Here is a 144,179-nt window from a genome sequence, read left to right as displayed (position 1 = left end):
AAAGCCTGTGACCAACCGATTAGAAAACTAAGTTCAGACAGCAAAGGTAAAAAAAAAAGAAATAAATTACTTTTTACTGATTGGCACATGTAATCTTTGGTAATGTGCAAGAGTAGCACTTTCTCTATGCGGATCTCACAATGTACGAGATCAACATGGAGGAAGTGGAAACCCACGGGGCCTGCACAGAGGAGGCAGCAGAATGGGCTTCAGTGCCAATAGCAGCAATCAGTGCCTCCCCAATAGCCATGCGGCATCAGTGACAGTGGCAGCAGAGGAATGAGAGAGGCTCTGAGGTTGCTGGCAAAAGAAAGAGAGGGGGTCTGCCTTTAGTGTGCATGTGTATGAATGGGAGTCTGCCTAGGGGTGTATGTGTGTGAATGCATGGGTGCCTGCCTGAGGGTGTGTCTGTGTATGAGAATGTATGGGTGTCTTCCTGGGGTTTGTATTTGTGAGAATAGGTGCCGGCCAGTGTGTATTATATGTGTGTGTGTGAGAATGAATTGGTGGCTGCCTGGGGGTCTGTGTGTGTGAGAATGAATGTGTGCATGCCTGGGGGATGGTGAGGGAGTGGTGTGAAAATGAATGGGAGCCTGCATGGGGGTCAGTTTCAGTGTGTGAGAATGACTGGAAGCTTGCCTGGGTGTGTGTGTTTGTGTGTACGTGAGGGAGCCAGAGAGAGTGTGTATGAGAAAATCCAGGGGAGTAAGTTTGTGGGGGGGGGGGGGGGGGTGTGGAGGGGTAGAGAGTGTCTTAGGGCCTGAGAGTGTGTCAGTGTCTGTGAGAGCGAGAGGTTATGGTGGGTATAAGAGCATGAATGTGTATGTATGTGACAGTGTATGTGTGAGAGAGAATGGACATGTGAGTCTGTGTGAGAGAGGATAACCTCCTAATCCTGGACAATATCAGGGTGACTGGAAATCAAGAGCTCCCACGTATGGACAGCAGGGGCTTTTTAAAATCCTTATTAGTTTTAATTATTGGGTGTTATTTGATATATGTGCTGTTTTAAAATATTTTATTGGTGTTTGGGAAATTGTAAAAAATGTATGATTTTAATTAATAGAAATTCTATTAATCAGTAGTTTTAAAATATTATTTTATTAGTATGGTTTTACTATTATAACTGATGCTTTGTTTCTTGATTTTATTTGTTTTATGAGGAATGGTGGTTCTATTTTTCCATTGTTAATACACAGAGTCTGGCTTCTTGGGGTTTCCATTTCAGTTTTTGTCTAATTTGTGCTCCTTTATTTTGTATTCTGTATTTGGTGAGGGTCTGTCTCTGCTCTGTGTGTGTGACCATTATGAGAGATTCTGCTAGCATAGGGATCTATAGCAATCTGGTTTGTTTTGTTTCCTCAGTAGGTGGTGTATTGGTATTTTAGGACCCAGTGTAATATTTACCCTTGCTTTTTCACAGGTAGGGTTATTGTTGTTTGAGTCCTTGGTGTTATTACTGTTATGTTACAATGGGATTGCAGTATAGATTTTGAGTGTCTTTTTTACGAGGTTTTATTTTAGTTCACAATGTGCCTGGCAGTGGAAGGTGTTTGTGCTGCTGTTACTGTGAGGTGACACCAGCATTTGAAAATATCTTTCAGTATGATGAGCTATAAGGGAAACATTCAAGCTCCATTGTTTGGGGGAATTTCAGTGGATGCACAGAGTTACAGAACTGGAGGTGCAGGATTTATATTGACATTCTGTCCCTTCCTATAAATTCCAGACTTCACTCTCATAGCCATATATAATTAGTTGAATGAGGCTATCAATTTTATAGTGTGAAGCTGGCCAGCTTTTTAAAATTACGCAGAAGACCCTTTGGACTTTATTAACACCAAATATTCAAAAGCTGTGTTCATCCCATCAAGCTCATATATCTCATTAAAGAGGTAAATTGAATAACACAATAACTTTGTTTTATTATTGTTATTCATAAATTATAACAATAACATTAATCTTGGAATATTATATATTTTTAATATAAATGAAAGGTTTTCACAAGATAGGTTGTGTCGTGAAACATTTTATCATGTATATACCGTATTTTTTGCTCCATAAGATGCACTTTTTTTCCCCCAAAGGTGGGGGGAAAATGTATGTGCATCTTATGGAGCGAATATAAAAAAAAAACCAAACAAAAATCTAACAAACCCCCCCCCCCGACTCCCCCAAGACCTGCCGACTTAATTTCCTACAACCCCCCACCCTCCTGACCCCCCCCCCAAGACCTGACAAATTAATTTCCTGCAACCCCCCACCCTCCTGACCCCCCCAAGACCTGCCAAACGTCCCTGGTGGTCCAGCGGGGGTCCGGAAATGATCTCCTGGGTGTGGGCTGTCGGCTGCCAGTAAACAAAATGGCGCCGACGGCCCTATGCCCTCACTATGTCACTGAGACCGACCGCTGCTATTGGTCGGTCTCAGTGACATAGTGAGGGCATAGGGCCGTCGGCGCCATTTTGTTTACTGGCAGCCGACGGCCCTATGCCCACACTATGTCACTGAGACCGACCACTGCTATTGGTCGGTCTCAGTGACATAGTGAGGGCATAGGGCCGTCGGCGCCATTTTGTTTACTGGCAGCCGACGGCCCTATGCCCTCACTATGTCACTGAGACCGACCAATAGCAGTGGTCGGTCTCAGTGACATAGTGAGGGCATAGGGCCATCGGCGCCATTTTGTTTACTGGCAGCCGACAGCTCATGCCCAGGAGATCGTTCCCGGACCGCTCCTGGACCCCCGCTGGACCACCAGGGACGTTTGGCAGGTCTTGGGGGGGTCAGGAGGGTGGGGGGTTGCAGGAAATTAATTTGGAGGTCTTGGGGCGGTCAGGAGGGTGGGGGGTTGCAGGAAATTAATTCGGCAGGTCTTGGGGGGTCAGGGGGGTGGAGGTTGTTAATTTAAAGGGTTGGGATGGGGGGGGGGGGTTTGGGGTTTGGGGGTTCCCAGAGAAAGAAAAGTTTTCTGATCTGGGGAGTGGACCGAAATGGCCCTCCCCAGACCCGAAAACAAAATGGGGAGAAAAAAAAAGCTATGAACTCCCCTAATTTGCTCCATAAGACGCCCAGACGCAGAGCCGGTTTAGCACAATTTTTTTTTTTTTAATTTTCCCCCTCTGAATCCTAGGTGCGTCTTATGGTCAGGTGTGTCTTATGGAGCGAAAAATACGGTATTTAAGGAAACATACGTAAATTGTCGAAATACATTTTGTTCGTTTAACCTTTAACCTCTGGTTTGCTAGTAGACTGAATTACTGTGTCCCGAAATTATGTTTGTCTAAAAATTGTGTCACCAACATGAAAAGTTTGGAAAGCTCTGATCTAGGGACTTATCCAAACCTTTTATAAACCCACTTACACTAACTGCTGTAACCACATCCTCTGGCAATTAATTCCAGAGCTTAACTATGTGCTGAGTGAAAAAGAATTTTCTTCAATTTGTTTAAAATGAGTCACTTGCTAACTTCATGGAGTGTCCCCTGGTCTTTCTATTATCTGAGAGAGTAAATAACTGATTTACATAAACTTGTTCAAGTTCTTTCATGATTTTGTAGACTTCCATCATATCCCCCGTCAGTCATCTCTTCTCCAAACTGAACAGCAGAACTTCCTTAGCCTTTCCTCATAGGGCAGCTATTCCGTGCCCCTTATTAATTTGGTCACCCTTCTCTGCACTTTCTCCAGTGCAACTATATCCTTTTTGAGATGTGATGACCAGAACTGCACACAGTACTCAAGGTGCGGTCTCACCATGAAGCGATACAGAGGCATTATGATATGCTTCATTTTATTTTCCATTCCTTTCCTTACTAAGTCCTAACATTCTATTTGCTTTTTTGATTGCCACCGCACACTGGGACAACGATTTCAATGTATTATCCACTATGATGCCTTGAACTCTTTCCTCAGAGGTAACTCCTAAGATAGAACCTAACACTGAATAACTACAACAAGGGTAATTTTTCCTCTATGCATCATTTTGCACTTGTCCACGTTAATTTTCATCTGCCATTTGGAAGCACAATATTCCAGTCTTGCAAGGTCTTCCTGCAATTCATCACAATCTACTTGAGATTTAACTATGCTGCATAATTATGTGTCATCTGCAAATTTGATCACCTCACTCATTGTATCCCTTTCCAGATCATTTATAAATATATTAAAAATCACCGGTCCAAGTACAGATCCCTGGGGCACTCCACTGTTTACATTTTTCCACTGTGAAAACTGACCATTTAATCTTTGTTTCCAGTCTTTTAACCAACTTGCAATTCACAAAAGGACATCACCTCATACCCCATGACTTTTTAGTTTTCTTTGAAGCCTCTCATGCAGGATTTTGTCAGACACCTTCTAAAAATCCAAATACACCACATCTACCAGTTCATCTTTGCCACATGTTTATTCACCCCTTCAAAAAAAACGTAGGAGATTTGAGAGTCAAGACTTCCCTTGGATAAATCCATGCTGGATGTTTCCCATCAAACCATGTCTATCTAAAGCTTTTGTAATTTTATTGTTTATAACATTTTCTACAATTTGTCCCGGCATTGAAGTCAGGCTCACAGTACCTTTTTAAATATATGGGGTTACATTGGCTATCTTCCAATCTTCAGGTACAGTGGATGGTTTTAATGATAGGTTACAAATTTTTACTAATAGGTCTGAAATTTCATTTTTAGTTCTTTCAGAAACCTGGGGTGTATACCATCTGGTCCAGGTGATTTACTGCTCTTCAGTTTGTCAATAAGGCCTACCACATCTTCCAGATTCACCGTGATTTCATTTAGTTGATCTGAATCATCACCCATGGAAACCTCCGGAATTGGTATCTCCCCAACATCCTCTTCAGTAAACACTGAAGCAAAGAAATTGTTGAATCTTTCCATGACAGCCTTATCTTCTCTAAGTGCTCCTTTAACCTCTTGATCATTTAATGGTCCAACTGACTCCCTTGCAGGTTTCTGCTTCAGACATATTTTTAAAAGATTTTATTGTGAGCTTTTGCCTCTATGGCCAGTTCTTGGCCATAGAGGCAAAAGTTCTATGGATAAGTTATATGAATAAGTTCTGGAGAAGTTCTATGGATAAGTTCTATGGATAAGTTCTTGGAGGAGAAGTCCATTAACGACTATTAATCAAGTTTACTTAGGGAATAGCCACTGCTATTAAATATTAATTGCATCAGTAGCATGGGATCTACTTAATGTTTGGATAATTGCCAGATTCTTGTGGCCTGATTTGGCCTCTGTTGGAAACAGGATGCTGGGCTTGATGGACCCTTGGTCTGACCCAGCATGGCAATTTCTTATGTTCTTATGTTCTTATAACTTCTTTTCAAATTTTCTTTTAGCCTGACTTATTAATGTCTTACATTTAACTTGCCAATGCTTATGCTTTATCCTATTTTCTTCTGATGGATTCTTCTTTCAATTTTTGAATAAAGATCCTTTGGCTAAAATAGCCTCTTTTACCTCACCTTTATACCATGCCAGTAATCATTTTGCCTTCCTTCCACTTTTCTTAATGCATGGAATACATCTGGTCTGTGCTTCTAGGTTGGTATTTTTTAACAATGGCCATGCCTATTGCACACTTTTTACCTTTGTAGCTGCACCTTTCATTTTTTTTCTAACTATTTTTTTCATTTTATCAAAGTTTCCCTTTTGAAAGTTTAGCGCTAGAGCCATGGATTTATATACTGCCCCCCTTCCAGTCATTAATTCAAATTTGATCATATTATGATCACTATTGCCAAGCGGCCCCCCACTGTTACCTCTCTTACCAAATCCTGCACTCCACTGTGAATTAAATCAAAAATTGCTCCCTCTCTTGTCAATTCCTGAAACAATTGTTATAGAAAACTGTCTTTTATTCCATCCAGGACTTTTATCTCTCTAGCATGCCCTGATGTTTCACTTATCCAGTCAATATTGGAGTAATCGAAATCTCAGGAGGGTCAGGAGGCCCCCCCAAGCTGGCCAAATGTTCCGGTTGGGTTCAACGGGGGTCCCAGAGTGGAGGCGCGGTGAATCACGTGACATCGGCGTCACGTCGGAGTGACGCGGACGTCACGTGCTCCTCGCAAAGGAATACAGGAATGGCTTCCTGACTCCCCGCTGGACCACCAGGGAGTTTTGGTAAGTCTTGGGGGGGGATTAAGGAGGGTGGGGGGTTTAAATTTTTATTTAGGGAACCGGTGAACGTATGGATATAGCCTCAACTTATGGAATTCTCCATATGTCCATATTGACCGAAATTCACCCTCACCTTCAACTTATGGACTTATCAACATAAACTTTTTGTCTGCACATCCCTAGTAATATAATCCTATCACTATTCTCTTCCCCAACACACAAGGAATTTCTACTCATAAAGATTTGATTATACATTTAGTCTCATGCAGGATCTTTATCCTGTTGGACTTTAATGTACCACCCCATCACCAAGATGCTCCTCTCTGTCATTGTGATATAATTTGTACCCCAGTATAGCATTACCCATTAGTTATCCTCTTTCCACCATGCCTCTGAGTTGCCAATTAAGTCTATGTTATCATTCACTGCTATACACTATAATTCTCCCACCTTACTTCTTAGACATCTGGCATTAGCATACCAACATTTCAAAGTGTGTTTTTTGTGTGTATTTACATTCTGTTTTTCAGTTGATAGGAATAAATTGGAATCTTTTTGCTCAGGTTAGTTTTTAATTATAGGCACTTGGACTACTTTTCTTATTATTGGAACCTCTCTGTTGGGATGCACTAACTCTAATGCTTCATTAGTATCCTTTCAAGATACCTCGCTCCGAATCAAGCGCTGCTGAGCGACTGTCAGCTTTCCATTCTATTCTAGTTTAAAAGCTGCTCTATCTCATTTCTAAAGGTTAGTGCCAGCAGCCCGGTTCAACCCTGGCTAAGGCAGAGCCTATCCCTTCAGAAAAGACTCCCCCTTTCCCAAAAGGTTCCCCAGTTCCTTACAAAATTGAATCCCTCTTCCTTTCACCATCGTCTCATCCAGACATTGAGACTCCAGAGCTCTGCCTGCCTCTGGGAACTTGTGTGTGGAACAGGGAGCTTTTCAGAGAATACTACCATGGAGGTTCTGGATTTCAGCTTTCTACCTAAGAGCCTAAAGTTGGATTCCAGTACCTCCCTTCCACATTTTCCTATGTTGTTGGTGCCCACATGTACCACAACAGCCGGCTCCTCCCCAGCACTGTCTAAAATCCTATCTAGGTGACACATGGGGTCCACTACCTTTATACCATGTAGGCATGTTACCAGATGGTCCTCATGCCCACCAGCCATCCAGCTGTCTACATTCCTAATAATCGAATCACCAATTATAACTGCTGACCTAACCCTTCCCTTCTTGGCAGCAGTCCTGGGAGACACATCCTTGGTGCGAGAGGACAATGCACCACCTGGAGAGCAGGTCCTTGCTACAGAATCATTTCCTGCTGCACCAGGTTGATGCTCTCTGATCATTAGACCTTCCTCCTCCAAGGCAGCACCAGGGATGCCAGACTGGAGTTGGGACTTGGCTACTATGTCCCTGAAGGTCTCATCTATATACCTTTCTGTCTGCCTCAGGTCCTCCAGGTCTGCCTCTAGTCTCCAGAGATAGGGCTCATCGAATCACCAACTACAACAGCCGACTTAACCCTTGCCTTCTTGGCAGAAGCCCTGGGAGACACATCCTCAATTTGAGAGGACAATGCACCACCTGGAGAGCAGGTCCTTACTAAAGAATAATTTCTGGCTGCACCCAGGGCCGGCGGAACCACTAGGTGAGCTAGGCCTGTGCCTAGGGTGCCGAGACTTAGGGGGCGCCGCGGCAGGCAGCAGAATTTTGAAAGGGCAAAAAGTGCCCTTTCAAAATTCTGCCAGCCTTCGACTCACCTAGATGGAGACCAAGCGTCGAGACTTAGGTGGTGCCACGGCAGGCATCCAGCTCCCGACTCGCCCTGCCTGCCCGCCAGTGCCACCCTCCCGACACCCCCCTAGTGGTCCAGCGGAGGTCCCGGGAGCGATCTGCCGCTCCTGGGGCCTCGGCTGCCACTAAGCAAAATGACGCTGGTGGCCTTCAGCCCCTACCATGTGACAGGGGTCAACCAATGGCACCGGTAGCCCCTGTCACATGGTAGGGGCTGAAGGCCACCGGTGCCATTGGTTGACCCCTGTCACATGGTAGGGGCTGAAGGCCACCGGCATCATTTTGCTTAGTGGCAGCCGAGGCCCCGGGAGCGGCAGATCGCTCCCGGGACCTCCGCTGGACCACTAGGGGTGTGTCGGGAAGGTGACACTCGGGGGGAGGCAGGGCGAGTCGGGAGCGGGCTGCCTGCCGCGGCGCCCCCTAAGTCTCAGCGCCGATCTTCTTTCTGTGAGTGTGTGTATATGTGAGAAAGGAATCTGCCAGTTTAAAAAAATGAAATATGATAATACATATACCTGAACTTTTCAAAAGTTGGATGAAAGATAAAATTACTGAATTTTAAGCATCCCTCTTCTGGAAAATAAAATTTAACTTAAAGTGGGTAGAGACAAATACTAAAGCAAAACAAATTAAAGTATTTAAAATGTTCATCTCAGCAAAATCACAAATATGAGATACTGATGCCAGGTGGGGTTTGGGGTTTTTTTGGTTTTTTTTGAAGCATAATTTAAACATTAACACTAGAATAGAATCTGAAATGGTTTTGGTTTTTTTTTTTCTTAAGCCTTTAGAAAATGAATATTTTTAAATGACTAAGACTAGAATCTTCCCATTTAAAAGGGAAGCTGACTAAGGATGTCTTTCGGTGCCATATCTCCCACATGAATAATCATACGACTGATAGTTTAAAGAAAGACACTTGCTTTATTGCCTGGAAGCATAAAACAAGAGAAGCTGTACTGTGTGGGTGGCTGTCCCTTGGGAGGACAGAACATGAAGGAAGGGTGTCATTTCGCCTTCTGATAGGAATGTAGTTTTCTTATTTAACGGTTGGGAGCATCACTTTCACTTTTAGTAAAAGTGAAAAATGCTGCGTCTGAAAGCAAGGTGCTTCTGTGAGAGTGTAATATGTATGTGAGACAAGGAGGGTGCTTCGTGTATGTGAGACAGGGAGGATGCTTCTGTATGTGTGTGGTGTATATGTGAGTTAGGGAGAGTGCTTCTGTATGTGTGTGGTGTATATGTGAGTCAGGGAGGGTGCTTCTGTGCGTCAATGTGTATGTGCGAGAGAGATGGAGCATGTTTTTGGCTGGCTTGTGGCTGTGAGAGAGGGCATGTGTGTGATTGAGCCTGTTTGTAAGTGAGATAGAACATGTTTGTGATTGAGAGCTTGTGTGTAAGTGAAATAGAGCATGTGTGTGATTGAAAGCCTGTGTGTAAGTAAGAGAGAGCGAGAGCATGTGTGATTGAGAGAGACTGACCAGAGAGGTGACGTATGTATGTGTGAGAGGCTGATCAGGGAGATGACGTGTGTGTGTGTGTGTGTGTGTGTGTGTGTGTGTGTGTGTGTGTGTGTGTGTGTGTGTGTAAGAGAGAGAGAGAAGAGACTGGTTGTGGTCCCTAAGGAAGAGGTCTGTGAGGACAGCTTCAGCAGCTACTGCTGCTTCTGGTATGGTCTGCAAGGGAAAGGAGTAGGAGAACTGCTGGAGAGGGTAAGTAAAGTTGGCTTTTTAAGTTCATTTTTCTTGATTGACTATCATTTTAATTATTGGGTAGTATGTGATGTGTCTGAAATATTTTATTGGTGTTTGGTAAAGCTTTCAAAATTTGCATGACTCTAATTATTGGATATTCTATTCATCAGCTGTTTTGAAATAATTTTATTTGTATGATTTTATAATTATGAATGATTTATATATCTTGATTTTATTGATTTGTTTCATGAGGAATGGTGACATTTTTGTTTTTCCATTGTTACCCTATATAGAATCTGGCGTGATGCACTTTACAGTTCAGTTTTTGTTTGCACATTTCTATTTATACTTTATGTGGCTTTATTCTGTATTTGGTGAGGGTTTGTGTTCTGCATGCAAAGACTGAGATGAAGCATTCTTTTAGCATGTGGTTTCTCTGTAGGGATCTGTAGTAGCTTGGCCTGTTCTGTTTTCCTGATAGGAGGTGTATTGATATTTTAGATTCTGATGTAATATTTATGGTATTCTTTTTCATAGGTAGGGTTGTTATTCTTTGAGTGTTGGCAGATAGTACTGTGTTGATACGGGAGGACCATGCCGAAATATATCACAATAGGTATGATGCCATATGAATTCCAAGATGCAAAGTTTTCTTGTTGGCATCACAACAGTGCATGAAATTATCACAACAACTTGTATATTAATTTGTCCTCAGAATGTCATTTTCATGTAAAATATGTTATAAATGCATAATTTAAAATTGTGTATGGGGAGGGGGCGCCAGACTGTAAGGTTTGCCTAGGGTGCCTAATACCCTTGCACCGGCCCTGGCTGCACCAGGTTTTTGTTCTCCGATCATGAGACCTTCCTACTCCATGGCAGCACCAGGGATGCTAGACTGGCTACTATGTCATTGAAGGTCTCATCTATATATCTTTCGTCTGTCTTAGCTCCTCCAGGTCTGCCACTCTAGCCTCCAGAGATCAGACTCATTCTCTGAGAGACAGGAGCTCTTTGCATCAGATGCACATGTACAATTGCTCACCAGTGGGTACAAATCATACATTTGACACTCAATGCAAAAGACTGGTAGTCTCCCCTCTTGCTGCTGGACTGCTGCCTTCATCTCAAATTTGTTCAGTTCCTAGTTAAGTTTTATGTTGCTAGTGGTGTAGGATTACGTATGATTAGGTTCCTTTAAATGTAATAGTGAATATACTATGGGGTAGATTTTCAAAGGGTTACGTGCATAATATACGCACGTAACCCTATAAAAACCCTCTATTTTGCATAGGCTCAGCGGCGCGCGCAAGCCCCGGGATGCGCGTATGTCCCGGGGCTTCGAAAAAGGGGTGGGAAGGGGGGTGGAGGCGTGGGCGTGGCGCAGGTGCAGGGGCGGTCTTGGGCGGGACAGAGGCCTCCAGCACAGTGGCTGTGCCGGGGTATGGCGCGCCGGCAGCTGGCCAGCGCACGCAAGGTACAAATAAGGTAGGGGGGATTTAGGTAGGGTTGGGGGGGTGGGTTAGATAGAAGAAGGGAAGGTGGGGGGGGGAGCGGCAGAAACGTTCCCTCTGAGGCTGCTCCGATTTCGATTTCGGAGCGGCCTTGGAGGGAACGGGGAAAGCCATCGGCATGTGCAAGGTGCACAAGTGTGCACCCCCTTTACTCGCGCCGACCCTGGATTTTATAACAAATGCGTGGTAGCGCACGCATGTTATAAAATCGGGTGTACATTTGTGCGTGCCGGGTAGCGCACGCACAAATGTACCCCTTGCACTGGTTTAAAAATCTGCCCCTAGGAAAGTACTTCCATATTCCCAGATGGAGTACTGGTCACTTGTTGTAATTCCTGACAGGGTGGAGGTGGAGTTATCGGGGCTCCCGGGCTTAATGATATTGGTGAAGCAAGCATGTCATTTCCAGGCTCCTCTGGTTGACTTGCAGCGCTTCCCAGGGGGTAGAAGAGGTCCAACCTATTCAGGGGAGTTCGGATGGACAGCCCAGCTTACACTTGGGTGTATTGGAAGCTGGGTTGAAAGACTCTACTACATTTTCCCCTATAAAGAAGATTGAGAAACCTACTGTTATAACCCTGGATTCAGTTTGGACGGCAATTGTGACTCTTGAAAGTGCTATTTCGAAATTAACAAACATTACTTTGCAGATGAACAATCGAATATTAGTTAATGAGGAAGTTGCAAAGAAGCATGATGAGAAATTGTTAGAGATGGAACAGAAAGTAACTCAGATGCAAAAAATTCAAATAAATTTGATTCAGGGGGATAAGGTACAAAACAGGAATTTAGAGAAGTTGGAGAATGAGGCGAGGTATTTAAATTTAAGGGTGATTAATTTCCCCTTGAATAGATTTACCACTCTTCATGATCAGTTTAAAAAATATATGATGGATATTTTAAAAATACCTAAAGAGGCCTCTCCCCCTATTTCAAAGATTTATTTTACAAAGTCCACCAATTTATTGGAGGGACAAGCATCTTTGATAGATGTATCTCAGTTATTAGAGACTTCAAGTGATGATGTTATAGAAAAAAAAGGAACTGTTCTCGTCAAATTTGTTTTCCCCTCAGACAGGGATACAGTTTTGAGACTGTTTCTCAGAAATAGAATGAAAAAATTTCTTGAATATCAAATCTGGATTTTTCCAGATGTCACTAGGGTAACTCAGGTTAGACGGAAGCAGTTCCTTGAAATGAAAGCTCAGGCCGATCAATTGGGTGTCCAAATGCTGATAAAGTACCCATGTAAATGTTTAATTCGTTATGAAAATAATACCCATATATATTTTGAACCAGAAGATTTGAAAACTTTTTTTGGAAGCGAAAAAAATGTTGGGGAATAAGTAGAGAGTTTTGGTTATCAATTTAGAAAGTAAGGAAGCAAACCTTCAGTTATTTGAAAATTTTCTTTGATTGCTCCTTTTCAAGATTGGTTGGATATCTGTTAGATTTCTTTGTATTTAGGATACCTACCATAGTAAAAGTAAATTTATAGTGTAAACAATTAGTGATTGTAAAATGTATGATTGCTACGATTGTAGATATCCGATTTGTTAATGACAGTGCTTGTCATAATATTCTATAAATCAATAAAAAATAAATAAAAAAAAAAAAAAAAAATCTGCCCCTATATATCTAGTAGTGACCTACAAGGGAATGATCAGACTCTTGATAAGGCGTAGGGGATTTCTGAGTTTAAGTTAAAAGGCTTATTTGTTTTTAAATTTGTTTTTAAGTGTGAAAGTGACACACTTAAGTTAGGGGTGGGTGGGAGGGTTGGGAAATACAAACACACAAACTTCTGTTTTTACCTGGCTTTCTGACTACCTATTTAAAACAAAACACATGAACACACTAAATAATATACCCCAATAGTTTACTTTTCCCCAATATTTTTAAGTTTTAAAAATTTCTCCAAGCAGTACTTACTGATTCTTTCCAGCCACCAGCAAGGTGATCCTCTCCTCTCAATGCTCCCACTGAGAGGAGCTCTTTCTACATATGTCAGTTTTAGAACAGTAATTCCACTGTCACATGTGAGGATAATAATCAGATAATTTTAGTGCTCTTAAATTTTTCTTAAATTTGTTCTAGAGCCAAGGGATTTGGTCACCTCACCCCCTTCAGAGTGTCCTTTCTCAAGGCTAATCACATGTTTGTTTACAAATCCATGCAATGTTTCCCAGGGCAATAGCTATTCGAACAACTGAACATGGCTTGGGAAAAACCCGGCCTGGATTAGTTTCTTGCCCTGATCTGGAGCCTTAAAAATCAAAAGGTTTTCTTTTCACATTCCCTTGTCTCAGAAAATGTTGTTTAGACACTCATAAAATTATTATCTTTGCTGGCAGCACCACAGTCCCAGAAATGACATCATGCTGATGTCACCACCAAACTTGGCCTGCACTCAGTTATGATGCCAGGGGCCCACAGTATTATTGGCCTCCCTCCACCTTTAAAACTGTGGCGAAACAAGTGTTCCTGTGCTGCTGCAGTGATCAGAAGGAAGTAGAGTCAGCAGCGCTGGGGAACCTGTTTGCTCTTTGTCCCTCCCACAGGAAGTAGTGGCAGCACTCTCACTGCCTGGGTAGCAGCTGAACACTGCTTCTTCCTTTGGTCAATCCTCCCTTTTTGAGCCATGGGAGCCTACAGGGCAGACTCTCATGGCTGCTCTCACCATCAGCAGCTATTTAAAAGAAAAAATATAAACAGCTCTGCTCTCCAAACCTGCCTGCTACTAGACTTGCCCTCTTTTAAAATGTGAATCTTGTAACAGGTGAGTATTAGATCACCAATAGCAGCTTTGATAGTGTACAGAGGGTAAATGAATGAAAGACTTCCATAGTATGATCAGAAAACCTATTAGGAATAATTTGACAGTCAATAAATTTGGTTGATTACATAAAATATAAAATCTGTGCAGTATTGCTAAGGATAGGTGGCTGGTGCTGGTACTCAGGCATGAGTATTGTTCAGTCTTCGGATTATAATTCCTCCATATTTCTATGAGATCATTAACATTTATGACAAATAATAGCTCTTCAGCAGACAGTAGATGAGGCTGCAAGTTGTTCCTATCATTACATTCATCAACTGTGCAGTTAAAATCTCTATTAAGAATATGAATATTATCAGACATGCAGTTTTTTATGAGTGCTTAACTTTTGAAAACAAATAAAGATCATTTTCCTTTCCAAGAACATGTATGTAAATATTTATTATAGAGCTCTGATTATAACTAAGATTTGCTTGAACGTTTAGCAATCTTCCCTTAATAAATTAATTTACTATGACTGAGTCAGGCTTCAAATTCTCAGAGAATAAAACAGTGACTGCTGAATTTATGAACCTATGACTAAGAATTACTTCCCCTTTCCATTTTTTGTACCAATCTGCTTCACTCTCTCCATCAGCGTGTTTGTGTTTGTTGTAACAAAAAAAAATATTTGTTTTCTTCTGCAATAGATATTCATAAAGAGTGGCCTGTTTGTTAATGTTTCTACATCCATTAACATTCAGGGTGCACGGGTTAGTTTACTACTCATTGAATATGAATATAGTGAAGTGCAGCACAGAGCATCTGAAAAAAAAACCCCAATGCATAGGATAGAAAATAGAAAAACTACCTACTTACTGATTTCCATCATTGTTAATATTTAAAGATTTATGAACTTTACTCATCATTTCTTTAAACATCTATATTACTTTTGTTCACAAAAATAAGTTCAGATCTAGAAAAGGCATGTTTGCATCCACATGTTTTTCTCCTTAGTATCACTGAGAAACATTTTAATGCTTTCTATGAATAAGCCCAGCAAGTAGATAAGGGCTCTGGGAATCAGTGACATCCTTATCCCTTTCGGACCCCAGTTTACTCTGTATTTCTATGACAGAACTGAGAGACAGAGCTGCAGAAAGACCTATTGAGTCTGAGGAAGAAGCAGCTTGGGATATTTATTAGGGATGTGCTGGGGAAAAAAATGTGTTTTATTTATTAATTTCATTTTTTCCATAAATTTCATTGCAATTAAGGTTTATTTTATTTTATTTTGTATACAAAAACAAAATAAACAATAAGAAAAGAACTCACCCCAAAAACAAATAAAATAAAGTAATGGGACCTCCTGAGGCCTCCTGTGCCCACCACCCATCCCTTCCACCCGGAAAAATGCTAGTGTCAGGATTTTCCCCAACCTCCACTTAGCTGGTCTGTGGGATATCTATTGATAAGACCTAGCACCAAGCCAAAGCCTCAGTCTTGCATAGGCCAAGGCCAAGTAGGTCACAAAGGACAGGCTTGGCAGCCTGGTCCCAACGCCTTGGTGTAGGCCCAACATGGGGAACTATCCTGGACGCTGATGTCTCAGTCTTGAACTAGGTCCAGGCCCGACATCAGGGCCTAGCACAGTGGCCGTGTCTCAACACATGGACCTGAGCCTAGGCCCAGACCCAATGCTGGAGCCAGGACTAGAGGAGAGTTCTGATGTCTGAGCCCAGGCCCTATGCCTGGGCCTCAGCACAGGTGCAAGCATGATGCAAGGGCCCAGCATAAGCCTTTTCTTTGGCCAAAGCCAAAGCACCTGACCTGGCCTGACACCAGTGCCTGTCCTGGAGGCTGGAACCTGATGCCTGAGCCTTGGTGTAGGCCCATGGCAGATGTTGGGGCCTGGCCCAGAGGCCACGTCTCTATGGCTGGGCCCCACACCTTTGCCAAGTTCTGGGCCCAGGACTAATGCCAGAGCCCAGTCTGGAGGCTGGGTCACAACATCTAGGCCTCAGTTGAGGCCAAAGCCCAGGCCTAGTCCAGATGCTGGAATCTGGTCTAGAGGCTGGGTCCGGTGACTAGGGCTTTGGCCCAGGCCCAGGCCTCATACATTGATGTCCCCATAAACAGGCCAGATTTTCATGATATCCACAATTTTGGTATATGGCAGTTTAAAAGATTTGCTGTACACCAAAATGGTGCTTTTTGCTGAGGCCTTGTCCCAGGGCCAGGCCCAGAGACAGGAGCCCAGGTCTCGTACATTGACATCCTCTTCTTTCTTCTTTCTTCTTCAAATTTAAGGCATCTGCTGGGGATGTACTAGAGAAAATTAACTCCTGTGCCTTCTCCGTCAGTGGAGGGCACCATTTTTGTGTATATGGTGGCAGTTCATTTAAACTTATAGAGGACTGGGTAGGAAAGGAGGAAGAGAAGGCAGAGAGAGAGGAACAGGGATGGCAGGAAATAGAGAAAGAGAGGGTCTTGGATTGAGGGAAGGGGAAGGAAGGAATTCATGGTGATAATGCAGGAGAAATAATATTAAAATATCCACTGCTGAAGGAAAGATATAGAAAACCAAAAAAGGAATAGAGAGAAGGGCATAGAATGAGAAAAAAAGAGACCCTGAGCCAGAAAAATCAAGTCAGAGACTTCTATGGTTGGAAACTCTGTTATTATATGTTAGAAAACATTAAGAAGAAAGAAGTTCTTTAGAAGTAGTGGGGGGAGGGAGGGGGGAGAGAAAAGGCCTGTGCAGTAACCCCACTCCTCTGCTTCAGACTCTCCAAAAAAGTAGGTCACCAGCTGCCTATGACTATGGCATATATCAAATGAAGAAAGCAGGAAACCCTGTTACTGTCCTTGATATAAGAGATACAAACCTTTTAAATCAATAACTGTGTAAATACTCCTCCCCTGGAGAATTTAGACCTTTTCATATGAAATGTATATTTAGAATTGGTTATCAGAACTGAAGATATAACTGGGACCCAAGTCAGGGGAGTATTGCAGCCAATGTACCATGGATTCTTCTAGCATTAGACAGTATTGTCAAACGTCATCTAATGCCAGCTCAAGTTCATTGGAAATGTGATTTATCATTTCTTTTCTCTTAAAATGTATAAACACACTTCCAAAGAGAGCCCCTGAAAATAAGTCTGTTGTTGTTACTGCTTAGTATTTCTATGATAAAGTTTTGACTATTTATTTCCACAGCTTGATGTTTTAATTTGCCAGATGTTACATACAACATTAGGAATTTAAAACTCTGCTTGCCCAAAGTTTTGGACAACTTACAAAGGACTGGAAAGTCAAGCATTACATTAGTACTTTCTCTGTATCTGTACCAGAGCTTTCCTTAGATACATTGTAGGCACACTTTTTATACCTATGCAAGATAATGCAATCGTCCAGGCACACATAGGGCCTGGTTTACTAAGCCTTCTTCTTCCATGGGCACAGAACAGGGAAATGCCTTAGTAAATCAGGACTATAATGAAGTACCTACCACTTAAAATTCTGGGTACATCACTATTAGGGGTGTGAAAACATTTCAAATAAAATTAGAACCAGATGGGTTTCAGTGTATTGAATTTGTTAGAGATTTCAGATTTATATCATATTTGCAGGAAAAATCCTCCCTGAGTATTTTTTGCTGAGATCAGCAAAAATTCAACAAGCAATCTTGAAGTCTGAGCTGTTCAAAGCTGTTCCCAGAGAAAAAGCTGCCTATTGGTCATCATTAGCACATGCTCTAAATTTTTCACTTACCCTATGTGAGTGTAAACAAAGGGAGTCTAAAGAGAGGAGAACTGAATTAGATTAAGCTGAGACTGTGCGGCACCGGTGGTTACTGGGCCTACCTACCAGCAATCACCATGCCATCTGCTGCTGTCACTTGCCAGCCTGACAGGACAGTGCCGGTGTTTTAGCATATATTTCTCAGGCCTTCAGCAAGCAGCAACAGTGGGAATTTCTTAGTTTATTTCTGTGAATGGAGCTATCCTGCACAGATTAAAATGGAAAAAATACAACAAAAAAACCTTATGTTGCACAGAATTAGGAACCAGGGGCTTGAATTGTCACACAATAAAAGCTCGTGTTTGAGTTGAAGTGTTTATGACCTACTGAATTAAGCGGATTGCCAGGCTTAGTTTTTGGAAGAGATTGAAGCTAACATTATAGGATATGATCTTCAGAGATGCAGTGGATTAAAAAAACATTGGAGTGCTTGGATTTTTGCCAGTCAAATGCATTGTATGTGAGATCATTTCAGTTGAAGAAGTTTATTTTTAATAAATAAAATCTTTCTTTTGGAACAACGGTGCTGCCTGTATTGTTTGGACATTGATAGCTTGTATTCCATTGTGAGATACCAGTAAAACCGTGACGTTTATCTTTTCACCCATTGGGAAAGAAACCCACCCCCAGCCCAATCTCCTGCCGTCCCTTCTAGCAAGGACGGGGTTGGGGGCTTCATGGACAAAATACAAAAAGAAAAAAAAAATGCAAATGTTTTAAAGCCCACAGAAAAAAAACAAAAGATTTACCATAAAAGAATGACAAGAGAAAAGTAAGTCTGTTGTATAATCTCTGAGAGAAACAGAAGTTTAAAATGTGTAACTGCAGCCAAGCTCAGATCCCATTGTTCACTGACTCCTTAGATGTGCCCCCTCCAATACCCTAGAAGGCAGACATTATACATTCAGACATGCTTGGCATGTATAAAAACAATTAGCCAGTCATAATTTTATTAATATAATTTAGCTCAATTATCATGCATTATAAACAGAAGTGTTTGAATTCAGCAATTGGCACCCATTAAACTAACCTCTGCTGAAAGACTAGAGAACTGCTTTTATCCTGATTCTATATCGCTTCAAGTGCCTTGGAACAGGGCCTCTCAACCCAGACCTTGGGACACACCCAGCCGGTCAGGTTTTTAGGATATCCACAATGAATATGCATGAGACGGATTTGTATGCACAGCTCCCATTGTATGCAAATCTCTCTCTTGCATGTTCATTGTGGATATTTTGAAATTTTGACTGGTTGGGTGTCCTGAGTACTGGGTCGAGGACCAGGCATGCAGTGGGCAATTTACATAATCCATTTACCTATTTAAATACCACAGTAAAAAAAGGCTGTTTGAAAATTGCCCACCATTTGCATGGCTAAACGTATGCTTAGCATTTCACAGTATGTGCTCTTTCAGCAAATTTGGGAGAAGTGTTCCTGTACTAATGTTTAGGTCAGGGGAGAAATAATGCGAGGAGATTGCATTTTCAAATCTATGCACATTATTTTTCAGGGGAAAAGAATCAGCAGAATGTTTGTGGATACTTTTTTCCCTGCTGTAATTTTCACTGTACTTTCACTGAGAAAATTAGAGCAAATCCCAAAGGTAAAAGAAATTTCCGGGCTTTGTAACAAAGTGGACAATCTGATTATTTTCCCCCTCACTGTATTCCCTGTGAATGAATATAAACAAGGGTCTGCTGGTCTGAGTCTGGCACCAGACTGACTTGTTTGTAGACAGGGTGCCAATTTTCTGCTTCTAGAAAAGGTATCCCTACCCATTACAATCATACCTTTGGAGGCTTCAGCTGGTCTGAGTGCTCTCAGTGTGACCATGCTCTCAATGGACCTTGCCTACATGTGATGTCAGTGTGCTAAGTAGGAGACCACTCCCCATTGGGAGGGGGTGACATGAGGGTATAAAACCCCTGGAACGATGTGATGCAGGTGGGGCTTTTGAGGAGAGGATTCTAAGAACTGGAATCCTGCTGGTTTTGGAGTCATCCATTCAAAGAGTGGCACCATAAGGCCTATCCCTACACAGAGAAGGTTCAGAGAAGTTTGAGGAGATGAAATCTAGAAAGGAGGTTTCTGGAAATCTAGAAGAATGAGAAGAAAGAAGGTCTCTAGATCATCAGATCCAGAGGAGTCCTGTGTAGGAAATTATTTCCCCTGGAATCTGGAGATAAGTGTAATGGGAGGTGCTAAAGGAGAGGTAGCCTACTTCAGAAAGTTCACCAGAGTCAAAGACTGATTCAACAACAATCAGCCCAAGACACGAGAGAGAAAAGGAGAAAGCAGAGCTAATCCTTAATGAAAGGAATTCAAATAAACAAAGGTTCTGGGTGGGTCCAGGGGGAAAGGGGTACCAGTCCCAAAGAGGTGATCTGTATTAGGAAGAGGTATAAAAAGGTAAAAAGAGACTGATTCTGGCTTTTGTGACTTTTTGATTTTGCTACTGTGGTGCTCTATTAAACTTTCTGTTCTGCCACACTTTTATAGTAAAGAATTTTCATTGTGAACAGCAGCACAGGTATAGAGGTATAGAGAGTGTTTTTTTGGGAGTGAGTGTATGGGTGTGCCAGAAGAATTCCTCTGTAAGCAGACAAAACCCTAAGTGACTTGAAAAGAATCTATTTTCCTTCTATGTGGGAACCCATGTGGTCATGGGGCCAAAATCATGGTCCAAGGCCTTACCCTTGTATCCTCATGTCCAGGACCACAACGAGATGCAGGATACATGATTGTCTGGATCTGAGGCACTCCATGCTTTCTTGTTGAGGTGGAATCCTGCAAAACTTTCCCAGCTCCCGCCTCTTCGACACAATAAGTGACAAGGCTTGATTGCTGACTTTACTAGTACACTAAAATAAGGCCAGGCCTCTCCCCATTGATAAGCCCTGAGGATGGGGAAGGCTCTCTCCAACCAGTATTTCAACTTTAGATTTGGGAATCCTTTGAATCCAAACCTAGAACTAGAATGGTATCCTGTTATTAGCAAGGATAGCAACTCTTGCTTATCCATGCTACCATCTTAACTTGGTTGCATGGGTCCCCCCACATTTGGGTCCAATACACAATAAATAGAACTAATGAGGATATCAAGGCCAATTGCCAACGGGTGAACACTATCAGGCCATTTAAGTGCAGCATAATCTTGAGAAATAGCATTATGGCTAATTTAACCCTCTGTTTTGAGGGGGGGTTGGGGGAAAAGTGGGAATGCAATCATTGTTGGGGCACAAGCAGTACATAGCAGTTGTTTGGGAGCTGAGACTGGAGACTCAGTAATTGATGGGAGGGTGCATGGATGCAGCGGTTGATAGTGGCAGGTGGTGATTCAGAGATTGGCAGGAAGAACAGAGGATTCTATGATTGGTAAGGGGATAGTAGAGTTGGGAATCGATGAAAGGTGGAGAAGGGGATGTTGTTGTTTGGTGTGGTTGTGGACCCCTGGATCATAGTGAGAGTTGGCTCCACCCACAGGGAGGGGCCCTGTGGGGACTCACAATGACAGGCAATAGCTTCAATAGACAGACAACAGGATATATACTTTATTAAGCAGGAATATAGATATCCCACTGGGTGGGCGTAGACTCAGTCCAGAGTAAAGTTGTGCAATGCTGGTATTCCTGGTAATGGTCAGCAGAACGGGGTTTGCCAGGGCATCTCCTCTGGAGTGGAGATGCTTCTAGATCTGATCCAGTAGTGGCCAGCAATGCAGGGTTCGCCAAGAATCAGAGAGAAGCACTCGTAGCAGAGGAGCAGAGAAGATGATAGCACTCACTTCCGTAGCAATGAGGCAAGTAACAGAGAGAACTCGGTAGTGGCCCGAGGCACGGGGTACTTCGGAGGTCTTGTCGCCGAGGTGGTAGAGGATGGTACTCACAGACTGAAGTAGAAGATTCCTGTAGGCAGGTTGGCCCTCTGAGGAATGGATATCCAGAGCATGATAGGCCCCCGAGGAACAGTTACCTTAGTCCAGTATCAGTAGTCAGGAAAGAGTACTGTGAAGCGAAGAGAAGTTCTCCATAGGAGTGGAATCAGGCAAGACGGAAGTCCTTGCTAACTCGCTGGATGTCAGGAAGCATAGGGTTTAAATACCTCTTCGTGGGTGAAGGATATCCTCTGTACTCTCAAAGTCTTATATCCCTCAGTAGGTGAAGGATATCCTCTGTACTCTCAGGTCTTTTATCCCTCAGGAAGTGAAGGATATACTCTGTACTCTCAAGGTCTTATATTCCTCAGTAGGTGAAGGATATCCTCCTTACTCTCAAGGTCTTATATCCCTCAGTAGGTGAAGGATAGCCTCTGTACTCTTAAGGTCTTATATCCCTCAGTAAGTGAAGGATATTCTCTGTACTCTCAAGGTCTTATTTCCTTCAGTAGGTGAAGGATATTCTCTGTACTCAAGGTCTAGCCTCCCAGTGTGGGGATACCTTGAGAGTACAGAGAAGATTTTGATGCTGTTAGAGATTTTTGTCAGGTTTTGTTTCTGTGGAATTTCTTTTTGCCACCCCTCCTCAATTAGGGCTGGGGTGTATCAGATCAGTCCTCAGACCTTTCCCACTGAGAGGTTGAAGACAGAAAAAAGAAAAGACATATTGAAGAACATATATTGGGACAATTAGGGCACAAGATGATGGTCAGGACAGTAAGTCATGGGTTTTAACATGTTCCTTTGACTGGTCTGTTTGATGCACTTTTCTGTAAATTCAAAAATTTAAAAATGAATAAATTAAAAATATCAAGAATTTATAATTTAGTATTCACATGTGAAGTGATCTGACAAACATCTTTGTGTACAACAATTGTTTTATGTGAAACTAGGCATCAGAAAATTTGTGATATAATCGTAGAAAATTATTTAGCGACTACTTTATTTATAGCAATTTGACTATGTAGTAGTGGTTCTCCCCTTTTTTGATTTATACTTCTAGTAAAATGGAGTGATCATAATATTCGAAAACTAATAGCTACCCATTTTGGCTCCTGCCCATTTTAATTTTTGGAGTTTATTTACCCTACATGACCTGGCCCAGGTTATTTCAATGAGGAATTAATTACATATTGTTATGCGCGCCAGTGGCAGCAGACCCGCGGCTTGGCCCCCTCACCTCTTTCAAAGTAATCCAGCATCTGGTCCCTCATCTCAGCAGCTGTGGGCCGCCAGCTCCGTCCTCGGGCCACCCCTGGTGCCTCCGGCTAGAAGGAGGTAGGGAGTCAATAATGAGGATAATACAAAGTCCTAGTTTTATATGTGAGACAAAATAATTATTTATAAGAAGGAGGGAGATCTGGATGGAAGAAAAACTGACTCTATTGGTTGTTCTGTTCTTTGTTTTCATTTTTTGTTGCAAACTGCTCCGAGAATTCTGTATGAATAAAGCAATATATACATTTTAATTAATAAATAAAGACCCAGCAATATAGCATTGTAACTTAAAAAAAAAACATTGTGGGTAAGAGATCCAATCCCCCCCACCCCTAGAAAAAAAAGTACAAATCAAATCGAGGCACAAGGCTGATCTCCACAGACTGCCTCCACAAAGCCTGCTGATGTCAGCCATCCTCATGACCATCCTAGGATTGGTCAGCAGCCCCTTAGCACTCATTCAGGATGCCCAGGCCTCCTGCTGAGGCCATCGTCATTACCCAGCTTAGCAAAAGTAAAGAGGGTGGCAGAGAAAGTAATCTTCTACTTAAAGAAAAAAGGAGGAATCCTGGTCAGTAAACAAGGGTCTCCCTCTACCAGAAAATATATCAGAATCAAAGAAGCCATTCCAATGCGAGCATGAAGTGAAGGAGGGGAAAGGGATAAGAGAGGTCTGATGGATGATCATGTTATAATTTGGTATGGATATGAACCCTGGGCCGAGGTGAGAGATGACTCTACCCACAGGGAGGAGCCCTCTGGGTCTCACCGTCGGTAGGTGTGGTCTCAGTATCAGGACACAGCTGTAAGTCAGACTTTATTATGAATGAGAGAGAAAGGAAGCATAACCCGAGGAGCGGGGAATGCGATTAAGGTGTAGTTCTGAGCATAACCCATGGAGCGGGAAGTGCTGTCAAAGTACAGTTCCTGAGCTGAGGGTAATACCCCAAAGAAGTACTTCAGAAGTGACGGTCCGATGGTGGCCCGCAGAGCGGGGTACGCTGAATAGTATTTCCAGTAAAGTAGAAAATACCTCAGGTATGCCAGTCCGGTAGTGGCCCGCAGCACGGGGTACGCCAAAGATGACTTGCACGGAGATGAAAATGCTGAGGTAGTCTGAGGGTCAGGAACTCAGATGATGTTAGAGAATGATGAACCAATATCCTACAGAGCAGGGTAGAGTGTAGCGACTCCTGCTAGTGAAGATGCGGTAGTGGCCCGAGGTCAGGGTATGCCACAAGGAATCCCAGCAAGGCTGAAGAGAGATGAAGTAGAAAGTACTCACAAGGGTTGGTTCCAAGAGTTCAGGCAGGAAGGCCCTCCAATGAGTGGATAGCCTGTGAATTTGAAAGAGCCCATGAGGAGTGGGTACTCAGAGCATTCACCCAGTGAGACAGGAAGTAGGAACCAGAACTCCAAGGAGAAGCGGATTCAGCAATGAGAAGAACTCCTTGCTAACTCACTGAGAGTTGGGCCAGTCAGATTAAATACAGCAAGGTGGTGACATCATGTGGAGGGGACGCCCCCAAGGTTCCCGCCATGAAGTGTACTAAAGATGGCCTGTGCACGCGTGCTAGGTGACACCAGGAACATGATGGCAGACAGCATGCCCACGCCATCCCGGGTATGCCAGTGAGATCAGCGTTTGCTGGCAGAGGCTACCACTCTTCCGAGAATTGACGAAGTAGCAAGAAAAGAGGTGAGCATGAGAGGTCGCAGCTGTCTGTGACCGGGTGCAACAGATCAAAAGGTTTTGCATTCCTCGATTGCTTTAAATTTCCTTTAATACTGTATTTTATTATTTATTTTTATTTCCTTACCTATTTGTCTTGTCTCCAAAGGACTTCAATCAGATGATTTTTTTTTTTATAACATATCACACAGCTCAATGAGCCCTTTTTCCCAACTACCACTTACATCCTCCTTTCAATTACATACTTTCTTCCCTAGGCTTATTATGTCTTCCTTTATCCAGGATTCTTCCTTGCATTAGTTTCCAGATCAGGCCAATCATTAGTGTTCACTTTTTCCTGTTTTTGCCTCTTTTCCCCTCTCCATGAGATCCATGGGGTTTCAAACATCTGATATCAGTGTTGCAGTCAAACCAATGCTGGATGCTGCTGAAATCTGGAGGTTTGAATCAATCTGGTGGCAGCTGTGGGGGATTTGGGATGGTGATGGGTGGGGTGGAAGAGGTCAGGTTGGGCTTGTAGGGGAGAGAGAGAGGATAAGCTTGAGCAAAGAGCATGGGTTTAAAAATGTATTTTGCACATTTGAGGGGGAGGAAGCATAGGGAGGCTTCTCAGGCCAATAGCTTCACACCATTTTTGTATGTTTTGGGAGGGCTAGAGGGGAGGGGGAGGAGTTAAGAACATAAGAACATGCCATACTGGGTCAGACCAAGGGTCCATCAAGCCCAGCATCCTCTTTCCAACAGTGGGCAATCCAGGCCATAAGAACCTGGCAAGTACCCAAAAACTAAGTCTATTTCATGTTACCGTTGCTAGTAATAGCAGTGGCTATTTTCTAAGTCAACTTAATTAAAAGCAGGTAATGGACTTCTCCTCCAAGAACTTATCCAATTCTTTGTTAAACACAGCTATACTAACTGCACTAACCACATCCTCTGGCAACAAATTCCAGAGTTTAATTGTGCGTTGAGTGAATAACTTTCTACGATTAGTTTTAAAAGTGCCCCATGCTAACTTCATGGAGTGCCCCCTAGTCTTTCTATTATCCAAAAGAGTAAATAACCGATTCGCATCTCCCGATCTAGACCTCTCATGATTTTAAACACCTCTATCATATCCCCCTCATCTGTCTCTTCTCCAAGCTGAAAAGTCCTAACCTCTTTAGTCTTTCCTCATAGGGGAGCTGTTCCATTCTTCTTATCATTTTGGTAGCCCTTCTCTGTACCTTCTCCATTGCAATTATATATTTTTTGAGATGCTGTGACCAGAATTGTACACAGTATTCCAGGTGGAGTCTCACCATGGAGCGATACAGAGGCATCATGACATTTTCTGTTTTATTCACCATTCCCTTTCTAATAATTCCCAACATTCTGTTTGCTTTTTTGACTGCCACAGCACACTGAACCAAAGATTTCAATGTGTTATCCACTATGACGCCTAGATCTCTTTCTTGGGTAGTACCACCAAATATTCAACCTAACATTGTTTAACTATAGCATGGGTTATTTTTCCCTATATGCATCACCTTGTATCATGTGCAAATTTCATTACCTCACTCGTCATCTTTCTTTCCAGATCATTTATAAATATATTGAAAAGTAAGGGTCCCAATACAGATCCCTGAGGCACTCCACTGCATCCTCCCTTCTACTGAGAAAATTGTCCATTTAATCCTACTCTCTGTTTCCTGTCTTTTAGCCAGTTTGTAATCCACGAAAGGACATCGCCACCTATCCCATGACTTTTTACTTTTCCTAGAAGCCTCTCATGAGGAAATTAGTCAAACGCCTTCTGAAAATCCAAGTACACTACATCTACCGATTCACCTTTATCCACATGTTTATTAACTCCTTCAAAAAAGTGAAGCAGATTTGTGAGGCAAGACTTGCCTTGGGTAAAGCCATGCTGACTTTGTTCATTAAACCATGTCTTTCTATATGTTCTATGATTTTGATGTTTAGAATACTTTCCACTATTTTTCCTGGCACTGAATTCAGGCTAACTGTTCTGTGGTTTCCGGGATCGCCCCTGGAGCCATTTTTAAATGGTGGGGTTATATTAGCTATCCTCCAGTCTTCAGGTACAATGGATGATTTTAATGAAAGGTTACAAATTTTTACTAATAGGTCTGAAATTTCATTTTTTAGTTCCCTCAGAACTCTGGGATGTATACCAACCGGTTCAGGTGATTTACTACTCTTCAGTTTGTCAATCAGGTCTACCACATCTTCTAGGTTCACCGTGATTTGATTCAGTCCATCTGAATCATTACCCATGAAAACCTTCTCCATTACGGGTACCTCCCCAACATCCTCTTCAGTAAACACCAAAGCAAAGAAATCATTTAATCTTTCCACGATGACCTTATCTTCTCTAAGTGCCCCTTTAACCCATCAATCATCTAACGGGCAAACTGACTCCCTCACAGGCTTTCTGCTTCGGATATATTTTAAATAGTTTTTACTGTGAGTTTTTGCCTCTATGGCCAACTTCTTTTCAAATTCTGTCTTAGCCTGTCTTATCAATGTCTTACATTTAACTTGCCAACGCTTATGCATTATCCTATTTTCTTCTGTTGGATCCTTCTTCCAATTTTTGAATGAAGATCTTTTGGCTAAAATAGCTTATTTCACCTCCCCTTTTAACCATGCCGGTAATCGTTTTTGCTTTCTTTCCACCTTTTTTAATGTGTGGAATAGATCTGGACTGTACTTCTAGGATGGTATTTTTTTAACAATGACCACGCCTCTTGCACACTTTTTACCTTTGTAGCTGCTCCTTTCAGTTTTTTTCTAACAATTTTTCTCATTTTATCAAAGTTTCCCTTTTGAAAGTTTAGCAGGAGAGCCGTGGATTTGCTTACTGTTCCCCTTCCAGTCATTAATTCAAATGTGATCATATTTTGATCACTATTGCCAAGCGGCCCCACCACCATTACCTCTCTCACCAAATCCTGTGCTGCATTGTGAATTAGATCTAAAATTGCTCCCTCTCTTGTCGGTTCCTGAACCAATTGCTCCATAAAAATGTAATTTATTCCATCCAGGAACTTTATATCTCTAGCATGTATCCATGATACATTTACCCAGTCAATATTGGAGTAATTGAAGTCTCCCATTTTACCACACTACCAATTTGGTTAGCTTCCCTAATTTCTCTTAGCATTTCACTGTCAGTCTCACCATCTTGACCAGGTGGACGGTAGTATACTCCTATCTCTATAGCCTTCCCCGACACACAAGGGATTTCTACCCATAAAGATTCAATTGTGCATTTAGTCTCATGCAGGATGTTTATCCTGTTGGACTCTGTGCCATCCCGGACATAAAGTACCACACCACCTCCCAGGTGCTCCTCTCTGTCATTGCGATTATACCCCGGTCTAGAACTGTCCCATTGGTTGTCCTCCTTCCACCATGTCTCTGAGATGCCAATTAAGTCTGTCATCATTCACTGCTATACATTCTAATTCTCCCATCTTACTTCTTAGACTTCTGGCATTAGCATACAAACATTTCAAAGTTTGTTTTTTGTTTGTATTTTCATTCTGCTTTTTAATTGATAGGGATAAGTTAGAATGTTTTAGCTCAGTGAGTTTTTAGTTACAGGCACTTGGACTAATTTTCTTATTATTGGAAACTCACTGTTGGGTTGCTCTAATTCTAATGCATCATTAGTATCCTTTGAAGATACCTCTCTCCAAACCATGCGCTGCTGAGTGACTGTCAGCTTTCCCCTTTCTTCTAGTTTAAAAGCTGCTCTATCTCCTTTTTAAAGGTTAGTGCCAGCAGTCTGGTTCCACCATGGTTAAGGTGGAACCTTCGGAAGAGACTCCCCTTCCCCAAAAACTTCCCCAGTTCCTAACATAATTGAATCCCTCTTCCTTGCACCATCGTCTCATCCATGCATTGAGACTCTGGAGCTCTGCCTGCCTCTGGTGACCTGCACATGGAACAAGAATCATTTCAAAGAATACTACCCTGGAGGTTCTGGATTTATGCTTTCTACCTAAGAGCCTAAATTTGTCTTCCAGAACCTCCCTCCCACATTTTCCTATGTCGTTGGTGTCCACATATACCAAGACAGCCGGCTTCTCCCCAGCACTGTCTAAAATCATATCTAGGTGACGCTTGAGGTCCGCCACCTTCGCACCAGGTAGGCATGTTACCATGCAATCCTCATGCCCACCAGCCACCCAGCTGTCTACATTCCTAATAATCGAATCACCAAGTTTGACAGCCGACCTAACCCTTCCCTCCTGGGCAGTAGGTCTCGGGGAGATATCCTCTGTGAGAGAGGACAATGCATCACCTGGAGAGCAGGTCCTTGCTACAGGATCCGTTTCCTGCTGCACCAGGTTGATACTCTCCAATCATGAGACCTTCCTCCTCCAAGGCAGCACCAGGGCTGTAGTCTGAAGTTGGGACTTAGCTACTATGTCCCTGAAGATTACATCTATATACCTCTCTGACTGCCTCAGCTCCTCCAGGTCTGCCACTCTAGCCTCCAGAGATTGGACTCGTTCTCTGAGAGCCAGGAGCTCTTTGCATCGCATGCACATATACAATTTCTCACCAGCGGGTAAAAAATCATACATGTGACACTCAATGCAAAAGACTGGGAAGCCCCCCTCTTGTTGCTGGACTGCTGCCTTCATCTCAATTTTGTTCAGTTCCTAGTTAAGTTTTAGGTTGCTATGGGAGTAGGAATGTGTCTAATTAAAGTCCTTTAAATGTATTAGTGAATTCACTGTGGGCCGGATTTTAAATGCCCTGCGCGCGTAAATCCCGCCGGATTTACGCGCACAGGGCCCTCGCGCACCGGCGCACCTATTTTGCATAGGCCAACAAAAGGTAGGGGGGGGGGTTAGATAGGGTCGGGGGGGTGAGTTAGGTAGGGGAAGGGAGGGGATGGAGCGAGGGGGGGTGGAAAGAAAGTTCCCTTGGAGGGAACAGGCAGCTACGCACGTATCTTAATAAATCCAGCGTACTTTTGTTTGCGCTCGCGCAAAATTTTAAAATCTACCCCATATGTCTGGTAGTAGCCTACAGGGGAATGAAAGTGGCACCTGCTATTTGGCTAAGTTTAAGTCCCACTCTGGAATACCTCTTTTTTATCCAAATAAATTTTATCAGGATAATGACATTTATTTGACTGAAAGTTGTTTGGACAGTGAAAAACATTTAAACACTAGTTCTGTCCAGTTCAGTCCCAAACCTAGGCCTAGATTCATCAATAAAGCATGCGTTATAAAAAAAAAAAAGGAGCATGTTTATGAAAATTGGTACGTTACCACAATTTCCTGCTTTTCATTGGTATTATTGCACAGTATGGTAAACACTACTTTTGGTGAGAGAGTCTATAAGGCTCTCATAGTAGTTAAGTATTTATATTTATATCTTTATAGGAGGGCCACCTAATAGGTCAAGGTGAGGTATTAGTGGTGGTTTAGGGTGTAGGGGCCAATTTCACATGTAGAGTTAGTCATAAGAACAGCACAATACACCTTGGTGAAAATTTGACATCATTTGGAGTGAGGAAAGTCTTGCAAAGATAAGATTTCTACTATGTTCTCTTACCCTAGCTTGATGAACTCTATAACAGCGTACCATTATCTAGGGTGAGAGAACATAGTACAAAATTTCATCTTTGCCACACTTTCCTCACTTCAAATGATGTCAAGTCTTCACCAAGGTGTACTGTGCTGTTCGTACGTCTAACTCTACATGTGAAACTGGCCCCTACACCCTAAACCACTACTAATACCTTACCTTGACCTAACAAGTGGCCTTTCTATAGAGATATAAATAGGTGCACATAGTGAGGCCCTCACCAGAGATTCCCTCTCTCTCTCACTCTCACTCTTATGCTCTCTCTTTTCTCCCCCTTCCCCCCCCCCAAGCCCAGAAATGGCCAAAATGCAATTCCAAAAATTGTGTTATAGCCATACCACACAGCTTAATTCCAGGGAAAAAGGGTGTAGTTATTTCTGGCATTAAAATTGTGTAATAGCATACGTTATGCTAACTCATGGTGTGCAATGACCCCTAATTTTACTAATTACTGCCCAATACTCCTAGCCAATCCTGCCCCCACAAAAAAATTAGCATTTATGCCATGCACTACAGCATTTTTTGCATGTGATAACACATTATTGCATGCGTTAATGCCATAATGCTTTTTGACACATGTCCCACTTTGCTGGTCAAGTCCTTTTGAATATTGACCTCCATAGTGTTTCTTTTTTTTTTTTTAACTTTATATTTATTGAAATTTTCTTATTTTTAGAAGTACATAATTTGTGGAAATAATGCAACAGACTGGGATGTCAATACATATATCAATAAAAGAATTACAAACAGTGGCGATCCAAAATGTTAGTAGATCAGAATCTTACATATATAATAAGGGGTAGATTTTTAAAAAAAAAGCGCGATCGCGTACTTTTGTTCGCGCAGCATGCGCAAACAAAAGTACGCAGGATTTTATAAGATACGCGCATAGCCGCGCGTATTTTATACAATCCTGGATCAGCGCGCGCAAGGCTGCCGATTTTGGGCAGCCTGTGCGCGCCGAGCCACGCAGCCTGCCTCCGTTCCCTCCGAGGCCGCTCCAAAATCGGAGCGGCCTCGGAGGGAACTTTCTTTCGCCCTCCCCTCCCTTCCCCTACCTAACCCACCCCCCCCCCTTACCTTTGTCCCTAGATTTACGTCTGCTTCTCGCAGGCGTAAATCTAGGGACAAAGGTAAGGGGGGGGGGGTGGGTTAGGTAGGGGAAGAGAGGGGAGGGCGAAAGAAAGTTCCCTCCGAGGCCGCTCCGATTTTGGAGCGGCCTCGGAGGGAACGGAGGCAGGCTGCGCGGCCCCCTTCAAAAAACCCTGGGACTTACGCGCGTCCCGGGGCTCCGCACGTGCCGGCGGCCTATGCAAAATAGGTGCGCTGGCGTGCGAGGGCCCTGCTCACGTAAATCCGGGCGGATTTACGCGAGCAGGGCTTTTAAAATCCGCCCGTAAGCGTACAGGAGATTCTGGAAAAAGAGCAAATTCAAAGGCAAAATATTATCACATGGCAAAGAAGCAAACATAAGAGAGACATAGCGCTGAATATAATATATTACATTCCATCGCCATTATGTAACGTTAAACAGAAGGAGCAGAGGTATGAGAATCAAGATACAAACGTAACTTAGCAGGATCAAAATAAACATATCTGGATCCATGATGAAAAATCAAACATTGACATGGAAATGTTAATATAAACTTTGCATCAAGTGCACAGTTTCAGGATGCATTGCTAGAAATCTTTTATGCCTTTCATGAGTTGTACGGGCAATATCCGGATATACCCACACTCGCTGGCCATAAAAAAGGGAAAGCCTATGACAAAAGAATAATTATTATATACCGACATTCATCTCAATTGAGATATCACACTGGTTTACATTCAGGTACTGTAGGTATTTCTCTATCCCCAGAGGGCTTACAATCTAAGTTTTTGTACCTGAGGCAATGTAGGGTAAAGTGACTTGCCCAAGGTCACAAGGAGTGACAGTTGGACTTGAACCTTGGTCTCCTGGTTCATAGTCCAGTGCTCTAACCACTAGGCTATTCCTCCTCCCTTAATAATCTCAGAACAAGATCTCCATAGTGTTTCTTTTATCATATTCCATTAAGTAATGTGTAACTGATTGTGACATTATTTAATGTGTCGTTATTTAATGTGTCATTATTTTATGTGTCTATTCATTTTTTATTATTTTTTCATCACACCATTTCCCAAATAACACAGTATAGTTTTTTGTCTTTCACTCGCACATCACCCTGCAGCAACTTGCAGAGTTTTACTTCCATGGAAATGTAAACTTATGTCCACAGTTTATTTAATTTTTTTTCTGTTTATTTGTTTTCTGTTTTGTTTCACAAGGTGAATCCAGTGGTAAAAGAAACAATAAAAAATAAAGGATAAAGATGAAAATGTTTTAAACGTAAATATAATAACCATACAAACACCTTTAATATACAAGTTAGATAAAATAGTGTGATACAAAACAGAAATCTATCATTAAAATTTACAACTGGACATGGACATGATTCAGCAACCAATGCCTGCATCAGGGGTAAATTACAGAGAAACCACAAACATAAGCAAAGCATAGCAGGATCAATCAGGCATTGCTTCAAGGCTTAGCCTGCAGGTCTTATTTCTATTACTATGTACTTGTGAGCAATTTTAAGATCAAAACCTTGTGCAGAGAGGTTATAGGATTTGAAGCACACATACTGTTATTGTCATATTCATTTTAATTTTTTTTTTCATATTTATCATTTATTATTAATTTATTTTTCCCTTTACTGCTGGGTTCACTTTTTGGCATCATCTCGTTGTACTTTGCTTTTCTTTTTCATTTTCACACCATTTTTCTTTTGAGATTGTCAGAGCTTTTTTTGAAAACATATTCATGACTTTTGTGTTTTCTCGTTTCTATCTTATAGGGTCATATTTCAAAATGCGATGGGCAGTTATCGCTTGTGATAATGCCCTAACACACGCAATAACGACCGCATCGCGATGATAAAATTAAAATAAGGGTTTGGGTGGGGTTAGAACATTTTTTTTATGGGACCACTGCAGGCGATAATGTTTAACCCATTATCACCAGCAGTAGCACTGGAAAAAACTACATCTTTTATGGTGGCACTATGAGGCGATAGCGTGCACCATGCCACAACCATGGTAGGCGAGAACGCCCTGCCACAATCCGACCATGTGCACACTATCGCCCCTCCCCCACCCCTTTTCTAGCCACGGCTCATCATTCCGCTATATTTATAGTGTAATGATAAATCCTACGGTTAATTAATCTCACCTTGTTCTTCTAAATGTGTGTTTTTTTTTCTATTTTACAGTATTTTGCTTATAGTTTATTCAAATTATTTTTGAATCATTAAACTCTTTTTGTTCTGTAAATATTTCTTGATATATGCATTTCTGATTGCTTCTTTTTTATTTTTTATGGTTTTACTAAACATTTTTAGAGAAATGTTATTTAATTATTGTATCATTGTTAACACTGCCATCAAATGCAAGATAAAAAAAAAAGGCTAGGCCTAATGGCTGCCCATTAGGCCTAGCCTTTTAATCCTCTTGAGCAGCAGAAAATAGCAACAGTTGCAGTCCCAGGTACTGATGGATTGGGTAGTACTTGCTTGGCAGTGCTAATGCTGTGGCAATCCAAGTAAATTCAATTAATCCTCCTCCTCCTCCTCTGTAATCCTACCTTCTCTTCATTATTATGTAATAGAACAAAAAAGACAATACAATAATGGGTAGATTTTTAAAAAGGTGAGCGCCCGGGAAAACAGGGGTTACACACGCGGCTGGGACTTGCGCGCGCTGTGCGCATTTTAGAAGGGACCCAGCCACGTGTGTAACTCTCGTTACACATAGAAGTGCCAGGCCGAAGGATAGTGCCAGGCCATTTGCCGGTGTACCGGGGAAGGGACCAACCACGCACGCAAGTTGCTACTGCTCCAATGGAGCAGTAAGCAACAAAATAAAATTACAAAAAGGTAGGAGATAGGGTTTAAGTGGTGGGAAGGGGAGTGGAGATTAGGAATGGGGGTATGGAGCTGACTGGGAGGAAACTAGGGAAGGCCGGGATGTGTCGCTGCGCGGGAATTGCATAAGTGCCCCCCCCCCTTACATGCGCCGCACACACATGTATGTACGGATTATAAAATCTGCTCACATATGTGTGCGCAACCCCCGGATTTTATAACATGTGTGCACCAGCACGTGCATGTTATAAAATCAGTGCATCCAAACATGATTAATGCATATAAATCATATTTTGTGCACAAAGCATGCTTTCTGTGCATAAAATGCAAGCTACAGATTACAGCACTGGGACTTCAGCTTTTAGCTATAGACTAGCATTGGCCCTGGAAACACCAGGTGTCAAGAACACAAGAACCAATGGAGTCTGTCCATAGGGGGAGGGGACTCCCGCCAGGTCAGTCCCAGATCCAGGAACGCCCTTCAAGGTAAGAGGTCACGGGGACACTACTCCATCATTAGCATTGAATTTCTATGCGAGGACACTAACTAAGGTACATTGACATGCTTATATGTTTTCATGTGGAAACCTCCTTGCAGAATTGTCAGTAATGTTTTCACACAAAAAAATGTGCAGGCAACTATGGATTAAACTGGGAGCACCTTATTATAGTGGGCAGTAGAAATTGTAAAAATGTTCATTCACAGCATTTCACTATCACTTTCTCCTTTTTCTTTCACTAGCTCTTTCTTTCTTCTGTCTCTTTGTGTTTCTCACTGTCTCCTTAATAAACCCAAGAAACACTTTGAAGAGCCAAACCCTTGTAGATGTTTTGTTATGATGAAATTAAACTACTACTGTTCTGTTACTTCCTCTCTTAACAGTGTGAAATCTAATTACTATCTTTATCTGTCTCTTATTCACTCCCTTGAAGAATTGTCCTCACTGTCACTGATTTTTCATTATGTTTATCTCCCTCCAGCATTCTTGCACTTGGGTTGTTTTATGGATAGATGATAAAATAAATTGTACGTGATAAATAAACAATATACTGCACCTATCCTTTCTCCTCTTTAAATTTTCAGAAAATTACCTCTATCTGCTCTTCTGTTGTCCAGTCCCTAGAAACTTTAGCTTGGATTTGGGAAGGCAAGTAACTAAATCCAAACTTCAAATCCCCCAAATCCAAATCTACTTTTGTTAATGCACTTGCCGTGCCCAATCCTCCTCTATCTTTCTTCTATTCTTTCCTGGTATCTGTTTTTTTTCAGAATATTACAAAGCTCTAATCCTAGTTTTTTTCCCACAGGACTTTAAACATATTCCATAGTGGTCTGCATTATAACATACCCAAACTGTAAGATTAGTTTTTCAATGAAGCAATGTCGCAAAAGATTAGTAAAGGTTTCAGGCAGGATTAAACAGCTTTACTTCATAGTGCTAGGAACCACAGTACACATTAGGCAATTTGTGAACATGCATCAGTCATTTATGACAGGAAGCTCAGCTGTATGGGAAATCTTTTCCAGAGAAAAGAATACTCTAGAACAGAGGTTCCCAAACCTGTCCTGGGGGACCCCCAGCCAGTCGGGTTTTCAGGATATCCACAATGAATATGCATGAAATAACATTTGCATGCTATGAAGGCAGATAATGCAAATTTATCTCATATATATATTCATTATGGAAATTCTGAAAACCCTATTGGGTGGGGGGGTCTTCCAGGAGATGTTTGCAAACTTCTGCTTTAGAACAAAAGGTCAGGGTATAAGGCTCTAGGACTAGATAGAGTAAGGAGCAAGGTCATAAAATAGTTATTCACTGAAAGGGTCATAGCTTAGTGGAATGGACTTGCAGTGGAAGTGATAGATTGATAGTCTGATTGCTTTTAGCTATAGTCCAGTATCTTATGTTGTTACAACTTTTTAGGTTTTATTTTACTGTTTGTTTTTTTATATAATGAATGTAATTATTTAACTAAGGTGTTCATATTCAATAGGCCAGATAGTGGGCACGTTCTCCAGTTACAGCTAACCAGAAAACTTGTCCCATATATTCAGCAGGAAAAACGTCCTGCTGAATATACTAGCCTAAAGTTATCCAGCCACATGTAGCCAAATAACTTTAACCCTAACGGGCAATCATTTGAATCAGGAAAGCATAGGATAAGCACAGAACATACCAAACAGTGAAGAAGTGAAGAGAAAGCCAAAGATCAACTAGGGTCTCTGGTGTCATACAGAGAAATGAAATTGTCCTTATCTGATGTCATATTCTATGACAGTGGTAAGAGCAAGGTTGGGAAGTTATAGTCTTGTAACTAACTCATCCTTCAATCACTCTAAAGCAGAGATGAGAAAAAAGGATATAAGACAAACAAAGGGCAGACAAAGGAAACACAACTAAGTATTAGTGCAGGCCATATGGTACAGTTCCCCAGAAACTAACTTGCTCAGTGCCAGGAATGGTCAAGCAAGGCCATGGGGAGCAATGTGGCTAGCTGATCAAGGCTGGCAGCAGGGTTCATATCCTTTAATGGGAGAACAGGAATAATTGGACAGACTGGATGGGCCAAATGTTTTGTTTTTATTTTTCTGGCTTCATCTACTATGTTTATTAAGTTCTTATCTTACTGAATCCCTTTTTTTCCCACATCTCACTGCTTTCCCATCCTTCCCTCTTCAGCCTTCCCATTCATATTTTTTCTACGGGTGTGCAGACCAATTTTTTCATATTTGTTTTGTTAATTCATTTTCATTTTTTAAATGTTTCCCATTTATGGTGTTTTTAATTGTTTTGTTTTTTTAGGTTATTTTTTGGCAAATAGTGCACACTATTAGCTAATAGCATAACTGTATCTAGTGTGCTCTATTAGCAAAAATGAAAAATTAAATTTTTCATTTTTTTTATAATGCCTTGGTTTGTTTGAAATGAAACAAAAACATTTTTATTTGTTCAATTTTTAATTTCAAACACATGTACATGTACATGTACAAACACATGTACATCCTTAATTTTCTCCACCATATCTAGATTTCTCCTTCTTTCCATGTCTCTCTATCCCCTTCCTATTAGGTCCATCCATCCATCTCTCACTTTGACTCTCCCTCTGTCCTCTTTCCTCCCATCCCTCACCTCCTACTCCATCTCTCTTGCCCCTCATTCCAGTTTGATCCCCACTCCTCTCACCTCAGCTTGTTTCTTGGTCCTTTTACTTCCCCTATTTTTCTGAGGCCCCTTTCATGCTATTCTCTCCGAGGTCCAACTTGGTCCTCTTTCCTTCACCTCCCAATCTTCCATGTCCATCTCTCCCCCAAACCCCTCCCTTAAATCCTTCTTGTTCATGTCTCTTTCTCCCAATCCCCTAGTCCTACTACTACTACTACTATTATTATTGCTACTATTTATCATTTCTTAAGTAGTGCTACTAGACATTTGCAGCACTGTGTAGAGATACACATAAGAGTCAGTTCCTGTTCCATGCTGTTTACAATCTACTCAAGACAAATTTATATAACAAATGAGTCTCAGGGAAATATATTTATTGTACACAACTGGGTACGATTTTAAAGTAGCCTAAAAAAAAAAGGTGAGTTTCTAAGCTGAATTTGAATATGGCTAGAGAGGGAGCATGGCACACCAACTCTGAAAGTTTATTTCATGTCTACAGTGCAGCGGCAAGTTGGAAAGCACATAGTGGGGATTTGGCAGTGGAGGAGAATGGCACAGATAAGAATGACTTGCCTGATGATTAGAGTTCATGAGACAGAATGTAGGGAGAGAAAAGAAAATATAGGATATGAGAAGCTATCGAGTAAATGCATTTGTAGATGAGTAAAAGAAGTTTGAACAGTAGTGGAAGCAGAAACAGAGCCAATGTAGCAACCTGAGAAGAGGGGTTACATGGTCATAATAATGTTGAAGGAAGGCAAGTCGTGCAGCTGATTTTTTAATAGATTGCAATGGAGAAATATTGGCTCAGGGGAAGGTCCACAAAGATCAAATTGCAGTAGTTTAAGTGGGATGTGATGTGAGAGGAGATGAACATTTTGATAGCATGCCCAGAAAGGAAGGGGCAGACTTTATCAATGTTATATAGGAAGAAACAACATATTTTATTAGTGTTTTGGGTGTGCATAAAGAATGAGGGAGAGGTATCAAAAATGGCCCCAAGTTTATGGGCCAAGGGAACTAGGAGGATGAGATGATCATCCACAAAGACAGAAAAAATAGGGAAATGGGGAAACAGAATTAAGTGGAAAAACAAGTTCCATCTTGCCATTTCAAGTTTAATGTGGTGGCAGGACATCCAGGTGGCAATGTCAGGCAAGCAGGCTGAAATTTGGGACTGGAATAGTGATGTCATTTTTGGTATAGAAAGGTAGATCAGCCTTAGATGCACGTTATACTCACCACCCGCGGCAGCCCCTCAGTGCGGTCCTCTCACCTCTCTACACAAACTTCGGACTCCAGCCCCTCATCGCTGGTGGTGGTGGGTCGCCAGTCCTGACCTCGGACGACTGCCAGCACCTCCAGCCCTGCTCCGCTTCCCGGGACCTCCAGCCAGGATGCCTCCATCCATTGGGCCTCTCTGCGTTGCCTTTGTAACAGGTCTCCTGTTCCAGGTTTCCTCGTACTCATTGCTTCTCAGTGAGCCTTGCTTCGTGTTCCTGTTTCTCCAAGTTCCTGGTTCCTGTTCCGTGTTTGTCTCGTCCCTGTGCTGATTGACTTCCTAGTTCTGACCATCACTATGCCTGATCTTGCCTGCCTTCTCCAAGCCTGATCACTTCTATGCCTGACCTTGACTGCCTTCTCCAAGCCTGACCACTGCTACGCCTGACCTTGCCTGCCTTCTCCAAGCCGGACCACTGCTATGCCTGACCTTGCCTGCATTCTCCAAGCCAGACTATTGCAATCCTGCTCGCGGCAAGACCGCGAGCAGGCTCTTACCTTCTTCAGCCAGCCCGGTCCATCCCCTGACGTCGTCTGCCGGCATGGCAGGAGCCATGCCGTGAATTCCTGCAGCAGCAGGTGGCTACCATCGTGCCAGCGTGGTAGGAGCCGTGCCAAGGATCTTCGGTCCAGTCCTGCCTCTGCGGTCCTGTGGCCGCCATCTTGCCGCCCCTGCAGCTGGCCGAGGCCGTGCCTATTTTCTTTGCTGCAGCAGGGAGCCGCAGGCTTCGGCCTGCACTGCAGCTCGGAGGCCGCAATCCCCGGGGTCTTCTTATGGCAGGAGCCACCCCCAGACCTTCTCCTAAGTGGCAGGAAACATCCACTTCACCGTCAGGGCCTGCAAGGCCCAGTTCCTGCTTCAGCTCCTCCTCCCTCCTTGACATCGGCTTCTGCAAGGCCGCTGTCCAGGGTCCTGCAGACTTCCTGTTTCTGCCCTACTAGGGGTGGGACCGCGTCTCTCCTCTGGAGTTATAGGGCCAGGAGGGAGAGGTCCTTCTGGCCCCACCTGCAAGCTCCTCCCTGGGTGTTTCCTGCTTCAGCCTACAAAAGGCTTCTGTCATCAGTTCTTCCTCACATTCGCAAGGAGTAAGTTCCTTCCTGGAACTTGTCCTCTCAGAGCTGGTCTCCTGAGGATCCCTCATCTCTGCTCCTGCTGGCATTCTTGTATGTTCTTAGGATCCCTCTTTGTTCCAAGTTCCAGTCTCTGCTCCAGTGTCTTTGATGTCCTGTTGCCCGTCCATGATGTCCAGTTGTCTGCCCGTCCATGATGTCCAGTTGTCTTCCTGTCCATGATGTCCAGTTGTCCTCCTGTCCCAGGATGTCTGGATGTCCACCTGTTCCAGATGTCTTCAGCTCACCCTGACCCATCGTGGTCCGTGACTAGCCCAACTGGGCTGGTAGGGTGCGTAGTGGCCCAGTGGTCCGTGTCCACCCTGGCTGGGGTGTGTAGGGCACTGGTGGGCCTTTCCATCAGATGGTGCCGAAGAGTCATCTCTTCCCTCGTCAGTCTGCCTTGATGTTCGTAACCTTGATGTCTGCCTTGTCTTGATGTTCTCGCCTGATGTGTCCTTCCCTGGACAGGTCCTATCTTGCAGTGTGGTCCACGACCAGTCTGACTGGACTGTGTAGGGCACCTGAGGGACCCAGTTGCCTGCCTGTTCCTGTCCTTGGATTTCCATGGCTCTGATGTCTTCTTGTGTGGTCCATGACTCTGCCCGGCTGGGATGAGTAGGGCACCAGAATGGACATTGTTTGCCTGGAGGTTCTGGACTTTTAACCATTGGTTTTAGTCTTGCTTTGCCATGCCTTGTCTTGCCATGCCTTGTCTTGCCATGCCAGTCTTGCCATGCCTTGCCCTGCCCTGTCTTGTCTGCCCATACCTTGAGCCTTCGTCTGCCCTGCCACATCCTGAGTCTTCGTCTGCCCTATAACGTCCTGAGTTTTCATCCACCCTGCAACGTCCTGAGTCTTCGTCATCCCTGCAACATCCGATGTCTTAGATTGCCTTGCCACATCCGATATCTTCATCTGCCTTGCCACACCTGATGTCTTCATCTACCTTGTCCTCTGTCCGGCCTGCTGCTTCCCCCGCTCCCTAGTGGCAGTGTGAAAGGGCTTGGAATGGTCGGAGGACAATTCAGAGACCACATTGCGTTGGTGGCCTCAAGGAAGCGTGCAGGTCCGGTCGAGGCTCAGGGTAAGGACATTTCACCGCAAGGGCACACATCTCTCGTCCCACGCAGGAGAGCATCCCCTGCGCATCGCAGACCACTGCTATACCTGACCTTGCCTGCCTTCTCCAAGCCTGACCATTGCTACGTCTGACCATGCCTGCCTTCTCCATGCCTTGACCATTGCTACGAACGACTTCGCCTCAGGCTTTCTTGAGTCCAGAGCTCCACATTGCTTGCTACACCTTCCAAGTGCCTCCAGCTTCCATTCATGCTTGACAGTGACGCCTCTGCCCCTATCCTCTGGTCACGGACTATTAAGGCTTCGGCCTCCCTTTGCTCAGGCACCTTCAGTTACTTCTTGTTCCTTGGTGCTTGAGTTCCTGTTCCATATCCTGTCCAGGATAGGACCACGCCATCTGCTGGCTGCTGTCTCTGGCTGAACCATTTACTACCTGTACTTAACCTTGAGGCCCGCCTAAGTTCTGCTGGCCCCGGCACATGAAGGTTCAACCCGAGGGGAACATGGGCTGGTATAGATGAAGCTCCAGTAGCCTCCAACTTCAGCCCACTCCACCTGCTGACAGTGGGGACCCGTCAGCAGGTGCCGAAAAACCAATACTAAAGCACAAGTAAAAATGTGTGGTAGCCTCAATGTGGATTATTACATTAGCTCTACTCTAGGAGCAGGTGGATAAGTATGAAAGTTATCAGATAATGGGGAACTGCATTGGTGAAAAAGCCTGAGAGGGTCCGGTTTAAAGGAAGGACTATTTCAAGGCACTAGTCATGCTGGTGAGTGGGAGCAGTAGAGCATAATTTGAGATCAAATGAGGAGGTTAAAGTGAGAAACTCTGAAGTCAAAGAGTCAGAATGGTCATCAACATGAAGGTTGAAGTCTTTAAAAATAAGAGAAGAGGAATTCCATATAGTTCAAAGAATATACGGCTGCTGAAATCACATGGGAGATTCTACAAATGCTAGGGTTCAGCTTGCCTCCTGTCAGATAGGAAGGATGGATGGTAGGTATATAGGGAATGCACAAGAACCCAGGTCAGGATCATTGGGTAGGTTGAAGGGGAGGATAAACTGAGAAATTAAGACAAAGAGTCAGAAAAACCTGGTTACCATTTACCTCATTTGATTCATTTGGATTCTCTAGGCAGACAATATCTTCTAGGGATGTGCAAAGCCCGAACCTTTCGATTTGGGCTTCGCTTTCTGCCCACCACAGGAAATATCGTATTTCCCGCAGTTCGAGCCTTTGAAATTCAAGGGGACCCGAATATCAGGCTAGTGTGACAGTCATCCAATCCCTGATCCTACTAAAAAAAAATAATCAGAAAATTGGAATAACCGAGAAAGTACGGAACCTCGGTGTAATAATAGACACAGAACTCAGCCTCAAACAACACATATCATTAAAAGTCAAAGAAGGATATGTAAAGCTAATGGTCCTCAGGAAACTTAAACCGTTACTAAATCAAACTAACTTCCGAACTGTCCTACAAGCTTTAATATTTGCAAGCACTGACTACTGCAATGCATTACTATTAGGATTACCATACACGACATTAAGACCACTCCAAATAATCCAAAACTCAGCCGCAAGAGTATTGACAGGAAAAAGAAAAAGAGATCATATAACTGAAACACTAGCTGAACTACACTGGCTGCCAATTGAATACAGGATAAAATATAAAACCCTTTGCATTATACATAAACTAATCCATGACGAAAAAGCAGAATGGCTAAACACAGCACTCCGCGTCCACGTCTCTAACAGAAACCTGAGATCCGCCAACAAAGCCCTCCTAACCATCCCCTCAGTAAAAACTGCAAAACTAACTCAAGTCAGAGAAAGAGCACTATCATTGGCTGGACCGTTACTATGGAACACCATGCCCATAGAGATAAGACTGCAGAGAGATTTCAAGACTTTCAAAAAGAGCTTAAAGACATGGCTCTTTAAAGAAGCCTTTCCACAAAGAGAGCGAGAGAGAAAAAAACGCTAAAAGCTGTACACATGAAATCTTCATACAGCACTAGCACATTATATGTATGTATGTCATGGACTGTCTATTGCACCTTCTAAATTAAATGTATAATTTAACAGTCTTTATCTTAGTCACAGGTCAGATTAATCATCACTAAACTCTTAGCCACTACTATGAAACTATGTTACCGAGATCATCAGGCACCTCCATTACTAATAATAGGAACAATTGCATATACAATGTACTATATGTGCCTATATGTGAACCGTTGTGACGGTATTCTACTAAACGACAGTATAGAAAAGATTTTAAATAAAATAAATAAATAAATAGTGCACGCTAACATTTTAACGTTAGCATGCACTAACAGGAGTTAGCATGCACTAACCCGAAAACAAATTTTTCCTGAAATTTTGGGAAAAATTTGTTCAGGTTTTGGGGTCCCTGAACCAGGACGAATGCATATCCCTAGTATTTTCTATCCCAACACCTTTCACTACCTATTTGAATCTTCTACACTCTTGTCACTGAGAGCTTAATCCAAGATACATGGGCCGTGTGCCTCCAGAAATAGTGATAAGTCTCCGAGGGGCAGATTTTAAAAAAGTACGCGAGCACGTACTTTTGTTCACGCACCGGGCGCAAATAAGAGTATGCCGGATTTTAATAGATATGCGCTTAGCCACGCGTATCTTTTAAAATCCGGCATCGGCGCACGCAAGGCTGTGCAAAATCGGCAGCCTGCGCTCACTGAGCCACGCAGCCTGCCTCCGTTCCCTCCGAGGCCGCTCTTCTCTCCCTCTGAGGCCGCTCCCCCACTCGGGCCGTTGGCTGCCACTAATCAAAATGGCGCCAATGGCCCTTTGCCCTTACCATGTGACAGGGGCCAGCCAATAGCACTGATAGCCCCTATCATATGGTAAGGGCTGTTGTTAACTCAATTCAGTCCTCTTGAGAAAGGATTGATTTGGTTCACTGATGGAGCACAAAAAGGCCATAATAATGTCTGTAATATATCATGTATGGACATTTCATCATCTTTAGTCAAAATAATTTGTGTGTTGGAAATAGTACCCGCCGGTACGTGTAAATGCCGCAATAAAGGAGAAATACGAGCTGAGTAGCCTGGGATCCATTGGCGACAGTAATTAAAGGTTTCCAGCAATCCACGAAGTTGTTTTAATGTTTGGGGAAGTTCCTGCTTTTGCAATTCCAACAATAAAGCTCTTGTAATATGTTTTGTTTTGGATGATATTACTTGACCTAAAAAGTTTACTTGCGTCTTGGCTAATACGCATTTCTGCCGATTACACTTGTATCCAGCTTCGCTTAATACTTGTAATAATTTAAAAGTCCATTCCCAACAGTCTAACTTATTGTCTGTGGAGAGTAAGATATCATCAACATATGTGAATAGGGATACGGATTTGGGTAATTTACTCCGAAATTGTTCCAAATCTTTATTTAATTGTTTGGAGAATACAGTCGGACTATCTGTAAACCCTTGTGGAAGCCTAGTCCACCGATACGCTTTGTCACCTAATACAAATGATGTCAGATCACGGGAAGCCGCATGCAAAGGAATGGCAAAAAATGCATTAGACAAATCAATAACTGAGTTGAACTTATGTATTGGTTGAGTTTGCAAGAGCGTCAATGGATTTGCACATACTGGATATTGTGGGATTACTATTTCATTTAAAGCACGTAAATCATGAACGATTCTAACAGGGCAAAGGACCACCAGTGCCATTTTGTTCACTGGTAGCCGATGGCCCGAGAGTGGGAGATCACTCCCGGGAGCCCCGCTGGACCACCAGGGATTTTAGGCAAGTTTTAGGGGGTCGGGAGGGTGGGGGATTATAAATAATTATATCTAAAGGGTCGGGGTGGGGTTTTTTTTTTTTGGTTCAGGACAGCCGAAAAAAAAACCCGTCCGGACCTCAGGAAACAAAATTTCCCGCGGGTCCACGATACCGAAACCGGAACCTATTCTGGCACCCAATTCCCATCTCTACTAAAAACCATATTGTTATAGAGTGTCCTATTTTTGGTTGCCCTGCAATCTATCTGAACTGAATTACATATCTCAAGCCTAGTTCCACACTGTTTCTCATGAAATGTTACTTTGTTATGTTTGTCCTACAAAAAATTATCTGGGGACCATCTACTAAAACACAGTAAATGATATCATTAATGCATTTAAACTACTTTGCAATAGTTTTAACATGAAATCTATTCTAATGAACTAATATATGAAAGATTAAGCAAAATAATGCATTGCCTAATAAAACAATAAAAATGTATGCATGCAAAATGTTTACATATGCATTAACACACAAAATCTACTCCTTGGGAAGGTGTTTATATATAGAGAGAAAGACAGAGAAAAAGAGAAGCCACAGATTCATAGACATATATCTCTCTTTTTCTATCTCTTTCTCTCTTTCTGTGTGTGTGTGTGTGTGTGTGTGTGTGTGTGCGCACATACAGATATAGATAAAGATAGATAAAGATAACTGTCAGACATGTAATGTATGCTGCTGATTTTTTTTTATATCAGTTTGCCCGGTTTTCTAAGCGTGTATGTGTACACATTAGAAATGTCACATCACAATAAAATTTAACAAGCTGTGATCTTTATTTATATTTCAAGAAGAAGGCTTATGTTATCCTGTAATGCACTTGTTTGTTCAGTCCACCTTATGTGTGTAACTAAGTTGTAGATACTAATTAAAATGAAATTGAACATGCTCTGTTTTTGTTTGTTTTCCAGAACAATCGGCCATGTGTTCCACTGCACAGGGTGTTTTCTTTGCAGTCTGCAACCATTAGACAACTATAATCTGTAAAAGAAAAGAAATATAAATGTAGGCAGCCTAAAGAATCTCTACTAAAAAGGATTGTTCCATTGTTCACAGGAGGAACAAGAGTAGTGCTATTGTGGGTTGTAGCTCCCCCATGTGGGAGACTAAGACAGTGAGACCTCAGAGTATATAAACTAATGCTACCAATTTAAGGTGTGGACATTTAAGTTATCCCTTGTAAGAGCAGTATTTCACCATGCTTGCTCCTGTTTTGTTTAGTTATTGATTGAAAGGGACTTTTGGGCCTCTAAGGATGAGGTCTGATAATGGAAAAATAGAAAGGGTGACTTTGCCTAATTTTAACATGTCTTTCTATGAACCATTTGTTTTCTAGAGGGGGAAGGTTTTCAACTCTACCTTTGTCTAGTTTTCATTTCCCTTTTACCTAATGTTTATTTTTACTACCTGCTTGAGTAACCTAGCCCTGAGGCTGACTGTGGTTCAGATAAGAGGAGTGGTGACTCTCAACCAGAGATTATAGGTGGATTATCAAAAATCCTGGTGGAGGAATGGATCTATGTTCATTCCTGGGGAGAGAGGAGAGTAAGAAGAAAATCTGTGGCACCTATCCAGTGTTAACCACATCTATATTCATCATGATGTTGAAGAGAGAGGAGTATGGAGTAATGATGCTGATACCAATGAGGGATGTAAGGATAAGGAGCAAGAGTTCTGAACAATTGAACAAAGGTATGAAAAATGGGACTTTACTTAAGTGCATCTAAATTGTGAAAATATCATCCTATCCTATCCTATTCTGAGAGGAAGCTCCAAAACTACTTCATTAGTTGGAATGGATCTTGGATAAGAAACAAATTGACTAAAATAACAGACTAAATTAAATTGAAATCTTAGTCACAAATGTATTACAAGAACTAAATCTGTAAATAGACTTGTAGAGGATAAGAACTTGTAACTGAACATTTCTATCAACTTTCCACTTTTCAATAAGGAAAAATTAAGTTGGAAACCAAAACAGCTTTCAGCATGATTATTACTAGGGATGTGCAGACAAAAAGTTTATGTTCATAAGTCCATAAGTCGAAAAGGGGGGTCAATTTCGGTCAATATGGACATATGGAGAATTCCATAAGTTGAGTCTATGTCCATACGTGCACCGGTTCCCTAAATAAAAATTTAAACCCCTCACCCTCCTTAATTCCCCCCCCCCCAAGACTTACCAAAATTCCCTGGTGGTCCAGCAGGGAGTCAGGAAGCCATTCCTCTATTCCTTTGCGAGGAGCACGTGACGTCCGCGTCACGTCGGAGTGACGCGGCCGTCACGTGGTCCACCGCCGTTCCGCTCCCGGACCCCTCGTTGGACACAAACTGAACTTTTGGCCAGCTTGGGGGGGCCTCCTGACCTCCCCAAGCTGGCCAAAAGTTCCGTTTGTGTCCAACGAGGGGTCCGGGAGCGGAACCGCGGTGGACCTCGTGACGGCCGCATCACTCCGACGTGACGCGGATGTCACGTGCTCCTCGCAAAGGAATAGAGGAATGGCTTCCTGACTCCCCGCTGGACCACCAGGGAGTTTTGGTAAGTCTTGGGGGGGATTAAGGAGGGTGAGGGGTTTAAATTTTTATTTAGGATCAACGATCGCGATTTCCAACGTATTCAACATAGCTATGTTGAATAAGTTGGAAATCCGATTGTTTTCGCCTCATCACTTTTTTAAGTTAAAAAAAAAAAGTAGCGTTTTACATATAAGTTCAAAACGAATGCACACCCCTAATTATTACTGCTGTATACTGAGTATTGCATAACCTTTGTCTTCCCCATTGCAGCATCAACCAGAAATCTGATAGAAACATGAAATATATTATTTTAATCAGCATTCAAAATGGAATTAAACAACATATAATAAATAGCTTGCAAAATGGCTTTAAAATGAGCAGGGTATAAAGACAAAAAATTCTGAAATAAATTAGTATCATTTTCCAAATTTAATAAGACCAATTCCAAATTTCAGCACAAAGTTTCAGTGGAATAATGTCCCTGACCACTTTCTTCAACATTAAACTCTCCACCTCATCCTCAATAATACACCTATGTTTTCACAGCATTCATCTGGAGAGTTCCCTAATCAAACGTCATTACCCCAAAAATCAATGTCATTTTCTTTAAGCAGCTGTTATGTGGCATAAGCTTGCATGCATGGCATCTTATCTTGGACAAACGTAACTTCACCTACTACGAAAATCATATTCTGAAAATAGGCGCCATCCCAAGATTACCCACATTCTTTGATAACTCACAAAAGTTTCTTCACTGTGAACATGACAAAAATATCAATGAAAGCAGGTTTCTGACAATTTGGTGATACTTTTCTGTAATGATAATTTCATTCAAAGTTTTGACCAAACTCGATCGTTGTGAAAATTTGGTGTTTGAATTGACCAAATGAAAAATTTGTCAGAAAGCACTAAATGAAGGAAATCCTCTTCAGCCCAATTTTGTAACCAATTCATCAGCCAGAGCATGTTTTGGATATGGGATTTGGTTTTCAATGGTTTCAAAATAACATGAAATGCCTGGATATCAGCACTGATTCAATAATGATAAACTGTTCAGGTGAAGCGGTTCCTCCCTTTCCCCTTTGGGTACCCTACGGAGGACTTCGCAGCGGTGGCCCACCCTGTACCCCGAAAATGAAATGCCAATGAAAAAAAAGTGTGTGCACACCCCTACTAAAGATGCCATCAGCTAGAATGCCGGTGATTACTAAGGCTTATTATTTACCATGTGCTGCTGATGAAGCTCCTATATCTCATTCACAAGATTCTAAGATGGATCATACACATTTTCTGGAAACATCTCAGACCATAGAGGTTTCACAACAAGGAACTCTTTTGGTGATGTTTGCATTTCAGCCTGATAGGAATAAGGTTCTCAAATTCTTTTTTCATAACCATTTACATTTGTTTTATGGACAAAAAACATGGGTCTATCCAGATATTACCAAAGTAACTAAACTCTGTCACAAAAAGTTTCTTTTCATGCACTCAGTCTGAAGTGTTATCTAAGAGGGATCAATTTTCTTTATGTTATCATAGTAAAAGCCTTATTAAATATTCTAATGTTAATTATGTTTCCTTTGAAACCTCTCAACTTAGAGCGTTTCTAGATTCTCACGCCTAATTTTATCTTAGTGGAGTTTGTGGAGGAGAGAGAGAGGGAGGGACTGACAGAGAGAGGGAGGGACTGAGTGAGAGGGGAGGAGAGAGAGGGAGTGGGGACTGAGTGAGAGGGAGGGAGTGGGACTGAGTGAGAGGGAGGGAGTGAGGGAGTGGGAGGGAGTGAGGGAGTGGGACTGAGTGAGAGGGAGGACTGAGTGAGGGGGAGAGAGGGAGAGGGGGGAGAGAGGATAAAGAAGGGAGGGCGAGAGAGAGGGATGGGGGGAGAGAGGGAGGGAGGGAGAGAGGGAGGGAGGGAGGGGACTGAGGGGAGAGAGAGAGGAGTCTTTTTTAGGGAGGTTTGGACTTGGGGGGAGAGGGGGGGAGGAGTGGGACTGAGGGAGTAGAGGGTGTGGGATGGGGGGTAGGACTGGAGTGGACTGAGGGAGAGTGAGAGGGAGGGGGAGGGAGTGGGACTGAGGGGGAGGGAGTGGGACTGAGGGAGAGTGAGAGGGAGGGGGGGGGAGGGAGTGGGACTGAGGGAGAGTGAGAGGGAGTGGGACTGAGGAAGAGTGAGAGGGAGTGGGACGGGGGGGAGGGAGGGAGGGAGTGGGACTGAGGGAGAGTGAGAGGGAGAGAGGGGGGAGGGAGGGAGTGAGACTGAGTGGGAGGGAGGGACTGAGTGGGAGGGAGGGAGGGAGGTAGGGGGTGGTGAAGAGGGGGAGGTGAGAGACAGAGGGATGTAGCCCGTTTTAACGGGCTTAACGGCTTGTACCTTAAGTAAAACAAACAAAAACATGTGCATAGACTGCACGTCATAAAACAAAGGCGAAAAACAATAATACAATATTTTCACAAATTAGTCTCACTATATAACATAAATATGATATTCTAATTCTGAGCATGCCATTTCCAAAACTTTCCCCATGTGGTTTCATATTACTCAAGTTTGCTTTTTAAGGCAAAGTTTATACGTTCCAGTATAGCCAATTCGACCACTTTATTTCTCCGTAAGAAATTTGTGGTGAGGATTTTAGGCAATCATCAGACAAGCAGCTTGTAGTAGATGAGAAGTTAACTTTTTGTCTGATTTTGGCAGTTATGTCATCCCAACGATTTAACAAGCAAAATGAGGGGACAGGACAATTGCAGTCTCTACTATAATGGTCATTAATCCAGGAATTCCCTCCGAAAATTGTTGTAATTTCCCACATACCTACCAGATATGAATCTAGCTCCCCTGTTCACCACACAGCATCCAGCACAAGTGGCTTGAATTACTGAAACAAGGAAAGAAAGTGGGATATCGATGTGCACGATTTAGCAACCAATACATCAGTTCTTGATTTTTATTGCAGATAGATAATGAAAATACAGAACACCAAATCAGTATCCAATTAGTTTCATCAAGATCAGTTTCCAAGTCTATATTCCATTTATCAATCAAATCAGCATTAGTGGCCTGATCGGCATTACTATACAAAAGGGAACGATAAATTTGTGTGTTGAGCTTGGGAGTAACAATGGAAAGCATTAACATATTTCTACCCTCGTCTTCCATTGCAACAGGGTAGTGCCTGAGGAATCTCTGAAATGTATCTTCCCAGCTGAAAATAAACATATTTGGTATGATTTGGAACATCAAACTCATCTTGTAATGTCTGGAAAGTTTAAACATATCGCCCTCCCTAATAATTTGTCCTAAGAACCATAAGCCAGCCTTTCTCCATAACAAGCATATCTAACATATATGTAACCTGAGAGATCTTCACATTAGCTGTCAATGGTGAAATTGGAGAATGTCTCTCATCTGCTATCCACATATTTATGGTACTGATGCCAGACTTTCAGGGTATGCACTAAAATTAGTACGGTCCTACCTAACCTCGCTATAGCGCTTTGTGAACTATACTGCAGAAAATGCCCCAAGCTATGTCCTCCAGCTTGATCCAGCTTTCATATCATACTACTACTCGCTGTGTCCACCCCATCCATCCCTGCAAGCATGTACGATGTGGCTGCAATGTAATAATAATAATGATGATTAGGTAGCTCAAGTCCACCACTATCTTTAGGCAGTGCCAATGTGGAATACTTGATATGTAGTACGCTATTATACTACAGAAAAGAAGAGGTCTGACCCTTAAGATGAGTAAACACTGTGCCTGAAAATGTACATGGGAGCTGCTGAAAAAAGATATGGAAGTTTAGGTAGCACCACCATTTTTAGCAAGTTAACTCTATCCAACAAGGATAAGGGTAATGGGGTCCACCTAATTAAATTGGCTTTTACTTTTGCCATTGCTCGGGGATAATTTGCTAGGTAAAGATCTTTAAAGCTGGGCGGAATATAAATCCCTAATATTATACCAGATTCCGGAACAGAAAAGGGTCCCAAATACCTTGGTATTCTATAAATTGGGACAATGTATAAAATATTAGATTTCGTATAGTTGATTTTGTAACCCAACATTGCAAGCAAGGCCAGACCAGACCTTTCTGCATCAGTAAGAAACATTAATACATCATCTGCATACATAGCCAATTTGTGACAAGAATCCCAATACAGAAGTCCCTTAACCATATCTGTGTGTGGGATCTTGAAAGTGAGAGAGGGAAAGTGTCAAATGAAATAAAAGTGGTGAAAGTGGGCACCCCTTCCTGGTTCCTCTATGAATCACAAAAGGGGTAGACATAATTCCAGTAGTCACAACTTGTGCAGTAGGTTTCCCACATAAAAATGTTATCTATGCAAGAAACTGCATAATAAGTCCATACTTTTGAAGGTTAGCCATCATAAAAGACCAAGACAGATGCTCAAATGCTTTCTCAGCATTCAATGATATAACTAAACCAGGAATATTCTTTTCTTTGCTAGAAGTAATACATTCAATAATCTCCAAGTATTATTAATGGAAGACCATCCTTTAATAAAACCCATCTGATCTGGATACTCTAACATAGGTATTATGTTTTCTATTAGGGGTGTGCATTCGTTTGCAACGTATTGGCAATATACAACGTATATACCATATTCGTTGTATTCATGGGGGTCACGAAATATATGGCAAAACCCCATGAATACAACATATCACTAATGAATAAACCCCCCACACTCCTGACCTCCCCAGGACTTGCCAAAAGTCCCTGTTGGTCCAGCGGGGGTCGTGGAGAGATCTCCTGCAATCGGGCTGTCGGCTGCCGGTATTCAAAATGGCGCCGATAGCCTTTGCCCTCACTATGTCACAGGTGCTACCAGTGCCATTGGTCGGCCCCTGTCACATGATAGGAACAATGGATGGCTGGCGCCATCTTGTGCTCCTACTATGTGACAGGGGCTGACCAATGGCACCGGTAGTCCCTGTGACACAGTAAGGACAAAGGCTATTGGCGCCATTTTGAATACCGGCAGCCGACGGACTGAGTGCAGGAGATTGCTGCAAGACCCCTGCTAGACCACCAGGGACTTTTGGCAAGACTTGGGGGGGGTCAGCAGAATGGGGGAGTTGTAGTTAATTAAATTTAAAGGGTTGGGAAATGAGTACATATGTAACTAATGAATGGATCGGGGTACCCCGAGAATGGATGCAAAGGATTTGGGTCCCGACGAATATGAATACCGAATGGGACTAATCCATCCCTGCTGCACATCCCTATTTTCTATTCTCAACTTCAATACTTTTACTAATAGTTTAATATTAGTATTAATAAGTGAAATTGGATGATAGGAATAGCAGTCCATAAGATCTCTATCTTTTTTGGTGATGAGATGACATAATTGGCATCACAGAGACTTGGTGGAAGGAGTATAACCAATGGGAAAGTGCTATATCAGGGTATAAATTATATCGCAATGATAGGGAGGAACAACTTGGTGGGGGTGTGGCACTTTACAACCAGGAGGGTATAGAGTCCAACAGGATAAAGATCATACAAGAGACTAAATGCTCAGTAGAATCTATATGGGTAGAAATCCCATGTGTGTTGGGTAAGAGTATAATGATAGGAGTATACTACCGTCCACCTGGACAAAATGGTCAGACAGATGATGAAATGCTTAGAGAAATCAGGGAAGCTAACCAATTTGGCAGTGCAATAATAATGGGAGATTTCAATTACCCCAATATTGACTGGGTAAATGTAACATCAGGACTTGCTAGAGACATCAAGTTGCTGGATGTAATAAATGACTGCTTCATGGAGCAATTGGTTCAGGAACCAACAAGAGAGGGAGCTATTTTAGATTTAATTCTTAGTGGAACACAGGATTTGGTGAGAGAGGTAATGGTGGTGGGGCCACTTGGCAACAGTGATCATAATATGATCAAATTGAAACTAATAACTGGAAGGGGGACAATAAGTAAATCTGCAGCTCTAACACTAAATTTTCAAAAGGGAAACTGATAAAATGAGGAAAATAGTTAGAAAAAACTGAAAGGTGCAGCTGCAAAGGTTAAAAGTGTTCAACAGGCATGGACATTGTTTTAAAATACAATCTGTTCTAAGCGGTTCAAGTGTGGACCCTAGGGCCAGTGGGTGCTCACCAAGGATCAGCCTTGATGAACTTCTCTTCAGAAGGGGAAGTAGATAAGCCCAGGCGAGAGTCAAGGCAGGCAGCTGGTAACCAAAGTTTAGGTCCGGGTAGAATCTTATGACAGGCGGCAAGCAAGCAGAGTCCAGGTCCAGGCAGGGTCAAGGCAGGCGGCAAGCAAACAGAGTCCAGATCCGGGCAGGGTCAAGGCAAGCAGCAAGCAAACAGAGTCCAGGTTCGGGCAGGGTAAAGGCAGGCAGCAAGCAAACAGAGTCCAGGTCCGGGCAGGGTCAAGGCAGGTGGCAAGCAAACAGAGTCAGGTCCAGGCAGGGTCAAGGCAGATGGCAAACAAACAGAGACAGGCCCAGGCAGGGTCAAGGCAGGCAGCAAACAAACAGTCAGGTCCAAGCAGGGTCAAGGCAGGCTAGCAAGCAGAGAAGCACCAGAAGCAGCAACTCAGGAGCCTAGTTGCAAAGGCATCTGCTGGGTCCCAGGGAGAGGTTTAAATCTCCCTGGGTGCTGACGTCATCTTCTGGGGCCGGCCTGGACCTCACGCCGCAGCCCCTTTAAGAGGTGGGACCTGCCGCGCTCTCCCCGACACTGTAGCACAGACGCCGGAGAAATCGTGCCGCGGTCCGCGCGCCGACCACTGCGCCGAGAGGAGGCCCCGCTCAGAAGCACTAATGGAGGTAGGGGGTCCTGGCCGAGAGCTACCTCAGCCCGGAGTCACAACAGTACCCCCCCTCTTATGCCCCCTCCTGGAAGGACAGGGTTTCTCAGGATGCGTTAGATGAAATTGCTGAAGTAGGGCTTTATCCAAAATGTTCGCTGATGGTTCCCATGAATTCTCCTCTGGACCAAACCCCTCCCAAGCAATCAGATACTCCCACCGCCTATGATTACGACAGACATCCAGAACTTCACGTACTTGATAAATCGGATCCTCCTCTGAAGCAACAGCCAGTGATCAGGGTGGAAGATCTAGAAGATGTCCTTTGTTACCACAATAGAGACAAAGTCCCATCCTTCTTCGACGCTGTTTTTCTTCAGTAGTCAGATGGCTCCTACCCAACTGCATGGGTTCCTCTCTGCCCTCGGAAGGTGCTTCTGGAATGGTTGGGTGAACCATGGGGCGGGAGAAGGTGGGGGCCAAAGGAACTTGACGATGGTATGATCTCGACTCCTTGGCTCGTTGTTGTAGCCGTCGATCAATACTTCCCGCGAGGGCAATCAAAGCCTCAAGATCCTCTAGAATCTCTCGTGCTGCCAACTCGTTTTTGATATGAGGAGAAAGTCCCTCCAAGAAGATTCCTCTTAAGCAGTCAGTCTGCCATCCCAGCTCGGAAGCCAAGGTGCGGAATTCCACTGCGAAATCAGCCAAAGTGTGACCACCTTGACGGAGGTAAAGGAGTGCCGAGGAGGCAGTGGACTGCCGTCCAGGCTCGTTGAATACTTGGCAAAATGTCCGAACAAACCACTGTAAGTTGCCCAAAATGGAGTCCCCACGTTCCCAGATTGGGGACGCCCAGGCCAAAGCCTTCCCATCCAACAATGAGATGATGAAGGCCATTTTGGCCCGATCCGTTGGGAATTGTTGTTCCTGCAGAGAGAACCGAATGAAGCACTGGTTCAGAAAACCACAGCAGTGTTTGGTGTCTCTGGCATATCGAGGTGGAGCAGGCAAATGGGTTACAGTACTTGGATCGCTAGAAATCGCAGGAGTAGGAACGGCATACATGCAAGGTGTTGCATATAGGGAAAAATAACCTTTGCTGTAGTTACACGATGTTAGGTTCCATATTAGGAGCTACCACCCAGGAAAAAGATCTAGGCATCATAGTGGATAATACTTTAAAATTGTCGGCTCAGTGTGCTGCAGCAGTCAAAAAAGGAAACAGAATGTTGGGAATTATTAGAAAGGGAATGGTGAATAAAATGGAAAATTTCATAATGCCTCTATATCGCTCCATGGTAAGACCGCACCTGGAATACTGTACAATTCTGGTTGCCGCATCTCAAAAAAGATATAGTTGCGATGGAGAAGGTACAGAGAAGGGCAACCAAAATGATAAAGGGGATGAAACAGCTCCCCTATGATGAAAGGCTGAAGAGGTTAGGGCTGTATAGCTTGGAGAAGAGACGGCTGAGGGGGGATATGATAGAGGTCTTTAAGATCATGAGAGGTCTTGAACGAGTAGATGTGAACTGATTATTTACACTTTTGAACAATAGAAAGACTAGGGGGCATTCCATGAAGTTAGCAAGTAGCACATTTAATAAGGGTGTGCATTTGTTTCCTACATATTGTAATTCACAACGTATAGGGCTATATTCGTTGTATTCGTGGGGAAGCGAAACGTATCGTGATTCCCCATGAATACAACGAATTGCGGGCGCTATTAGTTTCGGGGGGTTGGCCGTGCATTTTTGATGCACTATTACCCCTTACTGAATAAGGGGTAAAGCTAGCGGGTCGAAAATGCGCGTCCAAACGTGGGTTAACAGTGCACTCCGCCGGAGCACACTATACTGTATCGGCCAGATATATAGTTAAAAAACTCTGTTAACATGGATACATTTTCATTACTAAGGGGGTCATTTTCCAAAGCGATCACATGTGAAAAGAGACTTTTCGTGTGTGATCCTTAAATGGGGGCGGAGTCGCGGTGGCATCAATACTGGAACAGGAGGAGTCGGGGTGGCACCGGGGCAGGCACCGCGAAGACATCGTGGACAACGAAAAGGTAAGAACCCTTTTCACTGCCAATTTCACGCCCAATAGTGCCACCTTTTATGATGGCGCTATTGGGTGCGAAAGCCGGCAGCGATCGCACTGCAGAGGTGCGATCACTGCCGGCTTTTGCAGGCCCGCCCCCCTGTACCACGCGATTCAAAGAGCCCGGCGGTATTAGAGAATCCAGGCCTAAAATGTTTATAATATTCGAGCTGAAACCCATCAGGCCCAGAACTTTTGTGGGTTGCCAGTTTCATCAATGCTCTATTAATCTCTGACTCAGTTATGAGTAGACCCAGCATTTCTGACCATTCTTAGGGATTTTTGGTAAATCAATCCCATCAAGATATCTCCTCCTCTCTAACCTTATCATAGGATTGATATACCGTATCATAGGATTGATAAAGGAGTAGCCTAGTGGTTAGAGCAGTGGGCTGCAAACCAGGAGACCAGGGTTTAAGTCCTGCTGTCACTCCTTGTGACCTTGAGCAAGTCACTTTACCCTCCATTGCCTCAGGTACATGTGAGAAGCCCTGTTAATGCATGTGATAGCATCATATCGTATGGTGCTATTCAAATCTGAAAAAGAGGAGAAGTTAGGAGTGGGCTGGGTTTAACATTTTGTGAAGCCCTATCGCATGGCTTTAACACCAATTTTAGCTACAACGTTTTCAGTAGTGTTAAGCTGTGTGATAGCTTGTATTACAGGGCGGTAAGGTGTTAGTGCATTTCATGATGTCTCCTCAAAGGCCTGTTGTAGTAGGTTTGAAGCTCTCGGGGGGGGGGGGGGGGGGGGGAGAGAGATGTTACCCAGGTAGAAAGTCCATCAAGCTAGGTTGAGAGATCATTGCACAAATCTCATCTTTGAGTGAGCTTTCTCACTCCGAAGGACATCAAATCTTCACAAGAGACCACTGTTCTGTTTGTATGTCTCACTTTGAATGTCAAAGTGGCCCCTAACTCCCTGTCTAGGGAGAGGACATTATGGCAGCCTCTGTCTCTCTCTCTCTCTCTCTCCATTAAAAATGGTCCCCCAGTGGTTGTATGTATCTCTAAAATGAAAAGCTTGAATTCCGTATCTTAACTCAGTTACAGTGGTACCCTGAGCCCCAGGTCCCAACCTATCAGAAGCATTATTAACACAAATATTCCAATCCTCCCCCCAAAAAATCAAACAGTGTGTACTGAAATGAAGCAATTGGATAAAAAAGAATTTATAAAACTCAGGCTGATGGTCATTGGCCAAAGTTATAATCTTTCCATATAGAGTTCCTTCTATTATTATGATCTACTCTTTTGCTCGATCCAAAAAAAGACTTGGTGATGTTGAAGGGTAGAGTCTTATTCACAAGAATGTACTCTCTTCTGTTCCTTGTATTATATGATGCATAATAATTTTTCCTCAACCATCCTCTTCTCAATTTAGCATTTTCAATTCAGGATAAAAGTGTTTCTTGCAGCAAAACAATTTGTGTGTGCTGTTTCTTACAATAGTGCAAATTTTTTTAACAAAGAACTAGCCATATTTAAATACCTGAATAGAATAACAAAGCCCCCTTTGTTGTTTCTGTAATATCCACCAACTCATCCACTTCACCACATACATGGGGTCGTGTTTATCCTTCTTCACAAAAATTCACAGTCTCATGTTCCATCGATGTCCTGAATCCTCTAATTTTTTATTTGAACACACCAACTCCCTCTAGAAATTACTCACCCCGTAACAACTAGAACACCCTGTACCCATAAAACACAACCCCCTTCCCTTCCATCCACCCTCATATCCCAGCCACACTTTCCAGAATGCTATAAATTTCCAACCACCTCTCCATCCCCCCAAAAACCCACAAAACCCAACAACAGTGGAATTGAATGCATTGGGGTACTGCTCCCACATTCACACCCAAAAACTTCCCCAACATCAGCCATATTCACCCTCCCAACTCAATTTACTACCACAGGTAATAACCTCCCCCCCCCCCCACCATTTCCAGGTTGTGTACAAAGAAGAAAAAATCAAAATAATAACAAAAATACCATTCTTACATGGTTTGTGCAGCACTAAGTAATTTCTGAATTCCTGGCCAAAATCACCCAAAAATGAAACAAAAAACAGGTATATTGAAGGAAACCAATTAGCAAAGTCCAGGCACAGCATTTCACAATCTGTTTCATTGGCCCATGATACATAAACTGAGTCTGAAAAGCTGCTTCACGCTCGGGCAAAAACAAAAAAAAATATGATGAAATAAATGTTTTTGTTGCAAATATACTGGACCATTCATAGCAAATATAGCATGAAAATGAGTCTTTGGAAATGGCCCCAAACACCCTGGTCACCATTTTGTAATGTTGAGGGCCACGCGGTGTAAAAATGAAACAATTCTTCCAGTGTCTGAGTAAAAAACGTATACTCCAAAGACCAAAATTACCAGGTGAAAAAATAATTATAAAAAAGAAAAAATGAAGAAAACAAAACTAATAATATCATACAGTTACCCACTCATATCTTTGGTCAGACTGCCATTTGCAAACTGCTTACCCATGAATGTTTTGCGCCTTCATATTTTGAGCAGAAGGTTTAGGATGGTGCTTCATACCAAATCTGCAAGCCACCTCCAGATAATCAAACAAAAGAGGCTTCCTTGCATTCAGAATCTTTAATCAGGCTGGATACATCATGGCATATTAAATGCCTTTAGTTTGAAGTTTGCATTTGGCATCGCAAAGCTTTGCTGCTTTTTCTCTAGTGCAGGACAGAAGTCCTAAAAAATGAAAATTCTATGTGTACCATAGCATGTCTTCAATGTGTTCAGCAGCCTCATAAGAACAGGCCATACTGGGTCAGACCAAGGGTCCATGAAGCCCAGCATCCTGTTTCCAACAGTGGCCAATCCAGGCCATACGGACCTGGCAAGTACTCAAAAACTAAGTCTATCCCATGCTACTGATGCTAGTAATAGCAGTGGCTATTCTCTAAGTCAACTTAATTTATAGCAGGTAATGGACTTCTCCTCCAAGAACTTATCCAATCATTTTTTAAACCCAGCTATACTAACTGAACTCCATTATCCGATGCTTGTCTCCAAAATGGTATAGACACAACATTATCGCACAAGACTGATTGTTGGGGCCCAGAGCAGGAGCCAACAAATAATTCTCAAGATAGTTTTCAGGCTTTTTGATTTTAGAATTCAGATACAATAAGCCCCGCCTCAAAGAACTTGCAATTTAAGTGATTTACCCAAAGTCACAAGTGAAGGTAGTGAGATTCAAACTCAGATCTTCTCGATTTTCAACCTATTGCTCTAACTCCTAACATGAATGTTGAGTTTTAGAAGAGGAAACTGTGATTCTTCATTTTAATTATCAAGATGTTGGAAAGGGAAGGGAGAGAAAATGGGAGGAAGGCCTATGCACTCATGCCCCTGATCTTATGTATATACAGTAGGGATGTGCATTTGTTTAAGATGAAATAGACAATCTCAACAAAATTGTCTATTTTGTTTCATTGGAAATAAAACAAAAAATGTGGACATTTTGGGGTTTGTTTTAGTTTTGTGTTAGTGCTTACTTACTGGATTTAGTGCACACTAAGTCCAATTCATGCAAACCAAGTCTAGTTAGTGCACATAACAATAAATTAGGAAAACAACAAAATAACTCAATGAACAATTTTAAAGCAAAATCAAGCAAAAAACAACATGAAAAAAAACAAAACAAAACACTGCACACCTCTAATATAGAGCAGTTATGTTTGGATTTTTGTATTGCGATCAGCTTGTAAAAAGACTACATCCTGGAGTCTCTACTAAAGATTAGGTACCAAGTTTAATAACTCCGTCATCCAGTTGATGGATCAAAGTAAGAATGTAGCTTTTCAATTACTGTAGATGTGATCTAGTATTTTCAGGTGCAGGTAATGGGCAGGCAAAAGATGAAAGGTAACAGACAGAATGTTGAAAGACGTTTATTAATGGGTTGTCCATTATACAATTTTCCAGACTATGTGATAGCACTGGTGAAACCAGATTGGCAGATTTGTATCAAAGTAAGAAGGAAGGACAGTTTCAGATTTCAGCGCCATAGCCTTGGAAGAACATCAGAACTGTACAGGTGACACTAGGTAATGCTGTATTCAGTTGACTCTTGATACTGAAGCCTTAGTTCCCTTGGCTATGTAATCTTTAGGGGTTGAAAATCAAACAGAGACCAAATGTGAGGGGTCACTCATTTTCTGCATCTCACTGCAGACCTTAGAGCAGAGAAATGCTTGGAGAATGTAATACAAAATATGCAAAGGAACAGTGCAGGAATACATTATTAGTTCAAGAGAATGTGATTTCTGTGACTCTAAAGGAAGAGGATTAGTAGGCAGCTGAAACACAAGCCTACTCATCTTGATGGTCTCTCTCCAAACACAGTGTCTTTCTAAGGTAGTAAATGACTTACCTAGCCATATTTGCTGATCCTTTTATAGTGAGCGAGGGCAATATGCTGCTGGTAAGGGAACCTATAATCTTGATTCCTTGCAGACAAAAACGTTTTGCATGATAGCATGTTGTTCATGCACTTTCATAAGGGCATTTTTCCTTGAATTCTGTACATGCCATGTATGAAACAGCAATTTTAAAAGTCTGCCCATGTTGGCAGTTGCCCCTTTTTTATGCATATATATCTGTCTCAAGCAAATAGCAAATATACTGTGCCAGGGATGTGTTGGCAGCACATGGGGGGAGGGGGAGACTGAAACTCGCAAAGTTATAGATGAAAATGTTTTCTTGCCTTTGTTTATGTCATGTGGAGCCACTTTGAATGTGACCATCCAGGGCCCCTAGCCTGAAAGTTGAAAGCTTGCTAAACTTTCCTTTTTCCATGGCAGGTGAGAGGCTATGAAGAATTTCAATCTTATTAATCTCAAATGCAGGGGCATGCAGTCAGGGCCTTCAGGCTATTCACTGAATCCCCTGCCCTAAGTGACTATGTTTTTTTGCTCTTATTTTTTTCCATCCAGTGTGCTCTCAATTACCTGCATGGCAATTGGTCAGTGGAAAAGACAGCATGTGACCCCCATTTGCGGCAGCCATACAAAGGGCCAATAAGAAGAAGCAGGGCTGCAAAGTAGGTGGCTCCTCATCATGGTGGAGCTCAGGTCTGTTAACATGGGGAGTCACTCAGGGGACTGTAGGAAGAAATAACACAGCACAGGACAGAAGGCAGTACATTGCATCAGTTTGAAGTCAGATCCTGCCTTCAACCTCAAGCAAAAAGCTGCAGCAGAAGCATTGGAACTTGGAAGTTTGGGACCTTCAGATAGCTGCGCTGCCTGCATCCATGTGGAGCAGAGGGGAAGAGGCTTCTGTTCCTACCAGCAAAGCAAGGCAGGCAGGAGGCACCGGAAGAGGCAGCAGCAGTAGTGTTCTTTGGGCCATTTCTGTTAAAATCCCTGGCTTATGAGTCCGAACTGCAGAAGGTCAGTGACAAACTCAGTCATGGTGTCTGCTAGAGATGTGAATCGTGTCCTCGATCGTCTTAACGATCGATTTCGGCTGGGAGGGGGAGGGAATCGTATTGTTGCCGTTTGGGGGGGTAAAATATCGTGAAAAATCGTGAAAAAATCGTGAAAAATCGAAAAAAAACGTAAAATCACAAAACCGGCACATTAAAACCCCCTAAAACCCACCCCCGACCCTTTAAATTAAATCCCCCCCCCTCCCGAACCCCCCCCAAATGACTTAAATAACCTTCGGGTCCAGTGGCGGTCCGGAACGGCAGCGGTCCGGAACGGGCTCCTGCTACTGAATCTTGTTGTCTTCAGCCGGCGCCATTTTCCAAAATGGCGCCGAAAAATGGCGGCGGCCATAGACGAACACGATTGGACGGCAGGAGGTCCTTCCGGACCCCCGCTGGACTTTTGGCAAGTCTTGTGGGGGTCAGGAGGCCCCCCCCAAGCTGGCCAAAAGTTCCTGGAGGTCCAGCGGGGGTCAGGGAGCGATTTCCCGCCGCGAATCGTTTCGTACGGAAAATGGCGCCGGCAGGAGATCGACTGCAGGAGGTCGTTCAGCGAGGGTTCCGGCGCCTCGCTGAACGACCTCCTGCAGTCGATCTCCTGCCGGCGCCATTTTCCATACGGAAAATGGCGCCGGCCATACGCGTATGGCCGGCGCCATTTTCCGTACGAAAATGATTCGCGGCGGGAAATCGCTCCCTGACCCCCGCTGGACCTCCAGGAACTTTTGGTCAGCTTGGGGGGGGCCTCCTGACCCCCACAAGACTTGCCAAAAGTCCAGCGGGGGTCCGGAAGGACCTCCTGCCGTCCAATCGTGTTCGTCTATGGCCGCCGCCATTTTTCGGCGCCATTTTGGAAAATGGCGCCGGCTGAAGACAACAAGATTCAGTAGCAGGAGCCCGTTCCGGACCGCTGCCGTTCCGGACCGCCGCTGGACCCGCAGGTTATTTAAGTCATTTGGGGGGGGGGTTCGGGAGGGTGGGGGATTTAATTTAAAGGGTCGTGGTGGGTTTTAGGGGGTTTTAGTGTGCCGGCTCACGATTCTAACGATTTATAACGATAAATCGTTAGAATCTCTATTGTATTGTGTTCCATAACGGTTTAAGACGATATTAAAATTATTGGACGATAATTTTAATCGTCCTAAAACGATTCACATCCCTAGTGTCTGCTGGGTTCGGAACATGAGATGGAGAGGGGTTCCTGGTTCAGGGAGACTGCTGGGGACTCATGGGGGAGAGAGGGAAGGGTGATTGAGACCCCCCAGCAGTCTCTCTTTCAACTTGAGAATGACTGACAGCTGGGGACTAGGAGAGGAGAGGGGGTGGAAGGACCTGAATGCTGGGGACTGGGAGGAGAGAGGAGGTTGAGAACTAGAATAGGCAAATATGAATCAGTTGTTTAATTTTTCAGATAATAGAAGGACTAGGGAGCATTCCATAAAGTTAGCAAGTAGCACATTTAAAACAAATCAGTGAAGATTATTTTTCACTCAATGAACAATTAAGCTCTGGAATTTATTGCTAGAGGATGTGCTTAAGGGAATTAGCTTAGCTGGGTTTAAAAAAGGTTTGGAGAAGTTCATGGAGAAGTTAATAAATTGCTATTAGTCGAGTTCACTTTGGGAATAGCCACTGCTTATTACCGGTATTAGCTGCATGGGATCTATTTAATGTTTGGGTACTTGCCAGGTATGTGTTTCCTGGATTGGCCACTGTTGGAAACAGGATGCTGGGCTTGATGGACCTTCGCTCTGACCCAGTATGGCAACTTCTTATATTTTTATGAGGGACTCAACTGCTAGCAACTGGAAGGGGAGAGGAGTTGAGGGATTTGACCACTAGAGACTGGGACATGAGAGGGGATTGAAGAACTCAATCGCTGGAGACTAGGAAGGTTGAGAAGGGATGCGTTATAGCTGCTTTTGCTTCTGTTTGAGATGGGAATTTTTTTTTTTCATTTTCTTTGAAATGTGCATCTCTGAATCTTACTATTGTGTACAGTACAGGAAAAATGCATTTTTTATTTCGCTAGTGTTACACTACTGACAAAATCCTTTTGGTTTCCAATCAGCTTTTGTCTCACTGTTTCTATTTTTAATTTGTGGACAGTTCTGTTTTTGTGAGGGTCTGTCTGTGTTTTAGATGAATGACCAGTGTGAGATATTCTGCTAACATGTAGTTTCTGTGTCAGAATCTGTAGCTGTCCAATTTGTTCTGCTTTCCAATCTGCACCTAGGTTGGTGTTGCAACAGCACTGTATGACCGCAACACAGTCACTGGAGTCAGTCCAAGGCTATTCTCTGGTTTTCCCTCTGGGATACTGTTATAAACCCTGACTGCGGAACCAATCTCCGCGAGCAGGCACTCACCTTCCCTCCATGCTGTTCCCGATGTGGCTTGTTGCCGCCGAAGTCGGGCCTTCTTGCGCGGCTGGAGCCGTGGACTTTCCTCCCTCACGCGGCCTGGAGGCTGCCCTTGGTATCCTGCTTCACCGCGGCCGGAGTCGCGGAATTTCTGTCCTCTTTGCAGCTGGAAGAAGCCGCCGCCGTCACCTTTATGATCTTCGTGGCAGGAGGCCGCATCCCCGGGCTCGACTGATTGCTGGAGCCGCCCCTGGGGTCTCCTGCAGTGGCTGGAGCCGCTGCCATCTTCGGGGCCTGCGTTCAGGCCCAGCCCTGCTGCCTCTGATGCTACGTTGGTGCAGGACTGCTGTCCATGGTCCTGCACAGCCAGCTTCCTGCCTCTAGGCATGCGGCCCCGCCTCTCTGCAGAATTTAAAGGGCCCACAGCCGGATATGCCCTGGGCCCCACCTATGGACTATTTCCTGCTACAGCCCTATAAAAGGGCTGGTCTTGCCATTGTTCCTTGCCTTGCATCAGAGTTACTTCACTCTGGAGGCTCCTGCCTGCCAGAGCTCCATCAGGTCTTCTTCAAGGAGCTCCTCATCATCTTGTCTCCTTGTCATGTCATGTCTTGATTGCCTGAGGTCCCCGTCCAGGTGTCCTAGTGTCTCGTCTTTGATCTTCCACTTCCTGATGTCCCAGGTTCCTTGGTGTCTTGCTCCTGTGTCTCTGTCAGGCCTTTGGTCCCTCGGATGACGTCTTTCCCGAGCTTGGAGTGGCCTGCAGGTGGAATTTGTTCCTGTGCTCCTGAGCCGTCTTGTCCTGTCAGCCTTTGTGGAGCTCCGGATGACATATGGCTCCGTCGTTGAAGTTCTGCCTCAGCTGGATTATTCCCTGCGCTTGTCCCGCTCTCCACGTGGTCCGTGACCAGCCTCCTCGGGCTGTGTAGGGCGCGCAGTGGGACATGGTGGTCCACGACCAGCCCATTGGGTCCGCCTGTGAAGGTGGGCTGAATAGGGCGCCCTGAGAGACAGTGCCAATGTCCTCTTGCCCAGCTTCTCATCTCGTCTGGACTTTGTCAAGTTCCTCATCTCATCCCTGGTGTCATTTCTTCAACAGCCCTGGTGTCATGTCTTCAACAGCCTTGGTGTCATGTCTTCAACATCCCTCGTCTGTGATGTTGTTGCATCAACCTTGGTATCATGTCTTCGGGTCAATGCCTCCGTCTGCCCTCATCCTCAGGCCAGCCTGTTGCTCCATGCCGATCCAAGCAGCAGGTCCGAAAGGACTCGGAATGGTTGGAGGACCGTTCCCCTACCAACATCATCATGTTGTTGGCACTGGGAGCTTGCAGGCCTGGCAGAGGGTAAGACCGTAGTTCCGCCATGCTGGAACACGCCATCAACCCTCGGTTCAGTCCTGAATCCATCTGGGGTCAGGCTGAGGCGCAAGGGCACATTAAAACACCCGATATGTAACAGATACTGGTTGACAGATACTGGTTGACAGATACTGGTTGACAACTCTGGGAAGGCTGAGCTCTTTCGGGTGGCTGGCCTTTTTAAGGAGGCTAGTCCTCTTTTTCTTGCAGCTCATCCCTTCTCACCCTTCCTGCTCTGGCTGCACTTTCTCTGCCCCTTACTGATTCAGACCTAATGTGGCACTTTCTGAATGAGATGGAAAAAAAAAATAAAACAATCATTATAGAACCTTGCATATAGTATTACACACTATAAAGATGTGGTCAGCGCTACAACCGAGACCCTGATATTTGAATATAAAAACACTGAAGGTATTATAACATCTTTGCCAAAAGAGGAAATATATTTATAGAAATCTTGTTTGTGCAGACACTTTTAATGAGAAAATGCTTGTGTTGTGTCCCACGCCCGTGGATGGCCACAGGCGTGGCCCCCTACCTCCACCGTGGCGGTGACCCGCTGCGGCAACTCTTGATCCATGTCCTCTGGGCCGGTGCCCGTCCTCCGGGGCTGGTCCGCAGTCTGGCCGCCGGGTAGGGAGCCGTCCCTGCTCCTCCCTCGCGGCGTTCTCCTGGCTTTCTTCCACGGAGGAAATTCAAGATGGCCACCAACATCTTTCGGCACAAGGCCGCGCCCCCTTGCCTGATTTAAAGGGACCTGATCCCTTTAATGATACTCACCTGCTCCCAATGATCCAGGGCAGAGGAAGTATTTAAGGAGGCTTCCTCTGTTCATTCCTTGACTTGGCAACGTCCCACGTTGGTCAGGTCTGCTTGCTCCGGTGAGTTCCAGTGCCTTGTTCCTGTTTCGTCTTGGTGTTCCTGGTTCCTGACTTTGGATTGGCTAGTGGTGATTCCTAGTATTGATTTCGGACTGGCTAGCGGTGATTCTTGGTATTGACTTCGGTTTGGCAAGCGGTGATTCTCTGGTGTGTGACGGCGGACTGGCAAGTGGTGATCCCTCGGTGTGTGACCTCAGACTGGTAAGCGACGACCCTCTGGCACTTGACCTCGGACTTCTCCCTGATTATCGTTTCCAAGGGCCCACCTAAGTCCCAGCGGCCCAGGTCCCTACGGGCTCCTCCCGGGGGGACCACGGGCTTCCAGGGGTGAAGCTCCAGTCAGCCCTTGCACCGAACGTCCATCTCCTTGAACTCTCAAAGGTCCACCTAAGTCCCAGCGGTCTGGGTCCCTATGGGCTCCTCCTGGGGGGACCGCAGACTTCCAGTGGCGAAGACACACTTCCATTCCCGACGTCACGACTCTTCGTTTGCCTCCACACTCGTCTCTGTCTACAGTGCCGAGGGTCAGCTGGTCACATCTTCGTTCCTGCCTCGCCTCCTGATGGGAGAACCTGAGGATCTTCTCCAAAGGTATACCATCCTCCCGTCGGCCCAAGGATTCACAAGCCTGAGCATAACAGATTGCCAAGTCCATGGACCCGGCAGAGGCATCTGCCCGCCAGGCCATTCCGGGAATGGTACAGTGCATGGTGGAGCAGCAAAAGACCCTGGACGCCCTCGTCTCTGCTGTGGAGAGCCTGAACCAGCGCCTCTAGGCATTAGCGCCCATGAACCCCACGCTGCCATCTCCATCAATAGCTCAAGGAGGCCGCCCTACTCAGCAAGGTGCCGTCCAGGCCTCCACGGGCGACGTTGGACACAGAGTTCCACTACAACTCCCGCCACCCTCTCGATATGCTGGAGACGTAAAGTTGTGTCGGGGATTCCTTAGCCAGTGCCAGGTTCATTTCTCCTTGCTGCCTGTGCAGTTCCCCAGCGACCTGGTTAAAACCAGTTATATTATGTCCTTGCTCGATGGGAAACCCCTGATCTGGGCCTCTCATCTATGGGAAAGAAGAGACCCAGTGTTTGCAAATTTGAAACAGTTTCTAGCCGCTTTCAGGCAGATATTTGATGAGCCGGTCCGCAAACCCACTGCCGTTTCGGAATTGCTTTGGTTGCGACAAGGTACACGGACAGTGGCCGAATACGCAACAGAATTCTGCACGCTGGCGCAGAACTACATTGGAGAGAAGATTGCCTCCACGGGAAACTCTCGGGCCTAGGACCTGAAGGAGGTATCTTCCTGGGCCATACCTCTCCTGCACCTCCACTAATGTTGCCAGTGGTGTTAACCGTGGCGGATGGGGAGTTCCACATGCTGGCTCTGGTGGACTCCGGCGCTGGCGGTAATTTTATCATGCAAGGCCTGGTAGAACACTTAAAAATTCCTCAAGTTCCACTGTCTTGCCCCTTGGTCATTTCCTCCATCCAAGGGAAGCCTCTTCCGGAAAGGGTGACACACACCACTATTTCTGTCCAGCTGAGGGCTGGGATCCTGCATCAAGAGCAGATGTTGTTCTATGTCCTGGAGTACTCCATCCATCCGATCGTCCTAGTTCTTCCCTAGCTCCAGGAGCATGAGCCCTTGCAGCTGGCTCGTTGGGGGCTGAATTTCCATGGCAGTTGCCTCCAACCTGTGGTTCCCGTGTCCTGCCCCATAGCTTCCACCAGCCTTCCAGGTCTGCCAGCTCCATACGCCTCATACGCCGATGTGTTCTCAAAACAAAAGGCCAAAATACTTCCACCGCATCGATCCTTCGATTGTGCCATCAATCTTCTCCCAGGGACGGAGCCCCCTCGACGGCGTACCTATGCCCTCTCTCCAGCCGAGATGCAGGCCATGAAAGAGTATATCGAGGAGAACCTGGAGAGAGGATTCATCCAGAAATCTAAGTCCCCTGCAGGGGCTGGGTTCTTCTTCATCGCAAAGAAGGACTGAATGCCATTACAATCAAGGATCATTATCCTTTGCCCCTCATCTCCGAGCTCTTCGACTGGTTGCAAGGAGCACAGATCTTCTCAAAGTTGGATCTCCGAGGAGCTTACAACTTGATCCGTATCAAGGAGGGTGATGAGTGGAAGACGGCCTTCAATACCCGAGATGGCCACTACAAATATTTAGTAATGCCGTTCGGGCTCTGTAATGCTCCCGTGGTGTTCCAGAACACCATGAACGAAATACTCCATGACCTCCTGTATCAGTGCGTGGTCGTTTACTTGGATGATATACTGATATTTTCAGATACCCTATCTGCTCACCACCAGCACGTCATCCAAGTGTTACAGCGCCTCAGAGAGCACAAGTTATATGCGAAGCTTGAAAAATGCCTTTTTGAGCAGGAGTCCCTTCCCTTCCTGGGATACATAGTGTCTAGAGAAGGGTTTCATATGGACCCCCAGAAGCTGAAAGCCATTCGGGAATGGCCACAGCCATCAGGATTAAAGGCACTCCAGAGGTTTCTGGGTTTCGCAAACTACTATCGGTCTTTTATCCTGCATTATGCATCCATCGTTGCCCCGATGACAGCCCTGACCCGGAAAGGCGCAGACCCCAAGAAGTGGCCTCCTGGAGCAGAGGCTGCCTTCCATCGCCTCAAGGAGGCATTTCTGTTACAGCCGTGCTTTCGGCATCCGGATCCACAGTGGCCATTTGTCATCAAAGTGGACGCGTCCTCAGAAGGCGTAGGCGCCGTTCTAAGCCAAACCTCCGAAAGTCATAAACTACGTCCGTGTGCCTTCCTCTCACGCCAGTTCTCCCCGGCAGAATGGAACTACGCCATAGGGGATAAGGAACTCTTGGCAATAGAAGTAGCCTTAGAAGAGTGGCATCCATGGCTAGAGGGGGCACAACACCAGTTTACGGTCTAAACAGACCACAAAAACTTAGAGTACCTGCAGCGGGCGCAACGACTCAATCCACGGTAGGCACGTTGGGCTCTATTCTTCACCAGGTTCAACTTCGTCCTTTGTTACAGACCCGCTGAGAAGAATATCAAGGCGGACGCCCTATCACGTGTCTTTGAGTGTACAGAAGGTACTGAAGAACCGCGGTTCATCATTGAGCCATCCCGCATCCTCCTGTCCGCTACCACGACCATCCCTCCCAGGAAAACCCTGGTTCCGCCGCACTTGAGGAAACAGATCCTGGCCTGGGCTCACGACTCCCGCTGTTCTGGGCACCCTGGACAATCACGGACCTTACAAACTCTGTGCCAATATTATTGATGGCCTAAAGTTAATAAGGATGTCCGGGCATACGTGGAGTCCTGCCAGTCATGTGCCCACCACAAGAGGATCCCTGGTTCAACCCCAGGCTTACTTCAACCCCTACCAGTGCCAGCAGAAGCATGGACTCACGTGGCGACCAACTTTGTTGTCGACCTACCACTATCTAATAGCAACATGGTCATATGGGTGGTTGTTGACCGGCTTAGTAAAATGGCACACTTTGTGCCACTCCCAGGGTTGCCGTCTGCCCCCCAGCTGGCCCAGCTTTTCGTTCAGCACATCTTCCGCCTGCATGGCCTACCTAGAAGCATCCTTTCCGATAGGGGGCCTCAATTTACTGCCAAGTTTTGGAGGGCTCTCTGCCAAAAGTTTGACGTTACCTTAGACTATATATCGGCGCATCATCCCCAGTCTAATGGTCTTGCGGAAAGGACAAACCAGACGCTGAAACAGTTCCTCCGACTCTACGTCAACGAGAAACAATATGATTGGGCCAGCCTCCTGCCCTGGGCAGAATTTGCGCATAATTCACACCTCTCCATGGCTACCGGGCCCTCGCCATTTCAAATAGTGTATGGGATGCAGCCGCACCAGCTGCTGCCAGTCCCCATCTCAGTTACGTCCCCGGGAGCTCAACTCTCGGCAGACGAGTTACACCGCCTATGGACCTCCACACGACGTGCACTGGTCCAGGCCAGTCAAACCACTAAAAAGTACACAGATCGGCGAAGAAGGCCTTATCCTCCATTCAGGCCAGGCCAAAATGTATGGCTAAGTACTCAGTCCATCCGCCTGAAACTGCCATCAGAGCGACTGGCCCCACATTTTATTGGACTTTTTCCTATCATTCATCAGGTTGGCGCCGTTTCGTATCAGCTTTGTCTGCCGCCTTCCCTCAAGATACACAACACGTTCCATGTGTCCCTCCTGAAGCCCTTGGTGTTATCATGGCCCTCCAGCATGCCTCCAACTCCCCAACCTATTGCCTCTGAGGATGACCTCACTTATCAAGTCCACAAGGTCTTGGACATCAGAAAGCATGGGAAGAAATGGGAGTACCTGCTAGCATGGGAGGGGTTTGGCCCCGAGGAAAACACCTGGGAGCCGTTGGCCAACATCCTGGACCGGGGCTTGCTTGAGCAATTCCACAGAGACTACCCATCTAAGCCCAGGCCTCCGGGAAGGTGCCCTAAAGAGGGGGGTACTGTTGTGTCCTGCACCCGTGGACGGCATGGGCGCAGCCCCCTACCTCCACCGCGGCGGCAACCCACCATGGCAACTCTTGATCCATGTCCTCTGGGCTGGTGCCCGTCCTCTGGGGCTGGTCCGCAGTCTGGCTGCCAGGTAGGGAGCCATCCCTGCTCCTCCCTCGCGGTGTTCTCCTGGCTTTCCTCCGTGGAGGAAATTCAAGATGGCCGCCGCCATCTTTAGGCACAAGGCCGCGCCCCCTTGCCTGATTTAAAAGGACCTGATCCCTTTAATGATACTCACCTGCTCCCAATGATCCAGGGCAGAGGAAGTATTTAAGGAGGCTTCCTCTGCTCATTCCTTGACTTGGCAACGTCCCACGTTGGTCAGGTCTGCTTGCTCCGGTGAGTTCCAGTGCCTTGTTCCTGTTTCATCTTGGAGTTCCTGGTTCCTGACTTCGGATTGGCTAGCGGTGATTCCTGGTATTGACTTCGGACTGGCTAGCAGTGATTCTTGGTATTGACTTCAGTTTGGCAAGCAGTGATTCTCTGGTGTGTGACGGCGGACTGGCAAGCGGTGATCCCTCGGTGTGTGACCTCAGACTGGTAAGCGATGACCCTCTGGCACTTGACCTTGGACTTCTCCATGATCATCGTTTCCAAGGGCCCACCTAAGTCCCAGCGACCCGGGTCCCTACGGGCTCCTCCCGGGGGGACCGCGGGCTTCCAGGGGTGAAACTCCAGTCAGCCCTTGCACCGAACGTCCGTCTCCTTGACCTCTCAAAGGTCCACCTAAGTCCCAGCAGTCCGGGTCCCTATGGGCTCCTCCAGGGGGGACCGCGTACTTCCAGTGGCGAAGACACACTTCCATTCCCAACGTCACGACTCTTCGTTTGCCTCCACACTCGTCTCTGTCTACAGTGCCGAGGGTCAGCTGGTCACATCTTCGTTCCTGCCCCACCTCCCGACGGGAGAACCTGAGGATCTTCTCCAAAGGTATACCATCCTCCCGTCGGCCCAAGGGTTCACAAGCCTGAGCATAACAGCTTGACTAAACTGTACGCGCAAGGAAGAGCATGAGTCAGTACAATGCACATGACAGTTGACCAGCACAGTTACCTTTACCAATAAAGACGAAATAATGAGTGAAAGTTGCCCATAATTCACCACATAGCATATGTTTTTAGCTGTGGACAATATAGTGATGTAAACTAACCAATTTGCTGCATAAAATAAAATCATCAAAATCACAGGTTGTGAGAATACAGCTACAACCATATGGCCTGATTTTCAAAAGCATTTTCATGCTTTTAACTGGGTTTTACATGTATAAATACACTTTACCTGTGTAAGTGGGCTTTTGAACATTGCTACAAAGTATGCCATTGAATTGTCAAAAGGTTTTACCCATGTTAAGTGCACTTAATGCAGGTAAATAGCTTTAGAAAATTTACAGTAATATGTTACATTTACATGTGTAACCACTTTGATAATTCACCTGTAAGTATACATAGCTACATAGAGAAGTTAGGAGTGATCTAAAAACATGAAGTCAGGAAGAGAAAATGATCAAAGATAGAAATTTTGGTGAAATAAGCTAGCCAATCACTGTCAGTGGCTAAAAGGACATATATAGTTGTGACTAGTGTTGCGTCTGTCGGTCTCAGACGGCTTCGACCTCTGTGCCTCACCTTTCTTTCTGCTCTCCCTGCTAGCCTTGGGAAGATGGCTACTGCTGCGTCTGCTTGCCGCTCTCTCCGGCGTCCCCGTAACGGCTATGGCAAGGCTATCCCCCATGTTTCTCCTGTGGGCCTCCTAGGGTGCACACGCGCACGCCACCCACGTCTTTATCCATGTCATGGCGGGAACCTCGGGGGCATCCCCCTCGAGTGACGTCACGCCATCCGGGTATTTAGTAGGGATGTGCAGAGGGACGCCATACTTTGCATTCGTGATTCGGATTCGTCGGGGAGCAGATACGTTGCATTCGGCCGTATGGTGCCCCGATGCGTTAATACGGCGATTTATATTCGTGTCCCAGCTAAAATTAAAGTTAACTACAACCCACACCCTCCTGACCCCCCCAAGACTTACCAAAACTCCATGGTGGTCCAGCGGGGAGTCCGGGAGCCATCCCCTGTACTCTCACACCCTCGGTGCCGGTTTCATCATGGCGCCGATAGCCTTTGTCACAGGGGCTACCAGTGCCATTGGTCAGCCCCTGTCACATGGTCATCGGCGCCATCTTGTGCTCCTACCATGTGAGAGAGGCTGACCAATGGCACCGGTAGCCCCTGTGACATAGTATCGGCAAAGGCTATCAGCACCAGTTTGAGTACTGGCATCAGATGGCCGGAGTGCAGGAGGTCACTCCGGGACCCCCTTTGGACCCGCAGGGACTTTTGGCCAGCTTGGGGGGGAGGCCTCCTGACCCCCACAAGACCCCCACAAGGGGCTCCCCTAGGACTTGGCGCATGCACGGTGCACTAATGTGCACCCCCCTTGCACGTGCCGACCCCGGATTTTATAACATGTGCACGTGGCTTCATGCACATTATAAAATCGGGCATAGATTTGTGCATGCCGTGTTGTGCGCACAAATCTACGCCCACGCGTACCTATTAAAATCCGGCCCAAAGCATTCAGTAGGGGAGCGGATAATACACTTACAAGGGTATCTTAAGACAAAAGAAAAACCCAAAGCAACTATCTGTGATTTTAATGCAAGGAAATCCCATCTCCTTTCCAGTGTAGGTCTAGTAAAATCTGGATAAATATGGATTTCTTGACCATAGAAATTAACATTAATATTCCTGAAATATCTTCTCATTACTTCACTCATTTCCCTTTCAGAAAAAAATGAGACTAAGAGAGTAGCATGATATAATATTTCATTCTTAGAGTTTTCCAGGAATTGAGTTAAGTTTTCTAATTCCTCAGGACGATTATGAAAAAGCATCTCTTTAGCGGAAACTGGAAGGAAATACATCCTATTAATATATGGAGTTTTACCGTCTTCAAATTTTAAGATATCCAGAAAATATTTTTTTTAATGTAATATATGAATCCTCCCTCACCACTTTTTGAAAATTTAGGAAGTGTATATTCAGGTGCCTTATATAATTCTCTACATTTTCTAACCTACCTGAAGTATAGGTAAGGGTCTTTTATCATTTTCACATCACGCGCTTGAATCATAGCAATAGAAGACTCCATAGTCTCTACATAGGGATGTGAATCGTTTTTCTGACGGATGAAAATGTCATACGATATTTTCTTATCCGTCAGGTATAGGAGGGGTCCCTGAAAGTGATAGGAAAACCCCACAAAATTTTCATGTGGTTTTCTTATCATTTTGGGGGGGCGGAAAGAAAGGGCACACAGAAAAACAACTCCCATTTAAATCAAATTATTTAGAATCCCCCACCCTCCCACCCCCCAAAAAACATTTCTAAAATATCTGGTGGTCCAGCGGGGGTTCCAGGAGTTATCTCCCGCTCTCGGGCCATTGGCTGCCAGTAAACAAAATGGCGCCAATGGCCCTTTGCCCTTACCATGTGGCAGGGGCTATCGGTGCCATTGGCCAGCCCCTGTCACATGGTAGGAGCAATGGATGGCCGGCACCATCCAGGTACTTTAGAAATGTTTTTGGGGGGTCAGGAGGGTGGGGGATTCTAAATAATTCAATTTAAAGGGTCAGGGAGGGGTTTTTGTTTTCCGGCTTGGGACAGCCGAAAAAAAAAGCATTCAGAACCGCAGGAAACAAAGATTTCCCACGGTTCAATGAACCTGATACCAGAAACGAATCCGGTACCGATTCACATCTCTAGTCTCTAATTGAGTTTTAACAATGTCATTTTGACTATCTACTTTGACTTCCAGAGGTTCCACCTTGTTTGACAAATTTCCCAATTTAAAGTGCTGTTCCTTTAGAGAACATCCAAATCCAGCCACCAGGTCCCAAAGCGCTTCTAATGTCACCACTGCTGGTTTAGTTGGAAGCTGAAATGACTCACCCCCCCCCCCCCCCCCAAGTCCTGGAGTAGAGAGTTCCGCTTCTGCTGTAAATTTCACCGGTCTAATCGCATCGCCCCCAATTGCTCCAGTCTTCTCCGTTGGGGTTGAAGTGGTTATGAAAGAAGCAATGTCCAGGGAACCAGAAACCTCTAACAAGCCAGGAGGAATCAGATGCAACAGCATTGTTCCTCCACTCTGGCCCCTCCTCCAACGGTCACAGCAACTACGTTGTCAATCTGCGCTGGAGTCAAGAGTGAGAGCTCAATGTTTTCCAGAGCCAGCAGTGTACAAAGATTCAGGGGGCTGAGAGTAACCCCCCCCCCCCCCAGGTGGTTCTGGTGCTCCCTCACCAGAAACCACAGCAGGGCTATACTCCCCCTCTAATGGTGCCATCCCGGGCATGGTAAGATGTTATCAGACGCTGACCCGATGGGAAAACTTTGTCGGGGGGAAGACACATACTATCCCTTTCTCTTTGGAGACATCTCAAGGTAATCATCAAGGCAAAGGAATGGGCCAAACCATGACCCTGCTCACGCCACCATCTTTCCCCCTAGCCATCTTTAATTCTAGCCAGCTATTCCCATATATTTAGACTTAGCTGGACAATTTTTTTTTTTTTTTGGTTTGAAAATTCTTGCTCTTTTTTGGCTGTTCATATTTATCTGGCTTAATCAGAACTAACTGGCTTACTAAATATTGATCTTCCAGTTTCTAACCCTGTTTGCCACTTTAGGCCTACCCTTTATCTGTTTATCTTATCTATGAGCCTTCTGTATCAGTGTCAAAAGCCTTACTGGAAATTAAATACACTATATCCAGTTCTATTTCCTGATTTAATTCCTTGGTCATCCAGTCCAAAGCTTAATCAGATTTGTTAGCCATGATCTTTTTCTCGCTCTGTCTTTGGTAAAACCATGTTTCCTTGGATTCTATACAATTCAAAGTTCTCTACTTTCCATTCCTGTAGTAATGATTCCATTATTTTAGTCATCAGTATGGTCAGGCTTTCTGGCCAGTAATTAGCAATAGTTGTGTGCACAGAATTGTTTCATTTTATTTTGTTCTTTGACAAAAAATGGTGCTTTCATGCAAAGAAAGACCCTCAGATACAGTAAGTGACAAGGTGAGGGGACTCCAGGTAGATTCCAAGTGACTTGAGAGGCTATCCACAAGCCTGAGAAAGGTTTTTTTTATAAATTGATATCTATGTTTATTTGTTTATTTGTTGTTTTTGCTAGGGCTTGCTGAAAATCACTTTGCTAATGATACAAACAAAAATGTGCAGCATTTTGTTTATTTTTCTTTTATTTTCAAAATGATATGAAATGAACAGGAAATGTATATTAAAATATTCTTTTTCCTTCCACCCAAAAGCATATCCCTAATCAGAAGTCTCCTCTTTGCTCATCTCTATTCCTCTGAAGCCACTGTTATCTTCAAAAAGAGATCAAACAGTAGAGCTGCTATAACCTTTCTAAGGTCCTGAAAAAAAAAAAAAATATATATATATATATAGAGCAAGGAACCATCCTTCCCTCCCCTTGGATAGATGTGATTTAAGACTCAACAGGAGTCAGATTTGACTGTGCTAGAAGCTTAAAAGGAACTGGAAGGAGTTGCTGCACCCCCAAAAAAGAAGACAAATTATGAAAGCTTTTCTTTGTAGCTGAAGTACACAGAATAGATTTCTCCTTGTCTAAGTCCCTAAATAGAATTCCTGTGATTGGACTGACATGCTAACAAATAGAATGAATACAGCAAAAAATAATAAAAATCTATTCAGTCTAACATCAAGAACAACATAAAAAAAATATAATGCAAAAATAATTTAAAAGGGTGATATTTTTCTTCAGTTGAAACAAAAGAATGTAAATGAAACAATGTAAATAGCACTTAGGGAATATGGCATTGCAGTACAAGAAATACAGAAAGTAAAGCTGACATAAAAAATTGCTATATTGCTTTACAACTCTAGCAAGAATCAAATTCAGTTCAACAAACATGGGGGCAAGGAAAAGAAGACAGCTTGTCAAACGTCATTAAAGCAGCAACATGTATCATATTCACACCTCATTTAAGACATTTGTAGCAGAGCAAATTCTCTAGTATTGCTGTAGAAACAACAGCTACTGCAGTGCCATGTCCCATTGGAGAGTAGAAAAACTCTGGTAGTTTTTTAATGAAAGGAAATCAATGTTCCCACATGATTCCTACAGGAGAGGATACAGCTTTCGCAAGGGACAAGAGTGTGAAAGACCTGGCAGCAGCTCCCTACGATGGCTTGATTGGCTTCTCCTTTCCAAAACACAATACCAGAGCTCCATGGCAGTACATCCCTCCAGATTTCATCACCCCTCACCGCTGCTGAGAGAAGGCTAAAAGCAGGCATGCAGTACCTCAGATTTTCTTCTTCTCTTTTTAGACAAGACAAGTGCCTGCGTGGAAAGATGACCAGCCTGGAGGAAAGATGAACTTGTCTTTTTGCTGAGCTGGTATTGCGAAGCTGGTATGCAGAAAACAAATATTGTAGATGTCTTCCCCTGACTCTTGATGAGCAGCTCAACACACATTTCTATAAACATGCCTACCAAATTAAAAGTCTACTTGCCAGAATACTTGGAGTCCAAGTAAAATTCTTGAGGGTGGGTGGGGGTATGTGAACAGTTCTGGCAAGACCAAGTATAATTTATGGAGCTAATAGAGAAGTAGGCAGACCCAAGGATTTTACAGAATGTAAGGAGGATAAACAATATGTTATCCCACTCCTCTGTTATACGAATAATCTGGTATGCAGAGTCACACTTTGCCTTAAATTTTCATCCAGTGTATCTGATTCGTACATTTGTTTCAACTATTCAGTCTTGAGAGGGAGAGCAAACATAGGAATGAAACATAGAAACATAGAAACATAGAAACATAGAAATGACGGCAGAAGAAGACCGAATGGCCCATCCAGTCTGCCCAGCAAGCCTCACACATTTTTTCTCTCATTCTTATCTGTTACTCTTAGCTCCTTGTTCTATTCCCCTTCCACCCCCACCATTAATGTAGAGAGCAGTGATGGAGCTGCATGCAAGTGAAATATCTAGCTTGATTAGTTAGGGGTAGTAGGGGCAGTAACCGCCGCGATAAGCAAGCTACACCCATGCTTATTTGTTTTACCTAGACTATGTTGTACAGCTCTTGTTGGTTTTTTTTTTTTTTTTTTTTTCTTCTCCCCTGCTGTAGAAGCAGAGAGCCATGCTGGATATGCATTGAAAGTGAAGTATCAGGCACATTTGGTTGGGGTAGTAACCGCCGTAACAAGCCAGCTACTCCTCGCTTTGTGATTGCGAATCCTTTTTTTTCTTCACCCCTGTCGTTGAAGCTATGCAGGATGTGTGTGAAGCATCAGGTTTTTTTTTTTGTTTTTTTTTTTTCCCCCTGCCCTTGAAGCAGAGAGCTATGCTGGAAATGCGTGATGTATCAGTCTTTCTCCCATGCCGATGCAGGAGAGAACCATGCTGGATATGCATGGAAAGTGAAGTATCAGGCACATTTGGTTAGGGGTAGTAACCGCCGTAACAAGCCAGCTACTCCCCGCGTTTTGAGTGCGAACCCTTTTTCTTCTCCTTTGCCGTTGTAGCAGAGGATGAAATGAAATGATTGAAAGTTCACAAAAGGCTTAATTCACCTCATGAAGACCCCTTTTTACATCAACCCAAACAGAATAGAGCCATGCATGTTCAGCTCATTACTATATGATGCCTATGCAGTTTTACTCTCCTGACATTGCCCAAATCTGCAGATGGGCAGAGGAAACACACTGAGGCCCTAATGTAATAAGGCCTGCTTGGCTGTGCGCACATCTTATTGCATGGTTGTGAGCCCATTTTTGTGCATTTAACTTCACTCCTGATTTAAGAAGGAGTTCAGCACATAAGAAATATGCACACAAACGTAAGAACTGTGTGCAAAAATGAGTGCTCCTCTATTGAAATCCCATGTTAATCAAGGTATTAGCTACTACTCCCCAAGGCAATAGGGGTGTGCATTCGTTTTGAACTTATATGTAAAACGCTACTTTTTTTTTTTTAACTTAAAAAAGTGATGAGGCGAAAACGATCAGATTTCCAACGTATTCAACATAGCTATGTTGAATACGCTGGAAATCGCGATCGTTGATCCTAAATAAAAATTTAAACCCCTCACCCTCCTTAATCCCCCCCAAGACTTACCAAAATTCCCTGGTGGTCCAGCGGGGAGTCAGGAAGCCATTCCTCTATTCCTTTGCGAGGAGCATGTGACGTCCGCGTCACGTCGGAGTGACGCGGCCGTCACGTGGTCCACCGTGGTTCTGCTCCCGGACCCCTCGTTGGACACAAACGGAACTTTTGGCCAGCTTGGGGGGGCCTCCTGACCTCCCCAAGCTGGCCAAAAGTTCCGTTTGTGTCTAACGAGGGGTCCGGGAGCGGAACCGGGTGGACCACGTGACGGCCGCGTCACTCCGACGTGACGCGGACGTCACGTGCTCCTCGCAAAGGAATAGAGGAATGGCTTCCTGACTCCCCGCTGGACCACCAGGGAATTTTGGTAAGTCTTGGGGGGGGATTAAGGAGGGTGAGGGGTTTAAATTTTTATTTAGGGAACCGGTGCACGTATGGACATAGACTCAACTTATGGAATTCTCCATATGTCCATATTGACCGAAATTGACCCCCCTTTTCGACTTATGGACTTATGAACATAAACTTTTTGTCTGCACATCCCTACAAGGCATAGAGGTGTGTAATCTTAACTCATGCTTTCTAAGCACTGGAAATTTAACTCCTGATCAGAAGTGGAGTAAGGTTTCTGGAGCTAATGTTAGTATATGGAGCTGAGCCTGGAGTTTTGAGAGTCGATGTCTTGTACTCAACATTTATGTGCATAAAACACAAGTTGTCTACAAAGTATATTCTCTGCGCATAAAACACAAACAATGTTTTATGCGCAGAATACATGCTTTGCTGGTCCTAATACACATTTTGTCAATTTAAGTTTTAGGCGCTCACCTTTTATGCAAATGAATCATGTTCTCTAGCAAAGCATATAAACCATATTTTTGTGTGCACATTTTTTGCATCAGAGTGCTTTTGAAAATTCCCAATGCATTAGCATGCCATTAACTAACTGCATCAGGACTTTACTCTTTATTCAGTGCGCAAGTAAAGAAAATGTGCACCTAAGTGCGGTAGACACACTTTGCCATTATAACAGTGAGGTTTCATGGACCCAGAAACTTTCACCTCTCTTTACACTCCATCCAATTTTATTAGAGGGGAAGTGGTTATCAGTGAAGGCTGTGGTCAAAATTTTGCTGTTCTGTTAGATAATGCATTAAATATGCAAGCACACATTTCAAACATGGTTAAAACTTGTTGCTTTCAAGTCTGGCTAATCCAGAATTAGTGGCCATACTTAAAAAAAAGCAATTTGATGTATATAATACATGTATTAATTACCACTGTATTGTAACTCTGTATATGTGGGCCTTCCAGAATTTCAACTAGCTAGATTGCAGATATACAGAATATTGCTGTTCCTATCCTGCTGGGACTTAATGATGGAGATCAAGTTCCACCAGTCACTGAGACCCTGCACTGGGTGCAATTTAAGATCTTATTCCTAGTTGTTAAAACTTTGCATTGTAAAAGACCAGTATGTTTGAGTAATTGCTTACAGAATTATTCCCCAACTAGAACTCTTTGTTCTTCCCAAGAGGCCTTTCTCTATTCTTCATCCTTGAAAGAAGTTACATTGGTGGAAACAAGAAAGGAGGACATTCTTATACGTTGGTCCAACTGTTTGAATAAAATCCTTAAAGAACTTGCCAGGTACTTGTCACCTGGATAAGCCACTGTTGGAAAGAGGATGTTGGGCTTGATGGACCCTTGGGCTGATCCAGTATGACTACTTCTTATGACACCAGCATTTACCTGCTTTCAGGTTTAACTAGTCCCATATAAACACTGTCTTCAGAAAATGGATTAGGTTCTAACCTCCCTTCCATTTGTGCTCATGATATTAATATGTTTCTTCTTTTTCCCCTTCTAGTGTTAACATTGCACAAAATAATTTTTGCTCAGTATTTTTGCTATTTTCCTTCCTACCCTTTTCCTTCCTCACCTTCCCTTCAGCGGCTTACAAAGCCACTTCCGCACTGTGTCCTTTCACTAGTGTATGTGAAAAAGTCTTCTTCCCTAGCTATTTTTCTTCCATTTGTGCCATTGCTACCCTGATTACTTTTCATACTTCTCTCTGCCTTTCGAATAATAGAAGGACTAGGGGGCATTCCATGAAGTTAGCAAGTAGCACATTTAAGACTAATCGGAGAAAATTCTTTTTCACTCAACGCACAATAAATCTCTGGAATTTGTTGCCAGAGGATGTGGTTAGTGCAGTTAGTGTAGCTGGGTTCAAAAAAGGTTTGGATAAGTTCTTGGAAGAGAAGTCCATTAACTGCTATTAATCAAGTTTACTTAGGGAATAGTCACTGCTATTAATTGCATCAGTAGCATGGGAACTTCTAGGTGTTTGGGTAATTGCCAGGTTCTTGTGGCCTGGTTTGGCCTCTGTTGGAAACAGGATGCTGGGCTTGATGGACCCTTGGTCTGACCCAGCATGGCAATTTCTTATGTTCTTATGTTCTTATGTTCCCTATCTTTTTCCTTCTGGGGTTCCTTATATCTTTTAAATGCTATATATTTTTATATCTTTTTCTGTCATATCTTTTGATAATCATACCGATCTATGTTTTCTCTCATTTTTTTTATTTCTTTCATTGCATAAATGCTTCTTACCCTTCAAATCACTCCTTTTAATTTCTACTATTCTTCTTCTTCTTCACCTGGATCCTTCCATCTTAGCAGTGATTCTCCACGGTGCTCCACCATCTTAATAATGTTCATATCTCTGGACTGTTTCAAATGCTTGGACTAATCTAAAGCTGGGAAAATTGTGAAGTTAGTACATGCAGTATCTGGAGGTGTTACTTTCCAGCAGTAATCAATATCCATTTCCTGCCATCTTGAGTGTGAGTGTTCCAATAGAGAACTCCAAATATGCCATGCAATTAGATTAGTGGTTAGGGCCCCTATGAAGGCCATATGAAGATCCCGTTTCACAAACCATGACCAAAATGAAAGGACAGAAGAATAGGAGACATAAAGGAAAGAAGACCTTAGGTGCCCCAATTGAGGATGCCATGATGCCATTTGATATTCTATTCCTCTTCATGGATTTAAAGAAAGACTGTAAGGTAGAAACAAGTCCCCATCAGGGCTGGAAAGGATGTAGATCAAGCAATAGAAAACACATTTGCAAAATTTGCCTGGTGATGGCTAAGTATCAATTGGCAATAGAGAAAGCTAAACATCAATTGGCAAGTAGAGATGAGAAAATATATTCAGCATGGAAACTTGGCTAAATGATTTAAAAATCATGGCACCAATGAAAAAGAAATTTGTTACCAACAGAGAGAAAATCAATACCTTCTGGAGTATATTGACTATATCAAAGCAATATAAGTGGTGTCCTTAGTCACCTACCATTAGATATCTGAACAGATACTGTTATTGATGTTGGGATTTAAGTGCCATAAAAACATATTAGCATACCATATTACTGAGAGTTGTTTATATCTTACTGCTTTTTTGTACATGTATAAAGGAAGGAGGTATTATTTTCCAGGCATAATAAAAAACATCTTTCAAAAAGAATGTATCAAGAAACTCTTACCACAATTTGATCTCAACATAGTTTACAAACCTAGTTTCTGAAGCATGCATGCAGCCATCCATGGGATGGAATCCATCCATGCCAGCTTCTTTATTAAAAGGACATGGAATAATACTTGTAGAAAAAAAAGAAAAAATATCTTATGGATATTACAAAGGCTAAGCATGAACTCAGTTTCATAGTGTAAGGAAATGAAGGATATGAATTGTAATATGGAACAGTGCTGGTGGCTGCGGCCGGTGGATGTTAGACGCACCGGCCGCAGCCATCCGCAGCCAGCCCCTCTCACCATCTCTGCAGGCATTGGGAATGCAGTGGGGAGATGCCCATACCGCTCGAAACCAGCCCCGTCCTCTCTTGCAGTCGCCGCTGCCAATGCAGCACCATCTCCTGCAGCTGGAGAGCTGACCCCGGAACCTGTCTCCATGGCTCAACACTGCAGGCCGATGCTGACGGCAGCCCCTTCCAGGCTGGGCCCTCCCTAGGTGCGTGGCCATGTCTCCTGCTGGCCTTAAAGGGCCAGCCATGAACAAATCTGTCCAGCCCCCTAGATGATATCAGAGACCAGGGACTATATTAAGAAACTTACTCTTCCTGTTCCTTGACTTGGCAACGAGTCTGCTTCGCCTTGGTGAGGTCTCATGTGCTTCTTTGGTGCTCCGAGTCCTGTTCCTGCCTTCCGAATCCTGTTCCTTCCTTCCGAGTCCTGTTCCTGTTCCTGCTCCATCCAAAGGCTCCCATGGACGGATCTTCTGGTTTTTGACCTCGAACTGGCTATTGGTGATTCTCTGGCTTCTGACCTTGGACTGGCTATTGGTGATTATCTGGCTCTTGACCTTGGACTGGCTATATCAGTGACTCTCTGGCATCTGGCCCCGGACTGGCTATCAGCGACCCTCTGGCTTCCGACCTTGGATGGTCTATCAGCGATTCTTCCGGCTGTGATTCCACCATCTTCACAAGGGCCCACCTAAGACCAGCTGGCCCTATACACCTAAAGGCTCAATCCACAGGGAACAGGGCTGGTATTGGTGAAGCTTCAGCCGGCCCCTGCATCAGCTCAGCCTTGCCTCCCGACGGTGGGGACCTGTGGGGTTTCAACCTCTCAGGTAGCACCAACTCCCCCTCGGGCAAGGGGTCCATGCCCTTCCTCATCAGCATAACAGTGGAAGGGTGGTGATGTCATCACATGATCTCTCTCTCTCTCTCTCTCTCTAATCACATGCAACAAATGACCCCCACTCATCAAAAAAAATACATACCCCAAAACGGAAAGCAACCTCCAGCTTCATGCTTCACCTGTGCCACTTCTCATCTCATCCATCCTTTCAAAACTGCCACCCTTACCAACTACCCTGCAACATGCCCAGTTCCAGCAATCTAGGCCTCTGCTTACCCTGCCTAATGCTTCCATCAGCCTTGATAGAATTATCAGTGATTCTAGTATTTTAACATTATTTTCTTGACCATCTCGATTTATGTCAATGCTTCTCAACCCAGTCTGGGGGCTCACTCAGAATTACAGGATATCCACAATGACTATGCTTCCGTCTCATGCATATTCATTGTGGATATCATGAAATCTTGACTGGCTAGATGCAGCTCAAGGACTGGGTTTAGAAGAACTTCTGTGCAGGGCCGACAGTGGTTAAAAGCCTTACCATTTTAAAATAACTATCTGACTTATGGGTTTTGAAAGAGATTTAAAGTTCTTGCTTTCAGGTGTCTAATGTCAGGTCACACTGTTATTTACAGAGACATAAAGAAAAGGTATCTAACTCTATTTTTTTGATTGAGAATCACATACAATTCCAGCAATTTAAAAATGCCTGTAATCTGTGGTTATGACATGGATATTTGTGAAATTTGACAGTTGACAAAATTCATGAATACACATGAAGTACCATGAAAGCATATTACTCACTTCCGCCCGGTATTTGTTCAACTACATGTGGCAGAGACCTTCTCCTGCTGTCATGAATGAGGCTGATGGGGTGCAAGAAGTTGCTACATTGCAAGGCCTCCAGATGGAACCTCACAGGTTTGGCTGATCAATGTCATCTTCCCTACAGGGTCTTCTGCACAGGAATGGGGTTCAGAACCCACCCAGCAGTCTCCCATGGGCAGAAAGGAAAAACAAGGTAACCATCCTGAGGGAGGATATTACCTAAAGTAACTTGGAAATAAACAATTGCTGATAAACAAGTTTGACAAGTTTATTTTTACCAAACAGAAAAGGATTAGAAGCAATCTTATAATAAACAATGTCAAGTATTCAAGTTCTAAAGCATGTATCTTTGGAATAATGCTTCCAAAAAAACTTTTGTCAACCACAGACAAGTAGGCAACAATTAGCTATTGCAAATACGTTCCAAATTTTTCTTTTCTGGTAGGAGTGCAAAAACAATATTAATATTAACAATTCTATTCTCTTGTTACCAAGAACCTTCTGCTGGATTCAACTCCAAGTCAGATAAGTATTACTTTTATTCTTTGTGTATTAGTCTTCACTTTACTTTATTTAACCTTCAAATCTGTATCATAATAAATTAAAGCTTAGTGGGTATTTTTTCTCTTTTTCTAAGCTCTTCTAAAAATCAAGAGTCTCTCTTATGGTAAGTATTATTTTCCCTTTTGACTTTTGTTTTTACTGTCCACTTTCAGTGTTGTCTGTCCACTTTCAGTGTTGTCTGTCCCTTTGTGTTACTTTAGATTCTGCTAGCTTGCAATGGTGCTAGTAGTTTGCTAATCTGGCCAGACCTGAGGTGTGATTTCCTTTTGTAGGTGTATGTACACAGTTATCTTGGATCCAATGGTTTCTGGCACAGCAACTGCCTTCTCTAGGTGATGGGCCCTGAGGTCACTGGTGTCTGGTCCTCCATTGGTATACCTACTACCTAACTATACCAAATCACCAAGTTATCTTTCTCTAGCTAACTATACCAAATCACCAAGTTATCTTTCTCTAGCTAAAAGTCTTTCTGAAATGGGTGTCTGTTGGCTTGGTGAAACTGTTTTATCTAGTTAAAGCAAATAAATGATAATGAGGAAATTCCTGTCTTTAATTTCAAGGGAACATCAGTTACCATACATGTAAATAAAATCTCATTCCCCTCTACTTAGAATAGGCAAAAATAATTACTGCGTTCCTGTTCAATTACTTCTAATATTAACTACTCTAACCTTTCTTTTTACCTTCAGGGCACAGGAATCTCTCTGCGATCTGGAATCAAATCTTTTTTTTCTTTCTTTCAAATCTCCCAGGGACACAGGAACTCAGTAACAGCAGGGTAACTTATTTCTGGCTCTTCCTCATAGGGTGCAGGCTAGCTTCACCACAAATATTTTTTGGGCTTGGTAGAACTGGCCACCAGCAGTCCTGTCTTCTGCTAAAACTTTCTGCCCTCTGCTTAATTCCCTATATGGGAAATCTCTTTCTCTCAGAGCAAATCCATGTTCCATTGATGTCAGTATAAAGTAGTGTACTTTTAAAAATGTTTACTTTCCTTGGAACTTCCACTCTCAGCCTCCTGGTGACAAAGCAGAGGTGTCAGCCACTTATATTTAATTTTCTTTATATTCTAAAAGTATCTGCATTGTCCCAAAATGTTCTAGGGGCTAGTTACCTTACTTTTTAGTGCTCTTACACTACGCAAATTACTGACAATAGCTATGAGGCTAGCCTCCATGCTTTTATTTTATTTATTTTATTCTTTTTATTTATTTATTTATTTATTTATTTAATTAATTAATTAATTAATTAATTAATTAAAGGTTTTTATATACCGATTGCTGTTTACACATCATATTGGTTTACAAAGAAAAAAGTGCAATTAGAATGGAGCATAACAGATACAATCATCATATCAATTTTCAAATAACATAGCGATTATAGTATGAGGCGTATCAGCTACATGTCAATCAACTTAAGAACTATGTACAACTCTACGGTTTACCAAGAACATTGAGCTTATTATTATAAGGTGTAAATGTACCATGGAGTGGTTGGAAGCATATGGAGATATTGTCAGAGAATGCGTATAGAGGTAGCATCAGAGAGGTAAAAGAGTATAGAGATAGTATCAGAGATGTTGAGCTGTACAATACACATACAGGTGTTGCACTGGAGCTGGACCCTTGGCCTGGTGCAGGATTGGTATGGCTCTCTGGTCAGACCCAGAGAACACCTGCCATCAGGAGGCGGAGCACCGAGGAGACAGAAGCTAGCTGGAGCTTCGCCAATAACAGTCCAGGGTTTCTGCAGATTGAGCCCTTGGGTACCTGGACTGCCTGGACTTAGATGGGCCTCAGAGGGTCTGCCAGAGAGGTAGCGGAGAGGTGTGCCCACCATGAGTAAGGGTGCACAGCTGATGCAGAGAGAATGAACAAGACATGAACTGGAGACTCCGGAGGCCTCAGGGAGATAACAGTTCAGGAAGGCTCTCCGGGTGGAACAGGAAGTGCCTGTGGGTCTGGTCAGAGGAAGGCTTCGGGCATAATCCAAGCAGGTCAGTCTGGTGGTCACAGAAAACAAGAAGAGGGTGTCCGAGTGAAGTGCAATGGTCAAAGCCAGGGTATCCATCCAGAAGTGGTCAGCCAAAGCAAGGGTCAAATACAAGGTCAGTCCGAGCGTAGTCAAGGCAAGTGTGGGTCAGTTCCAGGCAGAGGTCAATGTGGTCAGGCAGGCAGCGGTCAGTTCCAGGCAGCTGTCAGTCATAGGCAAGCAGGGGTCAGTACCAAGAATCAGTCCGAAGGGTACTACCATGGAACATGAAGCAGGAACAAGACAGACGCTGGAAAACACGGAGGACCACAGGAACACTGGAACATGGAGACGCTGGAAAAAGGAGACAATGGAACAAGAAGATGCTGGAACAAGGAGACACTAGAACAAGGAGATGCTGGAACAAGCAGACGCTGGAAGAAGGAGACACTGCAATGCAGGATTAGATACAAGGAACAGGCAAACTAGTACACAGAGGTGACAACCCGATTGCCAAGGGGAGGTTCTGGGGACAGAGCCTCGCCTTTTATACTAGGGCTGTGTGATGTCATCAGGATGTGTATGAGCCGGTTTTCCCGCACTTGGCCCTTTAAAAGTAGAGATATCGGCCGGACGCACACCTAGGGGTGGGGCTGAGGAGATGGAAGACGCAGAGCGCCTACAGGAGCTCTGCTGAGAGGCCTGTGGCATGGAAGAGACCGAGGACGCCTGGGGAGAGCGTTGGGGACGTCGGGAGCTGGTGGTGGCGGCAAGGCCGGAGCTGGTAGAGGGCAGTGCGAGGTGAGCAGGGCCGACCAAGGCACCAACACGGCCAGGACATGCAACAACAGGGAGCCTGCAGTAAAACCTGGACTGGATTTTTGCTTAGACTGAAATCCCAGCACAGAGGTTTCCCTGGCCACATAAACACATCAAACCAGCCTTGCACACATGATGGGAGCTAGCACTGGTCATCCCAACACTCAATCTGGTCCAAACATTTATTTTTAAAATATTTTTCTGGGAGCTACAAGGACTTGCTTACTGGGATTCATTTTTAGAGATGTGAATCGTGTGCCCGATCGTCTTAACGATCAGGTTCGGATGGTGGGAGGGAAAAATCGGATTGTTAGAGATTGTGAATTGGAATCGTTCCGATTCCAATTCACATTGTTAAATTTTTAGTGAGGCCTGAGCAGATAAACAAAACCCCAGCGACCCCCCCCCCCAAAAAAAAAGTTAAATTACCTGGTGGTCCAGTGGGGGGGGGGGGGGTGTCCCCGACGCGATCTGCCATCGGCGCTATTTTGGCTACCACTGATAATAAGGCGCCAATGGCCCGAAAAAAAAAACCCCACCCTGACCCTTTTCAAATTACCCCTTTGCTTCTCCCACCCTCCCGACCCCTCCAAAAACCTTTTAGATGTACCTGGTGGTCTAGCGGGGGGTCCAGGAGCCATCCCTTCAATCGTGCCGGTGCCGGTGCTGGAGGTTTCAAAATGGCGCCGATCGCCTTTGCCCTTACCTTGTCACAGGGAGCGATCGGCGCCATTTTGAAACCTCCAGCACCGGCACCGGCACGATTGAAGGGATGGCTCCTGGACCCCCCGCTAGACCACCAGGTACATCTAAAAGGTTTTTGGAGGGGTCGGGAGGGTGGGAGAAGCAAAGGGGTAATTTGAAAAGGGTCGGGGTGGGGTTTTTTTTTCGGGCCATCGGCGCCTTTTTATCAGTGGTAGCCAAAATGGCGCCGATGGCCCGAGAGCAGGAGATCGCGCCGGGGACCCCCCCCCCCCACTGGACCACCAGGTAATTTAACATTTAGGGGGGGTTCGGGAGGGTGGGGGAGTGTAAGGAATTTGTTTTAAAAGGTCGCTGTGGCTTTAGAGGTTGTGTTGGTGTGCCAGTTTTCCCACCCTCCCCCAAATAATTCCCGTGCCCTATTTAACGATACAATATAAATGCTCCTGATGATAAATCGTGGGCATTTGTATTGTATCATGTACTCTAACGGTTTAGAACGATTTTAAAATTATCGGACGATAATTTTAATCGTTCAAAAACGATTCACATCCATATTCATTTTTCTCTTCAGGACCCTCCCTTCTGCAGCCAAGAAGCAGAGGCTATCCCAGCGTCCCTTGCTGCTGTCCCTGCTGTGCTCTGTGCTCCCATGTGTCTTTGTCACTCCCGGAGGGGCTAGCAGTAGCTTGTCAAGGAGGGGTTGTGGTAGCTTGTCACTGCTGCAGGAGCTTGGTAGGTGCCCTCTCCTACTTGTCCTTTCCCTCTCCTTGCATTTATTTTAATCTGTCTTAGTTTTGTTTTACTTTGATCTTTTATTTTTACTTTCGTGCCTGCCCTTGTGTGGTGCTGATATAACCTGGCTCCTTTAAGATTCGTTGCTGGAATGCTAACCCAGTGAACCCAGCAGTTCCGTAATCAGGGGCAGAAGCAGCAGTCCTTCTCTCTGCTTCACCGCTGACATGGAGGGGAGAGACAGTACCAAAACAAAAGAGCAGCATGCTGTCTCTGCCAATCCCTGCCCAGTAGAGATGTGTTTAGTTTTTACATGTTGGCTCGGGCTTTGGCTCGGGCGACCCGTGGAAAACTTCGTTTTCCAACAGGTCATTTTTTTTTCCCAGCAATTTTTCAGTAAAAAAAGAAAACCCACCCCAACCCTTAAAATTTAGTTTATTTCAAGGCCCCCACCCTCTGGACCCCCCCAAAACTTGCCTAAAATCTGTGGTGGTCCAGCGGGGGTCCTGGGAGTGATCTCCCACTCTCGGGCCGTCGGCTGCCAGTAAACAAAATGGTGCCGGTGGCCCTTTGCCCTTACCATGTGACAGGGGCTACCAGTGCCATTGATCTGCCCCTATCACATGGACCACCACGGATTTTAGGCAAGTTTTGGAGGGGTCCGGAGGGTGGGGGAGGTTGTAATAAACAAAATTTTAAGGGTTGGGGTGTTTTGTTTTTTTTTTAATAAAGGTGCCCCCCCCCCCTGCTAACCCGAACAACACATTTTCCCCGAAGTTCCGGTGGTTTGTTTTTTTTTTTAATAAAGGTGCCCTTCCACCCCGCCTAACCCGAACAACAAATTTTCTCCGAAGTTCAGGGAAAACCGTCTCGGGATTTGGGTCCTCCTATCCATGCCAAATTGAACAATTTCTTTGAAATTTTCCAATTCAGCAAAAATGAATGCACAGCTCTGCTGCCCGGCACTGCTTTCTGCGGCACATGTAATTTTTAGTTAATAATTGTTTAACCTGTTCCATAAAGTTTAACCCCTCTAAATGGGTACATGAAGCCTCATATGGAGTTATTTTACTTTGAAATTATATAGAAACATAGATGTCCATATACAAAAGATTTATATAGGTAAAATCGTGTTTTATCTGTATAAATCTTGCCTTTTAACTATATCACTCCTATGTCCACGGGGAAATAGTTAAAAGACAATTTCAGTTTCAAGGAACAAAATGTTCTTGCAGGATTGTATTGCAACAATGTATCAGATAAATAGGTAAGAGCCTAATATTTAAGCATTTGAACACCAATGTAAGAATCCCAAATACAATTCAGTATTCAACTGGTATTCAACTGATATCCATTCCAACTTCGTCAACGTAGGGCCCCTTCCTCTGACCCCCTTGCTTTTAACTCTCTCACTAGTTCAGCTGATGTATGTGGAACAATAATGTAACCTAGTGACCACCATTGTCTGAACTACTGTTGCCAAATCTTTGATGATAAGAAAGCAGAACTCATCATTGAGGCCACCTGTGACTTCATAGAAAGCTCTGAATCCATTAGGATTCCCAAGTTTCCTACTGCTACCTAATAGGCCAGGGGTGGTGAACTCCGGTTCTCAAGAGCCACACATAAGCCTAGTATTCTGGATATTCATAATGAATATGCATGAAATAGATTTGCAAGTACTGCCTCAATTGCATGCAAATCTCTCTCATCCATATTCATTGTGGATATCCTAAAAGTCTGGTCTGTTTGTGGCTCTCGAAGAACAGAGTTGGCCATTCCTGTGATTGACCAGGTTCTTGTGGCCTAGATTGGCCACTGTTGGAAGCAGGATGCTGGGCTTGATGTACCCTTGGTCTGATCCAGTATGACATTTTCTTATGTTCTTATCTTAAATATAAAAAGATTTTTTGGTCCTGTTCCTGTTTACTGACCCACAGGATGTATTATTATTGAATTTCAACTTCATATTACTGGCTCTAAAAAGGTGTGGCACTCCTACAAAACAATAATATAGGAGGTAATTTACATGTTTTATGTAGGAATACGTGTATACATGCTGCGGGTGTAGCATGCATACATGCAAGTATCATGTATGTTCTTATAGGTATTTTATAAACCTCAGGAGTACTTGTTTAGGTACAGTTTAAGGGTGCTCCTGCATGGGGTTGAGAAGAAGTACATGCACTGATTGCTAGTTTGTCAGTGGTGTACACACACTTACATTACCAAGCTTGTCTGCTAATTGACTCACACAGTTTGAAATTGCACCTGACTTTTATCTGTAGTTTTTGAATTTGAGGTCTGGATGAATTGGTAGGGATTCAGGGTGAAAGTGCTGTCAGGTCCAGAGGAAATGGTGGAAGCACCAACGAACTGGTGTTTCCAAATATATGTGCAAGTATTTTCAGAAGCGTAGAACCCACATATTTAATAAAATAACTGCCTCCGCATTTATTTCTGGGTTATTACATGCAAATTGTTACAATTATCATGTGTGTAATATATAGACACATATGTAATCTGTACTGAAACATACAAAAGTACTTTCTGGATAGAAATACATGGGATTTTATAAACTGTGCAGCTTTTGCCAATCAGTTTATAAAATATTACCATAAATCTCTGAGGGCCCATTTATGCCCCCCGAATGGTATACCTCAGTCAATTCTGAAAGTTGGGCTGAAAATCTCAGCTCAGAAAATGCCACAGCCCATGGTATGTGCCTAATATTTTCTCTAATTTCTTTAATTCCCCGTTGTCTTCACTGTCTTGGTTCCTAGTCAGGTCATTTGTCCTCAGGTCTATTATATGAATTTTGCTTTCCCTTATTTCTGCTCCAGCAAAACTGAGAATACACTATGCACCTCAATTAATCAATCCTGCACCCTCTATCAGAAGGGTCTCCTCTCTGAAACCCTCTTAAACTCTTTTTTTTTTTTTTTTTACCATGAGCATCCTGCTTCAGTTCTGTGAGGTTTTCATGCCTCTATGAAACTTTTCTTTATTATCAATGCCATGAAGGAGTTGGATAGTGGTATCATTTGGAAGATATTATCTCTGATTCATAGTTTTTACAGTAATTGAACCTACCATAATCCATTATCTATTCCTCATTTTGAGGTTCCTTTGTAGAAGCTGGGGCATTACTTAGTAGATGTTGGATATACGAAGAGAACTCTTTAACTCTGGCCTGTTCTAGCCTGAACTGAATAATCTTCAGCACCATCCCAGAAAGTTTATTACAAATAGGGTTGCACTGTATTCTTCAGAAGGTCGTTGAAGAACTAATCTATGACCATACAATTATTACACTATACAAATCATGTTATTTCTTCTTCTATTTCTGTTTCAAGATAAATGCATCTAAATCCTGACATATTTTTCCTTTTCTAATTACCTCTTATAATCACCAATAAATAGTACCTTAAAAATACCAGATCTGAGCACTGGGAATGCTTTGCCTTAATAAAATTATTTTTTAAAAAAGTCTTCCCCTTCACAGAGAAGATTCTACAGCATATAGACCGTAAATAGGGTAAGTAAATGAAACATAAACTAGAAATAACAAAAAAAAAATCCACTACATTAGAGCAAAAGAAAAGCCCCACCTCAGTAACTTGGTAGCAAACAGTGAATTATTCAGTAATTATAAAACCCCAAAACAGAAGGTTAGCAAAAATATATTATAGTCCAACATTTACTTATGGAATACTGAGCAAGTTCCACACTTCTACAACTACCTAAGAACAAAACATGACCTCTATGCTAACTAAAGAAGAACTGAACAGCCTGGAAACAGCCCTACCACAATTTCTAGATAATGGTCACTTGCTCAGAATATTTTTAATTCTATGGATGTTTTTCGTATGCCTCAAGTTATTAGTGTTGCATGTGCCGGCCATGACAGACCCATGGCTCGGCCCCCTCACCTCTCTCTGGTGAATCCTGTGCCTAGTTCCTCATCTCTGGTGGCGGTGGGCCACCGGATCCATCCTCGGGCCGCCCCTGATGCCTCAGCTGCCGCTACAGACCTCTGTGCTCCGCGTTGGGCTTCTCCATGTGGCTGTGGAGAGAAGCCGCTGTTCAGCACTGTGCCCCTCCCTAGGTGTGCGCACGCGCATCATTGTCACTTATAAAGGGCCCACGGTGGGAACTTGGCTGTGGCCCTGGATGAAGACGTCACCGAAGCTCCGGTATTTAATACTGGGTCGACTTCCAGTGATTGCCTTTGTAACAGGCTTCCATGCTGGTCATGTACTCGTTGCCTCCTGGTGATTCTCCTGCGTTCCTGGTTCCTGATCCCTGCTAGTTCCCAGTTCCTTTTCTCTTCGTTCCTGCATTCCTGATTCCCATCCCTTCATCGGACTGCATTCTCGGTCATGACCTCTGCATTGCCGTCACGATCCCATTGACTCTCTCCAAGCCCAGACCTCTGCATTGCCTGACTACGCCATTGACTCTCTCCAAGCCCAGACTTCTGCATTGCCTGACCATGCTATAGATTTTCTCCTTGCCCAGACCTCAGCCTTCCCTTGCCACTGCTCCTTGATTGCTGCCGGCCCTGACTCCAGCTTGATCTATGATGCCGCTTCAGTCTACATCCTGGACTTGGCCTATTCAGGCTTTGGCCTGTTCTTTCTCGGGTACCCCTGTCTGATTTTGGTTCTATTGGCGCCCAGGTCTCTGGAACTCCGCCTTGTCCAGTACAGACTTCTTCATTCTACTGTTGCTGCCTCTGGGCTGACCTCTCTACCTTTCCTCTGACGATGACAAACAGAGGCCCACCTAAGCCCAGCTGGTCCCGGTACCCAAAGACTCAACCTGTGGGGAATGAGGGCTGGTATTGGTGAAGTGTCATCTGGCCTCCGTCCTTCAGCCCACTCCACCTGCTGATGGTGGGGATCTGTAGGATCCCTCCTACGGGTAGCGTCAACCCCACCTCAGCCCAAGGGTCCACCTCCGGTGCAACAATTAGCCAGTATATATAGTTTTATTTATTTTTTTATTTATTTAACAATATTTATTTACCGCACCCTCCAATGTTCGGGGCAGGTTACAAAGAAAACATACATAAATAGATAGATGGACATAAAATAATAAATTAATATAAAAGATCTTATATTTTATCCCTCATTAGCTGGAAAAGGTTGACAGATTGAGGAGTTGCTTATTCAGCCATTTTCATGGACTGATTATTTAAAAATTAATTTTGTGTTGATTAAATTTTGCCCTATCATTAAAAGGATTATGGTAACATGAACATTACAATCCAAGAGACTTTTGAAACCAAAGTCCTTAAAGGTATTAAATATAAAAAGATTTTGTGGTCCTGCTCCTGTTTACTGACCCACAGGATGTATTATTATTGTTTACTGACCCACAGGATGTATTATTATTGAATTTCAACTTCAGATTACTGGCTCTAAAAAGGTGAGGCACTCCTACAAAACAATAATATAGGAGGTAATTTACATGTTTTATGTAGGAATAGGTGTATACATGCTGCGGGTGTAGCATGCATACCATAAAACCAATAACACAATATACTGATAGATCTTTACTATGTCTAATTTAGCTGCTTATGTCTTTTTAACCTTCATATGTAAATTTCCTATGCTTTATTTTTAACTTGTGTATGTAAATTTGTAAACCGCCTAGACGGACATGCAAATGTCTTATTGTTTGCGGTATATAAACATTTTTAAATAAATAAATAAATAAATAAACAAGTATCATGTATGTTCTTATAGGTATTTTATAAACCTCAGGAGTACTTGTTTAGGTACAGTTTAAGGGTGCTCCTGCATGGGGTTGAGAAGAAGTACATGCACTGATTGCTAGTTTGTCAGTGGTGTACACACACTTACATTACCAAGCTTGTCTGCTAATTGACTCGCACAGTTTGAAATTGCACCTGACCTCTGTAGACATGTTAAAAACACCAGTATTGAAGCAGGAGCTGCAGAGATTGAGACTTGGCACTAGTTAATTAACTGGGGTCTTTATAACTTTAACTATTTTTGCTGGGAAGTTTTCTTTTTTGAGCCTTTTGAAATCTGTGCTTTTGTTTGCTTATTGATTTGTGTCTTTTGAAGTGTAATTCTCTCTGCTAGGGAAGCTTACTTGATTGATTGTGCTTTTTTTGTAGCTTATTTCCTTCTGCTTGGAAGTTAGTTTGCTAGATTGTGTCTTTGAAATGTATTTCTTTCAAATTGAGTATGTGACAGATCTGTTTCCTCTTCTGGGGGTACACCTGCCAAAGAAAGGATGTAGCATCTTTCAGAACAAACTGGCAAACCTATTGAGAAGACCTTTTAACTAGGATCATTGGGGATGGGTGAACAAAGTCCTCAAGTAAGTAAAACATTATAAACATATAGAAAGGGAAAATGGGCCAACACTTGGAAAGCTATGCACATTGATGCTCATAGAATGGGAAATAAAGTTTCAGAACTAGAGGCAGTTATGGAAGAGACTGATTTGGATGTTATGGCTGTCACGTAATGTGGTAGATGGAAAATCATGACTGAGATATAGTTATAATGGGCTACAATTTAGTCAGGAAGGCCAGAGTAGGAAGAAAGGGAGGAGGAGTTTCAATATATTGTATATGAAAAATAATATGAAAGCATTGGGTAAAGAGGAAGCGCTATTGATTAATATGGAAAGAAGGAATAATGCACTCAGAAGAAACTGATAGAGATTTAATGGAGGATAAGAAAAGGGTGGTACTACTGCTAGGGTATATCAAACTGCCAGATCTTGCTATTCCATCAAGTAGTAATGGAATCCACATGGGAGGGTTTGAAACTGGATCTGGTGCTTACCAGTAGGAATAGTGTTTCAGATGTAGTGGACAATCATCTGGGATCCAGTGATCACTGGATGGTGTGGTTCAGTATTAGAGTGCAGGTGATGAAGGTCCATCCATTCAAAAGGTGAGGTCCTAGACTTCAAGAAAAGAAACTAAAAGGGGAAGTACCACAAGGAGTCATTAGCTAGATGAGAAAATCAAGGGAAATAAGAAGAGCAGTGAGCAAAACTGAAAGGAGATATTGTAAGGGCAACTAATCTTTTAGTTAGGCAAGTAAACAAAGGAAGGAGGAAAAATTGACTACTATGGTTTTCTATAGAAAAAGATGAAATGGTCCAGTGTTCACTGTAGAGGAACCAGGAGTAGGAACACATAGATTTTCAAAGGGTTATGCGAGTAACTTATGCGCGTAACCCTGAAAACCTGCCCCTGCGCGTGCCAAGCTTATTTTGCATAGGCTCGGTGGCGCGCGCAAGCCCCAGGACGCGCGTATGTCCCGGGGCTTTGAAAAAGGGGCGGGAAGGGGGCGTGTTGCCAATCCAGGGGCAGTCCAGGGGCGGGGCAGAGGCCTCTGGCACAGTGGCTGTGCCGGAGGTTGGCGTGCCGGCAGCTGGCCGGCGCATGCAAGATACGCTTGCAAAAGTCAGGCATAAAAAATAAAATAAGGTAGGGGGAGGTTTAGGTAGGGCTGGGGTGTGGGTTAGATAGGGGAAGGGAGGGGAAGGTGGGGGGAGTGAAATAAAAGTTCCAATTTCGTTGCGGCCTTGGAGGGAATGGGGAAAGCCATCGGGGTTCCCCTAGGGCTTGGTGCCCGTAAGGTGCACAAATGTGCACCCCCTTGCGTGCGCCGACCGTGGATTTTATAACATGCGCGCGGCAGCGCACATGTTATAAAATCAGGTGTACATTTGTGCACGCCGGGTAGTGTGCACAAATGTACCTCGCGCGCGTAGGATTAAAAATCTGCCCCAAAATGAACACAAACAGGTTTGCAAGTGAGGTAAATCTCAATTTATTTTCATTATTTATTTAAATAGTCTTATATTTTGCTTCTTCCTGTTACTACAGTCCACTGCAAATAACAAGGTAACATTCACAATATTTAAATATAGACAAACATTAAAACATAATAATATTAAAATAAAATAAAACAGTTATTGTTATGCCTACATAAAAAAGAAGGTCTTCATTTTCTTTCTAAAAACTGTTAAGTCTTATTCTCCAAGTATTTCAGTTGGCAAAAAACATGTTCATGGAGAACTAACTAAACAAAGTAGGTAAAGCGATGGATCTAGATGGGATACATCCAAGAGTACTGAGGGACCTTAGGGAAGGTCTTGCAGCTATGCTGTTTAACCTTTTCAGAAGGGGGTTCCAAAGAACTGTGGACAGGCAGAGGCAGCTCCTCTTCACAAAATCGCAAGTTCTGGCAGCTCCACTGGCTGACAGTTTCACTGCTTCTTTAATATCAGGAGTAGCTCCAAAGCACTACAGTCAGGCAGATGTGGTTCTTTATCATAAAAGTGGAAGTAAGGAGGAAGCTGGGAACTACAGGCCAGTTAGTCTGACCCTGGTGGTGAGTAAAGTAATGGAATTGCTGCTAAAACAGAAGATAGTGCAGTTTCTGAAATACAATGCATTGCAAGATACATGAGCACAGCATGTTTTATCAGACATAGGTTTTGTCAGACAAATCTGATCAATTTCTTTGACTGGGTGACCAGAGAGTTGGACCAGAGGAGAGTGCTAAATGGAGTGTACTTGGATTTCAGTAAGGCATGTGACACAGTTCTGCATAGGTGACTTGTAAATAAATTCAGCACTGTTGGTATTGGCTCTGAAGTGACTGGCTGGGTTAGAAACTGTTTTGAGTGGAAAGGGTAGTGCTAAACAGTTTCATTCCAAGGAGGGGAGCATTATGAGCAGAGGGCAGCAGAACTTGGTTCTTGGAGCAGTTCCTTTCAATATTTTTGTGAGCCATAATGTAGAAGGAATGTGAGGAAAAGTTTGCCTTTTTGTGGATGATACATAAATCTGCAACAATATGAGCACACTTGTGCAGATTAAAAATCCAACATATGTGGGTGCACATGTGCTCATTTTAAAGTTACCAGCTAAGTGTTTAAATGGGCTTTTGAAAATTGTTATGATACTTTGTTACATTTATGCACGTTACTTCTTTGAAAAATACCTCCTATATTAAATGAGCAGCAGCACAACTACTTATAAAGATTACACCCCATGAACTCCAGAAGGAGTCCCTCTTTGGCATAATACAAGTATTAAGAAGGGCATCAGCGATAAAGTTGAGACTTAAGATCATTCCCAACATACCCTGGCTTACAAATGAGGTTCAATCCTTTCATGGTATGCACAAAACAAAGCAACACAAAAATACCAATACTGATCCGTGGATTATACTCAAAATTTCAGACGCTGTAACCAATACATAAAAATGTCCTTATGCCATGACCGTCATAATAGGCTTCATCGTGTGAGCTTTCGCATATTAGGACTCAGCCTTATATATAATCATAGGTCATTTCAGTTCTACCAACACATGCAATTTTGGCATATATATATATATATATATTTTTTTTTTTTTGTATTTAAACATTTTTATTGGTAAATTTGCAAAACAGAGAATTACACAAGAAGTATAACATCATTCAAGAAGCAAAACAGATCAAAGATACTCCCACTATTAATACCAATACATTTGGATATAACCAGCAATTCCCCACCCCCCCTCCCACCCCTTCAGGATCAGAACGGAATAGTAATAGGTGTACACGGGCTATAATAAAAGCATACAGGTAAAGGATCAGGCAGTCAGCGGGTACGGAGTCTTCCCAACCGTAAGAGCAGTAGACTTAGTGTCCAAGGATGCCTCGGCTAGTATATAGGCTGGCAGCAGAGCAATATGCAACAAAATGCATGGAGAAGGCCGTGGCCGAAAGGTAAAAGTGCAAACAAGTCCGCGGAGGAAGGGTGTAGCCCTCCAAAAGTGGCGTATGAGGATGCACAAGCAACTATAGCAACACAATCAGTCACAAACAGGCACAGAACCCAACACAGTTCCAAGCAAGGGGCCTCCTCCATAGGTCGCAAAGAGCGCAATCGTCGATGAGAAGAAACATTTATGCACAATTGAGGCTGGGCGGCTGTGGTCACGAAGACGTCTGATGAAGCAGCCATATACTATAAGGTTCCCATACCTTTTGAAAGGTGGCCATCCTATCTTGATGTAATGCTGTGAGATTATTCAATTGGTAATAGGAATGAATGCGGTGTTGAATTTTTGCCAGAGAGGGCGCTGCATCCCGCTTCCAATGAAGGGCAATCTCCGCTCTAGTGGCAATGAAGAATTGAAGAAGTAGTTTCTGGGCGTTGTGGGGTAGCTCTGACATAGGCAGGCCCAGTAGGGCATGCCATGGCTCAACCTTTATCCGGTTGCGTAGAATATGCTCTGCCCAAGCTATGACCATGTTCCAGCATTGAGATATTTTTGGGCACAGCCACCAGATATGATAGTAGGTGCCTTTATCCCCGCACCCTCTCCAGCAAGTGTCTGGAACATTAGGAGTAAACCTGTGCAATCGCTCCGGAGAGTAGTGCCATCTGTGTATAAGTTTATGGCAGTTTTCCTGTAATCCTGTAGATATGGAGCATTTGGACGCAGCCACATATATCCGTTCCCAGTCCATGTCATCCAGAGTGTGCTGAAAGTCCGACTCCCATAAGGAGCGATGCCTAGGAACGCTCTTTTGGCTAGCTTGCAGTAAAGCATAAATCTTAGAGATTACACCTTTCATGTTTGCAGCATGTTTACAATAAGATTCAAAGAGGGTGCCCTTGACACGCAACGACCCCTCCCGCAGCCCCCTACGCACAATATGATAAATCTTAACATAAAGCAAAAAGTCAACAGTGTCTAAGTTATACTTTTCGCGCATTGCTTCCTGGGTGAGCATGGCATCCCGTTGATACACGTGGCCTAGCATACAGATACCCTTGCGATACCACTTTCGGTGAGTTACGGTGCCCATCTGGTCAGGTGCCACCGCAGGAGAAAATATATGGGTCATCAGAGAAAGGGGTTCCCGCCCCACCAACACCCGTTTCCACAGATTCCATACCTTCAGTGTTGTTTGAAGTGCGAATGCTACCTTCAGCTTATCCCCTGTAAAGGACTGTGGCTGCCAAGGTAAAGCAGAAAGGGCCAGACGACCCAACCACTCTTGCTCTAAGTGGACCCACTGAGGTGTATCTGTACTACTATGAAGAGCCACCAAAGCCCGCAACTGCGCAGCGCCATAGTACCACAATAGATTTGACATCTGCAGGCCGCCACAAAGTTTAGACTGAAATAGGGTATCCCGGGCTATCCGGGGAGGCCGGCGTCTCCAAATGAAATGCCCCAGAATTTTTTGCCAGTTACGCAAAAGCGCGGGGGAGAGGTATATAGGTATGGTTGTGAAAAAATATAAGAACCTGGGTAGCACATTCATTTTGATAATTGCCATACGGCCTAGCCAAGAATGGGATTGATCCGACCAGTTGTCCAAGTCACCCATGATTTTGTCAACAAGGGGTTTGTAGTTTAGGTCGTATAATTGACCATTATGTGGCCCTAGTCGAACACCCAGATATTTTAGGGATGTATTTGCCCACTTGAAGGGAAACTGTCGTTGCAGGACGTCAGTGGTTGAGGTGGGTAAACTAAGATTGAGAATTTCAGACTTGTCATAGTTAATCTTCAACCCTGATTGTGCAGCAAATTGCCCCAACTCCTCCATAACTCCCTGTAAAGAGCGTGCTGGCTCTGCGAGGGTAAACATGATGTTGTCTGCAAATAGGGATATTTTAAATTGAGACTTACGTTTGCCTATACCACAAATAGTGTCGTTGGTGCAGACACGGATCGCAAAGGGTTCCAAAAAGATCGCGAATAGCAAGGGGGATAAGGGGCAACCCTGCCTGGTACCTCTTTGGATGGGAAACGAGGATCCATATCTCCCGTTAACTTTGACCCGTGCGGAGGGGTTTGCATAAAGCTTAGAGATCCAATTAAGGAAGGAGGTGCCGAACCCCATGGCTCTCAAAGTTTGGAAGAGGAAATCCCAATGCACCAGGTCAAAGGCCTTTTCAGCATCCAGGGCTAGAAGGATAGCTGGCAATTTGTCCATATGCACTTGGTCAATGAGATCAACTATACGCCGAACATTATCGGCCGCTAGCCGGCCTGGAACAAAGCCCACCTGGTCGTTATGTATAAGCCCCGGCAGTACCACATTCAAGCGTGCAGCCAATATCCTGGCCAAAATTTTAAGGTCTATGTTGATTAAGGATATAGGCCGGTATGAGCTACAGTGAACTGGATCCCGGCCTGGCTTTGCCAGCACGGTAATGCCTGCCGTATTGGCATCGCCGGTGAATGCAGAACCCTCTAACAAGGAGTTGAAGGCTTGCGTGAGGCCTGGCGTAAGGACAGAGGCAAATTTCCGGTAGTAGACGCCGGTGAAGCCATCCAGTCCAGGGGCCTTACCCGGCTTTAACTTTTTAATGGCAACCAGTACCTCTTGGTCCGATATGGGCCTATCTAACATTAGCTGCTGCATCTGGGTGATCTGGGGCAAGTCTATTTGCTGTAAATAGGACCCTATGGAACTGGCAGATATGGTAGGGTCCCGGGAGTATAGATGGGAGTAAAAATCCGTAAAGGAGTGTCGAATGTCTTCAGCCGAAGTAACTATTTGTCCTTGGCTATTTAAAACCTTAGCTACTACAGTTTGGGCCTGGGCCATTCTTAGCTACCGCGCCAAGAGCTTACCCGCCTTATTGCCCCCCTCAAAGTATTGGTGCTTCAGAAGGGTAAGGGAGTGACTAATGGCCGCGTCATCCAGGGCCCTAAGCTGGGCTCGTACTAGCGTTATTTTCCGGTATAGCCGATCTGATTGAGTGTTGCTGTGGCGCCGTGTAAGATCCTCAAGATCCAAGAGGAGCCTTGTTCTGTTAGCTTCACGCTCCCTATTGCACCAGGACGCCCAAGCTATGCACTCGCCCCTAATGACCGCCTTAGAGCACTCCCATACAGTTAAGGGTGAAAGGCCATCCGAATCATTGTCAGAAAAATAGTCTTTAATGCGCTGAGAAAGCGTCGCTGTAAAAGAGGGATCCTTCAGCAGACTATCATTAAGTCTCCACGCACGGAGTCCCCCTTCTGCGTCCCCCAATTTGCAAGTCAGCCAAACTGGAGCATGGTCCGACCATGTAATGCAATCGATGTCAGTGTTTACTACCCGGGATTGTAAAGTATTGGATAAAAAAAAATAGTCAATTCGGGTATATGTGGAGTGGGGGCAGGAATAAAAAGTATAGGAATAAGAATGTTCGTGTCTGCTTCTCCATATGTCTGCTAGCCCCCATTGTCCCAGCACCCGTGTCCAGGCGGCCCTAACTTCCCCATGCGAGAGCTTGCCGGAGCTAGAGTCCCTGTATGGGTCCATAACAAAATTAAAGTCACCGCCCACTATCAGCTCCCCTTCTGCGTGGTCCAAAAGTACAGTAGCCTTTGAATGCGCTTTATAAAGGACACCTGATGTTGGGTGGGAAAATAAACGTTTAATAGCGTATACACACGCTTGTCTATTTTAATTTTATTGAGAATAAATCTGCCTTCCGGATCAAGAACTGTCAATAACTGTTCATGTATAAAAGATGAGGCATACAGGATACCCACCCCCGCGTATCGTTGCCCTACAGTGGCGGCAGCCCATACCGTTACAGGATAATTAGCCATACCTAGCAACTTCTCATGTGGCTTCCTAACGTGCGTCTCCTGTAAGAATATGATCTCTGCCTTTTGCCTGCCCAGTTCTCTCCGTAGCAGCTGGCGCTTGTGGGGGGAGTTTAACCCCTTAACATTAAGGGATATTAGTTTAACCGCCATTAGGGACAAATCTGCTAATCAGGCTGCCGAGCGCCTGCCTCCCGATTGCGCTAGCTAGCAACCCCAAAATCCCCGTACATTCCATACCAAAGTTAAGACATCCATCCTGCACGCTCCAACCATTCCTGGGCTGTGTCATGATACCACATCTGATCCTGATTCTAAGAGGTCCTAAAGTATCCCAAGGCCTGCTATGGGACACTCGCCATCGGAGGGCCCGTGCCTTCCCATGCAAAAGCGCCATCGTTTGATTACCCTCCCCCCGCCCCCTCCGAGCTCAACATCAATAACAGAGTGCAGTGTAACATAAAAACCCCCGCATGTGTCCCTCTGATATAGAAATTATACAGAATAAAGGCAACATCCTGTAACCATAACTTTGAAACCAATCAGTCAGTACAATGAGAAAGCATCTCAGTATACTCAGCCAGCCGACGATGCAGCATTCCTGGTTGTGCTGGCCACGTTTAAGCAATAGCATACAGCAACATCAGTAGTCTGAGAAGTGTAATTTGGCTCAGCTTGAGCCCTTCAGCCCTGATCGGAGGTAGGCTTCCGCTGGTCTGTTGATTGCCGTTTGAGGCGCTTGCCATCCTTCCCCGCCCGCTGCCATCGTGGCGCCGAGTCTCTAGCTGGAGCGATGGCCGCCATTTTAGAAATTGGAAACGAAACCGGCCACTGGACCTCGGAAAAAGCCACTCTCGCTTCTTCCACGCTTGTTACCCGATAGGTTTTCCCTTGATGCTGAAAAGAGAGGCCGAACGGATAGGTCCATCGATAGCGAACGTTGCGCTCTCTCAACGCCGCCGTTACATCTCGGAGGTCAAATCTCTTTTTGAGGGTTGTTGGGGCTAAGTCCTGGTAAATGGAGATCTGACAATTTTGCCAATTGATAGTTTTCATCTGGCGTGCTGCCGACAGTATGCGCTCTTTCATTGGGAAACTGGTCAGGCAAAGAACAATGTCTCGCGGAAGTTGGTCCCTGCGAGGGCCCAAAGCCCTATGAGCGCGTTCAAAGCTAATCACGGGCGGGGTGGCCATTACCTCCGGTGAGGACTCCGCACCATCCCTCAGGATAAACTGGCATATTTGGAGCGCAGTCTGCGCCGCATCCGCGAATTCCGGCGTTTCTAGTACGCCCCGGATCCTCAGGTTGTTCCTCCTTCCCCGATTGTCTAAGTCCTCAATTTTATCCTGCAGGAGTTTCACTTCTGCCGAAGTCGCGGCCTGCTGAGATTCTAATGAGTTTAGCATGTCCCCGTGACCGTCTATGCGGTTCTCTGCCTCGTCTACCCGGTTACCCAGAGCTGCGAGATCACTTTTGAGGTCCGCCACCGACTCCATGATATCGGCCTTATACTGTTTCATGTCCGCTCTAAGGTCCATAAACCAGCGGCGAGCCTCCTCTCGGGTGAGCAAAGCAGTAGGCTGCGACGGCCCTGCGTCTCCGGAGTCAGCCAATCCACCATCATGCTCGCCGGCTGCGGGGCCTTCCTCGGCCTGGATCTCGTCGCCATCTTGCCCCAAATCCGCAGCGGACTTCCCATAGGAAAATTGTTTTAAATCTGTCGTACGGCGCTTACTAGCCATGATGATGGGGTGGTACAGGTTCCCGGTAGCCTCAAAAGAGAGATGGGCAAAGAAAATATCGAAGAGGTTTGCTTTAAGCGAGGTTTTAGAGCTCGGGAGGAGCGGAGCTCAGCCAACGTGCGTCTTTTCACATGAGATGCGAACAGCGCCCCCCGGCATATATATTTTTAAGAGTTTATTTTACTACAATTAAAATTAAATTCATGAAGAGTAAAGTCTCAGACGTGAAAATATTCCACACTTATCTTTGAGTATTTTCAACTTCATTCATATCGGTCTTGCTGTTGTTCGCAAGAAGCTGGTGACCCGACACGGGACCGTGTTTCGGACCGCTGCTGTGTTGTGCCAGTCCTTTTTCAAGGGTAGATATTTCTGCATCGAAAAACAACATTTCCACACTAATATCGCTTAAATTGTGACCATGATAATAACATCATAATGTTATTATCATGTTATTATAACCTCAGTTATAAAAAACAAGCACATATCCCAAGATACTCACACATTTTTCAGAGCATGTTTCACAAATGGCAACCCAGCGTTTTTCTAATTCATGATTTCCGGAACTGAACCGGAACCCACTTAAATAATGAGATGTACCTAAGCTCCTCCTAGTGTCCAGGTGTAATGACTGACATTACTGCGCTCCTCCTCTTTTCTCTCACACCAGCGAATACCATTCAATGGAAGCATTTAATCCTTCTGGAGTAACTGTTTTGAGTCTGAAAATCCACTGTTGATCCTTAAGATTTAAAACTTTATTGATATCACCACCACATGGATGTACTCGAACTTTTTCTAAAATCCTCCAGCGAAGATCATCAAATGTATGTTGGAATTCTTTACAATGCATCACTAGGGGAGCTGTCAATTTTTCTGTGGTTATACAACTTCTATGTTCAATTAGTCGCGTACGTATCATTCTTTTCGTCCTGCCCACATAGCAAAGTCTACACGGACATTCAATAAGATATATCACATGTGTGGACTTACAGTCGGTGTATGCATACATCGTGTGTTTATAACCTTTCACATCTGTCCATGTTTCACCAGTAATGGCCTGTTTGCACACTGAACATCCAGTGCACGGCCAATTACCATGAGGTAAATTTGAATCGCCCAACTGTGGTTCTTGTAGAAAAGAATGTGTAACAGTGTCACCTACATTGCGGCCCCGACTATACGCCATGATTGGGCGGGTGTCAAATAAAGTATTATGGGGTCTTAAAACTGCCCAATGCCGAATAATTGATGCTGCAATTGCGCCAGCTCTATCTGAAAAAGGACTAGAACAGACCATGGGGACTTGTTGTCCTCTTTTTTATCTAATAATAACCAGCACCGTTCCACATTGGTTGCTCGTTTCCAGGCTCTCTTGATATAATGACTGGGGTATCCCCATTGCAATAATCTTTTGGCCAATATTTCTGCTTGTAAATGAAATTGATCTTTCTCGCTACACAAGCGTTTGAGCTGCAAAAATTGCCCTATGGGCAAATTTTTCCACAAATGGTATGGGTGAAAGCTGGAGAAATGTAAAAGGGTGTTCTTTTCACAGGGTTTTCGATATATAGTGGTAGCAATCTTATTTCATCCTTTTGAATATGTATGTCAAGAAAATCAATGCATGTGTGATGGAATGAAATAGTGAACTGTAAGTTGCTATCAAGTGTATTGATCCAACGATGAAATTCCAATAATCCTTCTTTACTACCGTGCCATAAAAAGAAGATATCGACGATGTATCTGGTCCAATGTGTGATGTCTTGAAATTCAGCAGCATGGTAAAGATACGTTTCTTCAAAACAGGCGACATATAAGTTCGCTAAACTGGGGGCCATAGTGGCCCCCATGGCAGTGCCGTGTATCTGCTTATACCACATTTGTTGGAACAAAAAATGATTGTCACACAATGCTTTTTCAGTCAACTGCATGAGAAATTCTGTAGGAATCCTGTGTGGACGGATGCGTTTGTCTAATGTAGTTTCTACGATTTTAAGGGCCTCTTGTTGAGGGATAGACGTATATAATGCCTGAATATCCATTGTAACAAGAAATGCATCTGACACATTATCGATCTCCTCTGATTTCAACAACATATGTTTAGTGTCAAAGCCATTTGGTGACACTCTTCCGAGTGTGTATGTGTCTGAGAGCGAGAGAGAATGGTGTGTGTGTCTTTGTGTGTGAGAGAGAGAGAGAGAGAGAGACCCACACACACACACTTTGGGCCCGATTTTAAAAGCCAGGTGTGTGCAAATTCCAGGAGATTCGCTCGTGCCCAGGCCATGCACATGCCAACAAACGCATTTTTTAAATGGCCTGGCCATGCGCGTATCTCCCAGTACGTGTGGAAGTGCCAGGTTGCAAAAAAAGGGGTGAACCGGGTGTGAAGTCTGTACGAGGTGGGGGGGGGGGGGGCAGGGGCCCGGAGAAGCACGCACCAGCAGCTGGCCAGTGCGTGGAACTTATTCCAGCTTTCTGGAGCAGGTAAGTTCAACGACAAAAAAGATTAGGGTAGGTAGGTGGAGTTTAGAGGTTGGGGAGGGGAAGGAAAGAGGGAGGAAGGATAAGGTTAGGATAGGGAAGTTTCCTTCCAGTCCACTCCTTTATTGGAATGGACTGGGAGGGAAACTGGGGTAGGCCTACTCATGTCACCGCCATGGCTTTTACAAAAATTTCTCCCCCTGCGCACGCGAGTGGGGCACCCATGCACACACATGTATGCCAATACAAAATCGGGCACACAAGTGCACGTAGGCAGGGGATTTTATAACATGTGCACAGTGACGCACGCATGTTATAAAATTGGAGTGTCCATATGCACATGCCAGGAACTATGAGCACATGGACTTTCAAGCGCAGGTTTTAAAATGTATCTGTCAGTGTCTAAGAGAGAAAGGGTACCTGTGGCTATGCTTCAGATTCAAAGACACACCCACACACTGAGAGACAGAGTGAGTGTCTTTTTGTCAGAAAGACACCCACACATACACTCTCAGAAACAGTCACCCACATCCTCTCTGTATCAGAGAAAGTGTATGTGAGTGTTTTTCTCTTTTTCACAAAAACAGCCATGTTCTCTCTTGCTTTCAGTATGTGGATGTGTCTGTGTCTTAAGAGCGAGAGCGAGAGAGAGAGTGTGTGTGTGTGTGTGTGTGTGTGTGTGTGTGGATGTCTATGTCAGAGAGAAAAATACTCTCTCTCTCTCACACACATACACATTCACACACTTCCCAAAAGAGGGAGGGTTTCCTTTTTTGTGTGTGTGTGTGTCAATCATGTTTTATCAATCTGACAATCTGTGTGACTTGTGTGTCTGAGACTGTGTGTGGCTGACACTGGCTGACTATGGTTGTCTCATTGCTTGATAACTGGTTTAAGAGCTGATCAATTGGCAAGAGACTTTATTTTGGAGATTTTTTGGCTCAATTCTGCCAATAGAGGCCACTTGATGTATCTTTCAAGGATTTAGCTTGGAGTTCTTTTCGGACTTGTTGAAACATGTGCTGCAGGGAAAACTCATGAGGGAGTCAGATTCCCCATGTGCCGGTTTTGAAAAATTCCCCTGGGCTGATATTTTCCTGCAAACTGCCTCTGATTACATAGGAATATGATTCCTTTGCAAAACTAATGTACACATTGGTTTAGTCTTGGCTAAACTATTGTAATTCTCTCTGCATAAGCTTAGCTAAGAGAGTGCGACATAATTTTCCATTAGTCCAAAGCACATCAATCTGTTTAGTAATTACATCAGGATGATATGAAAGAATTACGCCAGTTTTAAAATCTCTACATTGGCTTCCACTAAAGTTCCATTTTTTCTTCAAGATTTTATCTTTAGTATTTACAATCTGAACACAGCAAACCCATTTTACTTGAAAGCCAGATTATTACATTCTAGGCCCACGTGTCACCACTGATTGGCAGAGGACCTTCAGTTATAAATTCCTGTACTGACAGAAGTTAGATTAAATAACTAGCACACATATGTCTTTATCTTTTGTTGATCCTATATTATGGGACCAGCTTGATAGGAAGATTTGCTTCTCTAAGGCCATATTTAGTAAATCACTTTAGACCTGATCAATGAAGCAAGCTTTTTAAATAGTTTTGTTAGCTGCATTTCTGGATTGCTGTTGAGGGGCCTTGCTGGCACTTTTAATAAAGTTAAATTAAGCTTACCTGATATTTTTTTCTCCTTGAGTCCCGCTAGATTAGTCATTAAATAAGGGATTTCCCCCTTCTCCACAGCTGCTGGAGACAGAGGAAGCACATTTTTTATGACCCCATTCTAGGATTTAAGGTATGATCCTGGTCCAATCCCAGTAGCCAACTGCCAAAACACTGTGATCACACACAATCTCCCAATGCCCTATTCTTGAAATTTCTACTATAGAGTACTGAAGACTGCTCTGAATGAGTCACGTGGTAAGACAAAGAAAAGGTAGAAGATGGAAGAATGAGGAGGGTACTACCTGGCTACCTTACATGATGCCACTAATCCCAATGATCTCCCTTGACCTTGTCTTCCTGAGCAGAATCTAGACTGGTCTAACAGGACTAAAGGAAAGAACATTATCAGGTAAGCATAATTTAGCCTTCCTTATCTTCCTGCTAGGGCAGTCATTATGTATGGGAGGAAGACAGGGTTGTCCTCAGGGTTTCTGCTCCAAAGGCCAAGTTAGCCTTGGTCTGCACAACCAATTAGTATTACTTCATGAAGGAGTGCAGAGAAGACCATGATGTGGCCCTGAAGATTTCATCCAGAGAAATTGAGGATACTTTGGCCCATGATACCACTTACGCCCTTATAGAGTGGGCTCACAGGACTTAGGACTACCGGGACCTGCCTGCCCGAGAAAATGTATACCAAAGCTATTGAACAACTGGCTAATGTGGCTTTGGATGGTGGCACAAGATGGCGCCAGCCATCCATTGCTTCTACCATGTGACAGGGGCTGACCAATGGCATCGGTAGCCCCTGTGACATAGTAGGTCAAAGGCTATCGGCGCCATTTTGAATACCGGCAGCCGAGGGTGTGAGTGCAGGAGATGGCTCCTGGACCCTCCGCTGGACCACCAGGGAGTTTTGGTAAATCTTGGGGGGGGGAGGGTGGGGGGTTGTACTTAATTCAATTTTAGCCGGGAAACGAATAAGAATTAACACATGTACGTATCGGGGGCCCCCCTTGCCGAATGCAACGTATCTGCCCCCCGACGAATACGAATCCCGATTGCAACGTATGGCATCCCTCTGCACATCCCTAGTAGGAAGCCTAAAACATGTGGTATGCCAGTCTTCCATGGGGAGATTTCTTGCTTACTGTAAAATTCCTCAAATAATCTACAGATTCTGATATATGCCGAAGATGTTAAGAGCTCTTAAGTTTTTTACCTTGGTTGAAATTACCACTGAGGAGTAACCTCTGTTATGCAAGCATGCCCTTTCAAAGGCCAAACTATAAGAGAGAATGGAGCCTCCTTTAGAATTTGCTCCCTGGGAAAGTGTAGTGAGTTCCGCACAGCAGCTTCACTAGGTTATGTATCAAGATTGCTTCAGCCAATCTGGGAAATCCTAGTATTATTGTAATTGTGTGGCCCTCTATTTCTTAATCATTCTGTCGACCAGAGGTCACAATGGGAAAACATACAGGGAACAGATCTGTGGCCATGGGCATAGTAGCATGTATATGCTGCTAGAGCCTGGCTCTGCCTTCCAACTGAAGAACATGCTGATCTTGGCATTCAACCATGACACCATTGGATCTGTGCCTAAAGGCTCCCATCAATCCACTAACATCCAAAAGGCTTCTGAACTCAACTCCCACTCTCCTGGGTCCAGTCTGTTCCTGCTGAGAAAGTCGAGCTGGTGATTGTTCTTCCCTGCTATATGAGCTGCCAAAAGCAGGAGCAGATTCTCTTCTGCTCATTCCCACAGATGTGTCACTAGTATGTTTAGCAGCAAACAAACAACAGGGTGGAATCGGTATAAAATGGACTTTATTGAATCTTTCCCGACTCTGGCTGAGTTTCGCTCATCGAGCTGCCTCAGGGGCTATTGTGAACAAGTAAAAAGACACACAAACATGTAAATGGCGCCGACACACAAACATGTAAATGGCGCCGGCCATCCAGTTCTCCCTCCATGTGACAGGGGCCGGCCAATGGCACGGATATCCTGTCACATGGTAAGGGCAAAGGCCATCGGCGCCATTTTTATTAGTGGCAGCCGATGGCCCGAGAGCGGGAGATCGCTCCCAGGACCCCCACTGGACCACCAGGTACCTGTAAAATGTTTTTTGGGGGGGTAGGGAGGGTGTGGGAAGCAAAGGGATTAGTTTTAAAGGGTCAGGGTGGGTTTTTTGTTTATCGGCTCGGGCGCAGCCGATAAAACCGCGATCGGGCCCGATGAAAAAAAACCCACATGTGAATCGGAACCGGAATCCAAACCGATTCCGGTTCCGATTCACATCTCTATTCTATAACAGTGGATCCTGTTTCTTGGTCTGATCACTACCTAGTCCAAGTGATCTTCCCAACCCCAAGACAAATCCTTATTTCCCCCCTTCAGAAACCTCCCTCGAGGAACCTTTCATCCATTACAAATGACAACTTACTTACTCCAACTCCTCAACATACCTGAAACTCTTACTTCCTCAGACCCACCTGAGACTTAGCACAAATCTGGAATAATAAATTCAACTCTGCACTCAACTCACTGGCTCCACTCAATCCTAGAAACTGCCCACGGTTCCATGAGGGCCTTCTCCTCCTCAAAATACAATCCCAACAGCTTGAATGAGCATGATGGAAACACAAACCAGACACCAACCTGCACAACTACAAGACACATGATAAAAAATACAAAATAGCCATTCAACAAGCTAAAAAAGACTGCATCACCAAACATCTTGAACTCTCAATGAATCATCCAAGTAAGCTCTTTCAACTTGTTCAGAAGCTCTCCAAATCATTTTCTCATGCCACACTAGTCCAGTAACTGATCTCACTGCAGAAGATTTTGCTCATTTTTTCACCAAAAAATAGCAGCTATCTGCTCCTCCTTCACCACTCCTCTCTCCTCTACACCTATCCTAACAGCTCCTCCCTTCACCCCAACAGGATTCTCCCCACCCTCACAAGTCAAAATCACACTGTTGGACTTCAGCCTTATTACCTCCAATGGAGTGAAAAACATCTTCCAGTGAATTAGCCAATCCACAAATTCACTGGACCCTATTCCACTAGGTTCATTTGTAGCCTAAAACATAACCTAGCTATAAGGCTTTCCAATATAATTAATGGCACCTTATCTCATGGTATCATTCCAAACACACTGAAAGAAGGGTTAACCAAACCTATATTAAGGAAAACAACCTCAGACCCCAATATCCTGGATCATTACTGCCCAGTTTCCAGTCTCGTCTTCCTATCAAAATTAGTGGAAACAGTGGTCTCTCACCAACTACTAGACTTCCTGGAAGAGAGAAACTTACTATAATCAAGCTTCAGGAAAGGTCACTGAACTGAATCTGTCCTCTTAGACATCATAAATAAGATTCACCTTAATGCACCTTACTTGATCTATCCAAAGCCTTCTACACAGTTGATAACAATCTTCTGATTCAATGACTGGGAAAAATTTGCATTGTAGGCATCACCCTTAGATGGTTCAAATTTTTTCTCTCCAACAGAAATCAAAATGTTTTGTGGGCCTAGAAAGCTTCTGCCCCCAGGACTCTCACTTTTAGTGTTTCACAGGGCTCTTTTCTTTCCCTGATTCTTTTTAATATCTATACTCATCCAATTTGTGACCTGATTCAAAGCTTCACTGTCAAATGCCACTTGTTCACTGATGATATCCAACATTTCATCAGCCTAGAATCTGACCAATTTACCCCCTTCTCCATACTCAACAGCTGTCTCTCAGTGGTAGCTCAATTACTTTTTATTCATAAGCTTAAACTTAACCCTGCCAAATCTGAACTCCTCTACCCCCTACATGTGCTATCTTCCTTTCCAGGAACTCCTCTTCATCCCAAGGAACAGTCTGGAGCCTAGGAGTCAAACTGGAGCCAAATCTGTCAATGACCTCTCACAGCACAAAAGTAGTTAGAGCTTGCTTCATACATCTCTGCCGCATCTGGCAACTACACAATAACTTTGATTAGCATAACCTGACCTGTGTCATTCCACGCTCTGATCACTAGTCACTTAGACCATTGCAACTCCCTACTAAATGGGATCTCCAAAACAAACTTGAAATGACTGAAACTTGTACAAAGCACAGTGGCTAGACTCTTGGTAGGCTTCAAATCTTCTGACCACATCATGCCCATTCTTCACAACCTTCATTGGCTTCCTATAGAAGGCAGGATAAAATAAAAAATCCTATGTTTCATCCACAAATGCATATACAGAATGCCCTAGAGTATCTCTTGCCTCTCCTTACTCCATACATCCCACCAAAAGAGCTCCAGCCCTCAAGATGGGCTCTTCTTGGCACCCTTTCTCTGATGTCCACAAAACTAACCTGCATGAGAAAGAAGGCCTTCGGCTGTTCTGCCCTCAACTCTGAAACATGGTTCCACTTCCCATCTGACTTGAACCATGCTTCCTCATTTCAGAAAGAAAGCAAAAGCATGGTTATTTCATCAGGCTTTCTCCCACCTTGCTTGACAAATTACCTTATCCTGACAGCAATTCACTTACAATAGAGGACATCTAAAACTCCTAGACACTGATACAGAACTGTATTTCTGGAACACTCGTTGATACTGCAATAAGTCTGCGTTGCTACTTCACTATGTGCTGATGCCCTCACCACTTGGAGAGAGGCCAGTAGTGCTATTGTTCTTTTAAGTCTGTTGTAGCTTGGATGGGTCTAAACAAATTAAAAGTGAATCCCTCAAAAACTGCCATTTGGTTTAAAAATCCTATTTTTTACACCTCCCTCCGCCCCCACACAAATTTCTTTGAGGAGATGAGAGATTCCTTTACAGGAATAAATCATGTTCTTGAGGTGATGCTGGATTCTGAGCTAACGTTTCTGACTCCTCTCTCTGTTATTCACAATTGCTTTTTCCAGTTCCAATTAGCTCAAAATCTCCCTCTTTCTTGGGAAGGTCTGGCTACAGTAATCCATGCAACAGTTAGAAACCACTTGGATTACTAAAACTCATTGGGGCAGATTTTAAAAACTTGCGTGAGCGCGTACTTTTGTTCGCGCAGCAGGCGCAAACAAAAGTACGCTGGATTTTATAAGATACGCGCGTAGCCGCGCGTATCTTATAAAATCCGGGTCGGCGCGCAAGGGGGTGCACATTTGTGCAACCTGCGCGCGCCGAGCCCAGCTCGAGCTGCCTGTTGCCACCGAGGCCGCTCCGATTTCGGAGCGGCCTCGGAGGGAACTTTCCTTCGCCCTCCCCCCACCTTCCCCTCCCTTCCCATACGTAACCCCCCCCCCAGCCCTATCTAAAAACCCCCCCTTAACTTTGCGTGCATCGGCCGGCTGCCCCGCTCCGTAGTCCGGTCCCGGGGGCTGTTCTGGAGGCTGCGGCCACGCCCCCGGAATGCCCCCGGGCCGAAACCACGCCCATATCGCCACCCCCGAAACGCCGCGTCGTCCCGACACGCCCCCAACATGCCCTCGACAGGAAGCCCCGGGACTTACGCTCGTCCCGGGGCTTTACGCACGCCGGTGGCCTATGCAAAATAGGTGCGCCGGCGCGCGAAGGCCCTGCGCGTGTAAATCCGGAAGGATTTACTCGCGCAGGGGTTTTAAAATCCGCCCCATTGTTTGCAAAGTTTAACATGTTCCTAGTTGTATAAGTTGCAGTGTGTTCAAAACATTGCTGCTTGTGTACTCTGATCTGTGGCTTCTTGTTCATAATTTCCTGACATTGAAGTCATTACACTGGTTTCCAGTTCCTGTTCATACCCAGATCAGTCCAGAATCCTGGGTTTTGCTTCCCTTCCAGCAGATGGAGACAGAGAATGTTTCGCTGACACTAGTGTGCCACATGCAGTCCCTCATTATTTCTGTCTCCAGCAGATGATAAAGGTGCAAATCCTGCAGTCTGAAAGAAAATACAATAAAAAATAAAGGCTGGTGGGGCTATCCCTCCTGGTACTGAGGTGGGCAAGCAGGAGGTTGGGGACCCTTGCCTGGCTCAGTCCTTTTGCCATCAAAGGTGGATATCTCTTGGTGCCAATTCCCTCTCTCCCAGGAGAATTCTTGGTGCCCTGCAGCTCTTTGGCTGCACAAGGAAGTACCCTCTTTTTTTAGTCTGCTCTTCTCTGATTAAAGTTAAAAAAAAAAAAGAGAACAAACAAACAATAAGCAGAGCAGCAGTATTACAGCAGCACTCTCATCTTCTAGTCCTTCCTTTCATTAAAAGTCACTTGTCCTACTCAGCTTGCATTTTGCACATAGGCATGAACATGAAATCTAAATTGGATGGCCTACTGGCAGTATTGGTACGGCAAGTGAACAGGTTATTAAAAAGCTTAAGGCCGGATTTTAAATACTCCCCGTGCATAAAAAAACGGGGGTTATGTGTGCAGCTGGGCCTTGCATTTTAGAAGAGGCCCGGTCGCACGCGTAACCCCCGTTACACGCACAAGAACAAGGCCGCTGTGAAGGGGTGGTCCGGGGGGGGGGGGGGGGGGGGGGGGGGGGGGGTAGAGCAAGGCGGCCTGGGACAGCGCCATTCCTCACTGTCTTGGAACCTCGTGCACCGGACGGCTGCCGGCATACACAAGTTACTTCAGGTTGGGCCCTGAAGAAACTTGCAAAATAAAAGGTAAAAACATTCAAAAATGGGTTTTAGAGGGTGGGGAAGAGAGGGGAAGGGGAAGGGAGGTTAGGGTAGGGGGTAGGAAAGTTCCTTCCCAGTCCCCTCCTAAATTAGAGCAGACTGGGAGGGAAGGCCCCATTGTGTCGCTGCTCGAATGTTGCCAAAATTGACCCACCGCCCCCCTTGCGCGCACCATCCCGATTTTATAACATGCGCGCACCGGCACGTGCATGTTATAAAATCAAGCGTCCATGTGCGCGTGCTGGATAGTGCGCACACATGGATGCACGAGCGTATTTTTTTTAAAATCTAGCCCTTACATTTTATTTTGAATTGAAAATAAAGAAGTCAGTTTTCAAAAAACTGTTTAACTGCTAAATTATACTACTACATTAAAGCAGATAAGTTATCCTGGGTATTCAATGGAGTGAATATTCCGTAATAAAGTTATTTGTCTAATATATCAGATAAATGGTGATGGCCTTTCAAGAAAATGTGGCAAGGGCCTGGTGCCCTGATTTCCAGCGCCCCCCCCCCCGATTCAATGTGAAAAAAAGTGTCCTGCAGGGAGGAGACAGTCCAATCCCCCCAAACCCCTGTAAGTAGCATTTAATATATATATATATATATATATATATATATATATATATATATATATATATATATATATATATATATATATATAATATATATTTAATATTTAATATATTTCAATATAGCAGGCTATGGCTAAAGTTATCCGAGAAGTCCATAAACATCCAAAGGAGCGAATGCTGCTCTCCACAATCAATATTTAAGTCACCACGGAGATGCAGGAAAATAAAGTCAGTCCCAGAAATTCCAAGATAAATTTAAATATGCAAATATTTTTATTGATCAAATCGGCAACTCCATTGCTCAAAAGACACAGATTTTTTTCAACACAGGGTCTCCCATTCAAGAATCAGAAAGTCAGAAGTGGGATTTGAACCCAGGACTCCATCAGGAGTCCCAAACACAAATCACAGAAAAGAAGGAAGCACATTAGACCACTGAGCCATGGAGGCATCCAGATAACTTTAGACTTGCTCCTTAGCAGGGCTAGAGTTAGTTGAAAAACATTTGGCTAATTCCTAATATTGGAGATAGCTGGATAGGTTTCTTGGCTTAACTCCTCCCGGCCCTGGATCATCACCAAAAAAAGCCCCTTACTAATTTGATTAATTTTTATCTGGATAATGATTTAAGTACTGAGGATATTGAAAACTCTTCATTTAGCCAGATAACGTCAAGATATCTGGCTACATGCCTTTGGATGCTGGCCTCGATGTGCCTGTAATCTATCCCTGAAGTCTGATAATCTTCCACTAACTTTTTCCAAACATGATATGGATAGTAAAATGGAATTTAGCATTTAAAAAAAAAATCTAAAAATAAATAACTAACAAAGTTATAATTTACACGAGCCAACTGATCTGCAAAATTCAGAGGTGTGCAAAACAGGCTAAGAAGTAAAAGTACTCAGGACTGAATCAAATACCCCTCATACTAGCTAGAATGGTTGTTTTTTCTTTTTTTTCTTACCTACAGCACTAGAAAAAAAATGCCACCTTTGAATATCTCCAGGTATCTGTCTGTTTTGCTGTCTTGAAGCCATTCTTCATTTTTTTTTGCCTGCACATTTTGCAGTAGTTTTCATTTCTAAACAGTAAATTGTAATGTATAATGCTTATGCAATTGTTATTAAATGTATGTCCTTACAAATGTTAGTCATCTGTCATTTTACGCAAGTAATTTGTGGAAATCTGGCACTACGGCATTATCTCATGAAATGTTCCAGGCAACAAATGTTATTATTGCCTTTCTATTACTTAATGTGTTCAAATTTTAGAAATGTAACTTGTCTCTGCCAATATTCCCAAAATATGTCATCATCCCAAGCTGCTGACATTTACACTGCTAAACTTCCTCAAAGAATTTTGCAAATTAAGCTCTATCTAGAACTTCTACATGTATTTTCAAAAAGATCCCAAAGAAAACAAAATATGGAGTACAAAGTTTCACTTTGAAGGGGTCTCAGTTTTTTGTTTTTTTTTTATTCTGCCTCCAAATTTATGATTTACTGTGTCTTTAGTGAAAACAACTGACCCAAGACTATTCAGTCTTTTATTAACTTTCTATCATTGCAAATTTTTGTGTCTCTTGGTTTCAAAGAAGCACAGATGTTCCTAAATAAACTTCTAAATACCAAACTGAGCAACTTAAATGGATCCTCCAAAACCTGCTGTGCAAAATAAATGTTACTGGGAATCCTTTCTAGCTATTTTTCATAAAGCTGTTTATCATTCAACTACAGTTCAGTTATGTTGCATAGATCACCTCGAAGGTTATGACATTTTATTCCCTTTGGCAAACTTGAACCCCAGCTCTGGAATTAGACCATTTTCAATTGGGAGAGGGTCCAATTAAGGATATTGCTCCACCTCAGATTATTCCCCCCAACAGTTCTGAGTTTAAATGACTGAAAAGTCCTTCTTCCTTATCTACTCACATATAAAATAAACTTACATAAAGAATATTTTTTCAATGCTTTGCAGCATTTAGGACAAATGTGACCATATCTGGTATTCAGAAGGCTTCCCTCCAGCCCACAGTAGCAAGATGGTGGCAGAATGGGTGGGCCAAATGTGATGTTACTGTTCCACACTTCTCAGCTCTGGCTCCCTAAATGAAATTACCTTTGCTGGGATCTTACTGTCCCCATCACCTCTATTTTAACACCCCCCCCCCCCCCTTGCAACCAAAGGTTTGCTCACTTATACTATGGGATGGTCTGTTTGCTAGACTGCATTAGAACTAATGCAGGCATGTGTGCTAGGGTAGGGTTAACATGGGTATAATGCTGCCTAACTCAAAGCATGTAACTGAGCTGCTTAGCATTCAAATATAAAAGAAAAATAGGCAGGAACCCAACCCCCTCCTTTCTCACTGATATTAAATTCAAAATGGTGCTGGCTAGTATCAAATTGTACTCTGCTCCATATGCAAGCCGGATTTCAATTTGATGTCATCCAGTACCATTTTGAATTGGCACCTGAAAGGTAGGTGAGAATTGCGTTCCCTCCTGCTTCTTTGTTAAGACAATGGTAGAAGGGGTAGGAATGGAGAGCGAGGGGGAGGTGCTCACTGGGTAGAGAAGGTAGGGAAGAGAATCTACCTTGTGTGGCTGGATCAGGTCATAGGGCTCCCACATGTTTCACTCAAGCTAGGTAGAGGCTTGGCCACAGGGGCTCCCTGAATTTCACTCAGGATGAGGGTTGGATAGAGGTCCAACATATATGGTCCATGAGGGCCATATATGTTTAGACTCAGGGAGATAGGGAAGAGGGTTGATGAATTTTGGCCTTGTAATGTGCGTACATTATGCCCATTACATGCATGCATTGCAGATCCAAACCTCATTTGTATAATGAAGTTTAGTAAATCAGGCATTAACTCCAATGTTAATGCCTATATTACAATTGGTGAATTAACCTATGCTAATTAGATCCCTAAATCTAATTTTCAACTCATTTTCTCAGTTAGCCAAAGGGCTGGGATTTGTGTAACACTGTGCATCTCTTTGCCATCATAAACTTTTACACACTGAAAATTTCTTTTTACAGAAGACAATCATATTTTCTTATTATGGCTATGTAAAGGAGTGTATTCTAGACCCTTCTTAAAAGCCCTGGACCAGGCATTTAGATGGGTCAACCTTAACCAATATTCAGGAAGGGACTTCTGTTCTGAAAGCATTTTCCTTATAAAGGGATAAGAAGCTAGGCCTAGGCAGAGCATGGAGCCCCAGGGAAGAGACGGAAGCAGAGGAAACGTTAATACTGACTAGCTGTGAATTACATTGCTGTGTTTATGCTTTTGAAAAGTGATAAGGTAAGCAGTGCTGTTTCTGTTTAATTTTCTCAAAATCTTTTTGAGCAAAGAGCCAGAATCTAGCTTGAATCAATTATCCGGCCAGCCACAGACCACTTACGGTGCCACATAAGGTGTGAGTTTACAGATTTCTGTGCTAAACCTTGTATAGGCAGAGAACCATGCGAAAAGAAAACAGAAGGAAAATATATATTTTTTTCTTTCCTGAGGCCCAGCTGAAGATGTGATGAAAGATTATTTTACAGCAGGCTAAGGATGCTAGGTCCGGCTATAAAGAGGGATCTATGTAGTGACTCAGAGCCAAACAGGTACGAGGTTTTTTTGTGTTTTGGTTTCCTCCTTAAGGAAAAGTTTTGTTCTGTATGTATTTCTAAACAGGGCAGAGCCCTTGCAGGAAGGCAGAAGCAGCTCCAGAAATTGGTTCAAACCCTATATGAACAGTATGGCCAGCAGCTGGGAGTGTTGAACCAGCATCAAGGGGCACGAACACAGATGGCCCAAGAAGTGCAAGCTGCCAGAAGAAGAACAACCCCATTGCCTCCAATGTTGTTTAAAATGAAGTCGGGGAAGACCCATATGTTTTCATAAAGACTTTTGAAAGAACTGCTTGAATGACTGACTGGCCAGAAGCTAGCTGGACCAGCTACCTGTTAAATCTCCTTCCCAGCAAGAGCTAAGCTGCCTTTCAAGCTGCCAGTCCAAAAGGGAGAGCCAGCTATTCTAATGTCAAAAATTCCATCCTGGAAAGATTGGGCTACATGATGGAAACATGCAAAAAACAATTCCGGAGGAACAATCTGCATTTTGGAGGAACCACACAAATCCTGTCACATTGGCTAATAGATGCCTGAAGGAAATAGCTACAGCCAGATTGAGGTAACCAATCAGGTCCTCTTTGAACAGTTCCTGGATGAGCTGGACTGGCCCATGCAGAATTGGGTGTGTCAGCACCTGGGGCTCACCCTGGAGAAAGCATTAGAAGTAGTGTACACCTTCCATCAGGCTCAGCTGATGTCAAAATTGGTGTGGAAGCTAGAAAGACAACCCACATAGGCTTCCTGTTGTGGCAGTGAAAGTGCAGGACCCCCAGCTATGGTTCTCAGAGCATGACAGAGCTAGTTCCATGCTGAGATCACAGACTCCAGGCTCGATAGCTTGTTTTAACTGTGAGAAGAGAGGCCATTTGGCCAAAGACTGTCACTATGAAAGGAGCAAACAGATGGAGGCTAACCTGATATCACAGCCAGCAGTAAATGTTAAAGTACCCATTGGAAAAGGAAAACCTCAAAAAGAGGGATGACTGAGATCGGAGGGGAGAAAGAGGACTTCAATGAACTAGGAGTAAGATTGCTGTTATTTTTCCATTTTTCTTACTTTGTGCTGGGAAGGGGCATAAGGAGGAGCATTGCCTGTATGGTAAACAAGAGAGCAAAAACATTTTGTAAGAAGCATTGACGTTAAAGGGGAACAAGCCCTGCAGGTGTTCTCTAATCATGGAGTGAAAGAGCATGTTTTCAAGGACTATCCTAGCTTGAAGATAAAGCCTGGGAGTGCATTTTTTTTTTTAGGAAGAATGGGGGCACAATCTTGCAAAGCTTCACAGCTGTAACTTCATGGATATTCCAGATTTGAGACTTAATGAATTTGTGATCCCAGTTGAGCTGGATGAGATCCCTACACAAGCTCTGGTAGATTCAGGGTAAGGAAAGACTCTTTTCTAAAAGGAGCTATCCCAGAGTGGGTAGATTAATTAGAGGAATAAGGTAACACTCGCTTGCATTCATGGTGACGAGAAACAACACCCAACCAGTCAGGTCTTACTGATGACCTTGGTGGGGTAAGCCTATGTAGAAGTGGGTATTCTTCCCAAACTTCCATAACCTGTTGAATGGGATTATGATTATTCCCAGTTTGAGACTTTATGGGCTCAGATCATGGCCATCTGGACCAGCCAAGATGGAATAGACATCTTCTATAGAAGCCTCTCCATGGGATGTTGCAAATATATATTGCATGGAGTCTGAGTTATCTAAACCTTTGAGGCAGCACCCGAGAAGAAACTCCAAGAGATGTCAGTGTCTAAAGACTGCCAAGGACTTTATAGTTTTAACTTTGCATGGTGACATGTATCAGAGGGAATGAGGGGTATTATAGAAACCCTTAACTGCTTCCTCAAAAAGGGCTGTGGAGGGGTAACCCTAGAAAAGTGTAGCAAGCTGTGCTTAAAAGTAGTTCTCTTGAGTTGGACAGAGATGTGTACAGATGGGGAAGGAGAAAGAATCCTCTGGCCTAGAGGACCCCATACCAAACCTACCCTCTATAGGAAAAAGAAATGGTCAGTCACAGTTTAGGGTGAGAAAAGAATGCAAGAATGATTATTTATTTTCCTTGGACTTCACCAGAATAGTGGTCTGACGAGGTGGAGCTGAGGGGAAGGGTATGTAAGGGAGTGTATGATATAGCCTTTTTAAAAGCCTGGGACTAGGAATTTAGCCTGGTCCACCTTAAGCCGCAGACAGGAAGGGAGTTCTAATCTGAGGGCTTTTTCTTTGCAAAGGGATAAGAAGCTAGGCCCAAGTAGAACAAGGGGTCCCAGATGGTAGCCAAGGAAAAGGCAATACTGACTAGCTGTGAATTACATAAGAACATAAGAAATTACCACGCTGGGTCAGACCAAGGGTCCATCAAGCCCAGCATCCTGTTTCCAACAGAGGCCAAACCAGGCCACAAGAACATGGCAAGTACCCAAACACCAAGAAGATCCCATGCTACTGATACAATTAATAGCAGTGGCTATTCCCTAAGTCAACTTGATTTATAGCAGGTAATGGACTTCTCCTCCAGGAACTTATCCAAACCTTTTTTGAACCCAGCTACACCAACTGAACTAACCACATCCTCTGGCAACAAATTCCAGAGCTTAATTGTGCGTTGAGTGAAAAAGAATTTTCTCCGATTAGTCTTAAATGTGCTTCTTGCTAGCTTCATGGAGTGCTCCCTAGTCCTTCTATTATCCGAATGTGTAAATAACTAATTCACAGCTACTCATGATTTTAAAGACCTCTATCATATTCCCCCTCAGCCATTTCTTCTCCAGGCTGAACAGCCCTAAACTCTTCAGCCTTTCCTCATAGGGGAGCTGTTCCATCCCCTTTATCATTTTGGTTGCTCTTCTCTGTACCTTCTCCATCACAACTATATCTTTTTTGAGATGCGGCAACCAAAATTGTACACAGTATTCAAGGTGCAGTCTCACCATGGAGCGATACAGAGGCATTATAATATTTTCCGTTTTATTAACCATTCCCTTCCTGATAATTCCTAACATGTTTGCTTTATTGACTGCTGCAGCACATTGAGCTGATGATTTCAAAGTATTATCCACTATGATGCCTAGATCTTTTTCCTGGGTGGTAGCTCCTAATATGGAACCTAACATCGTGTAACTACAGCAAGGGTTATTTTTCCCTATATGCAACACCTTGCACTTGGCCATATTAAATTTCATTTGCCATTTGGATGCCAATCTTCCAGTCTTGCAAGGTACTCCTGTAATGTATCACAAACCGTTTTTGAATTAACTACTCTGAATAATTTTGTACCATCCGCAAATTTGTTTACCTCACTCATCGTATTCCTTTCCAGATCATTTATAAATATATTGAAAAGCACCGGTCCAAGTACACATCCCTGAGGCACTCCACTGTTCATCCTTTTCCACTGAGAAAATTGACCATTTAATCCTACTCTCTGTTTCCTGTCTTTTAACCAGTTTGTAATCCATGAAAGGACATTGTCTCCTATCCCATGACTTTTTAGAAGCCTCTCATGAGGGACTTTGTCAAATGCCTTCTGAAAATCCAAATACACTACATCTACCGGTTCACCTTTATCTACATGTTTATTAACCCCTTCAAAAAAAATGAAGCAGATTTGTTAGGCAAGACTTCCCTTGGGTAAATCCATGTTGACTGTGTTCCATTAAACCATGTCTTTCTATATGCTCTACGATTTTGGTCTTCAGAATAGTTTCCACTATTTTTCCCAGCACTGAAGTCAGGCTTACTGGTCTATAGTTTCCCAGATCACCCCTGGAGCCCTTTTTAAATATTGGGGTTACATTGGCCACACTCCAGTCTTCAGGTACAATGGATGATATTATTGATAGATTAAAAATTTTAACTAATAGATCAGAAATTTCATTTTTTAGTTCCTTCAGTACCATACCATCCGGTCCAGGTGATTTGCTGCTCTTTATTTTATCAATCTAGCCTACTACATCTTCCAAGTTCACAGTGATTTGGTTCAGTTCGTCTGACTCTTCACCCTTGAAAACCATCTCTGGAACTGGTATCTCCCCAACATCCTCATTTTGCTTTTGAAAACTGCTAAGATAAGGAAAACTGTTTCTGTTTGTTTTTCTGCAAGTAATAAGTTTATGAGTAAAGAACCAGAGTCTCGCTTGATCTATTCTCTGGCCAGCAGCATACAACTTATGGTGCTTTAGGCTACTACTACTACTACTTAACATTGTCAGCTCTATTAGGCATACACAGTAGGGGTGTGCATTCGGATTGACCGCATTAGTAAAACGCAACTCATATTTTTTTTTTACTTAAAAAATTGATTCGACATAAACGATCGGATTTCCCACATATCGAACATAGATATGTTCGATATGTGGGAAATCGCGATTGTTGAGCCAAAATAAAAATTTAAACCCCCTCACCCTCCTTAATCCCCCCCCCAGACTTACCACAACTCCCTGGTGATCGAGCGAGGAGTGAGGACGCCATTTCTGCAATCCTTGGCGAGAAGCATGTGACGTCGGCGGCACGTCGAGTGACGCCGGCGTCACGTGATTCCCGGCTCGTTCACGCCGGACGGCTCGTTCGGCCCAAAAAGAACTTTTGGCCAGCTTGGGGGGGTCAGGAGGCCCCCCCAAGCTGGCCAAAAGTTCTTTTTGGGCCGAACGAGCCGTCCGGCGCGAACTCGCCGGGAATCACGTGACGCCGCGTCACTCGACGTGCCACCGACGTCACATGCTTCTCGCCAAGGATTGCAGAAATGACGTCCTCACTCCTCGCTCGATCACCAGGGAGTTGTGGTAAGTCTGGGGGGGGGATTAAGGAGGGTGAGGGGGTTTAAATTTTTTTTTTGCACATATGTACATATACCCAACTCATTGGATTTTTTTTATGTCCATATTGGCCGCAAGTGGGACCCCCTTTCGGACATAAAAAATATGAACATAAAATTTTGCTCTGCACATCCCTAATACACAGCTCTGATCAGATACATAAAAGAGACATTCTTTAAATTTTTGAACTTATGATCTAGTTGAGATACATGAACATGGCAAATAATTTTCTAGTTATCATTTAACTATCATAATGCATGTTTAATGTGGGAAGACTAAGATCAGGAAGATTTGGGGGTTTTGGATTTAAAAGCAATCTCAAGGAGGTGGGTCTTTAAGTGAGACTTGAATATAGCTAGAAATGGGGCAAGGTGAACCAACTCAGAAAAGCTGTTCCCAGAATCCAATCCTGCAAGACAAAAAAAATCAAGATCATTGAATTAAAAAATGAAGAAGAAAGGCACAGATAGGAGCAGCCTGCTTGACAAATGGATGTCATGAGGAATGACATAGGAAGTGATAAGAGAGGGGAAATGGCATGGAGTTGAAAAATGAATGTATTTGTAGTAGAGAATAAGTAGTTTAAACTGAATGCAGACACACATCCAATGTATATCTATAAGAAGAGTGGAAACATGGTCATAATTAAACTGGAGGAAGATAAATCACACTGCTAAATTATGACTAGACTGTGGCAAAGAAAAAAGGTTCAGCAGAGGACCTGTGAAGGGAAGGATACAATAGGCCAAGTGGGAATTGATGAGAGAATGAATAAGGGTTTTAATGATGTGTTAAGAAAAGACAAGTTTGGATTTTGTTGATATTCTCTAAAAATAAACAACAATGTTTAGGTTATTTGCATAGAAGGTGAGAAAGATGTATTTATTTATTTATTTATTTATTTATTATTTTCTATACCGGCTTTCATGACTGGTAGTCGCATCAACCCGGTTTACATTTAACATTTAGTGTAATGAACATAAAACTAGATGAACTGAACTGGTGCAGGAACAGCAGTTACAATAAAACAAGGAAAAATACAACTGGGAGAGGAGGAAGCAAGAAGAAAAATATAGCAATTGGTACAAAAAACAAAATTACAAGATAATATTTACAATATGTACAAAATTAAAGGCAAGACTAAAGGTGGTCATGGGCTGGAAAAATTGAGGCTGAAATAGGAAGAGTATGATGAATAAGGCAGAGTGATGTGAAGGATGCTCCCGAGGATGGTAATAAACACTGAGGTAACCTGCATGGAGTGATAATTTGAATTCTTAACAGCAGTTAGAACCCTAAACAACAGAAATATGACTACATCAGATCTCTAATGAACCACTGGAGTAACCTGCATGGAGTGGCAATTACAATCCTAAACAGCAGTAATATGATTGCCTCATAGCTCCAAGAAAGCATGTGATAAGTTATCACTGTAATGGATTTTAGACAATCTTGGGATAGACTTTAGAGGAGGGTTGAGCATTTGGGTGTAATATATGGATAAAAGGATGGGGGGATTCAGTGTTGGGTTTCATTTAAGAACTGTATATGCACATTTACTAAATGACAAAAAATCATAACTAGGCCATTTTGATCTTTATTTTCATTTCATTTCATTTTTTTAAGAATGTATATACTGTCAATGCAGAGCCCGAGGTGGTTAACAAAAGTAGATATACATAGTAAAAATACAAAAAGCAAAACAAATCTACAAATATACAGCTGCTCCAGAACAACAGAAAAAATTCCAGAACTCAGAAGGCTCTGCTCACAATGCATATGCTAAGCAAAATAAATAGATATTCAACTTCACTTTAAATATCTTTACACAGCTCCTTACTCGCAGTTTGAAAGGACGTGAATTTCATAAATCCAGAGCAGCTATTGAAAACTCGCACTCTCTCATCACAGACAGGTGAGCCTAATGGATAATTGGAATTTCCAGCAGTCCCTTTTGCGAAGAATTCAATGTTCTTGTCAGGTTGTAAATATGCAAGAGAGCATTCGCCCAAGGACACAAGTTCAGTGCCAGCAATTTGTGCACCAAAATTGCAATCTTGTATGAAATCCTTGTTTGGATTTGGAGCCAATGTAACTGGCAAACAACAGGAGAAATGTGTTCCCACATTGAAAATCTAGAGAAAATTCATGCTGCTGAGTTTTGTAATAATTGTAATATGTGTAATGTGTTCATTGGAATACTAATATATAAAGTGTTACAGTAATCAGTTGTTGATAATATCAATGTCTAAACAACTGTTCTAAAGTTGGCTGCACTGAGTAGAGGCTTCAGACCTTGCATAACCGAAGCTTGTAGAAATCAGCATATATAACTAGTTTAATTTGCTTCATAAAGCAAAGGTGGCATCAGTGATCACATTAAGACTCTTTACCTGTGGAAAGAATTAATGGATTTTGATGATGAAGAGTTACAATCTCCATCTTTGCGATGATTAGAACCATTGTATTGTGCTGCAGCAATTGACTTACAGCAGTATTGCAGCAGGAAATTATGGGAGTACCTTCCTCCCATGATGAATTAACTTGTATATAAAATTGGATATCATCTGCATATAGCTGGTGCCCCAATCAGAGGCCAGCAGTCTGCTAACCGGTGCCATATAGATGTTAAACAGTGCTCATACCCTGTGGAACACCGGTAGCAAGAGGATACCACGCATAACAATTTTTCCCAGTACATGCCTACTGAAGGTGATCTGATAGAAAAAATCAAACCAGGCTAGATCATTTCCCACTACTCCCCATTCCATAAGTCAATACATCAGGATCTGATGGCCAATAGTATTTGACTTCATTTACTATGTTGCTATGTTATTATGAGAGTGTTCTAGAGCCAGTTTCAGATAGGTCTGTCTCTACCTACTGGTAGAGAGAGGTTGGGATAGGGAGGTTCAAAAGCAATTGCTAGTCTTACAGAGAAGGGGAGTTTGGATGTTTTTTGTGAGCTGCATGGGATTAGAAGAGGGTGGGAGGGAATGGGGTTATCTGGAGTATCAGGGGACATTACAATGAGGTGGGAGCAGATTGGAGTTTTATTTGGAGCATTGAGCAGAAAGGTTCCCTTGCACCTACTGAACATTTCATTTTGGCCAGTTAGCAAGGAAAAACATCAATCCAGAGTGCAGATGATCAAACAGTCATGCTCGCTATAACATGGCCCTCTTAACATGCACATGCTCTAAAACTAGATATATATACTGTGCTGACAGATGTTCAAATTTTGCTGCATATTTTGTACATAGGCCCCACTGTAAGCATGTTCTTTGCACTTCCTCTACCCTATTCCAGATTTTGCTGACATCAGCAGAATAGCTTTGTATGTTTGAAACCGGATAATGATCTTCATGCATATTGATGCTAACAATGTATTGTGCACCAGAGTGGCTTAAAATAATGCACACAGTGGGTTTTATTCATGTTTTTCCAGCTGTGTGGGGTCTCTCAGCAGCTTTTTTTTCACACGGAAGATAGCATAAAATTTATTTACTCAAGCTGACAGATATATTTTTAATAGAAATGTTTCTAAATCCCAAATGGGGATAAATTGAACCTAAACTTCCCTTTCATAGATACAAAAAAGTCTGGATTAAGTACATCATCAAAATAGTGGTAAGGAAAGAAATGTGTTTGAATTAACAAAAATAAGTCATATTTTGGCACACGAATTTGAGACAACCTAAATTGAACTTGGCTTGAAGATTTTAGTTGAGAAATGAAACCTCATGTCTCATGGCAAAATATTCCTGATTGTACTTAAATAGCAAATTTGACAAGTTCTGTCTAAAAGCCTTCCTCTTCTTTTAGTTTTCAAAGAAAGGCTGTGTGTTCAGTAGGATGAACAAAGATTTGCTGGGCAAATGTCAAGAAAATACAGGGACAGATACCCAGGGCAGGTCTTGTGAGCTTTTCGGCTGTGTAACTCTAAAGTTAAGTTCGGGTAAGAATTTTCTTTGTAAGCAATTTCCTAAATCATTTCTCAATTAAACACCAATAAATATATATATGTGATGGATTTTCTATATTTAGTAATAGTACAAAACTTTTTATAGAGAAAATAAGAAAGGAAGAAGTAATAGCTGAGGAAGTTTTAGGAGAATCAGTTAGTCCTGTCTTAGCCTCCACTTCAGTGCAGCAGAGGAGAGATGAAACTGGTGAGGAGGAAGAGCAGTCAGTGCAGGCACAGAGGATGACTGAGGCCCCTGGCATTGCTTCTCAGGGTGCACCCACTACTTCAGCTTCAGTGCCAGCATCCACCCCCAAGGCTATAGAGAAGGGAGGATCACGAAAGACATATGCGATCTGGAGCCACTTTAAAGTGATGGAGGACCCGCATTTTGCTCGGTGTAATTACTGTGGCAGGGTTATTAACAGAGGCAAGCAAATGGGTCATCTATCTAATTTTGGCATGACGCATCATATGAAGAGGCAACACCCAACAAGATTACTGCCATCTGGGCATGGTGGCAGTACCAGTCAGGGGACCGCTTCCAAGCAGCGTAAAGTGGTTGAAAAGCAGCAGAGTCAGCCCACACCCTCATCCCCTTCTAGCAGTCAGGTGGCAGGCCAGCAACCCCCTGACATGTGGCAGAAGCCACAACCCACCATGGAGGAAATGGGGTGGAGTGCGGTTACGCTATCCCGGGGTAAGAGGCAGGCAGCCTCAAAAGTTGTAACCAGGATCATAGGGGAAATGATTGCCCTTGATGACCAGCCCTTGCAGTTAGTGGAGAATGTGGGTTTCAAGCGTTTTCTGAAGGTTGTAGTTCCAAATTACAAAGTCCCCTCCAGAACCACATTTAGCAGAAATGTCCTCCCCAGCCTGTACAAGCAGTGTCACAGTTGCATCCAAGCGCAGCTAGCTAAGGCACAGGGGAGTGTGCATTTCACCTGCGATATCTGGACCGCCATGAACGCTGCACACTCTTACCTCCCCCTGACAACACACTGGTGGGACCTGGCTGAGGCAGGGGCAGGCAGCAGCTCTATTACTGAACAAATATCAGGGTGGAGGTGGGCTTTACTGCACACCCACTTGACAGACCAGGCCTAAACCACAGCCAATATTCTAACATGCATCAGAAAGATGGTGGATGGCTGGCAACTATACCAGCGAGACAGGAATTCTCATGCAGAGGTCTTTGTCACAGACAAAGGTGCAAACATGGTTAAGGCAATAAACGACGGGCACTTTAAGAACATCTGATGTTTTGCACACACTCTGCACCTAGTAGTGAAGTCAGCTCTGGGATTGGATTCCAATGACCAAGAGAATGAATACCTGCATAGGTTAATACAGAAGTGTAGGAACATAGCAGTGCACTTCCACAGAAGTGTGAAAGCGGGGCAGGTTCTCCGACAAAAGCAGACTGATTTGGAGATGCCTCACAAGCGTCTCATTCAAGACGCTTGTGAGGCATCTCCAAATTGCTACCCGGTGGAATTCCACCTTTATGAAGCTAGAGAGCTTAGTTGAGCTGCAGACACCCCTTCATGAACTTTCTGGTACAATGGACATATGTGTGCAGAATCCCCTAGGGCATCATGATTGGTAAAAATCCTGCAGCCCTACAAAGATGTCACGGAGGAGCTGAGTTCCAGAAGTGCCACCTTGGATGACATCATCTATATAGTTAATTTCCTGGATGAAAATTTGGAGGCCTTTAAACAGGAAGAGGAAATGACAGTTGAGGTGCTGCGTTGTCTGGATATTTTGCAGCAGCAGGTGGAGGAGAGATTAAGGCCTTTAACAGAACAGAACACATACATGCTCGCCACAGTCTGTGATCCCCATGTGAAAGGGAAACTCACCCTACAGTATGATTGTCTCTTATTGGTGAAGGACCTGCTATTATCAAAAGTCAGGGAACAGGAGCGCCATACGCTGAGAGAGATTAGGTGTGAAGTAGAGGTTGAAACAGTGGGCACTTCAGAAAGTTGTGGTAGCCCAAGCTGGAGCAGCACTCTGTCAGTGACAGCTAGTACCTCCTCCTCCTTCACTTCAGAACACCAAAGGCATGTTGCCCATAAAGATTCATCTGTTGTGCTATGGGCTAGAGAGAAAGCAGCTGGCATGAGTGACCAAGCCCAAACAAAGGACACACCAGCACAGCTGCCAGTGACACGGTATCTCTCAGAGTTGACAGAGAACATGTAGACAGATCCACTGGTATATTGGGCATATAAGTCCACTGTCTGGCCACACCTAGCTAAAGTGGCTCAGCAATATCTGTCATGTCCACCAATTAGTGTGCCCAGTGAACGTGTCTTTTCAATGACAGGAGAAATCATGAGCCCTCACCGCTCAAGGCTGGTACCAGAGTTGATGGAAATGCTAGTGTTTTGAAAGTAAACCTGCCTTTGCTTGGGTTTCCAAATTTTCCCTGTGAATGGCAAGATGAATAAAAGCAATTGAAAGCCTTGCAGCAGCTCCAACTGCCTCTTATGCTCCAGATAATATAAGCACTGCAGCACATGTACCTGACCTGAAATGCTGTGCCTGTCCGTCCACTGTCCAGGCTGTACGTCCCTACAAGGGCCTGACCTCAAACGCTGTGCCTGTCCATCCACTGTCCATGCCATACATGCCTACAAGGGCCTGACCTCTAGTGCTGTGTCTGTCCGTCCACATTTGGAATGTAAGAACATAAAAAGCTGACTTAAGATGTTTGGAGCTTGCATATTTCATATGCTCAATATTTTTCATGACCTTGCTAACAGTAATGTTTCTAATACTATTGAAAACTGGTGGTAGTTGCACTCTAGTTCATCCTCTGTGTTCCCATTGTTTACAGAGGCACTGTGTAAACCACAACGTCAATATAGGTTGATATTGTAGATTTTGACTTGCGTAGCTGTTTTCTTATTTCTGAAAGCTCTTCATGTTCCTCTGTCATCAGCTGAAGTACATAAGTACAGTTAATAGCTTCTGGGTATTCAAAAATAATCTCCAGCTCAGTTTTTGCTTCACAAATGGCAGTCTCTATTGCTCTAAAAGCATCCTCTGTTGAATTATCTTTCAGAAATGAAAAAGATGCCATTTTCTTCTGGCAGTGAAGAAGTGACAGGTCAAACCACAACATACCTGCACAAAGGAAATCCTCAAATGCTGTGCCTGTCCATCCAGGCCTTATATCCCTAAGAGTGTTTGACCTGTGTCCTCAAATGCTGTGCCTGTCCGTCTAGGCCCTATGTCCCTACAAGGGTTTGACCTTAATTGCTGTACCTGTTCATCCAGGTCTTATGTCCCTACAAGGGTTTGACCTCGATTGCTGTGCCTGTTCGTCCAGGTCTTATGTCCCTATGTGGGCTTGACCTCTGTCCTCGACTGCTGTGCCTGTCCGTCCAGGATTTATGTCCCTAGGTGGGTTTGACCTCAATTGCTGTGCCTGTCCATCCAGGCCTTATGTCCCAACAAGGGTTTGACCTCGATTGCTGTGCCTCTTCGTCCAGGCCTTATGTCCCTATGTGAGCTTGACCTCTGTCCTCGACTGCTGTGCCTGTCCGTCTAAGATTTTTGTCCTTAGGTGGGTTTGACCTCAATTGCTGTGCCTGTCCATCCAGGCCTTATGTCCCAACAAGGGTTTGACCTCGATTGCTGTGCCTGTTCGTCCAGGCCTTATGTCCCTATGTGGGCTTGACCTCTGTCCTCGACTGCTGTGCCTGTCCGTCTAGGATTTATGTCCCTAGGTTGGTTTAACCTCAATTGCTGTGCCTGTTCATCCAGGCCTTATGTCCCTAAGTGAGTTTGACCTATGTCCTCGACTGCTGTGCCTGTCCGTCCAGGCCTTATGTCCCTACAAGGGTTTGACCTCAATTGCTGTGCCTGTTCGTCCAGGCCTTATGTCCCTAGGTGGGCTTGATCTCTGTCCTCTATTGCTGTGCCTGTTCGTCCAGCTCTAAAAGTATTCTCTGTTGAATTATCTTTCAGAAATGAAAAATATGCCATTTTCTCCTGGCAGTGAAGAAGTGACAGGTCAATCCACAACATACCTGCACAAAGGAAATCCTCAAATGCTGTGCCTTTCCGTCCAGGCCTTATGTCCCTAGGTGGGACTGACCTCTGTCCTCGACTGCTGTGCCTGTTCAACCAGGCCTTATGGCCCTAGGTGGGATTGACCTCTGTCCTTGACTGCTGTGCCTGTTCATCCAGGCCTTATGACCCTAGGTGGGATTGACCTCTTTCCTCTATTGCTGTGCCTGTTCATCCAAGCCTTATGTTCCTACAAGGGTTTGACCTCGACTGCTGTGCCTGTCTATCCAGGTCTTATGTCCCTAGGTGGGCTCAATCTCTGTCCTCTATTGCTGTGCCTGTTCGTCCAGGCCTTATGTTCCTACAAGGGTTTGACCTCGACTGCTGTGCCTGTCTATCCAGGTCTTATGTCCCTAGGTGGGCTCGATCTCTGTCCTCTATTGCTGTGCCTGTTCGTCCAGGCCTTATGTCCCTAGGTGGGACTGACCTCTGTCCTCGACTGCTGTGCCTGTTCATCCAGGCCTTATGGCCCTAGGTGGGATTGACCTCTGTCCTCGACTGCTGTGCCTGTTCATCCAGGCCTTATAACCCTAGGTGGGATTGACCTCTTCCCTCTATTGCTGTGCCTGTTCATCCAAGCCTTATGTCCCTAGGTGGGATTGACCTCTGTCCTCGACTGCTGTGCCTGTCTGTCCAGGATGTATGTCCCTAGGTGGGTTTGACCTCGATTGCTGTGCCTGTCCAGCCAGGCCTTATGTCCAGTCCTAACGGCTGAACCCTCGTTGCAAAGGGAAACCGCAGCCTCTGGTAATTCAAACTAGTAATCCTTCACAGCATGGATCCTTAAATAAAACAAACAGTTTTCTTTTGTTTCAGGGCAGAGAAGAGAATTTCCTCTGTCTTGCTTATGAAGTCATGATCTGTTTGCAAATGCTTAAACCCTAACAATATTTACCGTTATACAGTCTAGGGGCCAACCCATTCCAGGGAGCCCTTTCCTGCTGAAAGGAAAGGGAACTCTCCCCGGTGTAGCAGCCTATCTCTTAGCACCTGTTGACCCATGTTCAGAATGAGAAAAGAGCTCCAAGGTACTTAGACTGTGGCAAACACAGTGAGACCATGCTCACAGTGAGACCCTGCTCCAGGTCGCCATGCTTTGAAGGCTCGTGTTCCACTCTAGGGGCCAACCCATTCCAAGGAAGCCCTTTCCTGGTCAAAGAAAGGGAACCCTCCCCGGTGTTTCAGCCTATCTCTTAGCACCGGTTGACCCATGTTGAATCGCTGTTCACATGGCACCCTGCACCATGTGGTCATGCTTTGAAGGCTCATGCTCCACTCTAGGGACCAACGCTTTCTGGGGAGCACTTCCCGGCTCAAAGGAAAAGGAACTCTCTCTGGGTGTAGCCAGCCTGTATCTATCCTCTGACCCAAATTGAACCACTGTTCACATGCACCCTCCTCTGCCTCGGCTTTGAAAATTCTAGTTTGTATATCTGCTATGTCCAGCAGATTTTAAAAGACCAGCGAGAGCTCACTAGATGCCAATGGAAACACCCCACTCTAGGGGCAAACCCATTCTAGGGAGCCCTTTCCTGTGCCAAGGAAATGGAACTCTCCCCGGGTGTAGCCAGCCAGTATCTACCCTCTGACCCATGTCGAACTGCTGTTTACATGGAAACCTCCTCCGCCTCGGCCTTGAAAATTTGCGTTTGTATATTTGCTAACTCCACCAGATTTTAAAAGTCCAGCGAGAGCTCACTAGATGCCAACGGAAACACCCCACTCTAGGGGCGAACCCATTCTATGGAGCCCTTTCCTGCACAAAGGAAAGGGAACTCTCCCCAGGTGTAGCCAGCCTGTATCTACCCTCTGCCTCTGTGCCTTGCTGCCATACACCTGATGACTCACTCAACTCCTTGTGGTGTTCTGGCCACTAACATAATACCTCAGTGTACTATGATAGTGCTAGTCTTTCTGCTTGCTATGTTCCCCCTTCATTGTGCTGTAGGATGTTGATGCCACTTATCTTGCCACTTTGCCTCTCATGCTGCCTTCAAGGGTTCATGCTCTCTTTTGAAGCTGTGGTGTGTTTTTGACACTCTCGCTGCTGCTTTGCACCTTTATTAAAGCACTCTTCTTGCCATTCCTGGTACCCTTTGCCACTTTAAATTATCTTAGGCTATTCATGCCGCTTTGGTGCCACTTTGCCACGGTCTAAGTACCTTGGAGCTGTTTTGTTGTTCTGATGATTGCTCCCCTGAAGTTTCATCAAAATTGATAATAAATCCCAATTCTGCAGCCAAAAATAGGCTGCAAATACTTCCCCCATTGACTTTAATGGGAACCGGAAAACAAATGCATACATCAACGTATCAGGGGCGCCATTGAACAAATGCAATGTATTTGCCCACTGACGAATATGAATACCAAATCGGTTGAATCGGTAGCCTCTGCACATCCCTAGGGCCGGATGAGATACATCCCAAGTACTGAGGGAGCTCAGAGATATGCAGGAGGGTCCGCTGAAAGATCTGCTTAATAGATTCATGGAAATGGGAGTGGTGCTGCAAAATTGGAGAAGCGTGGTGGTGGTCCCATTTCTCAAGAGTGGGAGCATAGAGGAGGCTGGAAACTAAAGGCTGGTTAGCCTTACCTCGGTGGTGGTAAAATTAATGGAGATTCTGCTGAAGGAAAGATTAGTGAACTATTTACAATCCAATGGGTTGCTTGACCTGAGGCAGCACGGATTCACCAGGGGAAGGTCCTGTCAGACAAATCTGATTGATTTTTTTGATTGGGTGACTAGAGAACTGAATCAGGGAAGAACACTCAATGTGATTTACTTGGATTTTAGTACAGTTTTTGATATGGTCCCGCATAGGAGTCTCGTGCAGAAAATGAAAATTTTGGGAGTGGGTGCCATGGTAGTAGTGTGGATTGCAAACTGATTTATTGACAGGATACAGCTTGTAATGGTAAATGGAACCTACTCTGAAGAAAGAACAGTGTTAAGTGGAGTGCCACAGTGATTGTTTTTGTGACCAATTCTGTTCAATATCTTTGTGTGTGACCTGGCGGAAGGGATAGAAGGAAAATGTTTGTCTATTTGTGGATGATACTAAGATCTTCAACAGAGTGGACACGTCTGAAGGAATAGAGAGAATGAAAAGTGATTTAAGAAAACTTAAAGAGTGGTCAACAATTTGGCAGCTGGGATTCAATGCCAAGATGTGCAAAGTCATGCATCTGGGGTGTGGCAATCAAAAAGAGCTTTATGTTATGGGCATTGAAAGACTAGTGCACAGAGACAGGGAGAGAGACCTTGGTGTGATAGTGTCTGATGATCTAAAGATGGCAAAGCAATGTGACAAGGCAATAGCTAAAGCCAGAAGAGTGCTGGGCTGCATAGAGAGAGGAATAACCAGTAAGAAAAAGGAGATGATAATGCCCTTTTACAGGTCCTTGGTAAGGCCTCACCTGGAGCACTGGTTCAATACTGGAGACCATATCTCAAAAAGGATAAATATGTACACCCGAGAAGAAAGGAGGTGCAGGGGAAATATGATACAGACCTTCAGATATCTAAAAGGTTTTAATGATGCACAATCATCAAACCTTTTCCATTGGAAAGAAATCAATATAACTAGGGGTCTTGAAATGAAACTCCAGGGAGGATGACTTAGAACCGATGTCAGGAAATATTTCTTCATGGAGAGGGTAGTGACTGCCTGGAATGCTCTTCTGGAAGAGGTATTGAAGACAAAAATATCAAGGAATTCAAAGGGCATGGGATAAACACTGTGAATTTATTTATTTATTTTTTTTATTTTTTTTCTATACCGACATTCCTGTAAAAGTACAAATCATATCGGTTTACAATGAAACTTCAACTTCGCTCAAAGGCGGTACAAGGAACAATGGTGCCAGTAACAGTGGAAACATGTCAAAAACTCGTCTAAACATAACCTAAAAATCATAAAACTCATCTTAACATGACATAGAATAAAAATAAGATCCTCTCTAATCATCTCAGAAACAGAAGAGATGGTAACTAGAGCAAACAACAGAACTGAGAAGTGGATTGAGGTGGATTGAATCCCTAAAGGCTGGAGGATGGAAATATAGAAAAAAAATGCAAGGGTGGTAACTGGGAGTAACTTGCTGGTGTGGTAGTTGCTAGTGCTACCCTTAATAATTAAGCCTTGATACTGTTAATGCAACTCCATCATTGTTCTCTGCTTCGACAGCAGTGAGAAAAGGGGAATTGGATTCAAACAGCAACCAACAAGGGCCCTGACTTTTACGGTTTGGGGAAGAAATAAACATGGGGGTAAGTAGCTGATACGGCGTTTAGTACCCTTAATCACTAAGCCTGATATTTTTATGCAACTCCAACATTGCTCTCTGCTTTCATGTCAATGGTTAAGGGAAATTGGATTCAAACAGCATCTGAGGGTCCTGACTTTTATGGTCTGATAAACTGATAAGCATGTGGGTAACCTGCACAATGCAGCAGATACTGGCATAAGCTTGCTGGGCAGACTGGGTGGATCGTTTGGTCCTTTTTTGCCATCATTTCTGTTTCTATAGATGCCCAATCTCCCACTCTCGCAAGGTCCTCTTGCAATTTTTCACAATCCTCTTGTGATTAATAACTTTGAATAATTTTGTACCATCAGCAAATTTGATCACCTCTAGTCTTTATTCCCATCTCTAGGTCATTTATGAATATGTTAAAAAGCTGTGATCCTAGTACAGATCACCTTTCTCCATTGAGAAAATTGACCATTTAACCCTGCTCTCTGTTTTCAATCTTTTAACCAGTTCTCAATCCACAATAGAACATTGCCTACTATCCCATGACTTTTTAATTTGCACAAGAGGCTCTCATGAGGTAAGAGGTACTCTGTCAAGCACCTTCTGAAAATATATCAACTTGTTCACCTTTATCCATATGTTTATTCAAGCCTTCAAAAGCAAATCCATGTTGACTTTGTCCCATTAAACTATGTCTATCTATATGTTCAGTAAACTTATTCTATAGAATCATTTCAATCATTTTCCCAGCACTGACATCAGTCTTGCTGGTCTGTAGTTTCCCGGATCACATCTGGAATCCTTTTTCAAAAACAGAGTTACATTGGCCATCTTCTAATTTTCATATACTGTAGCTAATTTTAGTGATAGTTTACAGATTACTAACAGTAAATCTGCTATTTCATTTTTCAGTTTTTTCAGCACTCTGGGATGCATACCATCTGATCCAGGTGATTTTCTTTTCTTTAGTTTGTCAATTTGTCCAAGTTCCATATTCCATGTTCACTGAGATTTGTTTCAGTTACACTGGATCCTCACCTTTAAATATTACTTCTGGCATGGGTATCAGCCTTACATCTTCCTCCATAAAGAAAAACAAGAATCCATTCAATCTTTCCGCTATGGCCTTGTCCTCTCTTTACCCCTCTATCATCTAATAGTCTAACTGATTCTCTCTCTGGCTTTTTGCTTCACATGTACCTGAAAACGTTTTTATTATGAGCTTTTGCTTCCACAGCAAGCTTCTTTCAAATTCTGTCTTTGCCTTCCTTTTCCTTCCTTATGCTTTATATCTAACTTCTAGGTACTTGTGCTGTTTCCTGTTTTCTTCATTCAGATCCTTTTTCCATTTTTTGAAAGATGCTTCTTTGGCTAAAACAGCATCTCTCACCTCATCTTTTAACCATGCTAGAGACATTTGACCTTCCTTACACCTTTTTTAATGTGTGGAATATATCTGATCTGGGCTTCCAAGATGGTATTTTTAAACTACATCAATGCCTGATGTAAACACTTGATCTTTACAGCTTCTCCTTTCGGTGTTTTCCTATTTTTCTCATTTTCTCATAATATTTCTTTTGAATATTAAATTCTAGTGCAGTAGTTTTCCTTAATATCCCCCCTGCAGTTATCAAGTCAAATTTGATCATGTTATGATCACTATTGCCAAGTGACCCTAACACCATTACTTCTTTCACAAAATCATGTGTTCCACTAAGAATTAGTGTCACTGGTCAGGCCAGCTGGGCTGGAATTTCCCCCAACAGGGGTAGGGCCATACTCAGGGGCAGGGAGAAACTGGTCTTCTGCCTATATCATCCACCTCATCCACAAGTTGAGTCCTTGGGTTCTGATGGCCAGCAGCACTTAGTTGGAACCAGATAGGCTATCTGGAGCATGGCTGGAGTTGGAACATGTCACAGGCTGGAAGCTGGAACACAGTACAAGCTGGGAACTGGAAGAAGGTACGGCTGGGAGCTAGAACAAGGTATGGACTGGGAACAGGAAGAAGGTACAAGCTGGGACTAAAGGCAGGCAGGAGAGCATTCAGGAAGGGCTAAAGCCATGGACTGAAATCAAGGGCAAGCTGTGTCCAAAGGACAAGGGCAAAGCTTGAGACAAATGACAAGGACAACGACTGGAATACAGACAAGGGACTGAACTGGATTGGGAAGAGCAGGACAAGGTCTGGACTGGGCAGGACAGGACCAGACAGGGTAAGACAAGACTAGACAAGGACTGGATAGGACAGGACTAGAACAGGCAATAATAAACAAAAAGGCCCAAACAGGGTACAAGGCCAATTAGCCAAGCCTAGAAGGCCTGAAAGCTGCAAGTTAGGACAGGGAGGCTCAGGAGGCCACAGAGCAAAGTATGAAGGCCCAAGAGGCCACAGAGAAAGACAGGAGACCAAGTTAGGCCACAAAGCAAAGCAGGAAAGCATGGCAAGAAAGGTCAGGTCAAGGAACCAAAATGACTCAATAAAGAGGCAAAGAGGGAATGGACAGGCTGGGTTAAGTAGGGTTGGAACTGCCGCATAATGTGATCAGTGAGGAGGTGACTAGAGGAGCTGTAAGCAAGGCTCACTGATGACCTCTGTTAGGAAGCAGAACCATGATAATTAGGTCTAATATAGCTCCCTCCCTTGTTGGGTTTTGTACAAGCTGCTCCATGAAGCAGTCATTTATTTCATTTAGAAACCTTTTCTCCTTAGCATATCCTGATGTGCCATTAATGCTGGCAGCCAGGATGTTCCCCCTCCCATTCACCTCATCCTCCATCTTTTCCCCACCCCAATATGACATGAGTCTCTTCCCCACCTTAATATAATAAGGGACTTTGTTAGTGGGTAACAAAGGCTGCAGCTTTATTAACTAAAACACAAACAATATTTATCTTACCCGAGTCGTGGAAAAACCATGTGGTATCACTGCGCTGCCTGCAATCGGTCATCCGCTGCATTACAGCAAGACAGCTTGGTGCAACCAGCTCCCATGCCATGTCGAGTAAGTGGGGTCACACCTTCGGGCGCAGCAGCACCCCACAAACCTGTTGGCAGGCAGCCATCCTATACCAGACATAACCCACCATTTTTCCCTCTAGTTAGCACTTCTGGCATCACATTGCTTTGCCACCACAGCTCGGGTATCTCACCACTGACATGAGGTAGTTGATAACTTGCCTCATGCCCCACCCCCAACCCTAGTTATGGCCATGTATGCTCAGATGCCCAGGCACACCTCCAACACTTCCTGCAGGGAGTTATTAAATAGGTCCAGTCTGATATTGGACAGGTGAACTAAATTGTCCCAATACAGCCCCTTAGATTGCATATCAGCCCACTCATGCTGAATCTGGTGATCCCCTAAACTCTGTATGCATGCGCCGAGCTGCCTATTCAGCTTTCAGTGCCTCCTGTTCCATAGCCTGGAATCACACCATTTTTTCCGCGGTATGATATCTGACCATACCAAGCAACTGTACTTGAACAGCACAGCTATGAACTTGAAATCTTCCCTGATTGCCTGCAACAGCTGCCTGGTGGGTACTTTGCACAGGTCATTTCCACCTAAGTGAATGCCAATGACCTGCGGCTGAGCGCAAGCAGCTGCACGTTGCATCAGCAGCGGTAATAGTTGTTCCCATAGCATGCTGCGATGACCAATCCATTCAATGAGGAACCCATACAGAGCCAGTCCAAGGTGCATCCCATATGGCCTCTCGCTCGCCTCCCTGACTGTCCAATGAACGAAGGAGTGTCCAATGATCCAGATGGTCCTTCACCCATCTGGCACCCCTGTAACATAAATGACGATATTGTTAGTTGCCCTTGGCCCCATTTCTAACATAGAGGTTAACAGCCACCGACTTCACCTTCCTATCCTCTGTATTGTTTCCACACTTAAACCAGCCCTCACAGCGCTGGTCGCTGCGCTGATTCAGAAGGAATGAGTTCCGAACTCAGATGGTTTGAAACCTAAATGGGGCAATGCCTTCTTGAGCACTGCCGTGAACTGATACCTCATGAACGGTGACCTGTCGGCATGCGTCAACAAATGATTCCCTTTCGCCATTCTGCTTGCCAAACATTTTCAAGATTACTTAGAGGACACGTGACCTGGGACTTGACCCTCCTCAGGCATAACATGACCCCCTACCTAACTGATCATTTTTTAAATGGTGTATTGCAACAATCACCGCCCCGTCCCTAATACGCACGTTCCCTGCTAGTAGGCCATTGCGACCGGTGCCTGCTTTGGAGGCCGCTAGCAACTCGCTAACTCCTCAATGATCAGAAGATTGCCAGGGAGAAGGCAGCTCTAAAGAGGTGAATCTCAAACTCTGAACTGAATACTATGGGTAAGGTATTCCATAACCGCACAAGCAACTCATGTGTGATAGGCTTTCCGCCATCCTTCGCGTGGCCCACCCCACAACCCCACCCGGCCAGCATCTTCCTTGCAAAGAAGGCTCTAGTCAGGTTGCCCCACCCTTGCGCCTTGGCGAAAAAAGTGAAGCTGACTAGGTAGTTAGTAACCATGCCCCTGGAGACCCCTGCCTCCTTTGCCCTCACAATGTATTGCACTATCATGTTCACCGAGACCGTGCCCTGCACCCAATATAGCCCCTTCAAAAATGCCTGTACCTGCTTGTATCCCCGAGAATAGGTGGCCGACGTAACAGGAGCTACTGCACTGTGCAACAATTCCTTGGTGGTCACATCCCAATGGTCCATAGGCACTCCGGGAACCTCGTGGCTTCCTCATCCGTGGTTGGAACCTACATGCAAAATTAATCCCATTTAGCATGCAAGAAGGCATCAGCCACACTGTTACTTGCACTGGGCACGTAGCACGCCCTAATGGTCATGTTTAAGTGCAAACACTGCAGAAGTATCTCCCTGCAAAGTTCGCCAACCAGAGGGCACTTCGTGGAATGCCTATTGATAACTTCAATGACAGCTCGGTTGTCACAACAAAATATTATTCTTTTGTTGGCTAGCCGCTTACCCCATATAACCAGGATCACCCATATAGTAAACAACTCGAGGAATGTTATGTTCCTTGTCAAACCCCTTTCTTTTCATGATACCAGCCAAGGTTCGGCACACCATGAACCTTGAAAGTATTTGTCAAATCCCCAACTGCCCGAGGCATTGGAGTAAATACTCAGGTCTTGATTGGAAACTGGGGGGGGGGGGGGGGGGGTTTCCTGCCATATTGACACTCTATTGTATTCATCCAGAAAGTTGGACCAGTCTTCCAAAATCACTTAATGGCCAAGGACATGCGAATAAAGTGATGTGGTCTACTAATTCCCACGGTAGCCCGTGACAACCTACGGAGAAATACCTTTCCCATGGGGATGACCCAGCATGTGAAATTAAGATTGCCGATGAGTGACTATATGCCTGCCAAAGTAACTTCTTTGTCGCTGACGCAATTCTAACCATTTCCCTCAGCTTGCTTAACTTGTCAGCCAGTAACCTGGATACCATCTCCTGAGAATCCAACTTAATGCCCAAGAAGGAAAGATATGTAGAGGGGCTCTCGTTCCTAACCCTGGCTAACGGAACTCCGACTCAGTGGCCATAATCTGAAATTCGTTTAGTAACGTGGCACAAGTGTTGGACTCACCAGGGCCAACAAACAGGAAGTTGTCCAAGTAATAAAAGACATTCGGGATGCCAGCCCTCTGCTCAACGACCCAGTGTAAAAAGGAACTGAACAACTCGAAGGATGCATATGATACCATGTATCCTATTGGCATGCATTTATCGTAAACGTACTGCCCCTTGAAGCAGAAACTGAGCAGAGGAAAACTATCCAGATGTAAGGGTAACAACCTAAATGCTGATTCAATGTCATTCTTGGATATTAAAGCCCCCTTTCCGCATGTCCTCAAATGATGAGTATTGCACGGAACACTCGTCCCATGGCAGATGGTCATTAACAGACCTCCCTAGTGGATAAGAAAGGGTTTGCATTAAACTAAATTTTCCTGGCTCCTTTTTGGGAACCACCATCAAGGGAGAAAATACCATCTCCACGAACAGTGAGTCTCTGAAGAGGCTGGCATCTTGCCCAGGGCTATCTCATCGTTAATCTTCCACTGCACTATCCCCATGAGCCGCACCGCAGAACTCGCATTGCTAATAGAGATGTGCTTCGTTGTTCGCCCGAAGTAGGAAATTGCCCGAAATTTCCTACTTCGGTTTTTTTTCGGAGGCCCGAAACCCGAAAAGAATTTTCCCCGACTTTCGGGGAAATTTCGTTTTTCGGGTTTGCCTGGGGGAGGGGCACACATTTTTTTTTTTTAATTAAAACCCACCCCAAACCACCCCAAACATTTACCTTAACTATAATTCACCACCCCCCCCCCCATCCCGATCCCTCCCCAAGACTTACAAAGTAGATCCCTGGTGGTCCAGCGGGGTCCCGGGATCCATTTGCCCTCCTCCGTGCCCATGTTTCTGCAGCCGTGCTCTTTAAAATGGTGACGCGCAGCCTCTGAACTACCATGTCACAGGGGCTACCGGCGCCATTGGTCAGCCCCTGTCACATGGCCATCGGCACTATCTTGTGCTCCTGTCATGTGACTGGAGCTGACCAATGGCGCCGAAAGCCTCTGTGACATAGTATGGGCAAAGGCTATCGGCGCCATTTTGATTACTGGCAGCCGACAATGAAATGGCTCCCGGACCCCCGCTGGACCCCCAGAGATTATTGGCAAGCCTTGGGGGGGTCAGAAGGGGGGCTCCTGACCCCCCCAAGGCTTTCCAATAATCTCTGGGGTCCAGCGGGGGTCCAGGAGCCATTTCATTGTCGGCTGCCAGTAATCAAAATGGCGCCGATAGCCTTTGCCCATACTATGTCACAGAGGCTTTCGGCGCCATTGGTCAGCTCCAGTCACATGACAGGAGCACAAGATGGCGCCGATGGCCATGTGACAGGGGCTGACCAATGGCGCCGGTAGCCCCTGTGACATGGTAGTTCAGAGGCTGCGCGTCACCATTTTAAAGAGCACGGCTGCAGAAACATGGGCACGGAGGAGGGCAAATGGATCCCTGGACCCCGCTGGACCACCAGGGATCTACTTTGTAAGTCTTGGGGAGGGATCGGGATGGGGGGGGGGTGGTAGTGTATGATAGATATGTAAAAAAAGGATTTTAAATGCTTGGGGTGGGTTTTTTTTAAGCTTCCTTTGCCGTTTCGCTTTTTGGCCCGGTTTCGGGTTTCCTCGTTTCGTTTTTTCGAAAAACGAGACGAGGAAACCCGAAATTTACCACGAAGTATCCGAGTCAAAAAACGACCCGGCAGGAAAAAACGAAGCACATCTCTAATTGCTAACCATGCCCCTGGGAATTTTTCCCCAGAAAGGAATTCAGAATCCCCAGCAAAATCCCTGCCAAATCTTGACTGCTGCACAACGCTTGGTGTATAAATCAAACCATGCCCTCATGCTTTCCAATTTAATTGGAGTTGGTGCTCTCCTGTGAAACTTGCACTCATTTGGATTTGGTTGAACTCCCAGCATTAAGACTCTTGCTGCACTGAACTGAC

The sequence above is a fragment of the Rhinatrema bivittatum genome, chromosome 2, assembly GCF_901001135.1.
Source record: "Rhinatrema bivittatum chromosome 2, aRhiBiv1.1, whole genome shotgun sequence".
Taxonomy (NCBI): domain Eukaryota; kingdom Metazoa; phylum Chordata; class Amphibia; order Gymnophiona; family Rhinatrematidae; genus Rhinatrema; species Rhinatrema bivittatum.
This window is presented reverse-complemented; position numbering follows the sequence as displayed.